Below are 143,096 nucleotides of genomic sequence, written 5' to 3'. Positions count from 1 at the left end.
TCATGACTGTGCTGTCTGACGCCGATGTCTGGTCACTCAGCAACCAACAGAGAACAGTGGATACTGAGCCTTTCAAGAACAGAAATGTGGCAGACAGTGATATAATGGAGTGTCCAGAAGCCAGTGAACTGGCCTGGGTTTAAACTCTCACCTCACTCCCCCTCACTGTGTGATCAGAACTTACTTCTCCCTGAGCCTCAGTCTCCTTGTCTATAATACAGAGCTAAAACCTGGACCTGGTTCCAGACTTGTTACCAGGGTTCAGTGAGAGAATCACAGCAAATCTCTTGGGTCAATTCATGGGCAGAGCATAGCACAGTGGCTGGCACAAGTGGATGCTGAATATAGGAACTTTGGGGGATCTCCAGGCTGCTTCATGAGATTCCTGGTTCATCAAACCTGACACCTGTGCTCTTAGCCCTTCTCTGGAGTTTTCCAGCTTGTTAATGATTTAAAAAAAAAAAATACTGATGGCCTTTATCTCATCTCTCTGCCTTGGTTCTCACCCCAGCCCCATGAGGTCTGCACTGTCATTAGCTCCATTTTGCAGATGAGGATCACTGAGGCTCAGAAAGGGTTAAGTGACTCACCCAGGATCACATGGCCAGGAAAGGATGAGTGCCCAGTTTGAACCCTAATCTGTCTGAATCGTTGTCTTTGGTATTTAAAAATGTGTCCTGCCAGCTGGGAGAGGCAGGAAATGGGCAAATGTTTCTTAAGGAATCACGTACCAGAATCTTTCATGCCTTTATCTCATTGAATCACCATGGCAGCACTTCAAAGTAGGTATTTTAATAGTCTTGATTTATAGCTGCTTGCTCATAGAGTGTTAGTCCTTCAGTACAAGGAGTGACTTTGGGGAGGTAGCCCAGCTTTGGAGCAAACTACTTTCAGCTTCAACTATGGAGCTGTGTGACCCAGGATAAGTTGCTTAACTTCTCTGTGCTTCAGCTTCTGATGGATAGTCTTGGCATCTACCTCCTAGGTGGTTTGAGGCCCCATGACTTTATATCTCCATGAAGGGCTCATGGTCGGGGCTCAGTCCTTGTTTTCTTTTATTATTTGGCAGCCTTGGGCTAGACTCTGGCACGCCCCACCCACCCCGCCGCACCATCCATTGCTCAGTGGGTTATAATGATCTACAGGGTTTTCATCACTAGAAACTATTCATGCCAGTCTGACCCCACCAAAAACAACTTCCCCAAAACACACCTCCCTATTTCTCTTTTATTTGAAGATGAAATTCATATTTCTACTATCTACTGTAGGTGTGTCTGAGAGCAAAAAAAAAAAGTAATTTAAAAGCCTGGAATTCAAAACCCAGAAACCTTTGAAGCTGCAGCCAGCTGAAAAAAATTGCAGTCAACTGTAGTCACTCATGTTTATCACGGAGGGAAAAAAAATTCACTCCAAACAAAGCCGCTTACCGGGGAGAGGGAAAATATGAGAAGTATTTGGTCCAATGCTTCATTTGCTGCAGAGCCGGCCCCTGAGCCGCTTACCCAGCAAGGCATTTCACCCACCGGGGGCTTGGCCTCTCCCCGCAACCCCAGGAAGTTATTAAGTTGAAAATAATGAAGGTTGCTAAGTGATTTCCCCTCTTGTGAAACCGCTAGAAAGGAATCCTGTCATTGTTTAATTAGAAAAATGAAGAAGGGAAAGAGGGAAGGAAAAAGAAAGAGGGAGGAGAGATGGGGGAGGGAGGGGACGGGAAGAAAGGAAGTCCTGTGATGTGCTTAGACGCTACTGGGGCTCTCCTGGGGGCTGGAGTGGGTTTGGGGGAACATCTCTGCTTATCACAGAATGAGTTCATTTCCCACTCAGCTGGAAAGTGGTCCCTGCCAGGCCCTCCTCCAGCTGCCCCCACCCCTTGCCGGCACCTCTGTTGGGGCAGTTGCCTCTTTCCTGTACCCAGGAGGGAACAAAGGGATTCTGAAGTTCTCTTGGCACCTTATACCAGTTTCTCCTAAAGGCACAAAGGTCCAAGTTAGAACACAGAGCAGAAGTTCTGGATTCTGATTGACTCCAGTGTTTCCCAGTTGCATGGCCTGGAAAGGTCCCTGGCTTTTGCTTGACTGTGACTTTGTGTGTGTGTTAGTCACTCAGTCGTGTCCGACTCTTGTGTCTCCATGGACTGCAGCCCGCCAGGCTCCTCTGTCCATGGAATTCTCCAGGTGAGACTACTGGAGTGGGTTGCCATTCCCTTCTCCAGGGGATCTTCCCGACCCAGAAATCGAACCCAGGTCTCCTACATTGCAGGCAGATGCCTCACTGTCTGAGCCACCAGGAAAGCTTGCTAAGTTGCTGCTAAGTCACTTCAGTCGTGTCCGACTCTGTGTGACCCCATAGACAGAAGCCCAGGAAAGCTTACTTACGTGCAAAACAGGGTCAGTTATGTATTTATTCTGCCTACATATTTAGGCTGAACTCTGTTTGTGTAGGTCAAAAATGGCCAAATATCAGTAATTCCATAAGGTTCTACCCGAATCTGGGGCTTCCCTGGTGGCTCAGACGGTGAAGAATCCTCCTGCAATGCAGGAGACCCAGGTTCGATCGACCGAGGTTCCAGGGTCAGGAAGATCCCTGGCAACCCACTGCAGTATTCTTGCCTGGAGAATTCCATGGACAGAGGAGCCTGGCAGGCTGCAGTCCATGGAGTCGCAGAGTCGGACACAACTGAGCGACTAACACCTGAATCAGTTAAAAAGGGAAGAGCATAGGAGTGTTAGGGGAAGCACACTGACTGAAACCGCCCACCCTTGCCAGGCACCATAGTAACTATTTGCATGAGTTGTTTTACGGCAGGAGGTCCTGGTAAGGAACACGGGACTAATAAGCCACCACCAACCAGAAGAGTTTGGGAAAAGTTAAAAGGAGACACCACATGTCCAACCACCTCCCAGAATCCTTCTCTCTGGCATCCATCTTGGCTGAACAAGGCGTGCACCACCAGAAAGGACTTTGATTGGCTAAAGACAACCCGGAAACTAATCCCATCACCATAAAACCTGAGACTGCAAGCCACTTGGCAGAGCAGTTCTCCTGGGTTCCCTTACCCTACTGCTCTCTGCCCAGGCGCCCTTTCCCAATAAAATCTCTTGCTTTGTCAGCACATGTGTCTCCTCAGAAAATTCATTTCTGAGTGTTAGACAAGAGCCAAGTTTTGGGCCCTGGAAGGGGTCCCCCTTCTTGCAATAGGAGTATTTTGAAAGTGGTTAGGTGTTGTACTGATCTTGTTATTGTTTTTCAGTTGCTAAGTCATGTCCAACTCTTTGTGACTCCACGGACTGTAGCACACCAGGCTTCTCTGTCCTTCACTATTTCCCGGAGTTTGCTCAGACTTGCGTCCACTGAGTTGGTGATAACCATCTAACCATTTCACCCTCTGCCACCTTCTTCTCCTTTTGTCTTCCATCTTTCCAATCATCAGAGTCTTTTCTAATGAGTCAGCTCTTCACATCAGGTGGCCAAAGTATCGGAGATTCAACTTCAGCATCAGTCCTTCCAGTGAATATTCAGTTTGATTTCCTTTAGGACTGACTGGTTTGATCTCCTTGCTGTCTAAGGGACTCTCAAGAGTCTTCTCCAGCACCACAGACAATAACTTATTCCACAGGGATTCCCTGAATGTCTCCAACATGCTGGTACTTGGTTGTCAGCACGTACTGGGGACACTGCTTAATCCTTACTACAACCTCAGGGATGGATGCAGTTGTTCCTCATTTTATGGATGAGGAGACCAAGGTTCTTGTGGCTACAATCACATACCCTGGGACATTCAATGGAATGTAGAGTAGCCAGAATTTGAAATCAAGCACTCTGGCTTCCAAACCTAAATTAAGCTCTTCATCATCAAGTAATCAATCATCAGTTTTTTAAAAAAAATTTTTTATATTCATTCAATAAATATTTCTTGATTTTTAAAAATGGTCCAGACACTGTCTAGGCATTAGGAATACAGTGATAAGGAAGATAAAGTCCCTGCTCCCATGAGGGAGAAAGACAACATACAGCAGATGAGTACAAACCATTACAGATACTGGTAGGAGCAGGAAGGAAGATAAGGAGTGGAGTTGAGAGTCTTCCATATAACAGGAAACTCTTAAAGCCTTTGGAATTTTCTGAGTAATAGGGTTGATAGGAGCATCTTTTTTTCCCCTACTATTTGGCCTTTGACTTCAGTTCCTGACACAGAGCTCCTAAATCCTTTGGAATTTTATGATAGGAACATCTTTTGCTCTGATGGGGCATCCCTTGGTAGATTCCTAAGTAGCTTCATGATGGGGGCTGGTTACTGGAAAGACCTGATCTTGGATAGAAGCTTGAGACTATGAGCCCTATGCCCTCAATCTCAGGGGAAGGGTGACGGGCTGGGGAATGAGTTAATAACTGATCATGCTTACGTGATGAAACTTCCATGGCTGTTGTTGTTGTTCAATTGCTGTGTCATTTCCGACTCTTTGTGATTCCATGGACTGTAGCCCACCAGGCTCCTCTGTCTATGGGATTTTTCAGGCAAAAATACTGGAGTGGATTGCCATTTCCTTCTTCAGGGGAATCTTCCCTGGCCAGTGATCGAATTGTGTCTGTTGCATTGGCAGGTGGATTCTTTACCACTGAGCCACCAGGGAAGACTGGAATTTCCATAAAAACCCTTAATGATGATGTCCAGGAAATGTCCAGGTCCTCAAATGCGTTGACATGCTGGAATGGGGGAGCACTCCAGTTCCACGGGAACAGAAGCTCCTGGGTTGACCATTCCCAGCCTTGCCCTGTGCACCTCATCATCTGGGTGTTCATTTTCATTCTTTGTAATAAACCAGTAAATGTAAGTAATGTGTTTCTGAGTTCTGTGAGCAGGTACAGCAAATTATTGAGCCCGGGGGTCATGGGAACCCCCAGTTTATAGCTGATTGGTCAGAAGTGCAGGAGGTCCAGGACTTGTGATTGACACCTAATGTCAGGTTAGTCTTTTGGGACTGAGCCCTTAATATATAGGGTCTAATTCCAGGTATTAGTATCAGGATTGAACTGAATTGTAGGATACCCAATTGGTATCCAGAGAGTTGGAGAATTAGTTGGTGTAGGGAAAAGTCCCACACACACATTTGGTGTTAGAAGTGCTGAGAGTACAAACATAGCGTATAGTTGGTGTCAGAAGTGGGATTAATTAGCCCAGCACTGGCTCATGGAAGCATGTGGCTTGAGAAGAGAAGATGAAAGGCTGTGGGATGAAGAAATTTTGGTTCCTGGATGGCCACGTGATCACCTATGGTGTGGAACAGCAAGAGTGAAGCAAGATAAAGGTTGCTAATGGAATTTAGAGTTAGATCTAACTCCTGGGAGGTTAGCTTACTGTATGCATCAGGAAATTGTCCTTTCTGGTGGCTCAGATGTTAAAGAATACACCTGCCAATGCAGGAGACCTGAGTTTGATCCCTGGGTTGGGAAGATCTCCTGGAGAAGGGAATGGCTACCCACTCCAGTGTTCTTGCCTGGAGAATCCCATGGACAGAGGAGCCTGGCGGACTACAGTCCATGGGGTCACAAAGAATCGGACATGATTGAGCAACTAACACTTTCACTTTAAAGAAAAAAAAAGCAAGATATATAATGCTTTGGTTTTTGTTGTCTGTAATAGCTGAAATGAAATTAAAACAGAACACCGTGCTGGACCTTGACACAAGACAAAGCTCAGATTTCAATCAGTCTGCCCTTGGTTGCCACCCTCAAAGCCACCCTTAAAAGGAAAAATTATGTAAGCAACACGGAGTGTACCCGCCAAGACCTCTAGCCACCAAGAAACTAGTCTGTTGTGAGGGGAGGGAAAAACCAAGAAACGTTTGAAAACAAGGGGGGATAGCGTGAAAGGAGTTATCTTGTGGATCAGTGTCATCCAATTCCTGAAGAACCTTAACTAGAAGGAATTTTGAGAGTGACTAACTCAGGGGCAGTACCATTATGTGTAAACTGCAGAGCAGAAGAGGCTGTTTTTGATGGGTGGTCTGGGTGCTGATACTGGGGGAGGCCAGGATGGCTGGGACATCTGGAATGGAGCAAGGGCAGCCAGAAGGGTGGAACAACTGCGAAGTGTGACCTGGGCTCCTGCAGGAGGCTCTCCAGGCAGAGGGGATGGTGATCGCAGTCCAGGTGCCAGTGGGAGAAGTGGGGGGAGTCAGAACCTACCTTGAAGGTAGAGGGGGCAGTGCCTCCTGATGTACTCAGTATTCGAGAGAGAGAGAGAGAGAAGGCTGTGGTCTTTGAAATTCCAAGTCCACAGCTAGTAACTTGGAGAGAAAAGACTTGAGGTCCAGGCTCTTGATATTGCTCAGATGTTCTCTTCACTGTTCATTCATTTCACAAGCATTTACTGAGTGCTTACTGTGTCCTTGTGCCTAGCACCACGGCAGACCTGGTCTGCTCTCGAGGAGAAGGGAAATTCCAAGTCACACATGTCCTCAGGGCCAATATAATTAAGTGGATGTAGAGAAGTGGGTGGAGAAGGCGATGGCACCCCACTCCAGTACTGTTGCCTGGATAAATCCCATGGATGGAGGAGCCTGGTGGGTTGCAGTTCATGGACATGACTGAGTGATTTCACTTTCACTTTTCACTTTCAATGCATTGGAGAAGGAAATGGCAAGCCACTCCAGTGTTCTTGCCTGGAGAATCCCAGGGATGGGGGAGCCTGGTGGGCTGCCACCTATGGGGTCGCACAGAGTCAGACATAATTGAAGCGACTTAGCAGCAGCAGCAGAGAAGTGGGGTGCTCCAGGAATACACAGGGGACCTCATTACTCCAGACTTTGTTGGATCTGCAGAAGGACAAAGCCGGACCAGAAAGATAGCCAGCATCTCCTGAACTCTTCCCAGGGTTGGGGAGTATGCTAAGCCGCTTAAATCCCTGATCTCATTTTAATCTTGGTAAGAACCCTAGGAGAAAGGAATTATTTTTATTCCCTTTTTATAGATGAGAAAACCCAAAGTTTCGGGGCCAGTGGGGGGTGGGCAGGTAGCTCAAGATTACGCAGCTGGTCGGGCCGAGACTCAAACCTCAGGATTTGATCCTAAGCTTCTCCCTCTTCTCTGTTCAAAGTTCTCTGCTATCAGCCCCTTCCCATTACTTCTTGGAGAAAAAGGGACGTGATTAATAAATCAATATGTCACATAAGAAGCGTGGTTTATCTCCCGACAGTCCCCTGTGATAGAAGCAGGTGTGTTTTCAGGGGCGGGGGTGAGCATGAGCGAAGGTTGATGAAAGTCCAGAGTTTCTCCCACAAAGTCCACTGTGACCTTTAATTACTTACAGATTTAATAGAATATCGTCCCACGTGATTTATTCCACTGAAAGATTGATTAGTAATATAACTTGAATTGTATTCCATTTCCCCATGCAATTTAAGATGATTTAGTGCCAAATAAAGGCTAACCCCAAAGCCTTTGCTTCAAAGAGCAGCAGTCCCCCTTCCTTGCTGTTCTGACACATTTGGGAGAGAAGAATTGTGCCCTTGCCCGTCAGAAAGCAATTCCGTCTTTCCTAACTTTTAACTAAGTGAGGCTCTGGGCCCTTCCAGTCCTGGCCGTGAGTCTGGGTCACTTCATTCTAGCCCAGGGTTCCTCAGCCTTGGTACTGTGGACATGTGGATCAGACGCTTCTCTGCTGCGGGGCCGTTCCATGCCCTACGGGAGAATGAGCAGCACCCATGATCTTCACCCACCAGATGCCAGTAGCACCCCCTGCAGTTGTGAATAACTAACAACATCCCCAGACACTGACGGGCAGAATCTTCACCCCGGCTGAGAGCAACTCATCTGGACTTCACTGTCGTGGGGGAAACCAACATGTGTTCTTTAGAAAAGAACAAATAAGTACATTTAAAATCTCACTTGCACATGTACAATTTAAAAAAGGGGAAACTTCCTCCAAGGGAGAAATCATAACTTTTGTTTCTTGTCACTCTGGTCCTTGTTGTTACAGAGACAGCATCCTTTAGGTCCACCTGGGAGACCCTCCATGGACCCTGGGTTTTAACAGGGGTGTTGAGCAGGCAGCATGCGGTGCCCTGTGAGCAGCTACTATGTTTCAGCCTGTTTCTTCCCTTCTGTGTTCTGGATCCTGCAAGAACCAAAGGGACTTCTGAGACCTCCAGCTGAAAACACAGTAGTTAGAATGTGGCTCCCCGACGCAGTCCGAGGTCTTTGGCCAGGGGAACACATGTTCCGGTTACTGCATTGGCTCTACCAGATCTTGGGTTTTCAGCTTTTGGGAACCCCTTGCCTCTGGGAGGGGTTTCCCCAGTGGCTCAGGGGTAAAGCAGTCACCTGCAGTGCAGGAGGCACAGGAGATGAGAGTTTGATCCCTGAGTTGGAAAGGTCCCCTGGAGAAGGAAATGACCACCCACTCCAGTATTCTAGACTGGAAAATCCCAGGGACAGAGGAGCACGGTGGGCTACAGTCCGTGGGGTCGCAGAGAGTTGAACACAATGGAGCATGCACGCAGTTGTAGCAGTTGTCCGTCTGGGATGATATTTGATGTTACTGTGTGTGTGTGTGTGTGTGTGTGCGTGCATGTGTGTGCATGTGTGTGTGTGTTTGAGTATGGCACTAATTATGGAAATTTGTGGGACAGTCCCCCTCACACCAGCCCCCTTCCCTTTTCCATTTTAGACAAATAAAACAGCCCAGTCCTCCTCTGCGGCAGGACCACCAGGGCTGAGTAAAGGGCCGCCAGCCCCTCCCACCGGGTCCCGCGTGCTCTGCCCCACTTGGCTCTTTCAAGGACGGCTCAATGAGTGGCCTTGTTGAGACTTCCACTGAGGCCTGGCTGAGAAGGGACCATTAAAAACAGTTTAATCAGAACAAAAGCAGTTCTGTTCGTATTGTCCCCTGGTTGCAGTTTGGACGCAACAGCTGAAAATCTATCTGCACGAAGCCACAAATCTGGACGCAGCCATGCCTCGGAGTCCGCCCTCCACAGGGACTTCAGGATGGATCCTTGGAGCAGATAATTTACAACGAAAGCAAAACATGAGGAGAAGCCTTTTTATTTGGCACAAATGTTTCCTATTAAAAGCCTTCCCAAGCCCCTGGTAACTGGAGCGCTCCTTTTCCTGCCCAAGCTCAAGGTGATCATATTCATGCATACAGAGTGCCTTGAAAGAATTCGTGGCTTGGATGCCAGTCCTGTCTGCAAGGAACCGTGTGGAGCTCAACTGTGAAAAAAAGTACATGGAGGCAGAAGCATGTGAAACAGAGTGTCTTTGGGTTGATTTTAAACGCCTGCTCTGGAAGCTTTGTGGTCAGTGATTTTCTGCCGCCAAGAAGATTCAAACAGGTAGGGGCAATTGTGGTAAGCCTCCAGAACCTTCCAGAAATGGAGAGAATTGCCCCCAGATGGAACTGCTTGTGTGTCATGGGGGATGGGCATTTTTGTGGCCAGCTTTCTGGGACATGAGAAGAGCTCAGTGCCACCTATCCTTTGTAGCAGACCACCTGAAAGAGGCTGTTTTTAAAATTTTTGGTTTTCTAAAAAGACCCTGATGCTGGGAAAGATTGAGGGCTAGAGGAGAAAGGGCAACAGAGGATGAGATGGTTGGATGGCATTACCAACTCAATGGACATGAGTTTGAGCAAACTCAGGGAGATAGTGAAGGAAAGAGAAGTCTGGCATGCGGTAGTCCATGGGGTCGCTGTGAGTTGGACACAATTCATTGGAAAGACTGATGCTGAAGCTGAAGCTCCAATACTTTGGCTACCTGATGCGAAGAGCCAACTCATCAGGAAAGACCCTAATACTGGGAAATATTGAAGGCAGGAGGAGAAGAGGGTGATGGAGGATGAGATGATTGGATGGCATCATCAAGTAAATGGACATGTAGCTGAGCAAACTCTGGGAGATAGAGTAGGATAAGGAAGTCTGGTGTGCTGCAGTCCATTGAGTCACAGATAGTCGGACATGACATGGAAGCTGAATAACAACAAAATTAGTTTTTAATTCTATTTTTTTCTGTATTGGAAAAAATGAAATTTCTAGGGATGCAAGGTTCAGAAGCTCATCTTGTGCGACCTCAAGACTCCTTTGTCTGGGTGTTTCTTGGATGGACAGCTCATGGAGCTGTGGGCTCTTCTTGCTGTGGGGAACTTGATGCACCTCAGAAACCATGTTCCTTCCAGCTCATGAGTAGATCTGAACAAAAAGAGCCAAAGGAACAAGTCTTACTGTTTGGGACTCAACTTAGGGGAAAACGTTGGCTCTCTTGGACATTCGCACTCCTGGTTCTCAGACCTTCAGACTCAGACTGAATTGCACCCCCAGTGTTTCTGTTTCTCTAGCTTACAGAAGGTAGGCTGTGGGGCTTTTTAACCTGCATCATGTGTGTGTGTGTGTGTGTGCTTTGTCACTCAGTCATCTCTGACTCTGCGACCCCATGGACTGCAACCTGCCAGGCTTCTGTGTCCATGTACTTTCCCAGGCAAGAATACTGGAGTGGGTTGCCATTTCCTTCTCCAGGGTATCTTCCTGACCCAGATATCAAGCCCTCATCTCCTGTGACTCCTGCATGGGCAGATGAATTCTTTACCACTGTACCACCTCATCTCATGAGCCAATTCCTATAATAAATCTCAATAAATATCGGTGCTCTTTCTTCGGAGAACCCTGACTAATACACTCCCATGGCATCACTGTTGTTTGTCCATCTGGCAGGGCTTCTCTACCTGCTTCTTACAACACCAGAGGAGATAAACATGGTACTTAGTTTCCCAGCCTCCCTTGCAACAAGGCATGGCAATGTGATCTGCTCTGACCAATGGGATAAAAGAGAAGTTCACTAGGGACTTCTGGGAAAATGTTCATCCCCAATAAAAAGAGCAGCAGAAGAGTGGTTTCCATGCCCACTCCCTTCTATCTTTGGAGCAGGTTGTGTGAGGGCATAGTACTTGGAGCTGTGGCAGCCCTTTGTGACTTTAAGTTAACAAAGCAGAGAAAGAAAAGCCAACCCAGTGAGGAAGGCAGAGAAGGGAAATGGAGACAGCCTGAGTCTTTAGTGACTCTGTTGAATTTCCGAGCCAATTCTAAAACCATTTACCTTTTTACCTGTTGATATTTGAGATCCTGTAATAGTATGATCTTCACAGGTGGCTCAGTGGTAAAGAATCCTCCTGCCAATGCAGGAGATGGGGGTTTGATCCCTGGTCCGGGAAGATTCCCTGGAGAAAAGAATGGCAACCCACTCCAGTATTCTCGCCTGTGAAATCCCATGGACAGAGGAGCCTGGTGGGCTACAGTTCAAGGGATTGCGAAGAGTCAGACATGACTGAGCATGCAGATGTACACATACAATAGTATGATATTTCAATTCAGTTCAGTCGCTCAGTCATATCTGAATCTTTGTGACCCCCTGGACTGCAGCACACCAGGCCTGCCTGTCCATCACCAACTCCTGGAGTTTACTTAAACTCATGTCCATTGAGTCGGTGATGCCATCCAACCATTTCATCCTCTGTCACCCCCTTCTCCTCCTGCCTTCAACCTTTCCCAGCATCAGGGTCTTTTCCAGTGAGTCAGTTCTTCCCATCAGGTGGCCAAAGTATTGGAGTTTCGGCTTCAGCATCAGTCTTTCCAATGAATATTCAGGACTGATTTCCTTTAGGATGCACTGCTTGGATCTCCTTGCAGTCCAAGGGACTCTCAAGAGTCTTCTGCAACACCACAATTCAAAAGTATCAATTCTCTGGGGCTCAACTTTCTTTAGTCTAACTCTCACATCTATACATGACTACTGGAAAAACCATAGCTTTGACTAGACGGACCTTTGTTGGCAAAGTAATGTCTCTGTTTTTTAATATGCTATCTAGGTTGGTCATGGGAGAAGGCAATGGCAAGCCACTCCAGTACTCTTGCCTAGAAAATCCCATGGATGGAGGAGCCTGGTAGGCTGCAGTCCGTGGGGTTGCTAAGGGTCGGACACGACTGAGCGACTTCACTTTCACTTTTCGCTTTCACACATTGGAGAAGGAAATGGCAACCCACTCCAGTGTTCTTGCCTGGAGAATCCCAGGGAAGGGGGAGCCTGGTGGGCTTCTGTCTATGGGGTCACACAGAGTCGGACACGACTGAAGTGACTTAGCAGCAGCAGCAGCAGCAGGTTGGTCATAACTTTTCTTCCAAGGAGTAAGTGTCTTTTAATTTCATGGCTGCAGTCACCATCTGCAGTGATTTTGGAACCCCAAAAAATAAAGTCAGCCACTGTTTCTACTGTTTCCCCATCTATTTGCCATGAAGTGATGGGACTGGATGCCCTGATATTAGTTTTCTGAATGTCGAGTTTTAAGCCAACTTTTTCACTCTCCTCTTTCACTTTCATCAAGAGGCTCTTTAGTTCCTCTTCGCTTTCTGCCATAAAGGTGGTGTCATCTGCATATCTGAGGTTATTGATATTTCTCCCGGCAATCTTGATTCCAGCTTGTGCTTCATCCAGCCCAGCATTTCTCATGATGTACTTGGCATATAAGTTAAATAAGCAGGGTGACAGTATATAGCCTTGATGTACTCCTTTCCCTATTTGGAACCAGTCTGTTGTTCCATGTCCAGTTCTAACTGTTGCTTTCTGATCTGCATACAGATTTCTCAAGAGGCAGGTCAGGTGGTCTGGTATTCCCATCTCTTCAAGAATTTTCCATAGTTTGTGGTGATCCACACAAAGGCTTTGACATAGTCAATAAAACAGAAATAGATGTTTTTCTGGAACGCTTGCTTTTTCTATGATCCAGCAGATGTTAGCAATTTGATGTCTGGTTCCTCTGCCTTTTCTAAATCCAGCTTGAACATCTGGAAGCTCACTGTCCATGTATTGTTGAAGCCTGGCTTGGAGAATTTTGAGCATTACTTTGCTAGCACGTGAGATGAGTGCAGTTGTGCAGTAGTTTGAGCATTCTTTGGCATTGCCTTTCTTTGGGATTGGAATGAAAACTGATCTTTTCCAGTCCTGTGGCCACTGTTCAGTTTTCCTGCATATTGGAATTTGCTGGCATATTTGAGTGCAGCACTTTCATAGCATCATCTTTTAGGATTTGAAATAGCTGATAGTATTTGAGTATTTGAATAGTATGATGTTTAAGATCATATTATTTAAGACACTAGCCAGAGTTTCCCTGCAGCCAAACACATCCCAACTTACATCACCTTCTAATCCGAACCATAACACTTCTTCTTCTTTTTTGGCCACATGTGGGCATGCGGGATCTTAGTTCCCTGACCAGGGATAGAACCTGAGCCCCCTGTAGTGGAAGCATGGAGTCTTAACCACTGGACTGCCAGGGAAGTCCCTATGCAGTACCTTTTGAAGTCTAGTAAGCATATGGTCCCCTATCCTGACCCCTACCCTGACCCAGGGGCAGTCAGGTGACCATTTCCTGGTCCACAAGGAGAGCAAGACCTGGACATCCTCTCCTGGGAGTGGGATGCCACCTCCACTCCAACCCTACCCAGGATCACCAGCCAGCACTGGAGGCATCCGTGGCTGAGACCTCCTGCCATGCAAATGAAGCCCGTCTGTGATAGGAAATAATGGACGTTTAGACAGATGCTGAAGCAGAAGAGAGAGAGAGAAACAAAGGAACAGAGAAGAAAGCACCGTGAGCCCCTGGCCTAGCACGGCCTGGATGGAGCTCCCTTTTAGCGGCACCGCTTGGATTTGCACTCATAGCACTGGCTCCCGGCAGCCTCCTGACTTGCTGTCACAGCTCAGGGAAACCGTGCTCTCTAATTAAGGACTGAGGAGCCAGCAGTGAAGAAGCCTGCTGATGCTTCCTGAAGTCATCATTTCTTAAACCTTCCTTACCAGACATTCCTTTTTCTGCAGGACCCATTGGGTCGTTTTGATGATCCGAGAGAGAGGGGGCATTTCAAGTGATGAGACAGCAGAGGTGTGGAGGAAATATTTGCAACATAAAAATGCATCGAGGCAACACAGGGCTTTAAGGTAGCCTTTTGAAGCCAAAAGTCAAGAATTATCTAAATCCCCCCAAACCTTATAGGGTTCACTTCCTGAGTGAGGAGCTGTGTCGACGTGGGACCATTTTTACAAGATGACTTCTCTGAGTCACATTCCATTGTTTTATCTGTAAAAATTCTGCCTCGGAGACAGACCAGCTTTTTAAACACAGGGTGGTTTTATCTGCTTGGCCTGTTTATTGCTTAATGCCAAGAAGGCTTTCTGAAGATGCAGATGCCTTGAACTAACCTCTAAGCAAGAGGGACTCAGTGTGGCTCAATTGATTTTCTTTTTTCTCTTTCAAAAATGGAAATGAAAGAACCAAAAGTCTGTAAATTAAATTTTCTGGTTAGAATGATGCTTTTGAACGACTGTAAATCATCCTTTTGTTTCTCAGGTTCCCACCTCCCAGCCCCAGCAAATTCCCACAAGCATTTGGGAATCAAAGAATATTACCCCATAAAACCAAAAGCAGGGCCACAGTGCCAGAGATGTGGAGGGACATGGGAGCCCCAGATTATGGCAGGGGTGGGAGTGGCGGCTGGGGACATTGGTACCTTCTACCCTTCATTAGAGCCCTGGAGGAAAAAATGTCAGATTCAGTCTCTAAACAGCAGCTGCAGGAAAAGGTCTGGCTCTGGGGTGACTGCAATCTTTGTAACCTCTTTGATGTCTGGGAACATCATGCTTCCTGGTTTTCCAGCTGCAGATAGTATACCGGGAACATGGGCTTTACAGGCGGCTGGGGATGAGTCTGGCTGATGAGGATGGTAAGCTTCAGACCAGGAGAGATGGATGAGTACCCAGCAACACAATGTCTGAACCCTGCTTGGGGACAGGAACCCAGGCTGATTTAGGCTGAGTTCTTTCAGCTCTAAGAACTAGGCACTTAATCCAACCCTAGTAATACATGGGGATCTTAAAGACACTAGTGTCTGGGGATCTAGGCACAGGGAACCATCACACTCCGGGAAAATGTGGAGTTAGAAATGATTTCTGGAGTCAAGCGGCCAGGATGCTCTTGAGACTCACTTTGGGGTTTTTGCACTTGCTGTTTCCTTCACCAGGAACACCTATTCCCTGTTGTCACATGCCTGGCTTGTTCTCAGACATGTCCTTTCCAGAGAGGCCTCCCCCTCCTGTTGCTTTGAGCTCTCTCTTGATTTTATTTTCCTCTTTGGAACTTGTCACTCACTCCTATTTCTTGTCTGTCTCCTCCAACTAGAATATAAGAAATTTTGAATGTTTTTCCACTGCTGCTACCGCAGGGCTTGTATAGAGACTGCCCAGTACATAAATGTGAATGAATCATGAATAAATAAAATCCCAGGACTCCCAGTCACTCAGGGTGTGCACTGCATAAGACTGGAGGTCTGCACTCTCAGTCAAGGATGGGGTTGGGGATCCAGGGGAATGCAGTGTACAACCTGTGCCTCTGGACACTGTGGCCTTGAACTTTGTGATGCTGGCTTTCCAACAGCCCATCATACCTATGCGCTCTTCACTTTCTATCTCCTGGCCTGGACTCACTACCGTTTTCTCATGATAAGCCTCATTTTTCAGGAATTTTCTACTTTGAATATGAAAGAGTGAATTTGATAAACCTTGCTCTGGTCTGATAAGTCTTGCTCTAAGCCATGCCATTGATCACTCTGGCCAGCCTGGAATGGTGGCCCTTAGGTGGCCACCTCTAGCATAATCATCTCTGACTGGCAAAGGGGCAGAGTTGCTTGTGGTGGGCACTGAGGCCCATGCAGTTACTTCACACAACATCCCAGTCAGGAGGAACTGTTATTACATTTGTTTTACAGATAAGAACATGGGCTCAGAGCCTGATATCAGGCTCTCTGAGTTCATATTTGATTCCATTGCTTTCTGGGAAAATTGCTTACTCTCTCTGAACCTCAGTTTCCTCATGTGTAAAAAGGGCTGGTTTCGAAATACTGATTTCAAAAGAGCGTTGATGATTAGATGTGGTCATGCAGGTAATCTGCCTGGAAACCCAGACTGTTTAGCTTATTGTTGATAGAAATGTATGTAAGTGTTTTCCTTCCATCTGACACGGAAGTGCTTTACATTATTGTCTACAGTGTTCCTGGGAGCAGGCAGCTTGCACACACTCTGAATACTGGGTAAAAAAAAAAAAAAAAGTTAAAAAATTTTTTTAAAATGGGAAAAGTTGACTTTTAGGGTTTGTATTCCTGGGACTCAGGAATACAAGGCATAAGCCCTTGGATGAGAAGGGAAACCACACTTGAATACTTGGCTTTTCTAATCTGCAGCCATTGTGGAGGTTGTTTGGTCACCCATGATGCTGGACTAAAAGGTGACATTAGGGATGTTGCCTTGGGGACAGGGTGCCAGCTCCTGATTCTGAGTCAGGCAGTGTCCAGACAGAAACCAAGACTTGCACTCAGGGAATGGATTCATTTACTCAACAAGTGTCTGTGAGCATCAACTGTACATGAGACACTCTGTGGGCTCTAGTGAACAAATCAGCCCCAAATTTGTGCAGGGCGGGAAGCATTAAACATGTAACTGTATAATATTTCAGGAGATAGTGAGTATTGTAGAGGGCTTCCCAGGTGGCACAATTGTAAAGATTCCACTTGCCATTCCAGGAGATGCAAAAGGTGCGGGTTCAATCCCTGTGTCAGGAAGATCCCCCGGAGAAGGAAATGGCAACCCACTCCAGCATTCTTGCATGGGAAATCCCATGGACAGAGGAGCCTGGTGGGCTACAATCCATGGGGTCACAAAGAGTTGGACATGACTGAGTACAAACGCACGCAAGTATTGTAGAGAAAAAACATGGAGAGGAAGGTAGGAAGGTAGGAGTGTGGAGACACTGTGATTTCTGGTAGGGTGGGTGAGGAAGGCTTCAATGGTTAAATGACATTTGAGCAGAGGATTAAAGGAGGTGAAGGAGGGAGCCATGAGCATATTGGCAGATGAGCCTTCCAGGCAGATGGTGCAACAAGTGCAAAAGTCCTGAGGTGCACTTTTTACCGCAAGGCAGAACCTAGGACGCAGCTGCTGTTTCTTGTTTTTCTCAGAAGAGCCCCTTAGTGTAGAATTGCCAAATATAAACTACGGGATGCTCAGTTAAACTGAATTTGAATTTCAGATACACGATGACTAAGTTTTAGGATATGTCCCACACCATTTGGGCCATAATATTTTAAAATTAATCATGTATATCTGAAATTCAAATCTAACTGGGTGCCTATATTTTTATTTGCTAAATCTGGCAGCCTTACTCAGCGGTCAGTCATTGTCTAAGCTATGGAAATAAAAGCTGTGAGCTGGGTTTAACGCAGAGGTGTGGCTAGAGGGAATAAGGGAGTCAGAGTCCGCTTGCCCAGGATTTGAATACTGGCTTTGGCCTTCATTAGCCAAATGGTCTTGACCAAGTTTTTTGATGTCTGTGTCTCCATGTCTTCATCTGTGACATGGGAGACACAGCATCTGATTTCAGGGTTACTAGAAGATTCAAGATAATCTGTAATAGGCCTTCTCTGGTGGTCCAGTGGTTAAGACCTGGAACTCATTGCAGGGGATACAGGTTCAATCCCACCATTTGGGGAACTAAGATCCCACATGCTACATGACACAGCCAAAAAAAGAGATAATCTGTAATGTGCTCAATACCAGACAGCAGTGTTATTAATGTTAACTCTCATTAGTCTTCACATCATGCAAAAGACGAGCTCAGATCAGTTCATCTTTCCAGCTTATCTACCTACTTAGAGTGAGAATATGCCTGCAGGAGAGAGGGGGAGGCAATAAAGATAAAACCCAAAGTAGAAGAAAGAATAGTTTTCCTTAAAAAAAAAAAAATGGTCAGAAACACAGGGAGGAAGGGAAGAGAAGGAAGAAGAAGCAGATTTGGAGAGAAGCATGGTGCAGAGCAGTGAAGGTCTCCTGGGACTCTGGGAGCCAGGAGCCCGATTTGGAATCCAAGCTCTACCCTGACTCACCGTACAACATCAGGCTCCACAGTTTGCCTCTGGGTTGTAACTGACTAGAAACTCAGTACACAATGGTTTAAATCATCAAACATCTTTTTTAATAAACAAAGAAACTTTCAGCATAAATATATCCCAAGTAACACATAGGACATACTTATACTAAAAGCTGATGCTTTCAAGTTGTGGTGCTGGAGAAGACTCTTGAGAGTCCTTTGGCTGCAAGGAGATCAAATCAGTCAATCCTAAAAGAAATCAACTCTGAATGTTCATTGGATATATATTTTTTAATTTATTTTAATTGGAGGCTAATTACTTTACAATATTGTATTGGTTTTGCCATACATTGACATGAATCCACCCCAGGTGTACATGTGTTCCCCATCTTGAACCCCCTTCCCACTTCCTTCCCCATATCATCCCTCTGGGTCATCCCAGTGCACCAGCCCCGAGCATCCTGTATCATGCATCGAACCTGGACTGGCGATTCATTTCACATATGATAATATACATGTTTCAATGCCATTCTCCCAAATCATCCCACCCTCGCCCTCTCCCACAGAGTCCAAAAGACTGTTCTATACATCTGTGTCTCTTTTGCTGTCTCATATACAGGGTTATCGTTATCATCTTTCTAAATTCGATATATATGTGTTAGTATACTGTACTGATGTTTTTCTTTCTGGCTTACTTCACTCTGTATAATAGGCTCCAGTTTCATCCACCTCATTAGAACTGATTCAAATGTATTCTTTTTAATGGCTGTGTAATACTCCATTGTGTATATGTACCACAGCTTTCTTATCCATTCGTCTGCAGATGGACATCTAGGTTGCTTCCATGTCCTGGCTATTATAAACAGTGCTGCGATGTACACTGGAGTACATGTGTCTCTGTTCATTGGATATTGAAGGATTGATGCTGAAGCTCTAATACTTTGGCTGCCTGATTCTAAGAGTTGACTCACTGGAAAAGACTCTGATGCTGGGAAAGATTCAGGGCAGGAGGAGAAGGGGGAAACAGAGGATGAGATGGTTGAATGGCATCACTGACTCAATGGACATGAGTTTGAGCAAACTCCAGGGGACAGTGAAGTACAGGGAAGCCTAGAGTGCTGCAGTCCATGGTGTCGCAAAGAGTCAGACACGACTGAACAACAACAACATACTAACAATTATTCTTTGTTTATCTGGAATTCAAATTTAACTAGGCATACTATATTTTTATTTCTTAAGTGTAGCAACCCTACCCGCTTTCTTGCTCTATTGAATCAGAGAAGCTATGCTTCTATTTTCTGTGTTGGCCATCTGTGGAAAGCTTCTTGACCAAAATTTTCAGCTGCTGAAAAAAAAAGGTCTGTAAACTTTAGATCACGTGATAGCCACGGCCCCTTTTAGCTCCCTGATGCTGTATCCTGCAGGGTTCACAGCTGTGGGCAACAGAAACCATCTGGGGCTAACTGGTGCAGAAAAAGTGTTCATCAGAGAATCTCAGGAAGCTTGCAGAACTCCCAGGAAGGCCGGAGAACCTTGAGGGCTTGGTGGCTCTGCAGCTGGGTACATGGCCCCAAATTGCTCTGCAGAATAATAGCTTCTGGGGTGGATGCCTCTGATTGGCTGAGACTTGGTCACATGCCAATGCTCTGGCTGCAAAGCAGGCTGGGACAGTGCATCTCGGGATGTTCAGCTCCTATTTTGGGGTCGGGGGAATGGAGGGCAGGGTCTGCTTCCCAAGATGGGAAATTCCCAAACCTGAGAAAGAATTCAGATAGAGCTGGAAGGAAGGCGATGCTTAGAAGAAAAGACCAACATTCTTGCTTCTAAAGAAAGAATTCTGGGTTTTGAAGTTTCTGGTTGATTTCTGATCCAGGGTGAGGGGGAGGGTGAATTTATCAGAAAAGCAGTTGGAGAGTGAGCTGAACTCTCCCTGGGTGTGAGGAAGTGGCAGGTCCTATCTTTTCTGCCTCTGTTCCTGGAACAGTGAATTAAAGGAATCTGCTTAGAAATGCCCTAGCAATGGTGCTCCTTTGGCTTGGGGTTAGGGGAAAGCTGAGTTAGTCCTCCCAAACCATCAGAGCCTTTTATAAGGCCAGAGGCAAGCAGTGTTTCTGAATCTGACTGGTAGAGGAGGTTTTCTTTGGTCTCACAGTTCAAAACAAATGGAGGTCTTTGCCAACAGATACTCATCGAGAGTGGTCACATGCAAACCCGAATTCCCAGCTTCTCTTGAAAATTAGAACTACCTGGTAACATTGGAATCAAATTCCCAGAAGGTATCACCCATGGTTCACTCTGGTCCCCACCCCTCCCCTGTTGTATCTTGGCTGGGGTTCCTTACTAGCTGTCATCATGTCTATGCTCATGGTCCCCTTTAGTGGAATTAAGGGGAAAGCTAGTTGTAACTTCAGATATTCGGGGTCCTTGAACCAGCAGCATCGCACCCCCACGGGTACTGGGTGAAAGTGCGGAATCTCAGGCCCCAGTGGGACCAGCTGTGTGGGAATCTGCATTTTGACAGCTCCCCAGTGATGTGTGCACAGTGGCAATGGGGAAGTGTCACTTTAGAATCAAGCAGAGGAGAAAAGATATATCCTCCCAGACCATTAAACCACTAGAAGGTGAGAAGCCTTGGGCTGTGTAGATGGATGTGGTTTTGAGTGAGGTGAGTGACTTTGGGCAAGGTGCTCTCAGAGTTCCGGGCTCCTTCCTGTGGTCTGAGAAGTAGAATAGAACCCCGCTGTGTCAGAGGGTGACATGGGCTAAGGCAGTGCAGGGCTTAGCAGGTGCCCAGTGGACTAGAAAGCTCTGGACTAGTCAGAGCTCTTAGTCATGTCTGGGAGGGAGAAAGGGCTCCCTCTAAAGCTGAACTGAGACCAGTTAGTTCTCAAAACCCATTCAGATTGCCTCCCAATCAAGGAAGAAATCACAGCCAAGCTAGTGATGAAACCACATCTTGCCATTAGTTGTTTGGGAGACCCTGGAAATCTCAACTTGGGCATCAGCTTTTTCTGGAGGGGTGTGTGTGTGTGTGTGTATGTCTTTCTGATGTTCATGTTTTCCATTTGGAGCGGTGGCTATTGCCCCATGTATTTCAGACTGATAGAAACTGTTTAGTATCTTACTTCTCTGTTTAAAAAATTGTGCAGAGAAAGTCCCAGAGTGAGCAGGCATGTGTCTCCATCTCCAGCACAATGAGCTGTGCATGGAAAGCAACATCGAGTTACAGGTGTGCTAAAATCATTTCCTCTCTAACGTAGATCTCTTTGCAAACAAGGATTTTAAAGCCTATGCATGAGGAGGCTTTGGCCCCCTATTCCCTACTGGGCTCTGAGGCCCAGGTCACCAGGCCTTGGCCAGGTGGGTGGACAGAGGGGATGGCCCCAGGTTCCCTTGGCTGTTCTGGGGCCCCAGGGAGCCCCCCAGGCCTGCTGTGCTTCCTCCAAGGCAGATGGTAGCAGAGTCCTGCCCTTAAGGATGAGGTTCCGACCTCCCACTGAATGTGTGTGTCAGCGGGATTCTTTTCTTCTTTTTATTGCTTTCGAGACATATGCTGACTTGGTCAAAATTGCTTCTGCAAGATGTGACTGATGATGTATGAAATGAAAACTCCTTACCCAGAGCCGGGGGGCCGGCAAGCGAGTGTGTGGACACTCAGCCAGGGCTGGCCAGACACAATAACACCCCTCAGATTTCCAGGCCATCTTTCATCCCATGTGGAGCAGACCGGGGAGATCCGGTTACGGGCCCAGGAGCCCCGCGCTGGGTGCCCCGGCTTGGGGGAACCTCGACTGGGGGTGGGTGGCTGGGGGCTGTCTGCTGGGGAAATGAGATAGGCCCCAGGGAAGTTCCTGGGCCCTGGATGGCATGGGGGAAGCGGCTGGGGGACAATGAGAGGATCGGAATGCACGAATTACCCTTTCATCTCTGCTCGACTCTCCCCTTCTGCCCTGTTCTCTCGTCCTCACCCCTGCTCTGGATCCGCTCCTAGTCAGGATACATTTGCTTTCAGTGCTTGGCCAAAAAGCAGACCCTCCTGAAAAGTCGTGTTGTTATTTTTAAGCTTAGGAGGCTTTCCTGTTAACATAGTTTCCTTTTCATCCAGATGGTAACTAACATCTATCAGATGCTTTCTCTGTGCCCCATCCACCTTGTGAAGTCAGCTGCATGAATTGAATTAACTTCCGAATCCTCCCAGCAACCCTAGAAGACAGGCAGACTTAGTCCTCCCCGCTTATACAGATGGGGGGACTAAGGCGCAGAGATGGCAAACCCCTGGTATGGGGCTGCAAGTGGCAGGGTGGAGGTGTGAAACCAGACTGCCAGCTCCCCTACCCAAGACTTTCTCCAAACAATCCTGAAACCTTGGCTGGTGGCCTCGGCTTTCAAACTGGCATCGCATGTACTCAGTCAGCTATTCTCGTTTGCGTGGTGTGCATTCATTCATTCATTGAGCAATCCAGCAGGCATTCACTGGGGGCCTGGTGCAGTCTTAAGGGCTCCTTTAAGGGAGGAAGCAGGAAAGATAAAGAGCCACCTCCCGCTACTCCCAGCATGGATCACTGGAAATAGACGGCTAAATAGGAGGTGGGGGGAATTCAGAGGCAATCTGGTCTTTTCTGGGTCTCAGGTATGAAAAGCATATTGTCTGTGTCTTGGATGAGAAAAGATGGCATCCAGAGCAAGGGCAGGGTGAGGGCTCTATGAGATGTTTTAGCCTGGTGCCTGCACACTTAGCCCTAGGTCCACCATTACTGTTTAGATAATGGTGATGACTACTCCTATTCATTCAACAGATACTGAGTGTTTGCTGTATGCCAGGCTCAGTGGGATTGTCGCTGTTGTTGTTCAGAAGCTAAGTCATATCTGACTCTGTGACCCCATGGACTGCTACACACCAGGATTCTCTGTCCTTCACTTTCTCCTGGAGTTTGCTCAGACTGATGTCCATCAAATGGGTGATGCTATCTCTAACCATCTCTGCCTCCCTCTTCTTCTCCTGCCTTCAGTCTTTCCCAGCACCAGGGTCTTTTCCAATAAGTCGGCCCTTCGCATCAGGTGGCCAAAGAATCAGAGCTTTGGCTTCAGCACCAGTCCTTCCAATGAATATTCAGGACTGATTTCCTTTAGGATTGACTTGTTTGATCTCCTTGTAGTCTAAAAGACTCTCAAGAGTCTTCTCCAGCACCACAGTTCAAAAGCACTAATTCTTCAGTGCTTAGCCTTCTTTATGGTCAAACTCTCATATCTGTACATGACTCCTGGAAAAACCATAGGTTTGACTAGATGGACTTTTGTCGACCCAGTGATGTGTCTGCTTTTTAACATGCTGTCTGGGTTTGTCATAACTTTCAAGGGGCAAGCGTCTTTTAATTTAATGGCTGCAGTCACCGTCCGCAGAGATTTTGGAGTCCAAGAAAGTAAAATCTGTCACTGCTTCCATTTTTCCCCCATCTATTTGCCTTGCTTCAGGGCCTCAGGGCCTTTACCTGGGGGACCGGGTAGATGCTGACCAATCCGTTGTTTTCAGATTTAGACTCTTGGCACCAATACTGGGGGTCCCCACCCCTAGCCTCACTTGCTTGTTAAAATCCCCCACCCCAAAAAAATTTGTCAGCAGATTTAAAAGCAGAGAGAGCTGCTGCAAAGGAGTAGTATTTCAGCTTTTGTAAGAGAACAACCTCCTTTATCTCAGCTGGCATTGGAGGTGGCACAGCCACTGCAGTGGCTTTGTCCCTGGAAGGCCAGCTCCAGGTTAAGCAGGGGGGACAGGCAGCCCTGGGGAGACAGAGCCTGCTGGCCGCTCCTGTCTCTGCAGGGCCTGTGCTGCGCTTCCTGCTCCTTCTCCCTCGGAAAGCTGTCTTTTTCTCATCTTTCCAGGACTCAGGTCAAAGGCATCTCCCCCGGGAGATCCCCTTCCCATCTCCCTCCACCTCTCCCTACTTGTTCACTCCTGCCACTTATCACAGGCCGCTATGAGCTGGGCCGCACTTGCTCCAAGTGTACACTGGATCACTTGGTGTTTTTCAACCTCCACAGTGCCCATCTAGGGCACTCCCCCGGACCCTCCCACATGCCCTGTGGGAGCATGCTGTGTCCTGCCTGAGAGAATCCATGCCTGAGCACTGCTTCCCCTCCCACCCCCAAACCACATGTAAGGTTTCTGCTTTGTCTCCCCTGACCTGGAAGCCGGCTTTGTGGTGGAGGCCACCGTTTGAGCTCGCTCTCTCCTGTCCCCTCCAGCCCAGCACTGGGATGGCCTGGGATGGGCCTCATAACTCGCAGGGCCCAGCGCGAAATGAAATCAGGGCCCCTTTGTTCATGTATCATGAAGAGCTGTAGTATGGCAACAGGAGAGCTTTAAGCCAAGTGTGAGACCCTTCCTACCAGGTCACATGCCCATGAAGCCCTCCCTGCCTGACCCCCAGGAAGTCCTCAACAAACCTTTGTTGAAAAAACAAGTCTATGGACAAATGCAGGTGGAGGGGGTTTTCACAGCACCTTATTGACAGGTGGGCAGAGGCACAGCCCTGGGCCGGGGCGCCCGGGACCTATTCCATCTCATAGCCTGGAGCCTGCGTAACAAGGCCAGGATGCCACTTGAATGGCTAGGACCTGCAGCCTTGTGTTTCTCTTCTCCTTACTTGGATTCTGCCTTGCCTACCTCCACCCATGTGGCCCCTCACACTGCCATCTTGTCCAAAAGCCCCCAAAGGGGGCTGCATGGCAGAACCACCTCTCCTTCAGAAAACTCAGAAGATCAGGTTCCTTTTGATCAGCCCTGGCACTTTCTGCCTCCCCAAAGTGAGGCTTAGCCAGACCCCTCCCCTCAAAGGAAAACCATTGTCTCCAAACTCAGCCCTTTACCTTTCATCCCAGACTCCCTGTGGTCACCCTTCAGCTAGCCCATCATCTGGAAACCACTGATTTGTGGGTTTGCCCTGATCACTCAGATGGTAAAGAATCTGACTGCAATGTGGGAGATCCCGGTTCGATCCCTGGGTTGGGAAGATCCCCTGGAGAAGGGAATGGCTACCCACTCCAGTATTCTTGCCTGGAGAATCCCATGGACAGAGAAGCCTGGTGGGCTACAGTCCATGGGGTCACAAAGATTCTGACACAACTCAGCGACTGACATACTCCTTGGGGCAGGAAAGGAAGGAGGCGACATTGAACTTGACCCATGGAGCTGCCATTCTGGGTCAAGTGTGATTTTGCTCCTGGTTTTACAGGTGAAGAAACTATGGCTCTGAAGAGCAGTAGTTCACTCAAGATCCCACCACAGTTCTGAGTTGTGTGGGGTGCCAGTGTGCCATGCTCAGTGTGAGCTGGGCCCCAAGTGGGCAATCAGTGTCATCTGTGGAATGAACGAATGAGGGGAGGGAAGAAAGAAGGGAGGAGCATGAGACAAGGTCTATGGCTCAGAGGTGAACTGCATGCAAGGCCAGCAAGCCAGGCTATCTAGTCTCAGAGGTGGGGAGGTATTCTCTAGTCCACAAAATTTCAATCACTCAACAATCATGACTGTGTAGCAACAGTGGCTTCCAGGCCCTGGGTTCAAGGGCATCTGAGAGAGCACGGGCCTGGGCCCCCAGGGAGCTCCCTGGCTAGTGGAGAGACAGGACAATAAAAACAGGACAAATAACTCAGTCATTCCAGACAGGGGAGGGAGGAGGAGTTAAAGAAAACAGGTGTGTGGGGATGCGGAGGGGAAGGAACCTTATCTGTGCTTGTCTGGGAGGAAGTGGCACCTAAGTGGCACCTGGAGGTGGAGGGCTGGCCAGATGTCTGGGCTAGGGACAGAGGCAACTAAGGAAGAGGGTTCAGGCAGAAAGACTGGCAAGTACAAAGGCAAACTGGCAACAAGTTCAGGGAGGGATCAGCGTGTCTGGAGTAAATGGAAGGGGCAAGAGGGGTGAAGGGCTCGGGTGCCACCTCCTCCAGGAAGCCTTCCTTATCCCCGAGCTTCCTCCGCTCTCCTCCAGCTTGTTCCACCGCAGCGCGAATTCCACAGGTCCCGCTCAGGCCTCCTACCCTGTCCGGACCGCGAGTCCGGAGAAGGCCGGGCCGGCTCGGATTCCCCTCTCCGCATCCCCGCGGCGCCCAGTTGGGCGCTGGGCACCCAGCGCGCACTCAGTAAATATTTGTAGAGCGCACTAGAAGGAATGAATGAACCCATTGGGCGCCGCTGGGGGGAGGGCGGGGCCGAGGGCAGGTGGGAGGCCGCGGGCGCGGGAGGGGCCCTTGGAAGCCCGTCCTCCTCCCCCTCCTCCTCCTCCTCCCAGGCCCCAGCGCGTACCACTCTAAGGCTCCTGAGGCGGCCTCTCGTACGATCAAGGGCGCGCGGGGCTGGGTGAGCGACCTGAGGCCCCTGCTCTGAGCGCCGGAGTTCGGAAGAGGGTGGGTCCCTGCCGCTCGAGAGCAAAAGCGCGAGAGGAGCCAGAGGAAGGAGCGCCCGCTCGCCAGCCGCCTCGCCGCCTCCCCGGCACTCGCTCTCCCGGCTCCTGGGTTTGCTGGCTGCTCCTCCCACCCGCGCCCGCCTCCTCGCTCGCTCTCTCGCCCGCTCGAGCCGGCTTTCCAGCCCCGTGGTGCGCCCGGGCGAGTGCGGGGCGAGGGGCCCCGGGGCCAGCACCGAGCCGGGGGCGGGGGTCCAGGCAGAGCGCAGCGGGTCGGGGAGGGGCCATGTCCGGCGCGGGCGCAGCGGGACCCATCTGCAGCAAGTGACCGAGCGGCGTGGACGGCCGCCTGCCCCCCTCTGCCACCTGGGGCGGCGCGGGGCCCCGGTGCCGGGTGCCCGGAGCCCGGGTCGCGCGTAGAGCCGGCGAGATGCACATGCGCTCGCTGCGCGCCGCGGCGCCGCACAGCTTCGTGGCGCTCTGGGCGCCGCTGTTTCTGCTGCGCTCCGCCCTGGCCGACTTCAGCCTGGACAACGAGGTGCACTCGAGCTTCATCCACCGGCGCCTCCGCAGTCAGGAGCGCCGAGAGATGCAGCGCGAGATCCTCTCCATCTTGGGCTTGCCCCATCGCCCGCGCCCCCACCTCCAGGGCAAGCACAACTCGGCGCCCATGTTCATGCTGGACCTGTACAATGCCATGGCGGTGGAGGAGGGCGGCGGGCCCGACGGCCAGGGCTTCTCCTACCCCTACAAGGCCGTCTTCAGTACCCAAGGCCCCCCTCTGGCCAGCCTGCAAGATAGCCACTTCCTCACCGACGCCGACATGGTCATGAGCTTCGTCAACCTCGGTGAGTGGAGGCGGGAGGGAGGGGGTGCGCATCTGGGTCAGGAGTCGCTTTGGGACAGGGAGGGGGCCGCTGCTTATATCCAGCCCGCCCATCTCTCCACTCTTGGTCGTTAGCAAAACTGCAGCGCTTGGCCAAGGGTCTCCCTCTCCCCTGCCTTAGTGGACCCCTAGCCGCGCGCGCCGCAGGTAGGGCGAGCCGGGCTCATCTGGCCTGTGGGAGTTTGGGGGGAGTAAGGACCGGTCTGAAGCCCTCTCTGGGTTAAATCGGTGGCCGCACCTCTGGGAAAGGAGGCGGCGGGCGGGCCGCGGCTCAGTTCAAAGCGCGGGGCTCGGTCATGTGAGCTGTGCCCGGCCGGCTCGGCCCGCGCTACCTGGATTTAAAGGGCCCTGCTCCGCGAAGCTGCCTTCCCGCCCTTTCTGAGCCCCTCTCTGCTCTGCCCGGCCCTGGCATCGCGGACGTTGCTTCCCATCCCGGCCCTGGCTAGCCCTACCTGTCTCCTCCCGGTGCGCCCGCCATAGCGTGCAGCGAGCCCCGGGCGCCTCGGGGGCCCCTTTCCTGACCGCTGGGCGCCCCCCTCGCTCTCAGCTCTCCTGGCTGGAGCTGGGGAAGAAACATGGCCATTGCGACCTTTCTATTTTAAATATTTAATGATAGGTCCCGGACCGGCAGAATCCATTTTCAGCGTTTATCACGTGTGGCGCGCAAACCATGGCTTTCGGCTAATGGGTGGCGAGGGATTTCCCAGCAGACGCCGCCAGGGTAGGCTAGGGGACCCGGCTTCTAACCAGAGCCCCGACGACCCCGAGGCTGGCGCTGCGGCGGGGGCGCGATGCTCCTCTTCCATCTGTGCACGCACACTTACCAGACTTGCTCAAACTAACCCCCGTCTGCGCGCTGTAGGGCTGATGATCAAATATTTGGTTTCTGAGATAACACGCCCCGATAGCGCTGTTTCCTGAGCCGCTTTCATTCTACATGTGTAACTTGCTGCGAAAATACGTACGAAGTCAAGACAGCAAACTCACGCCCACCGGCGCTGTGTCAACAGGGAAATAATGGTCCTAAACCCCCTCGCGGGGCACCCGAGGCGTGGATGGAGGGCGGCGGGAAGCGCGGATCAACCTTAGCGCTTCTCGCACCAGATAAGGTCCCTGGAGTTCCCGGGACGCCATTGTCTGTCCTTAATAATAGCCCCAAATCAAATAGTGAAACGAGTTTCAACGAGAGCACGGGGTGGGAGGTTTAGATGCCAAAATGACTTCAAGAAAGTTTAAATTATACTAGGCAGCTTGTTAGAATGAGGCAACCCCATATGTCCTGATTTAGAACAATCTCCAAGATGTATGAGGTGGAAAAAAGCAAGGTGCAGATCAGTGAGGTTACATACGGTGCGGTATATCATCCTTTCCCACTGGGAAAGACACCATGGACTGGAAATAGATTTCACTGGGGGGCGGGGTGGGGGGGTGCGGCAGGGCAGAACTGGGTTGGGGCCTTAGGGATTGGTAGTTAAGGCCAGATTTTTTTCATTGTCTGCACTTATGTCTGTGTGATCCCCCCCCCCATGTGTATTTGTGACCTATACCAGAGACTAAAGAAAAATCCCAAATATGTACATATAAATATATCAGTTAAAGCAGAGCTCGTTAGCCATCCTGAAGCCAGGGGTTAACCAGGGCCCTTTCTCTGGCTGGGGATTTATGGTATCTTTTCTGTTCTGTTGGGTACCAGCGACTCTCGGTGAAGGCAGCAGGTCCCGGTGGTGGCCTTCAGAGCCTGGCTGAGGTCATTCGAAAGGTATTTGTAAGCGCTGGCTTCTGTGGAGGGCTCTGCAAACCCACTACTTTGGAAAGGACCCTACAATTTACGGACCAACAGCCTGGCCAGACCCAGGCTCCCCCCATGCCAGAAAAGGACCAGAATGCCAACTGGGCACCTCTGGGAAACTTGGGGCAGGGCTGTTTGCTCCCCCATGGCAGTGGAGAGCAAGCTGGAACTTGTCTGGGAAGGCCACAGCTGGGTGGTTTTCCTTCTCTGGCTGTACACACACCTTTCAACCCGTTAGCCACATTTCTTTCATCTTGAAAGGACAAAGACCAGCTTGTCTGAGCCTCTTAATCAGTCGGGCTGGCTTTGGGCTTTGTGGGACAGTCCTGACTTTCTCAGGTCTTGCTTTCTGGAACATCACTCCAAATTAGATGGCAGAGTGGCTTTTAACAGAGTGCCCTGACCTTGTTTTCTTTCTTTCTCGGCCCCTAAAACTCGCGGTAATTAGTTGGGTGAAGACCTGGACTGCAGTTGGGCCGGACACTTCCTGTAGATGTTTCTATGGTTGCCCTTTAATTTCTGCTCCGCAGCAGCATGGGAACAAACCTCCGATCTCTTCTGTTCTGTGGGGGTTCCGAGATTTTGCTCAGGAGGGGCTGGGGTAGCAGTGGGGTTGGAGGGAGGCGTGTAGGAGACTTGCTTGGAGGCTGAGAGAAAACACGCAGTTTTTCCTTGGATTGCAGTTCATATTGACCTGTAACATACAAAGTTTTCTAAAGGCGTGTGTTTAGTCTCACACTTTAACTAAAAGTGAGAAGATGTCATTTATTCATAGGCAGCTACCTCTTGTTATCATGCAGGGGACCCAAGGGGTCTGTTGGGGATTGTCGACAGAGACCTTGAAGGCAGACTGACCTTCTCCACCACCCAATCCTTGCCCCAAAGCCCCCTCCTCCTTCCACCACCCTTTTCTCCCTTACTGCATACCCCTGCTGTCCTGCAGTGCTTGGGGGACTTCAGCCTGAATTCTGAAGGCTTTTGCAGACCTGGTACGTTTCTTCTTCCCTCTGTCTGCAGCCAGACTGGTTTTTGTTCCTGCAAGTCATTCTCCTCAGAATTCATGCTTTTTGCCAGGCTGGAGCGGATCTAAACTAGAGAGGGAACTAGAGGAGGATTTATGACAAAACCAGGTGCTGAGAATGAGGACCTCAGACCGCACCTTGTGACAGTACAATAAAGCCCGTGTAACGCTAGCTGAGCTGCCAGACGGAGACTCGCATCTTCCCAGCCTGGGCCTCTTAAATTCAATGGCGAGATTTGTAAACTGGTTTGGATTAACAAGCCCCCAACTCCTCTGTGTAGATTTAATTTTGGAATTCAAAACAGGCTACCCTCTTTTAAATTGTACCCAGGCAATGTGAGTTCTGCAAACCGAATCCAGCTATAGCTGCCCCCCACCCTCTTTCTTTGGAGAAATTCAGCAGCTCTTTCTGGAATCTTCTAAAGAAACCCCTGGCACTGGGGGTGTGCGGTACACGTCCCTCTCTGGTCCAGGTTATGAAGGAACCAAATTTGTTTCATCTTCGAAGTTAAGGTTAAAAAAAAAAGGAAGTTGGAAACCTGTCCTCATTGGGCTCAGGGTCTAGAAGAGGCTTTTGTTAATGTAGCCGAGGCACAGGGAGGAGGCTGTTCCGTTTTACTTTTATTTTATACCATCTGGCGATCCTTTTTGTTGACAAGTGTTTGGCATTAAGATCTCTCCTTTTGCCCCTTCAGAACAGGCCCTACCACTGTAGAGTATTAGAAAAAGATTCAGTTACAGTTTAAAAATTTCCTTCAGGGAGTGCTTGCCGAGGGAGCACGGGCTGCAGGCACTCGCAGCTGTAACCTGGCTTGTGTTAAAATTTGGAAAGGGCTGTCCCGCATTCCAGCGCTCAAGCGCCGGCCCTCACTGGTGAGCAGCCAGAGGTTAATATAGATGTCACCCAGCCTTCCCTCCTTCTCTCTTTCTGTCTTTTCTGCAGAGCGCCGTCGCTATAGGAGCGCACCAACAGCTGTGTTTTCAGTAACCCTTTCAACATCACTTCTTTTAAACCTCATTTTCCTGCTTATATAAATCAAAGATCTTCTCCCCCACCCTCCTCCCAAGGATATATGTGACCCAGATTTGAACTTTTTGGATCGTCTTTGTAGTTCCCTTCTGGAATCAGAGCAGGTTAAGGCCAAGCCCTGGATGCCAGCTTGCATGGCTGTTTGTGGTTTTGATTCCAGAGTGGTTGATTCCAGAGTTGTCACTCGGTTGCGGGGTGGCCCTTGAAGGGGGTGAGAGAGAAGACGTATAGAAGCAGAGGGGGGTTCTCTGCTTGCACAGAGAGAGGAAACAGCTTCTGAGATGCAGCTCCTGTGAGCTCTAGGTCGGGGCCTTCCATCGTGCCGCTGCCTGTCAAGCCTCTGCCGAGATAAACACAGCTGGCCCGCGATCCCTTGACCACCGGCGTGCCTGCGATGTGAGCGAATATCACATGTCCGCTGAACTCGGAGAGAGTGATGACTTCATTCCAGGGAGAGCCTCATCTAAATTGATTGATCACCCCTATCACTTTAATATCATCCCCCCCCACATGGGGTAAGGTCATATTTGGCCCATTGCGAGAATCAGAGTGTCCTAACACTCTCCCTGTCTCCACCCTTCCCCAGCCTGCCCGTCCATTTAACCAGCTGGAGATTTTGAATGGAGAGCCCTTTGGAACAGGCGACTGACCCCATTCATTTTTTGGTGACCACCTCTTCAGACCTTGCTGGGGGCTATCGGCGTGGCTGGTTTGTGGCAGGGGATGCTGGAGTGCTTTGCTTTAATTTGCTCTGGCAGTGTCACCGGGGTTAGGGCACAGGCAGGGATGTGTGGGACCTGTCATGTTATTGTCAGAAGGAATGCGAGGATTAGCCTTTAAAACGTGGCAGTGGGAGAACACTGCAGCTGTGTACACTTATTATAGAAGATTTAAGTCCCACTGGTAAAATCAATATATTGAATTGCTTGACCCTCTGCTTTTAATTAGTTTCAATCAAATACGCCGGTGTCATTTTGCCTCCTCTCGCCTTTCTAGGGTGAGGAAATACCAATATTTACATAGAAACTGTTAATTTGTGGTGCAAAGGAGAATGCATTTAGCTTTGCACACCCAAATTGCTCCGATGATGTGAAGGATACCAGATCGGCGTGGAGGCAAGCGGCGATATCACCTGGGTGAGGGACTGGCCACATCAGGGGTATTTGCTGCCTGGCTCCAGGATGTGCTCTCAGGTGCCTGGACCTGCAAGCGCAGTGTGAAGGTGCGAGTCTTTCAAGAAACTAGCCGAGGCTGACTCTACAAGCCAGACGTGCCGCGGTTCACCCCCGCCCCCATCATCTAAAATCTTTTCTCTTAAACATTCTTACGGAACTGTGAAGCGGAGCGGCCACTGCCTTCCTGGTTGTTTTGAGTCTGTTCTCCCAGCCTGCTGGGTCCTTTGTACCGGGCGGCTCAAGGCACAGTACTTTATTTATTCCAGAGCTTCAGAGGCTTTTCTTTCCAATTCCTAAAACAGTTTATGGAGGAAGGGGGTGCTTTCACTGCAAATGATCCCATGTACAACCACAGCTATTATGCGAACCGTTCGGTATTAGCTGTGTGTTCAGCTGCAGTTGAATTCTGGGTTTTGCAGCAAATGGCATTTGACAAATATTATTTGACAAAAAATGTGACTCGATATTTCTTAATGTGGAACAGATACTTCCCAGTTAACCTTCTGTGGGGAAAAGTTGCCCAAATCCGACGTGAAAGGCAATGTGGATGAATACCAGGGCTGCCTCTGTGTGTTCCCCACCCCTCCAAAGTGGAGTGTTTATGATTTGGGGGGATATTAGTAGTGCATGAAGCTTGACACTTACTTATGTGAAACTCAGAGTAGCATGTGCAATGCTGTCCTTTCAACATTTGTGTCGGGAGGCATTGCTGGGAGCCGAGAAAAGCCTTAGCTGATCCGAGTGGAGTGGATTGAATTAATGACAACTCTGAGAGCACCAGTTTTAGGGTAATTGCTTTATTGTTTTGGAGCCAGGGTGCTTATAATCTGGTTCCTGTACAAACATGTTTAACGTGTGTTAATGCATTTGCAAACCAGAGCCTCTCAGCACAACCCTGCTTTTCATTAATTGATGTCGGTAGCATGGTACAGTATTTCAAAGAGCTGGCCAAGTATAAACTGTGTTTCCAATTTCCTTCCTTTCCTGTGTTTGGAATGCCAATGTTAATTTGTTCCCATGAAGGAGCAGGGGCTGCCAACTGCGGCTTTCTATAAAGGGCTTCACGGTGAAGGCTTCCAGCCCTCACTGATGCTTGGGGCTGCCTGGCCAAGTTTCCTGACACTTTGCAGCTAATTCTGGGTGATATATGGAGTGGGGGGTTGGGGGGCTTCACTGCCGTGTAGCGGAAGTTCCTGGTGACAGCGGAGGGTGTGACTTGGCGAGAGAGAACGGCACGGCATCCACACTGATTCTCTTTAGACACAGCTTAAACCCCTGTGTCTCTTTCCACTATGGTTGCATTTTAGCTGTGTGACCTTGAGCAAGTTACTTACTGTCTCTGAGTTTGTTTCTTCATTTTAGAAAGCTGGATAGGCATCTTCTCCTCCACAGTGCCTCATAAAGACAAAATCAAATCTCATGTGGGTAGAGTCTGGTACACAGTAGGTGCACAATAAATGGTGAATCTTGTTTCTGTTTTGGTGGCCAGATCACCATTCACGTTGGTATAATAGTCCAAATTTCAGTTTTAAAGTACTTGATCTTAAAATACCAAGATTAAGCCACCCACGTTGTTTTAGAGATATGAAGAAAATGGCCCTAAAGATGTACATTTTTGTGTACACCCATATACTCCTCACACATTCATTTTTTTCTTTAGAGATCAGTGAAATTTGAGCACATAAAACTTATCTGAGGATGCTGCTGCTGCTGCTAAGTTGCTTCAGTCATGTCCGACTTTGTGCAGCCCCACAGACGGAAGCCCACCAGGCTCCCCCGTCCCTGGGATTCTCCAGGCAAGAACAGTGGAGTGGGTTGCCATTTCCTGTAGAATCTAATGCTGGGGCTTCCCAGGTGGCTCAGTGGTAAAGAATCCAACTGCCAATGCAGGAGACCCTGGTTTGATCCCTGGGTTGGAAAGATCCCCAGGAGAAGGAAATGGCAACTCACTCCAGTATTCTTGCCTGTGAAACCCCATGGACAGAGGAACCTGGCGGGCTACAGTCCATGAGGTCACAAAGAGCCGGACATTACTGAGTGGCTGAGCACACACTCAGAGCCTAATGCTGACTTGCTCTCGATTTTAGCATCAATGGCTATTTAAAAATTTTCCTCCTAGGGCACCTGAAACTTGAATGAGGGCTGCACAGGAACTGTCTGTACTGTCCTCGCAACTTCCCTGTAAATCGAAAATTATTCCAAAATAAAAACTTTTTTATTTAAAAAACTCACATTACTGACATATTTCTTCCCATCTCTTCCTGGAAGGCGGTCAAAGTACAAATAGTCTTTTCCTTCGAGGGAGTGACAAGCTCAAAGCATTCATTAACAGACCGGCACAACTTCCCCACTTTTTATGGGAGCAGGTGCAAGGCTGCCCGCCCCCCATTCCCCCAGCTAGGGTTGGGATAACAAATCCCCGAGTGGATTCAGTGTGTTTGGAAGCCTCTGGAGATCAGTGGACGGCGGAGGTCTCCAGGGCCTGAGATGCAGGGTGGGCTTTCTCACCCAAGATTTCCCATAAATTCTCTTCAGTTCTTTCTACACCATTTGAAAACTCTTGACTTAGCGAGTATTAAGGTTCCCCACATCTTTGAGGTCATGTGTTATTCTTTCACTTCTTTATCTCCCCAGAGTAGCTTTCAAGTTTCAATCTTCTGTTGTCTGGCTTAATTAAATTTGGCTGTGAATAAAAACTTGCAGTGTTTCCAAAATTGCGGACTTGCACGTTTTTAAACATTGAAGTTAGGCCTGTACCATCTTGTAATGCCAGCCTCTCTCCTGCTTTCACATAGTTTGGAAAAAAAAAAGAACCCAAGCACTTAGCATGGCCATCCACTTAGAATGGTCCCTGAGCTTGTCTGCCCAGTAGTTTCACCACGCACTCAAAGGCAGGCGGGTTATTCTGTAGTTTCGATGACTTGTGTTCTGGCCTTCAGTAAAGGACTCTCCTCTTGACTGTTTTCTCAGGCATTCTTCCTAGCCTGCTCTTGCCCTGCCCTGCAGAATTCTCATGGCATAGAAAGTGTTCAGACATCGGCAGTTTGTGTGCATGAAAGATGCAGAGCTGTTCTAAGGCAGTGTCTTCTGAGTGTGTGTGTGTGTTTTAATGTTTATTTATTTGGCTGTGCTGGGTCTTAGTGCAGCATGTGAAATCTAATTTCCTGACCAGGGATCAAACCCGGGCCCCCAGCATTGCGAGTACAGAGTCTTAGCCACTGGACCACCAGGGAAGTCCCCCTGAGTACTTTTTAGTACCGAATCCCTACTCATAAATCTTTGAGTACACACCCAAAGTAGAAATAGATCATATTATTACTCCTGTTTTAGGATGATTTGTACTTTATAAAACAAAGACTAAAAGAGAAATCTAAGTAGGAGGCACTAAAGATAAATACAAAATTCTGATGCTCACTAATACACATTTTAACTAATGCATCATTAGTAATTAGTGCAAAGATTGCAAGTTTAATTCATTAGTAAGACAAATGTAATTTTTGCTACCACTAAAATTTTCAACGTGATGGAGTTTGGTCTTTCAAAACTCGCTGTTCAGCAGTTTGGAGGCAGCAAGCTAAAGGTCTGGTCCTAAATTTTGATTATTTTGATCCTTCGTCTAGTCAACATCAAGAGTTCACAAAGAACTCCATGAATCTTGGTAGTTTGAAATCACAGAGCCTTGTTGTTCTCTTGTTATAGGTGCGCTGTGGGTTGGCAGGGTGCTTTGCACGTCGGGCGGGAGGGCGGATGCTCAGGACTCCAGGCTGATAGAGCTGCCACCCTCTTGAATGCCACCAGTTACAGTACCAAAGGGAAAGACAGCATGGCTTGTCCCTGGGCTTTTCATCATTCCAGCTGGAGGCAACATGGGTGCTTCTGCCCACATTTCATTGGTCAGAGCCTGTCACATGGCCAGACCTGACCCAAAGTGGCAGGAGATGACAGTCCCATCCCAAGCTTGGAAAGCGAGAACTGGGAAATGGCACTCATGATGAGCACACTGTTGTAAGCAAAGGTGCTCTCACCAGATGAAGTTATGGGAACAGAGCAGGTGAACTGTTGGCCGCCTTACTGAAATAACATCGGTATTTTTCAATCTCATCCACTAGTTATACAGAGATTTTTTGAATCCCCATCTTCCCTGACGTTTATCAGTTCTTGAAACTTAGTTGAGAGTATGCTATTTCCCGCCCCATGTCCCACTGGATCCCTCTTGCCTACCCTAAATCCTTGCACCCCATTTTGGAGAACAGTGTTTCTGGAAGCGTCCCGATCACTGAAGTATTCACATGGTTGGACAAGAATAACCACTTCTCTCCCTTCCCTTGTAAAATGACTCGCCTCTTTAGGACCTGTCTTTCAGCAAAAGTACGCTTCAGCTGCCCTCAGGTTCACTAGCCAGAGAATCAAGGAGCCTGACGCTCGTCTTGGCTCAAGAGGTTCTTGCCCTCCTGGCTGGTGTTTGTCTGAGCTGTACAGGTGACTGCCTTGTCATGAGGTCCGACTTTTCCTTCAGAGGCACCTCCTTGTCCAGGCAGGGTCTCCAGGCAGGGTCTTCCAAAGCTGAATCTAGACACTAAATGTCAGAGACTCCTTCATTATCTAAATGTATCGCTGAAATAAATCATAGTGATAACGTGGGAGGGTTGAGATCTTTCTGTAGTGCTAATGGATTTATAACAGCCTTCCTTATCAGGTTCCACTCTCTCTAGTTCTGCATAGCAAATCGTATCGTTCCCATTTTAAGGAGGAAGAGGCTACAGGGCCCCGGATTTACAGAGCTAGAGAGTGGTGAGGTTGGCCTTTGAATCCAGCTCTTGCTGAATGTAAACCCATCCACGCTTTCTTCCAGGGGCCCAGTGGAGGTGTGTGAAGGGTGGAGATGGAGCACAAGGGTAGTGGTGATGAGACCACCAGAACAGCCTCTCAGCCCTTGACCTTGACTTTGTGGTTCCGTGCTCTGAAGAGGAAGATAAAGATAAGCAGCTCACACCTTCCCCGTCATTCTCCACCCTGCTGTGGAAACTCCCCTCTGTTCTGTCTCTGTGCATTAAGAATTATTGACAGGGTCAAGGGCCCTGAGTGCCTGTTTACTGGGGTTCCTATGTGTATCCCATGCCCCACTGATGGGAAAATTCCAGAGGCAGCTAGGGACTGATATTTTAATAGCAATACCTCAAGACACTGTGTGGAAAGGAGGAGGTAGTTTTTACCACATGTATGGAAATAAATATTGCATACTGATTGTAATAGCATCAAATAACCATCAGTCTAAATGTCCATGAGTGGGGGATTGGAGAAATAAATTTGTGATAAATTTATTTATACATGAGACAGAAGGGGAATGCAAGAACTTCTTTTTTTATGTATCAACTTCGACTCAAAACAGAGTGTCAAGGAGAGAAGGCCAGTTGTATAGAAGGATGTTTAGGGTGTAAGCATTCCTCATAGTGTCACAGTAGACACACACAAGATCACCAGGTAATACTGTCTTATCGTTGGGCGAATACATATATGGTAACATTATGGAAACATATGGTCACAGAACTTATACCAGCCGCCTTTAGGGAGGCAGGAAAGGGATGGGATTTTGGAGCAATTTTAAATAAACTTCGACTATTCTGGTTGTCTCCTTTATTTTAATAATAAGACTGGACTCCCCCACCAAAAAAAAAAGAAAAGTAATATTGGACTTCCCTGGTGTCCAGTGGTTAAGAATCCACCTGACAATGCAGGGAACACGGGTTCGATCCCTGGTCTGGGAAGATTCTACATGCCGTGGAGCAACGAAGCCCATGGCCCACAACTACTGAGCCAGCACTCTAGGGCCCGTGTGCCACAACTACTGAGCCCACAAGCCACAACTATGCCTTCACACTGTAGAGCCTGTGCTCTGCAACAGGAGAAGCCGCCACTATGAGAAACCCATACATCTCAGCTAGAGAGTAGCCCCTGCTCTCCACAACTAGAGAAAGACTGTGCCCGGAAACAAAGACCCAAGGTGGCCAAAAATAAGTAAATAAATAATTTTAGAAGCAATATTTTTTAATGTGTTTTAATAATAAGAAACCATTGGGAAGTGCAGTGTGGTATTCTGGATTGAATCTTGGAACAGAGCGAGGACAATAATGGAAAAACTGATGCAATCTGAAAAAAAAATTGGGAGTCTAGTTAATAGTAATCCATTCATGTTAAATTCTTAGGTTTGACAAGTGTCCCGCCGTTAGGGAAGATGTGAATCTCGAGGGAAGCTGATTGAGTATACACGAGAACTTTATACTGTCTTTGCAACTTTTCTGTAAATCTAAAGTTTTTCTAAAACAAGAAGTTTACAAGGGGAAAAAGGAAGCAACCGTGATATTGACTCCTGCTAATTCTTAGTTGTTTGAAGGCAGGAGGAGAAGGGGGCAACAGAGGAAGAGATGGTTGGATGGCATCACAGACTCGGGACATAAGTTTGAGCAAACTCTGGGAGAAAGTGGAGTTTCGGGGAAGGACAGGGAAGCCTGGTGTGCTGCAGTCCATGGGGTTGCAAAGAGTTGGAGACCGCTTAGCGATGGAACAGCAAGATTTTAGATGTGGGTCCCTAGATATTAGTCGCGTTTTCCTCTGCATTCAGGGCTTCCTTGGTGGTTCAGATGGTAAAGAATCTGCCTGCAAGACAGGAGACATGGGTTCGATCCATGGATCAGGAAAATCCCCTGGAGAAGGGGATACTGGCAATCCACTCCAGTATTCTTGCCTGGAGAATTCCATGGACAGAGGAGCTTGGCGGGCTACAGTCCATGGTTTTGCAGAGTCAGGCACAACTTAGTGACTAAACCACCACCACCCTCTGCCTTCTTCTCTGTGATTACATTTCTCCAAGCCCCAGTGAACCAGAAAGCTCTCCCACTGGATACAGAAGAGTCCTCACTGAAAGCTCAGCCCTGGGTTGGTTCTTGGCAGTGTGGACCTGGGGAGCTGTCTTAGAATGTGCTCAGGATATCACGCCCCGAAGACCAACAGCTCATCGATCCACAGAACCATTAACCCGAAGGGCCTCAGCCAGCAAATGAAAGCCCCATGTGGCAGTGTCCTGAGACCTCTAAAACTCTCTCTGCCTCCCTTCGAGAGATGCCCTGTGTAAAGCAGTCCTCTGTTTATAAGCAAGAAAGGGAGTGGGTGGGTGGGTCGTATCAGGTCTTTCAATTCTCCTCTTGGTCCTGAACTCTGTGAAATGTGCCCCCCGCCCCCCCGCCCCCCGCTCTCATCTTCCCCTTCTCAGATTCCTTTTTCTGATTGACTTGACCTAACATTTGACGAGGGAGAAGCCCTTAAAAATGTCAGTGGGGGCCTCAGAACCTTCCAGGGCTAGTAAATGTTTATAGGGTGGAGGCACTGGTTGGTCATTTCCTTTAGGAGGAAACAATAAATGAAGCTACTTGCCTTATACCTACTCACCCCTGAGCTCTTAATTGTCTTAATATACTGGTGGGGGATGGGGAAAGGGGATCCAGAAGTCTCTGGGTCTCATGTGCCTCAAACACCCTAGGAACTTGGAAGCGGCCTTTTCAGGTAACTTTAAAGCCGAGTTTCCAGCCTCAGCACTGCTGACGTTTTCAGCTCACTCTTCTCTGCTGGGGGGAGCGTCCTGTGCGCTGTAGTAGAATGTTGAGAAGCATCGCTGAGCCCTACACACGAGCTGCCAGAAGTTGTGACAAACAGCATGTTTCCAAACATCTATCGGAGGTGCCCTGCAGGGAATGGCCCCCGATTGAGAACCACTGGTTTAGGTTTGATGTCATCGTTTTAGTCGCTAAGTCGTGTCCGACTCTTGCAATCCTCTGGACTGTAGCCCACCAGGCTCCTCTGTCCTTGGGATTTTCCAGGTGAGAATACTGGAGTGGGTTGCCATTTCCCCCTCCAGGAGATCTTCCTGACCCAGGGATCAAACCTGTGTCTCCTGCATTGGCAGAAGGATTCTTTACCACTGAACCAACCATGGAAGCCCTGGTTTAGGGTACCTTTCCTCAAACTTGGAAATTAACTTGGAAACTTTTGCTTCAAACCCATCTGCCCATGGTGATGAGCTGGGGCAAGACTGATGGATCATTTTCCAGTTGAAAGGAAGACAGATTGCAATCAAAATGTGAGCCCTGTCCTGGAATCCCAGCTCCGCCTGGATTTGAAACACCCTGGAGATGAAAAGGAGGTCAGATCTCTAAAGTCTCCTGGGAGCCAAAATATTTTTACAGTACCTTCTGCCCAGTGATTCTAAAAAATGATTGAACACACACTTAGAACTGGTCTCTCTTTGTTTCCTTCCCCGAACTTTGCTCCGGAGGAAACAGGGCAAAACTCTCTCTCTTGCAGCTTCCCTGGTGGCTCAGATGGGTAAGGAATCTGCCTTACCAGTACCAGAGACCTGGGTTTGATCCCTGGTTTGGGAAGATCCCCTGCAGGAGGGCACGGCAACCCATACCAGTATTCTTACTTGGAGAATCCCATGGACAGAGGAGCCTGGCAGACTACAGTCCATGGTGTCGCAAAGAGTCAGACACGACTGAGCAACTTTCACTATTCCCTGCTGTCTCTCTTACCTTCTTTCCCTCCAGCAGGTAACTTGCCAGGGGCAAGGGGGTGCCAGGAGCACAGAAGCTGCAGTTTCTATTTCTCAAGGCAGCTCAGAGCTGCAGTAAATAAAGCGGGGAAACCCACTAATTTTTGTGCAGGCTCTGAGCAAAAATGACTTGCTCAGTTTTTAGAAAAGAGTGGTAAAAGAAGAATATTCCGTGATGTGGAAATGAGATGAAATTCAGGTTCCAGTATCTTAACTGGGTCTCCTTTTGTTTGCATCTTTTCTGTGGCTGTTTTCATACTCCATCCACGGAGTTGAGTGGTTGCTACAGAGACGGCACAGTCTCCGAAGCCTAGAATATTTTTTATCTGTCCCGTCAAAGACGTTTACTAACTCTTGCTTTAGAACATCAATAACCCTCTTCCTGGGGAAAGGTAAATAGTAAAAAAGGAAAAACCCCGAGTTGTATCTGCCTCCTTTGTTTTCTGCGGACATCCAGTGACGCACAGATACCCTTTCTCTTCCAGGATGTTAGAGGGGCTCCTCTGAGTTTGAACAAACTCTTAGTTAAACAGATTTGAACACTTTCTGGCATCTCTCATGTGGGGTGTGCATGCATACATGCTAAGTCTCTTCAGTCGTGTCCAACTCTTTGCAACCCTATAGACAGTAGCTTGCCAGGCTCCTCTGTCCATGGGATTCTCCAGGCGATAATACTGGAGTGGGTTGCCATGCCCTCCTCCAGGGGAATCTTCCTGACTGAGGAATTGAACTCTTATCTCTTACATCTCCTGCGTTGGCAGGCAGGTTCTTTACCACTAGCGCCACCTGGGAAGCCCCTTGTGTGGGGTGGGCATCATAAATTCCCATCAAGGAGATCAAGGAGACTGCACAGCTTTTCCTAAATTTGCTTCTTCCCAGCAGCCCCCTCCCAGTCCTCTTTTATTTTATTTTTTTAATCTCCAAAAACATCTCAGTTGGTAGCTAAGACTGACTCTGAGGTCAGGCATGAGTTAAATCCCACCTCTGCTACTTGTTAGCTCTGTGACCTTGGGCAGGTTATTAGACTCTAGGTCCCCATTTCCTCCTCCGGGTTCGTGTTGGCGCCTGCCTCCCGGGCTGCTGGGAGGATCTGCCCCTCCAATGTGGGGGAGTGGCGGTGGAGAGCTGAGCACAGTGCCCACAGGGCAGTAGGTGCCCTATATGTAACATTAGCGGCTGGTAGTGATGCTGTTACTTGCCCGGCCAAAACTTGGACCACCCTGGAGCTGGCCAGCCCGTGCAAGTCCTCCTGCTCCTCTGCCTGGCGTGTGGGGTGGTGGGATGCACCGCCGCCTCCTTCTGGGGGTGGGAGCTGCGTAGACACATATCCCACCTGCTGAGTGCTATGGGACCTGGGATCAGGTGGTCCTCCCTTGGCTGGATGCCCTGTGGTGAAGTGCAAAGCTGGTCTCTGTTGACTGAGCACGAGGCAAACCAGGAATCTGGCCTTCTTATTACTTATTACGGATCCTGTTATACTAGAAAGTTGCTTCTTGCTGATGGTAATCTGTGTTTATCGATGCGGAGTTTGAAGGAAACACCCGATGGTCAGGACTAGCTTTCGGTAAGCCCTCCAGCTTACGACGCAAACATCACTATGACTGGCCTATTTTAAAAAATGAGTAATAAGGATTTTATAGTAAAATTATACCTTTTTTCCTGAACGATGTCTGTGTCGGACTTAGTGGCATTTCCTGTGTGTGTATGCTAAGTTGCTTTAGTTGTGTTTGACTCTTTGCTATCCCATGGACTGTAGCCCGCCAGGCTCCTTTGTCCATGGAATGCTCCAGGCAGGAGTACTGGAGTGGGTTGCCATGCCCTCCTCCAGGGGATCTTCCCAACCCAGGGATTGAACCCGCATCTCTTATTCCTCCTACATTGGCAGGTGAGTTTTTTACATCTAGCTCCACCTAGGAAGCCCAGGATTTCCTTGTCTCACCTCATTTTTTGAGGTGATTGACATTTCTTCACCTGAAGTGAGGACCTACCCATATACTGGTCACTCATCAAATCGCACGATTTCCACATTTATTTTTATATGTGAGGAAACTGGGGCTTGGGGGTGAAAAGTCACTTGCCCAGCTTTGGGGGCAGCAGGTCTGCCTGGCTTGGAGTCCCAGGTAAAGGTGTGTGACCTTGTGTGAGTGACTGAAGCACTCAGGTGCTCCTGGCCCCAGCTTCTGTCTTAGTTGCCTTGGACTCCCAGAACAGAACAGCACTGCCTGGGGAGCTGAAGCATCACATGCTTATTTCTCACAGTTTTGGAGGTCCAAGATCAGGGTGCCTGCTTGGCTGGGTTCTGTTCTGTCTCTGGCTTGTAGACGGCTGCCCTCTGGCTGTGTCCTCCCAAGATAGAGAGAGAGCTCAGGCCTCTTCCTTTTTCTATAAGGGCTGTTGTAAGGATCTGGGAAGAGAGCTGAGCACGGTGCCCACATGGCAGCAGGTGCCCCACATGTAACATTAGCGGCTGGTAGTGATGCTGTCACTTGCCTGTCTGCCCAGCCCTTCATGACCTTGGCTAAACCTCATCATGGCCCAAAGACCCCATCTCCTAATATTCGTCTATTGAAGGTTGGGGTTCCACATATGAATTTAGGGAGGCCCAGAGCTTCCCGTATAGTGCTGGTGGTAAAGAATCTTCCTGACAATGCAGGAGACACAGGAGACCTGGGTTCAATCCCTGGGTTGGGAAGATCCTCTGGAGGAGGAAACAGCAACCCACTCCAGTATTCTTGCCTGGAAGATTCCATGGACAAGGAGCCCTGGTGGGCTACAGTCCATGGGGTCGCAAAGAGTTGGACACAACTGAACATGCATGCAGGCAAGACAATTTAGTTCATAGCAGTTTCTCTTGTACATGGATGACTTAGGGCCCAGGGCAGCAAGGATTTAATGGGATGAAGGCAACGATCTCTCAGTAAATGGGGGCTGCTCCTGGGACTGCCTTTGGAGCCCAGACTGGCTGCAGAGTCTCTTCATGGTCCTTCTGTGATGGCCTGTTGTCTTGATTTGTCCTCATTGTGGATGCCTGTCACTTCCTCTCCAAGTCCAACCTAGTCCTCACATTGAAGACTCTGCATTTTCCTAAGGGGGCTTCCCTGGTGGCTCTGCAATAAAGAATCCGCCTGCCAGTACAGGAGATGTGGGTTCAATCCCTGGGTCGGGAAGACCCCCTGGAGGAGGAAATGGCAACCCACTCTGGTATTCTTGCTTGAAAAATCCCATGGACTTAGGAGCCTGGTGGGCTACAGTCCATGGATCCCAAAGAGCAACTGAGTACATTCATCTAAGTTGTTTTACATTTGAAAAACTATATTTATATTATTTATTCATCTCCCGTTATAGATTTTGATGAGGCCTAGACGTTTTGAAAGTGTGATGCTGCATTTGCCCTTTTGTAGGGGCTAGGCTAAAGGTAGTGGGTCAGACAGAAATTGGACAGAGTAAAAATTACCCTTGGAATTCATTAGGAAGATGCCACTTTGGAGATAGACACACTCTGTATGTTAAGTCCCTACTGCTGGATTTTCTTCCAGCTTTGGGATAGATTGTGCTTCTTCCATGACACATGAGATGACACAAGTAGCTTTAGTGTAGTGTCATATTGTACCAACATACTTATTTCTAAACACTAGCACCACTAGTGCCACTTTCACGAATAGGAAGTACTGCAAGATATATGCCTCCCAAAGGCTTCTCCTTGCTTCTGTGGACAGGAATGATGTCTCTTTTAGGACTTTTCTAAGTCAACACTTGTCTAACAGTGGCTTCGGCTTTAAAATCATATCAATATCTCCCATAACAGCAAGTCTTCAGTGACATGATTCCAAGTTTGGGGTAGCAGCTCAGTGATATCATCCAGGAATCCATGAACTTTCCTCCTTGCCTTCACCATCCTCAGATGCCTTATGGCTATTACCTCACGGTCACAAGATGGCTGCTGCAGCCCCAGACAACACATCTTCATATACTCCCACATTCAAGGCAAGAGAAAGGGGAAGGGCCCAAAGAGCTCTCCTTGCTTGCCTGTCTCCTGGCTTTCCCTAGAAGACGTCTCTGTAAGTCCCTTGGCCCATACTGGTTCGCAAGGCCTGATCTTACTGCAAGGAAGGATGGAAAGGTATGAAACTGGCTTCTGGCCCACACAGTAAGAGGGAAAGTATGGGGATGGAAAGTGTGTTGGAAGTGTTCATTGAGTAACCACATTCAAATATTAATAATCTAAGTTGTTTGTCTCTCCCTCTTTGTTTTTTCTGTGGTATATAGTTGGATTTGCACAGATTATTTGCACATGATTTCACTTAACTCTGCACTATGCACAAAAAAATAGGAACCCTAAACTGGTTGCTTCCCAAGTGGTGCAGTGGTCAGAAATCTGCCTGCCAATGCAGGAGACTCAAGAGATAGGGATTCAATCCCTGGGTCAGGAAGATCCCCTGGAGAAAGAAATGGCAGCCACTTCAGTATTCTTGCCTCAAAAATTCCATAGACAGAGGAACCTGGCAGGCTACAGTCCATAGGGTCGGAAAGAGTCAGACATGACTGAGCATATGCTCAATATATTGCTTCCATATTTAACAAATTAGTTGCAAAGTCTCCATATAATAGTGTGCTACAGTGAATATATACAGAAAGTAGGTTGCATGTTGGCATTAACTCAACCAGACCCTCTGTAGCCTGTGGACTTCAGTTTCTCTTTAAACTCAAACCTGTGAGTAGGTGCACCTCTCACCCTGACTTTGAAGACTCCATGGGATTCTGGTCAACAGCCAGTTGTTTGCTGAAAACTCCTTTATCACCATCTCCTTAGACTAGTAGCGAAAGTCTTGAAAGTGATCTGAGATGGTCAGCATCCTTGTCCCCTGTAAGGAAGCAGAGGCCAGGTAGGGTTTGGACTGAGTTCTGCTTGTGGGATAGGAGGCTCCTATCTCCCTCTGGGAAGAGGATGAGCAGATCAAGATACTTAAGACATTTTAAGAATTTGTGTCATTGTTTATGACCGGAGGGTGGAGAGCAGCTCGGACCCAAGGCTTGCCCATCCTGGTCGAAACCCTGTTTGTATCCTGAAAGCCTGTAAGAACTTTTTCCAATAAGTCGGTTCCGGGCACATGGGTTACTTCTGCTTGTTTCCAAGAGAAATGGAAACGAGAGACTTCTGGTTGGAAGAGATGATCGGGGGAAAGGATGTAGAGGTATTTTCAGAAATTGTTTCTGGGCAGTGTGTGTTTGCTGTGAATAACATTATATGTAACAGAATTCTTTGGTTGCAGACAACAAATATATCTTCAAACTAGTTTAAGGAGAGTAAAAAGAAAATCAATGCATGCCTAAGACTTGGGATGACTGATGCTGAAAGTACCTGATGCAAAGAGCTGACTCACTAGAAAAGACCTTGATGCTGGAAAAGATTGAGGGCAGGAGGAGAAGGGGGAGACAGAGGATGAGATGGTTGGATGGCATCACCGAGGCAATGAACATGAGTTTGAGCAAGCTCCAGGAGACAGTGAAGGACAGGGAAGCCTGGTGTGCTGCAGTCCATGAGGCCGCAAAGAGTCAAACTTAGTGGCTGAACAACAACACTTTGGAAAGGACATAGCAGCAACAGGTCCTTAGAGAGCCATCATCTCTATGTCCATCATCTCTGCACTGAATAACTTTCCTGTGACCTCTCTGCCTCACTGTATTCCTCTGGTACCCTGCCTATTGGGAGAAAGATGCCACCCACACCAACTTGTATTTATGGCTCTCTGGCTAGCCACATATTTGCCTTACCAGCGTCCCTAGTGGGTTGGAATGGCCATGAGATGCTGGTCTAACCAGTGAGATAGAAGAGGAAATCTGCTGGGAATAGAAAGGGGTGGGAGGTGGTTTTGAAAACTATTTTGCTTCCTGGTGAGTAACAGATAAACAAAGGAACACTCTATCCTTTTCTTCCTTTTCTTACCTTGAATGTGGTCCTATGAAGATGGGATGTTTGGAGCCATGGCAGCCATCTTGTGACCCTTAGTCAACAAGTCTAAGGACTAAACGTCAACATGCAGACAATGGCAGGGCAAAGAGAGAGAAGAAACTTGAGTTCCTGAGGACTCAATTGAGCTACAGCACCCAACTAAAATTCCTGGTTAAGGACTCTTAGACAGCTTGAATTAAATATTCACTCATGAATCAGTCAGGTCTAGGAGGTAGACCCGGAGAAGGCAATGGCAAGCCACTCCAGTACTCTTGCCTAAAAAGTCCCATGGATGGGGGAGCCTGGTAGGCTGCAGTCCATGGGGTCGCTATGGGTCGGACATGACTGAGCGACTTCACTTTCCCTTTTCACTTTCACACATTGGAGAAGGAAATGGCAACCCACTCCAGTGTTCTTGCCTGGAGAATCCCAGGGATGGGGAAGCCTGGTGGGCTTCCGTCTATGGGGTCACACAGAGTCGGACACGACTGAAGTGACTTAGCAGCAGCAGTAGCAGGAGGTAGACCATGCTACATAAAAAAGGTTTCTGAGAGTTAGCTTTTGGCCCTTTGTGGCTAGATTGGGGAGTTGGAGGCGTGTATAGTATCCAATTATTGCTAAGTTAGTCATAAAAATAGTAATAATCTTAGTAGCTAACATTTGTCAAGGGTGCTAAGCACCCTTTATCCTCTTGGCCTTTATTGCTTATTTAATTCCCATAACAGCCATTTCAGGTGGGGGCTATGACTATCCCCCCTATTTTGGAGACTAGAAAGCTGAGCACAGAGAAGCATCAGCTGGCCCAGAAAGTGTATTTGAATTTGGGAGTCCAGTTACTTAATCTTGATCCTGAGCTTCACCTCAGGCTTCAAGGATGGGTTTAGAACAAGTGAATAAACAGCTTTGCTGTCATAGGGTCACAGGTCAGGGCACTAGGCCGCCACGCAAGCGTTTCCCAATTATTTGCTTTAGGTAAAATCTTCCATTTATTTGATTATTGATGCTTCTGAAACCAAGAAGTCTTAAAATTGATAAAGGTGGGGGCTTCCCTGGTGGTCCAATGGCTGAGACTCCATGCTTCCGATGCAGGGAGCCTAGATTCAATCCCTGGTCAGGGAACTAGATTCCACGTGCTGCAACTGAGAGTTCAAATGCCACAACTAAAGATCCTGCGGAGAAGGCAATGGCAAGCCACTCCAGTACTCTCGCCTAGAAACTCCCATGGATGGAGCAGCTTGGTAGGCTGCAGTCCGTGGGGTCGCTAAGGGTCGGACACGACTGAGCGACTTCACTTTCACTTTTCACTTTCACACATTGGAGAAGGAAATGGCAACCCACTCCAGTGTTCTTGCCTGGAGAATCCCAGGGAAGGGGGAGCCTGGTGGGCTTCCGTCTATGGGGTCACACAGAGTCGGACACGACTGAAGTGACTTAGCAGCAGCAGCAGCAAAGATCCTGAGCTGCAACTAAGACGTGGCATAGCCAAATTTTAAAAAATCAATAAAAATGTTAGTATCTTTTCCCCAAAGAGTTGGTATTAAATTAATCACACCTCTTAAAATAGGGGAACTATGGTGACAAATACTTCTTGAGTAGAACTGGAGATGTTATTAACAAAATTTTATTGAAGTGTAACGTGTACAGAAGTGCACACATCTAGAGGAGTTAGGAATTTTCACAAAGTGAGACACTTTCAGACACTCAGCTGTCTGAGTATCAGTGCCTGGATGCAAGAAACAGAACGTGACTAGCTGCCAGGAGCCCTGTGGCACCCTCACTCACCAGCAGCTGCTGTCTTATCCTCTAATGCCATAGACTAGTTCTGCCTGTTTTAAATCTTAATCCATTTGATTGCACAGTAGTCAATCAGTCTTGTCCCACTTTTTGTGATCCCATAGACTGTAGCCCGCCAGGCTCCTGTATCCATGGGACTTGAATGGGTTGCCATTCCCTTCTCCAGGGGATCTTCCTGACCCAGGGATTGAACCCAGATCTCCTACATTGCAGGCAGATTCTTTACCCTCTGAGCCACCAGGGAAGCCCTTTCGTACTTCTTAAATCCTACTAATCATTTCCAATGAGTTGGAAAGATGACCCCTATTCAGACCTGATTCATGTAAACTGGACACTCACATTGGAAATCTGTTTGCAGTTACATTCACCAGAGGACTCACACTGTAATTTCAGAACCATTGTTTGGTTTGATCTCTGATTCTCCCTCTCTTACCAGAAATAGTTTCAAGGGACAACAATGCAGTTTTCAGGATGTTTTGATAGTTCAGCTTGGGAAGGCAAGTTCAGTTTGTTAAAATGTGAGCATGAAATGAATGAGGGTCATTTTTTTTTTTTAAGATTTAAAAAAATGTGAACCATTTTTAAAGTTGTTACTCAATTTGTTACAATATTGTTTCTGTTTTTTACGTTTTAGTTTTCTGGCCATGAGGCAGGTGGGAGCTTAGCTCCCTGACCAGGGATCAAACCGATAACCCCTCCACAGGAAGGCGAAGTCTTAACCACTGGATCACCAGGGAAGTCCTCTGAATGAGGGTTTTGGTTTGCTGGTTTCTGCCAGACTCCGCCTGCCGGTCCCCTGGACTGGCTTCTGCACATCTCTTGATTGTCCTATTTGCAGATGTGGAAGCTGAGGCCTCTGTAATGAGAGTTTTGCTCCAAGTATGTGGGTTTTTAGAGAAGACTCTTATTTTGAAAGGGAGACAGGCGCCCAGCATGAAGGAAACGCAGAACAATCTCTTCCTTAGCTGCACCTGCACTGCTCGGGCCTAATGAGTTTAGGTTGATGGAACCCAGACCTCAGGAAGGATTATAAATTCTCATTTGATTTGATTTGCCTCTAAAATACCTTAAACCAGCTGTGCCTGCCCAGCTGACCCAGGAGTCTCTGCCTGCTTTGGGGGAAGGTCTGGGCAGGCACCCTCCTGTCCTGGGGGAGGGGGCGCAGGCTCCCGTGGTGCCTCTCCCGCCCCAGCCACTCCTAGGGCCTGCTCTAGCCTGGCATGTGTCCCTGCCATGTCCCATGATTGCTGGCCTCTGTCTCCTGAATTCTCACCACAGCCCCATAACTGGGCGCCTCTTTGTGTCCCCACCTTATCTTATTGAAGGGGAAGCTAAACCTCCCAGAGACGGGTTCGCAGGTCCCAAGTCACTGCTGGCAGAACCCAAGTCAACCCAAGCTGTCAGGCCCCATCTCAGCCCAAATTCTCTGCTGCTTCTCCAGCTGAGCAAGGCCACGAGGGGCTTTTCTGCCCTCCTAAGGGAGCCCAGCTTCCCTGGTGGCTTAGTGGTAAAGAGTCTGCCTGCCAATGCAGGAGACGCAGGAGACATGGGTTCCATTCCTGGGTCGGAAAGATCCCCTGGAGAAGGAAACAGCAACCCACTCCACTGGTCTTGTCTGGGAAATTGTATAGACAGAGGATTGGCAGCATGAGCATCTCCTGAGAGCTTGTTAGAAATGCAGGTTCTTAGGCCCCACCCAGATCTCCCGTCTTAGAAAGACTGGGAGTCGGTCCAGCAGTCTGTGTTTTAACAAGCTCCCCAGCGATTCTGGAACACACTGAAGCTTGAGGATCCGTGGTCTGTTTTAATCTTATGCCAACCTAGTGAAGTCAGGGTTACTCTCCTCATCCTCACATTTGACAGACAAGGAGTAACTTGCCCAAGTGCCCCATGGGTGACAGAACCTGGATTCAAACCCCATCCTAGCTCTATGTTCAAGACTCATATGCCCTGTGCCCTCTCCCAGGTCTACAGTTCAGTTCAGTTGCTCAGTTGTGTCCGACTCTTTGCGACCCCATGAATCACAGCATGCCAGGCCTCCCTGTCCATCACCAACTCCCGGAGTTCACTCAAACTCATGTCCATTGAGTCGGTGATGCCATCCAGCCATCTCATTCTCTGTCGTCCCCTTCTCCTCCCGCCCCCAATCCTTCCCAGCATCAGACTCTTTTCCAGTGAGTCAATTCGTCGCATGAGGTGGCCAAAGTATTGCAGTTTCAGCTTTAGCATCAGTCCTTCCAATGAGGAATTAAAGCTAGAAGACAGTTAATAAACAGGTCAACAGGCCAATCAGTCACGAATACAGAGCATGAATTCCTAGGAAGGAAATGAACAGGATGGGAGGGGAGGAGGTGTTCAGGGAGGGTGAATGGCCCGCTCAGTGGAGGGGAGGGGATCTTGGTGCCGTGCCCCTGCCCCTGTGCCCCTGAACTTGGTGGGTCTGATGATTATCCAGCCTGAAGTCACTCACCAAGTGACAAGCTCCCAGGTGGCCCTGTGACCGGGCCAGGGGTCATCATGCCTGTTTTTACAGACAGAACTGAGAGCCTGGGACCCATCTGTGTCCACTCCAGGCCTCTCCCACAGCTCTGGAATTAAGTTCCCCCATGCTGCTGCTAAGTTACTTCAGTCGTATTCGACTCTGTGCGACCCCATAGACGGCAGCCCACCAGGCTCCCCCGTCTGTGGGATTCTCTAGGCCAGAACACTGGAGTGGGTTGCCATTTCCTTCTTCAATGCATGAAAGTGAAGAGTGTGTCCATGGGATTCTCCAGGCAAGAATACTGGAGTGGGTTGCCATTTCCTTCTCCAATGCATGAAAGTGAAGAGTGTGTCCATGGGATTCTCCAGGCAAGAATACTGGAGTGGGTTGCCATTTCCTTCTCCAATGCATGAAAGTGAAGAGTGTGTCCATGGCAAGAATACTGGAGTGGGTCGCCGTGCCCTTCTCCAGGGGATCTTCCTGACCCAGTAATGGAACCCTCGTCTCTTGCATCTTCTGCATTGCAGGCGGATTCTTTACTGCTGAGCCATGGGGGACGCCCAAGTTCTCCCAACTTCCATGCAACTTCTCACCCTGGGAACCTTCTGAGGAGCAGCCTCTAGTGTATCTCTGAGAACATGTATTTGACCCTTATTAGCGATAAGCCCTATATTTTCATGTCGCTATCAGAAGCCAGCTCATTGATGCCTCAGAGCCATGCTGTCCAATTGAAAGTTCCACCATGATTGAACTTTTCTGTAAGTTCCACCATGATTGAGCTTTTCTGTATCTGCTGTCCAGTATGGGTGCCCCTGGGCACATGGGGCTGTTTCAATTTAAACCAATTACTCTGAAAGAAATATAAACACTGCCACACCAGCCACACTGCAAGTGCCCAGTATATACATATGGTTAGTGGCTACCATACTGGACAGTGAAGGTGTAGAGTTAAAGTTTAGGTTGAACCACATATAGGTCAAAATCGATAGAAAGTTCCCAACTGTTTATGGTACAACCTAATAGAAGTGAAGATTTCCCTGGTGCCTCAGAGGGTAAAGACTGCCTGCAATGTGGGAGACCTGGGTTCAGTCCCCTGGTTGGGAAGATCCCCTGGAGAAGGGAATGGCAACCCACTCCAGTATTCTTGCCTGGAGAATTCCATGGACAGAGGAGCCTGGTGGGCTACAGTCCGTGGGGCTGCAAAGAGTTGGACATGACTGAGTGATTGACACATGCATACACACAACAGAAGTGAAATGGGACTTCAGAACAATTGAATCCATTCCTTCGTCACAGAGGGAAGAACTGAGGCCCATTGAGCCTGAGGTTCCACCTAGACAGATGAGAGTCCAGTTGGGACTGAAACCAAGATTTCATGAGGCTTGTGTGTCCATTAGCTCCGGGATTCTCAACTCTGTCTGGTTGGCAGTTGGGGCTGGACCATCCCCTATAGTTCGGAGGATGTTTAGCAATGTCCCTGGCCACTACCTACCAGATGCCAGTGGCACACACTCCCTAAATTGTTACAGGGGATGAGTGGGGAGAAGAGTACAGGCATTCATTTGCCCAGTAGCCCTTGGGGAGGGTAAGGGCAGGACAAAATTGCCCCAGGCTGAGAATCACTAGTTTAGTCGAAATAGTAACTAGTTTCCATTCTTTCCCTTCATTTTCAGTTAGCCAAAGATGGAGAGGGAGTGGGGACCTAGAGATCCCTTGGGGTGGGTTCCCCCCTGGGGAGATGGGGTACTCATGGGGGAAGGGTGTCTGCCTTAGTTTATGATGGAAACGTCGATGGAAGCTTATAGCCCTTTTTTCTCTGCAGCTCTAGCTGCGTCTGGGGCTTTTTAGGCAAACAACTGGCTTCAGCCCGAGAGATAATTAAACCCATCTTTTCCCTTTCTCCCCACCCCATCCCCTAAACCCTTTGGTCCATTCAATTCACAATGATAACATTGTTCGAGCAACACTGCACACATGTTGACACCGGAGTGTTTAATCTTGCGGTACAGTAATTCCCTGCCCCACCCCCACCCCACATCTGTGCGGCTGCCACGCTTATGACAAACAGCCTGGCCGCCAGTGGGCTCGCCTCCACGCCCCCCATCCTGGGATGCAGCCCCCGGCATCTAACAAGGAGGCAGTGTCTCTGAAGACCCTTTTGGAGCGCCCAGCACTGGGGCTCCAGGTGGTCCTATTGGCAGCCAAAGCATTTGCTGGAAAGTTCGAGAGTTGAAGAGGCGGTTCAGAGGAGACAATGCTGCTTGTGTGCCCTCTGCCAGGTGGGCCCCCCCACTTGATTTGCAGGGCTGGGGAGGGATGATGGGGAGATGGGTTAATGCTACCCTACCTTCAAGCTGTCAGCCTCCCTTGGGGTGACTCTGGCATGAGCGAAATTTACAAAGAGGGACCTGAGCAGGATGCAGTCTTCACTCTGAATTTAGCTTTTAAGGAGATTAATGTGTGATCGTGTCATGTGTGTTGAGAGCTTGAAGTATACTTTAGGGAGGTCTTTTTTCTTAATTTTTTGGCCATACTGTGCAGCATGAAGGATCTCAGTTCCCTAACCAAAGATCGAACCTACGCCCCCTGCAATGGAAGCATGGATTCTTAACCACTGGACTGCCAGGGGGGCCCCAGGGGTGTCTTTTATTTTTTTATCATCTCCCCGGCTAAGAGGTTGGCAGTGGTTCCTGGCATGAGGGAGAGAGTGTGGCTGAGTGGGGAAGTATTCAGACCAGCTGTGTGGCCATAGGCAAGCAACTTTACCACTCTGAGCCTCAGTGACCTCATCTGTAAAATGGACACGATGCATGTGCTTACTTCTGAGCAGGGGTTTTATAAAAATTTGAGGAAATGTGTATGTGTGACATGTGATGTTGCGTTCAGGCCAGTGGGAGGGCTTTTAGACTGGTGACCATCTACCTCCCATCATTAAGACAGCTACTGTCAAAACAGATCATTAGAAAATAAGTGTTGGTGAGAGAATGTGGAAAAATTAGAACACTTGTGTGCTGTTGGTGCCTGCGAGAGTGCTCAATCACTGAGTCGTGTCCTACTCTGCAACCCGTAGACTAGGCTGCTCTGTCCATGGGATTCCTCAGGCAAGAATACTGGAGTGGGTTGCCATTTCCTCCTCTGGGGGGATCTTCCTGACCCAGGGATCTAACCGATGTCTCCTACATCTCCTGTGTTGTAGATGGATTCTTTACTGCTGAGCCACAGGGGAAGCCCTGCATTTTTACCACCATTAAAAATAAAAATTTAAAAATGATGGCTCTTACCTAGCTTGGGGTTTGGGTGGGTGTCAGAGTTACAATCCAAGTGAGCTTTTATCAGTTTTTCTCCCCTAGCAGGTCAACAGGGCTCTCTCCCTCATATTGGGCGGCCAAGAAATTCTTGTAGAATGAATACAGTGGGGGGCGAGGGGACATCAAAATATTTTTCGTGGCAGTGTTTATCATTTTAGACTTTTACGCGATGTTGCTTTTCACTATGCTTAGGACCGTCTCCTCTCTTCTTCTGTAAGAGCAGCAGAGTGTATCAACGCTCATGTTATTAAGAGAGCATTGTCCTGTAATGTTCGTTGCTATGCCTGTTCACTTCTCTAGAACTCCCGATTTTTGGGATGCCTCTGATGGCTTTTTCAAGCTCCTTAATCTTGCCGTGTAAATCTTGGAATGAATGAAGAGCCATCATCGAATTTCACATCCTTGAAGCTGCAGAGCCATAAATCACTAGGTGACAGCAGCCTTGGTAACATCAGCTCCAGTGAATTCTGGCGTGTGCCAGAATCTTCTGAATGGATCTTATCCCTCTAGACAGGAAGGAGATGGGGTTGAAAGCTTTAGAGTGAAATTGGGTTGGGGGGTGGGGATACTGGATCAGGGGATCCTAAGCAGTCAGGGGTCTTTGAAAACTCAGCTCTAGTTTCTGGTTATATTGTGGACTTTGGCTAGTCCTGCTGGTTCTCAGAGCCTCTTGAAAGGGGTTCAAGGGTCTGCCCCTGGCCCATAACTGGACCCGTGTGGTCCAGACTGAGCTCCTGAGTGAGGAACAGACTTCTGATGCTGGACTTACAGTTTTTACTTGGAAAGTGTTCCTTTGCTAATACAGTTCTGGGTCCCCTCTCATAAATTAGCAGCATCTTAGGGAACATTGAGAGGATCGCATAGTCTGGAAAGTTAACTAAGCTTTTTCTAAAATCCATAACATTTTTGGAAGGAGCAGCTGGGCCATTAACTTGATTACTACTGTTTATCAAGTCTTCCTAGCCCTGGCTGGGAGAGCTGCTCGAGGAGGGAGTGGAGGCAGCCTCGTATGGGCGGACAGTCCCCCCCTCCCCGCTCCACGATGCAAATGTCTCTCATTTGCAGCTGGCCACAGTCTTGCTCTTTTTACCTTTTCTGCATGGCTGTCTTGACCATGACCATTGCCTGGGGTCTCTGAGCAGCCGATGACCAAATCCCGTGAATGGTCACCGTGCCCCTGTTACCTGAGTCTGGCCACAGGCTGGTTGTCTTATCTTGCCTGTGTCTAGTCCTGCCTCTTTCCCTGGACTGAGCTCTTCCCATGGCTGTGTTCTCCATCTCTCATGCAGTAGTGGTCCGAGGCCACTACATTTTTCTCTTGTGTGTGCCTTTCTCCCACAAAATATGACCCATAAATACAATTCAATAGTCCCCAGTTGAACTCTCAAAACTCCAGTCAACTTTCCCGCTTGGATTTCCTGCAGGTTAGCTCGAGTTTAACCTGTCTGCCTCCACATATAGTTTTCTGCCTTCCTGCTTCACCTGTGGGGTTCTTCCTCCCGGTTACATCCACTGCTGGCATTACTGCACTCCAGGCACTCCAGGCTGTCACGTTGGGACCCTTCTCCATGCCCCCTTCTTCAAAATGCTTACCTTTGACCAATCTTTGATTTCTGTGCATTCCCAGTCCTGCTTCAAGGTGTTTACCCCATAGAACTGTGTTCGCCAAAGAGCAAGAATGTTCATCATGGCCCCAGTTGTGATGGTCCCAAAGTGGAAACTACCCAGATGCCTACAGAAAAGTCATCTGTGGCCTGTCCATAGAGTGACATCCAGGAAAGCAGCTGAATGGGTGACTTGCTGCTCCACACAGCCACAAAGTGGGTGGGGGGCACGCACGGTTGATCGAAGGACGCGGATGCAGGTGGAGAAACCCCAAGTGGGCAAAGTGAGTCTTTGCTGTCGGGTGTTTGCATGGCTGTCTCCTCTGGGGACAAGTGAGGGTCTGGTATTAGGGAGGGGCCCTGCGGGGGTGTCTTTGGCGCTAGTCGTGAATGTGCTGTGTTGTGCTCTTGGGGCATTTGCATTGAGAAAATTCACAGAATTTCATGAACACTTAGGGTCTGTGTGCTTTACTGCATGTATGCAATTTTTAAAAATTGTTGACTAAGACTAGCAGGGAATTACACGAAGATTAATATATTGAATCCAGTAGACTAATGGAGCCCTACTAGGCATCAGGCTGTGCTGGTCAGTGGAGGTTCAGGATCGAGACAGTTATCGCCCCTGGCCCCAGAGCTGGTCAGGGGGTCAGCTTGTACTTATCCACATCTGAAGAAAGCAGCTTTCACAGTGGATGGCCACCTGTACACCCCCACTGTTACCTGGACATGTTTCTTGCCTGTCCATTTCCAGCTGTGTATATAATTGGGTAGGTTTTGCGGGTGGCTCAGATGGTAAAGAATCTGCCTGCAATGCAGGGCACCCTGGTTGGATTCTTGGGTCGGGAAGATCCCTTGGAGGAGAAAATGGCAACCCACTCCAATATTCTTGCCTGGAGAATCCCATGGACAGAGGAGTCTGGGGGGCTATAGTCCATGGGGTCGCAAAGAGTCGGACATGACTTAGTGACTAACGCTGTACTGTATATAATTGGGCTTGGTTGTTTTGCTCAGAACTTCCTTGGTTGCAAAGGATAGCCACCTGACTCTAATTTACAAGGGTCTTGTTGGAAGGATCTCCATGGGACTCACAAATTAGAAGGACTGAAACCCGGAACCTCAGGAAGCGTGGCCTGGGGATCGAACCTGGAAGGTGTCCCCCTCAATTCTGAGCTCTGTCCTCCCCATCCAGAATCTTCTTTCTCAGGGACCAGCTTTCTCTGTGAGGCAGTGTTGATGAGTGTCTGCCTAGGACATTGCACTCTTAGGCACAGAAAACAAACAGGACTCTTTCCCACCGGGTACCAGTAAACAAAAGAAATTCCGTGTTTGGCCCAGTGAAGGGCTCATTCTCTCCCATGCCCCAGCTCTGGAGAAGGGGGTCATGGGACAAGATGGCGGCTCCCTCGGGACCATGTGGCTTGATTGGAAGAGACATGATGAGGCTCTCCAAGAGAAAGAGATGGTGTGGATGTGGCACCTTCCAGTGACATCACAGTGAGCTGTGTCCCAGCACGAAATGATCCCCTAGGGAGCAGGAGTACTACTGTACCCTCTGTATTTTTTCTCATGTGCATAAGGACGTCTACACATCCTGTCCCCTCTTCAGCAGATCTTCCTGACCCAGGGATCAAACCGGGGTTTCCTGCATTGCAGGTGGATTCTTTACCAACTGAGCTATGAGGGAAGCCCATCAGGATGTATGGTATCTGTTTATCTTTGTGTTTTATCATGTATTGACAGTGCGTGATGTGCTTGGTCGCTCAGTTGTGTCTGACTCTTTGTGACCCCGTGGACTGTAGCCCGCTGGGCTCCCCTGTCCATGGGATTCTCCAGGCAAGAGTAGTGGAGTGGGCTGCTATTTTATCCTCCAGGGGATCTTCCCGATCCAGGGATCAAACCCAGGTCTATTCTATTCTGAATATTTCCACTTAGGTACCCTGTAAATGTTTGCTGGCCTCTGCAAGTCAGCAACGTGAGCTGCATTTGGTTATCATAATCCACTTGTGCAGAGGACACTAATTTAGCAAGGGGCACACTTGTATGTTTTGTGTGACTGTAAATGGGAGGAAGAACCCCAGGTGCTAAGAGGAGGGACCCCAGACGTGGAGAGGAGGCAAGAAACTCCTGAGTGATGCTTGGGGATCAGGCTTGACCTGAATGTTGGGCAGAGGCCTTGGCTGACATGGCAGAGGGTCAAGAGAGGAGACACCCAGGTGAGGGGCCGCCTGTTGTTCTACCCCTTATTCACACCCTCCAGCCCAGAATTTCCCCTCCCAGGGCCAATTTTGGGGTAATTATTTCAGGCTTTTATCAAATTATTTTTATCAAAGAAGGACAGTAGAATTAATTGCCTTTGGGGACCGTCATGAGGCTGGTTACTGTCAGGATGGTTTTTCCATAATCCACTTTCTTTAGATTTATCTTTTGGTGTCAGGGATTTAGATCTTTTTAATCTTTTGAAGGTGAAAGTTCTATGTTCACGGGTGTGAGCTCTCTCAGTCAATGGTATTTTGGAATACAAGGGGCTGTGGGAGAAAAAAAACTGGATTCCTAGGTTCTGGGTTTCCTTAGGTAGCTTTTCTTAATGGACTCAGGGACATATCAACTCTGGACATTTATTTTAACTCAAGTCTTGGGTCATCAACTACAGTGGTTTAACAACAGAGTGTAAAGACACAATTTTCTCCCTAAAAGTTTCTCCCTCCCTAATAGTTTAGTGGTGACTGTTAAACTGTCTTGATCCCTGAGGTTGAAATTGTATAGATTTCACACGGTGGAGTGGTTTCTATATAAAATGGAAAGCTTGAGAAGGTAAGATTTGGGATTTGGTTTGAACTTTGAATTAGTCACTGCTCTTCTTTTAAGAAATGACTATTCTGAGTTTGATAAATCTGAGTTTGATTCTGTGGGTTTCAGGAGGAATAGAATAATGTCATGGTTCACGCCTCTCATTGTCTTAAAATAATTAATGAAAGAAATTCACTTAGAAAGTCATCCCAAGGATCCTAAAGAAGTTTAGTTGGACAATTTATTCATTTATCTTTTTTAAAAAGAAGTCTTATAATCCTGATATCTTAACTGTCTTAGCAGTTAAAATGTTTTATTTTGCACATTAAAAAAGTTGTATATACACCTGCTGCAGCAAACTGTATTTGTGATGATATGTCTGTTTTCTTTCTTCATTGCCTGTGATTTAAGTGATTGTACCTGTGTTAATATCATGCTTATTTAAACATTTCTTTTCCATTTGATCTATTGTAATTTTTTTTTAAATAACGCTATCGTAACTGAACTATGTAAATACTTGCATGCACATTTTATTTCTTTTATGGTGATTGTTTCTCTCAAAGCTCATTTGAGAGGCTCTGTAACTACGACAAACGCAGTTATTTTCCATTTGCTTGGCTCTGTCCTAAACGGCGCCTCCTGTGATCTTCCCTATGAGAAAAGGCCAGTGTTAACCCTGGAGGAAGGGGCACACACCGTGGTCAGGTAACTTGGCTAAGACCTCCACTGGCACAACGGATACTTAGTCTCAGGCCACCTGGCTCCTAGAAGTATAGAGGTTAAGAGTGTGGGTTTCAGAGTTCAGCCACTCACCTAACTTGTGACCTTGGGCAAGTCACCTGGCCTCCTTGAGCCTCAGTTTCTTCATCTGTAAAATGGGGCTAAATCCTGCCTCCATGTTCTATCATGTGATGGCCAAGAGTGCTCAGTGGGAGACCCACCACAGAGCACATGATGAGCAAACATACATTTTTGTACTTCTGGGTTCTTCAGCTGTCTTCATTTGTAAACTGGGGGTCCACACCCCCATTCTCGGCTTGGCCTGGCCTGGAACAGGCAGTCATCACCAGGGGTTGCCAGTTATGGGCAGGTCTCTATCAAGCATAGGCATGATGCGTGGGCTCTGAGCTGGAGAGTGAAACCCAGTCACTAATGAGCTCTTGGTACCCATGTGTGTTTCCTTCCCTTCCCAGTGGAGCATGACAAAGAGTTCTTCCACCCGCGCTACCACCACAGGGAGTTCCGGTTTGATCTCTCCAAGATCCCAGAAGGGGAGGCCGTGACTGCAGCCGAGTTCCGCATTTACAAGGACTACATCCGGGAACACTTCCACAATGAGACATTCCGGATCAGTGTCTACCAGGTGTTGCAAGAGCACTTGGGCAGGTGGGTACCACCCCGGGGCCTGGGCGGGGTCCTGAGCTCCTCCTGAGAGGAGGCGGCTGCAGGGGCAGCGGCACGGTCTGTTGTGGCCACTTCCCATGTTGTCATTGTTGTTCAGTTACTCAGTCGTGTCCGACTCTTTGCGACTCCGTGGCCTGCAGCCCATCGGGCTTCTCTGTCCTTTACTATCTCTTGGAGATTGCTCAAACTCATATCCCTTCAGTCGGTGATGCCATCCAACCATCTTCTCCTCTCTTGCCCCCTTCTCCTCCTGCCCTTGATCTTTCCCAGCATCACGGTCTTCTAATGAGTCAACTCTTCACATCAGGTGGCCAAAGTATTAGAGCTTCAGCATCAGTTCTTCCAATGAATATTCAGGATTGATTTCCCTTAGGATTGACTGGGGGAGCACCAACCACATGCCAGGCTGTTTATCTTTTTTAGAGAAAGTGTATGGTATAGGTTGGGCATCCTTGGTGGCTCAGTGGTAAAGAATCCACCTGCAATTCAGGAGATGTGGGTTCAGTCCCTGGGTCAGGAAGATCCCCTGGAGAAGGAAATGGCAACCCACTCCAGTGCTCTTGCCTGGGAAATCCCATGGACAGAGGAGCCTGGCGGGCTACAGTCTATGGGATTACAAAGAATCAGACATGACTTAGTGACTAAACAACAACGATGGTGTATGTCACCATTTCTTAAAACTATCACCATCAGCAAGTTGGGTTAGGAACAGGGATAGCCAGGGGAGACTGGGGTTGTGTGGCCCCCTATGGATATTTATGGGTCGTCTGGGTCAGTGTGTCTTTAGGGGGATGAAGAAGAGGAAGAAGAATTTTTGACAGTCTGCCTATCTCCCACGCATTACTGAAACCAAACACGTGATGTAAGGCCACCAATGAAAGTGGCTGTTTGTAATGAAATGTTTAGGGGATAAAAATCCACAAATGAAAAATAAACAGGCAGAGAACTCTTAGCCTTCCAAGAATCTTGAGGTCAGGAATCGGAAGCTTCTGTTGAAAGACTTTAATTTCTTGAGACCTTTTAGTTTTGTTTCAAAGTCCTCCAAGGGGTGAGAAGGCTAAGAGAATGAGCTGGAACATTCTCCTAACAGGGACATTCTGAAGTCTGGAGGTGGACGTGACCTAGGTCGTGCTACCCGGTGGCTGAGTGTTTGGACATCTTGGGCTGTCAGACTTCCCCCTCCCTACCACTCGTCATAATTAATGGAAGGAAGACAGTGTGGGTTCCCCCTTTCTGCTGGACTGTCCTGGCCTCTTCAGTGGGAAGGGAACCTGTTAGCACATTTGGCTTGGCAAGCACTGTCACTTGGGGAGGGGGTCATCTTAAATACTAGAAAACCAAGTTTTTCTTGAGTGTTTCCGGTGTCTTGCATTAGTTAACTGTCTCTGCCCCCAGTTTCTTGAGTTCTTTCAAATCAGCAAGTATATTTGTGCATTTAAATATTTTTACAAATGGTATCTCATCATGCAGTGTCTCCTGCACCTACATCTATCACTAAACCTTGGTGATCTTGACAGTGAACCTTGTCGATCCTTCCACATCACTCCCCGGGGGTATCCTTGTTCTTCTCATCACCATGCATCTCCCCTCGTGCGGGTTGTGCTAGAAGGTATTTAGCCAACTGCCTGTGCGCACACGCTGAGCTCTCAATTTTTATGAATTAGAAACAGCACAGGCTGTGTGACCAACACTTGCCTATCAGTCAGATACAATTCTAGAAACAGAATTGTGGGGTTGAGGGCCCACACGTCAGTAACTCTGATAGATTTGGCTGAATTGTTCCCTTTGGAGGTTATGTCAGTTTATACTCCCACCCGTCACATAGAGGAAGCCTGTGGCCCTATGGACTCCCGAACATGGTCTTATCAAACCGTTCTGATCTTTGTCAGTCTGTTTGATGGGTGACAAATGGCATCTCAGTGTGGACTATATCTGCATTTTAGGGTCCCCACTTGTCTGCACTTTCCTGTACCGCCCCCCCTGCTGGAGAGGATAACAGACCCTTCTGGCAGGGAGGGAATGTGGGTGTGGTTCCGGGCAAGCAGCGACAGCCTTGGCAGTCACCTCCAAATCTTGCTGAAGGCCCTCAGAGGCCCCAGTTAACCCTGGTAGGCTGGACCCTGGCTCCCAGACCCAATTACAACAAGAAGCATTGAGTTCATTCCCCAAGGGCGACATATGTCTGTTCCATACTCTCACAAAGCCCCTGGGGCTCTTGAACAAGAGAATATGTTTGACTTTTTTTTTAGTGAAGGCTGATGTACTGGGGGCAAGGCAGGTACCCAGAGACTGTTGGTTAATGGCACTTGATCGGTCCACTTGTGCAAGCCTAGAGCCCAGTTCACGCTCTGGGCTTTCTGGCAGGCTCCCCAAACTTGCCTCAGAAACTTCCATCAAGAGGTTTAAAACCTCAGGAATGTGGCTGCCCCAACTGGGTTTGGCTGAGCAGGACTGAAAGGGTTGATTGGTGTTGCCTGGGTGGCTCTTCCTCTAAGATCTCCAGGCAGGAATGTGCTCCCCCTCCCTGGCCAGGTCGTTGGGGTCAGCTGGGATTCTGCTGATGTGGGTGGAGCTTGTTTCAGGACTGGAGAGTCCTCAGGCACTGCCCCTGATGTGAGGAGCACCCCAATTAGCACCCCAAGCACCTGCGGTGCTTGCTCCCTCTGGTCCACGTGCTGGGAAGAGCGGCAGAGACTCAGTGATGGCAAGATGGGGCTGGTGGGCATGAGCTTCCCCCATAGGACACAGGCCCATAGAAGCCACTGCATTTGGAGAGATCCATGGGAGCCCAGCCATTCACTTATTCAACCACCTCTGTTAAACCACTGGGATAAACCAGCCCAGCTCATGGGAGCAGGGACCTTGTCTCAAAGCTGGGAAATTTTTTTTTTATTTTTATTTTTTGATGTGGATGATTTCTTTTTTAAGTCTTTATTGCACTTGTTACAATATTGCTTCTGTTTTATGTTTTGTTTTGTTTTGGCCATGAGTCATGTGGGATCTTAACTCACAGAGCAGGGACTGAACTGTCACCCTCTGCGTTGGAAGGCGAAGTCTTACCCACTGGACCACCAGGGAAGTCCCCTCGGGCATTTTTAAATGCCCTCACAAAGCGCCACACATGGGGTGGCTGGGAACAATAGAAATGTGCTCTCTCACAGAGCTGGGAGCCGGAAGTCTGAAATCCGGGTGGCAGCAGGGCCGTGCTCCCTCTAACATCTGCAGAAATGAAGAGAAATCCTTTCTCTTCCAGCTTGGAAGAGGCTGGCCGTTGACTGCATCCCTGACTCTCAGCTGCGCTGCTCTGGTCTCTGCCTCTGTTGTCACGTGGCTCTGCATGCTCTCTGTGTGCCTCTCCTCCTCTGATAAAGAGACCAGTCATCTTGGCTTAGGGGCTGCCCTGCTCCAGCATGACTTCATTACTTACCTAATTACATTCGTAAAGACCCTAATTCTAAAGAAGGTCCCAATCAGAAGTCCCCGCTGTAGGATTGGTGTATATGTTTGTAGGAGATACAGTTCCATCCGTAATGGGGTGAAGAAGATGGGCAGTCAACAAGTTAGCAAATAAGTAGACCCACTGGCCTGATAAGACAGTTGATGTTCCTAGACGGCTTGTTGAGCTGGGGATGTTTGAATGACTAGAAGGATCTGAAATGGGGTGAGGAGAGTGTGTCTCAGGGAACTGTAAGGGCCACTGTCTTGAGGTGGAGACAAGCAAGCATGGGTTATTGGAAGGACAGAAGGGAGGCAATGATACCAGGGTGGGGCGGGCCACCAGGTCCTTGCTTAGATGAAACACAAGCCTTTGGCTTCCTTCAGTGGTTGCCGGCAGCTCCTCGTCTTTCTGCCTGTGTCAACCAGCTGTCTTCGTGGGCACCTGGTTCCATCGTAGTTTGAAGTGTCCACCTCCTCACCCCTGCCTGAGATCCGTGGGGTGAATCTGAAGGCCCAGGAAAGAGAGAAGGCCTGTGGTTGGAAGAGGAATGGGCAGGACAGCTGTCAGTGGCTCTGTGGCCAGCGTGGCAGGTCGTCTTGATGAGCAGCTTAGCCAGAGGCCATCTCTGGGGACTCTCAGCCCAGCGCTGGGTTCCTGCCTCAGGGGCCTTTGGGCTTTGCTGGGAGACCGAGTTCCCCGTCAACAAGTGTTTGAGCACATTCTGTGTGTTGGGTAGTGGTGGATGTAACCGGACCCCAGTCCCTGCCCCTTGAGGAGGTGACATTCAAACAGAGGAGGTGATATAGGATGCTGTGGCAGGTGCAAAGTATAATGAAGAGCAGGGAGTGGACAGAGGCAGCCAGTGGGCAAGAGGGGCTGCTTGCTTTAGACTTCCAGACTTCTTATCCACAGTACTTGAAAGAAAGAAGCGAGGCCCTCATTCTCCAAAAGTTAAAAGATTAAAATTTTTTTTCCAAAAGTTATTGATTTTTTTTTCCTGGGTGAGTTTTGTTTTTGAATCCAGAATCAAAATGATCCTATGACATAATTCCCCAGCTAGGACAGTCCAGCTCTTTAAAGTGTAGATTTGGGGACTTCCCTGGCAGTCCAGTGGTTAAGACTGTGCTTCCACTGTGGGCAGCGTGGGTTCCAGCCCTGATTGGGGAACTAAGATCCTGCCTGCTGCAAGGCATGGCCAAACAAACAAACAAAAAACAACCAGAGTATAGATTCAAATCCTGACACTCTGTACCAGCGTGGCCTTGGGAAGTAGTAACCCCTCAGAGGCTCAGCCTCCTCCTCTGTACAATGGGGATAATAACTAAACCTACCTCCCAGGGTTGTGGTGAGGATAAAGGGAGCTGACAAATTTACTTTGAACACAGTAAGTGCTCAGTGAAGGTCTAGCAGATATTAGAAGCATCGCCATCACTGTCACCATCCTCACCACCATCATCCCTATTATCATCACTATCATCATCACCTTCATCGCCGTGAGTGCAGAGAACTGCTTAGGAAAACGAAGGACTCTGGGTTTTGGGGGTGGAACTGCCTTTACCCTCTATGCTAAATCCCTTAATTCTGCAGTATCTGATGGTGATGAAGGCCTGAGCTTGCTTGGAGGTGGAGCCCTAGTTTGCATTTCCCCAACCTGGTTCCAACAACACAAGAGAAGACTCTACACATGGACATCACCAAACGGTCAACACCAAAATCAGATTGATTATATTCTTTGCAGCCAAAGATGGAGAAGCTCTATACAGTCAGCAAAAACAAGACCTGGAGCTGACTGTGGCTCAGATCATGAACCCTTTATTGCCAAATTCAGACTTAAATTGAAGAAAGTAGGGAAAACCACTAGACCATTCAGGCATGACCTAAATCAAATCCCTTATGATTATACAGTGGAAGTGAGAAATAGATTTAAGGGACTAGATCTGATAGAGTGCCTGATGAACTATGGACAGAGGTTCGTGACATTGTACAGGAGTCAGGGATCAAGACCATCCCCATGGAAAAGAAATGCAAAAAAGCAAAATGGCTGTCTGAGGAGGCCTTACAAATAGCTGTGAAAAGAAGAGAAGCGAAAAGCAAAGGAGAAAAGGAAAGATATAAGCATCTGAATGCAGAGTTGCAAAGAATAGCAAAGAGAGATAAGAAAGCCTTCCTCAGCAATCAATGCAAAGAAATAGAGTAAAACAACAGATTGGGAAAGACTAGAGATCTCGTCAGGAAAATTAGAGATTCCAAGGGAACATCTCTTGCAAAGATGGGTTCGATAAAGGACAGAAATTTTATGGACCTAAGGAGATCAATCCTGGGTTTTCATTGGAAGGACTGATGCTAAAGCTGAAACTCCAATACTTTGGCCACCTCATGCGACGAGTTGACTCACTGGAAAAGAGTCTGATGCTGGGAGGGATTGGGGGTGGGAGGAGACTGGGATGACAGAGAATGAGATGGCTGGATGGCATCACCGACTCGATGGACATGAGTTTGAGTGAACTCCGGGAATTGGTGATGGACAGGGAGGCCTGGCGTGCTGTGATTCATAGGGTCGCAAAGAGTCGGACACGACTGAGTGACTGTCCTGAACTGAACTGAACAGAAACAGAAGATATTAAGAAGAGGTGGCAAGAATACACAGAAGAACTGTATAAAAAAGATCTTCACGACCCAGATAATCACGATGGTGTGATCACTCACCTAGAGCCAGACATCCTGGATTGTGAAGTCATGTGGGCCTTAGAAAGCATCACTATGAACAAAGCTAGTGAATGTGATGGAATTCCAGTTGAGCTATTTCAAATCCTGAAAGATGATGCTGTGAAAGTGCTGCACTCAATATGCCAGCAAATTTGGAAAACTCAGCAGTGGCCACAGGACTGGAAAAAGTTTTTCCAGTTTTCATTCCAATCCCAAAGAAAGGCAATGCCAAAGAATGCTCAAAGTGAAAGTGAAAGGCTTGTGAAAGTGAAGTTGCTCAGTCGTGTCCGACTCTTTGCGACCCCATGGACTGTAGCCTACCAGGCTCCTCCACCCATGGGATTTTCAAGGCAAGGGTACTGGAGTGGGTTGCCATTTTCTCCTCCAGGGTACCTTCCCGACCCAGGGATACAACCCTGGTCTTCTGCATTGTAGGCAGACGCTTTTACCATCTGAGCCAAACTACTGCACAGTTGCAGTCATCTCACACGCTAATAAAGTAATGCTCAAAATTCTCCAAGCCAGGCTTCAGCAATACGTGAACCGTGAAATTCCAGATGTTCAAGCTGGTTTTAGAAAAGGCAGAGGCACCAGAGATCAAATTGCCAACATCCGATGGATCATTGAAAAAACAAGAGAGTTCCAGAAAAACATCTATTTCTGCTTTATTGAATATGCCAAAGCCTTTGACTGTGTGGATCACAATAAACTGTGGAAAATTCTGAAAGAGATGGGAATACCAGACCACCTGACCTGCCTCTTAAGAAACCTATATGCAGGTCATGAAGCAACAGTTAGAGCTGGACATGGAACAACAGACTGGTTCCAAATCAGGAAAGGAGTACGTCAAGGCTGTATATTGTCACCCTGCTTATTTAACTTATATGCAGAGTACATCATGAGGAACGCTGGGCTGGAAGAAGCACAAGCTGGAATCAAGATTGCCGGGAGAAATATCAATAACCTCAGATATGCAGATGACACCACCCTTATGGCAGAAAGTGAAGAGGAACTAAAAAGCCTCTTGATGAAAATGAAAGAGGAGAGTGAAAAAGTTGACTTAAAGCTCAACATTCAGAAAGCTAAGATCATGGCATCTGGTCCCATCACTTCATGGGAAATAGATGGGGAAACAGTAAAAACAGTGTCAGACTTTATTTTTGGGGGCTTCAAAATCACTGCAGATGGTGATTGCAGCCATGAAATTAAAAGAAACTCCTTGGAAGGAAAGTTATGACCAACCTAGATAGCATATTAAAAAGCAGAGACATTACTTTGCCAACAAAGGTCCGTCTAGTCAAAGCTATGGTTTTTCCAGTGGTCATGCATGGATGTGAGTGTTGGACTGTGAAGAAAACTGATCGCCAAAGAATTGATGCTTTTGAACTGTGGTGTTGGAGAAGACTCTTGAGAGTCCCTTGGACTGCAAGGAGATCCAACCAGTACATCCTAAAGGAGATCAGTCCTGGGTTTTCACTGGAAGGACTGATGCTGAAGCTGAAGCTCCAATACTTTGGCCACCTCGTGCGAAGAGTTGACTCATTGGAAAAGAGTCTGATGCTGGGAGGGATTGGGGGAAGGAGGAGAAGGGGATGACAGGGGATGAGATGGCTGGATAGCATAACTGACTGGATGGACATGAGTTTGGGTAAAGTCTGGGAGTTGGTGATGGACAGGGAGGCCTGGCGTGCTGTGATTCATAGGGTCCCAAAGAGTCGGACGACTGACTGAACTGAACTGAATCTGGGTCATGCATCCTCTTCAAGCTGAAGGCCTTTGGCTGATCTGACCCTGAGAGAAGCCCTGTTCTCACCCCCGCCGCCTCACTGTGTAGCTGCCTGCTCCCTCTGCTAAGGGAGTTGTAGCCTCCCCGACACCGACCGCCCAGCTGCGCAGAGCTTGGAGCTGGGACATCTGGCAAGGCTCTGCCTGAGCTCCAGGAAAGCCCTCGGGGTGCTGGGGATTAGCCGGCTTTGGGTCGGCCTCAGCATCTCTCCCCCTATGGCAGCCACTTTCCACGGAGTCCTCTTGATCTCTTGGAATCCAGATTAAATTCCGATAATGAGCTGAGCTGGAGGCCTTCCATGGCCCTTGGGCTCAGCTTGCAGCTGGAGAAGCGTGTTGGGGCCGCCCTTGGCCTGCTGTGGGGGGAGTGGGGGCTGAGAAGCAAGTCTGGGGAAGGTGGCCTTGGCTTCAGTGGCCTTGCTGGGGAAGAGGTGTGGCGGGAGGTGCTAAGGGATTAGAGTCTTGCCCTCCTTTTCTGAACTCGGGACCAGGGACTGGGCAATGGGGCTCGGCTTTCAGGAGCTGGTCCCACTTCTGTCCCTTTTGGCTCTAGCTTTGGTTCCTACTCAGGGTGAAGGTATTGGTCCCGAAAGCTCACGGGTTTCATTTGTGGAACTTGGACATTTTCCAGCCTCCCCTTTCCCCTCCCCCTCCTCGTAGGTCCATGCTTTGTCCCTGCAGCGCTGCCCCACCTGTAGGAGATGCACCTGGTCAGTGAGACACCATGGGGGCAGCCGGCCAGCAGAACCCCCTTGTGGGGACTCCGTCACTGCCAAAGTCAAGATGGAGCTGGCAGCTGGATAAAAAATGTCACTTGGTGTGTCTCAGGGACTTTGGCTGCCAGGAGCGTGACCTCAGAGGGACACGGTGAAAATGCAGGTTCCAAGTCAGATGGCTGGGGTGTGGCCTGAGCTTCTGTGTGTCTGACAAGCTCCCAGGGGAAGCGATGCACAGAACTGGGAGGGGAACTGCTGGGGGAGAGGATGTCCCACTGTGTGTGGGGGGGCGGGTGGGCAGAGCACTGCAGTCTCCATGCCCTGGGGCAGCCCTAGGGCAGTGGGTCATCAGACCCTTCCCAAGTCTGTCGTGTCAGGACTTGGTAACGAGACTGCTTCTTATCTGACTTCAGTCACTGTGAGCAGTGGACAGAGGGACATGGTCACATTGCACGGCGCTTCACCTTCATTGAGGACCTTGGAGATGACCCTGCGGAGACTTGATATCCCCATTTCCCAGGTGTAGCGACTGGCTTAGAGAGGGGAGGTTATTTACCTGAGACCCCACAGCTCCAACAGGGCAGAGCTGGGACTCAGCCTCAGGTCTCTTGGACTCCAAGGCTTGCGTTCTTGGTTATGGCAGCACTCTGGAGGAAAGAGGCTCAAACAGGGTGACTCCAAGTTCCCGGCTGTGGTCCTGACCCTTGGCTGTTCATTAGAATCACCTGCATAACCAGGCCTCCCAGGCGGCTCAGTGGTAAAGAATCCACCTGCCAATGCAGGAGACACAGGTTCCATCCCTGGGTCAGGAAGATCCCCTGGAGGAGAAAATGGCAACTCAATCCAGTATTTTTGCCTGGAAAATTCCATGGACAGAGGAGCCCTGTCCAAGGGATTGCAAAGCGTGTGCATACTCAGCACACGACTGAGGTTTGGGGTCCGGCTGGGCATAAGGATTTTTTAAACTCCCAGGTGGTTCACTGTGTAGCCCGAACTGAGAACAGTTGTCTGAGCTCTCTCTTCTCCTGACTCTGTGGGCCATCAAAAACGCCCAGGAAAGCAAGGGGGAGAGATTTCTTCTAGCCCAGGCCCCCAGACTCCTCTTGACTTGGTCTCTCAGAGAAGACTGTCTGCCTCCCAGAGGACTGAGCGCAAGTGTGGCCCAGGCCCTGACTGACAGACAGCTCAGTGGCACAGGGGCAGGGGCAGGCTGAATGGAGAGGTCCTGTCAGGCGCAGGTTGTGGAGGCTTCCGGGAGCTCCTGAAGTTTTCTTGCTCCCACAGAGGGCCTACGTGCCTGGTTCTGCGTCTCCTGGCTTTCACCTCGCACCACAGCACCTCCGCCCCAGGGCGTGAGCTCTGGTTTTGAGCTGTTTTCTTGGGAGTTGCTGGTTCAGCTTCCCAGAGGGCAAAGAGGGAGCGCTCGCTGTCCAGGCACGGCTGGAATGTCCTAGAAAGTCAGAGGACTGCAGCCTGGTCAAGGGCACCCAGGCACTCCTGGCCACCTTCCTCCAGGCCCCCATCCGAATCCCAGCACAGAGCAGCTTCAGCAGGACTCAGGGGCCCTCGGGGTCTACTCATGTGCCCAAAGGGATCGCGCTGGAAAAAATCCTGCATCCAGCTGTCCCCCCACTGAGTGGACACCAAGCTATGTCTGGCTCAAGTTGTGCTGGTCAAATTGCAGTTGGCCTGCCTTGCTCTGCAGCCCGGGACCACTTGTCGGCCCCCTGTCCTGTGGGCTAGGGCCAGTGTAGGCCTGGATGCCTTTTAAAACCTTTGTGCCTTCCATTTCCTTTTGTAACTCATCCCCAAACTGGCTTCACAGGGGAAGACACAAGTCAGTGGTGGCAAATTCTTTGTGTCGAGTGCTTCCAAGTTGCCCGCAGCCTCTCTTAGTCCTCAAGACATCCTCAAGAGGTCTTATTCTCCCATTTTGTGGATGGGGTCACTGGGGCACAGAGAGGTCAGATGACCTTCCTGAGGCCACACACTAAAGGTAGAATTCAAAACCAGGCCTCAGGTAAAATTTCACGTGCTGGGCCCACCCCCTCCAGCCCTGCCCCCAACCCTGAATTCTGATGTAACAAGTCCGAGTATCCCCAGAGTGGACTTGTTCCCTGTTCCTTCCTGCTTCTTTGGGGATCTGAGGGACCTTGTGGGAGTCCTGTCATCCGTTCAGTGCGGGTGGAGACTCCTGCCCTGCCTCCTCTCCCAGGACGATGCTTTGCTGGTGTCAGATTCCCCAGAGTGAGCAGGTGGCAGCTGAGACACCTTTCTGGGAGAGGAGATTACAGATAGAGATGCTGAGGAGCCTTTATAAGGAGTTGCTTCTCTACCCTGTTCCTGTCACTGCATGGATTGAATGCTTAATGAATGCGAAGGTCAAGGTGATCAAGTGTCCTTTGAGGCAGCCCCTTGCAGACCCACCTCATAGAAAGGGCTGCTTCTTTACATCTTGTTTGTGTGGCTGATGTCTTCCGAATTCGTGATATAATCTGCATGCTTCTGTTTGGGTAACACCTCTCCGAACTGAGGGAAGAGTTGTCTGTCTTTGCCCAACAGTGATGATGACAAAGCTGATTGCTCAGAGCACTCAGTGAGCTGTCACTGTCCTTTCCATCTCAAGACCCCAAGGGAGGTACCACCATTCACCCCATTTTGCAGGCAAGGGAACTGAGGCACAGTAGCGGGTTAGGGATTAAGGAAAGGATGTTTGTATCTGTCCCCGATCATATCTGCTTTTTTCCTCCTTAGCTGGTGGATACACACATCCCTTTCTCTTCATGGCAATCCTAGGAATTAGGTAATGGGAGGGAAACATTTTCTGCACAAGGAAACAGAGCCTGAGAAGACAGAAGAGCTTCCCTACTTGTCTCAGAGATGCTGTGTGGACAGTCAGTAAAGACCAGGGGCTGGGATCCACATGGACTCAGGTGGCTCGTGAGCCCCCATGAGCCTCATTGGGCCTCAGCAAAGATCTGAGTGGGAGTGTGGAGACCATCTGCCCAAGAGCAGAGCCAGGGACGAACTCTCCATGAGGACAGGTGTCTGGTGTGCTTTGCTCACTGTTCCATCCTGGAACCTGGCATACAGTAGATGCTCAGCAAGACACATAAGCATGAGTGGAGCTAGGGGGATCTAGCTTCCTAGCCATGGGCTTCCTGAATGGACTGATGGTCTTTCAGCAGCGTCTTTCACGAGGAGTCTTAGCACTAGGCGCAGCGGCTGGCACAAGGCTATGTGAAACAGGTACCTGCTGGCGCCCCTCTCTCACTTCCCGAGCCTCTAGCCTTGGGCCCGTCCATCCTCGCAAACCTTCCAATGTGTTCTGTCTTCCAGAACTGAAACCTGAGAACACCTCTCTTGCAATCTTTCTTCAGCATCTGAGCCCAATTTCCAAAACGTGAAAATTGCCCATAATTATAATACTTTTCGATCCCAGGGACGTTTCCCTGTGATGATTATAATTATATTATTTTGAGTTTGTGTGCCAGTGGGTACCCAAGGGTGGGTTGGTTCTTGTTTGCAAGTAGGGGACATGTCAGCCTATGTGCCCTGGCCCTGGGTTCCCTATGCTGGAATGAATTTTGGAAGAATGGGCTTCACTATTGGGGGCTGGCTGTATAACTTGATCCCAGTGCTTTAATTCCAAAAGCACTTCATACTTGGACCTCTGCTCATCCATAAGAGTCTGTTTTTCCAAATGTATTAACATCTGTGTTTCATATCAGGGCCTGTAATTGCTTTAGCCTTTTTGGCAGGAGACAGAGAGAATTAATATTTTTCAATTTGGTCATGAGCGGTCATCTGTAGCTGGGAAGAAAAGTGCCTGTTCAGATGTGAACTCAGTAAGGATGGGGAATGCAGGCTCACCAGGAAGGGGATGTTTTAAAGGAGTCAACCGTGACTAAGGAAGCCCTTGGTTATTTCAAGTTCAGGGTGGAAGTTGGCACTTGGGTAGATGCTCAGCGTGCTTCCAAACATTGGCTCCTCCTTTGTCTTCCAATTGCCAGCCTGCGACAGCACCATTTTCTTCTTTTCCCTCTATATAGTGCCCAGGGCTTTGGGCATTTGGAGGCAATTGGAGGAGCGGATCTTCCCTGGTGGTCCAGTGGTTAAGACTTCACCCTCCACTGCAGGGGGTATGGTTCAATCCCTGGTCGGGGAGCTAAGATCCCCCATGCGTATGTATGTGTGCCAAGTTGCTTCAGTCATGTCTGACTCTTTGTGACCCTGGGGACTGTAGCCTGACAGGCTCCTTTGTCCTGAATTTCCCAGTCAAGAATACTGGAGTGGGTTGCCATGTCCTCCTTCAGGGGATCTTCCTCATCCAGGGACTGAACCTGTGTCTCTTGCATCTCCTGCACTGGCAGATGGATTCTTTACCATTGTGCCACCTGGGAAGCCCAACGACATACATGAGTTTGGTGCATTTGCTATATTTAAGCAACCAATGTTGATGCATTATTATTATGAACTGAAGTCAACAATTGACCCAGGTTTTCCTGGTTTTTACTCAGCGTCCTTCTTCTGCTCTAAGACATCACATGACGTTTGGTCGTCACGTCTCCTTGGGCACCTCTTGCCTGTGGGTTTCTTATACCTTGCTTTTTCCTGGTGACCGTGACAATCAACCAGCTTTAGACAGAGCATTTAGTCATAATCCTCTGCTACTGTTTCTCGTCTGTCTCAACCTTACCTCTTTCAAAATCCAACTCGACACCTGCATCCTCCAAATCTGCACACAGGTGGTCAAGATCGCTGCGTCCTCAGCCTGTGGCCTCTGTGGCCATTGCACCCCTGGTGCCTGACACACATCCTGTGGTTCCTCTTCTTGAGTGAAAACTAGATGATGAAAGCCTTTAACGGGGTAGGATTTTAAATTTGGGGGGCTCTTCCTCAGAGCCTAGTTAGGGACTTTTTAAAGATGACACTTGTGTCCAAAAGCAGATGTCTCATTTCCCCTTGATGCTGTGGATGAGGGATTTGGGCTCAACCTTTGGCTCCAGGGTTGGGTCCACAGGCCAGGGAATGGGGGTGTGGGGTGGTTTGTGAGTCAGGTTTTCAGGTGGGACAAAGGTTCAAAGGAGCAGCTCCCAGAGAAGCCAGTCCTTGTCGAAGGAAGAAGAATGGGGTATCTCCTTGGAGAGCATTTTCCAGCAGAGCCTCTGGAGAACGTCTCCCAGCATTACACATGCAGGGCGGGCTTCGCTCACGGCTCAGTTGGTAAAGAATCCGCCTGCAATGCAGGATACCCCGGTTCAATTCCTGGGTTGGGAAGAGCCCCTGGAGAAGGGAAAGGCTACCCACTCCAGTATTCTTGGGCTTCCTCTTGTAGCTCAGCTAGTAAAGTATCTGTCTGCAATGCAGAAGACCTAGGTTCGATCCCTGGGTTGGGAAGATCTCCTGCAGAAGGGAAAGGCTACCCACTGCAGTACTTTGGCCTGGAGAATTTCATGGACTGTACAGTCCATGGGGTCACAAAGAGTCGGACACAACTGAGTGACTTTCACAGGTGCAGGGCTTGGGGCACATCCCTCCTTCTTCCTAGGAGAAGAATCCATGAGGTCCGTAGTCTTGATTCCTGTAAGAGGGACAACCCACCGGCTTCCCCTTCATCCCTGGGTCTTCTCTCCAAGACCCCACACCCACAGCCGCCCCCTATAGATCATCACGGGGACAGAGTCCCTGGCTGCCCAGGATGGGCACTCATGCTGTGTTGACCTCGCCAGCTGTGACCTGGGTCAAGACCTCCTCTATCCTTCCCTGCTGTGATGCTTCTGCTCAGCACCGCCCTCTCCTGCCCCAGGGCTTTCTCTGACCCCAGGATGCAGGCAACCCACTGCGGAGTCAAGCCTCCGGAACATCCTTCCTTCTCAGGTGGGCAAGGGCAAGTGGATATAGACTCCAGCCTCCTCATGCCCCAGGAAGTACTATGCAGAGCTGTGTTCAGACAGCGTCCAGGGGGCCTGGTGGGTGTGAGCCCCAGATACCCACAGCTCCATGTTTTGACCTCTTTCTAGCCCTGCCTCACTTCCCGCCCCCTTCCTGGTGGTTCCTGGGGTCACTTCTCAGACAAATCACTTGCATTCAAGCCTTTGACTCAGGATCTTCTCCTGAAAGAAAGAAAGTGAAGTCTCTCAGTTGTGTCTGACTCTTTGTGACCCCATGGATTATAGCCTACCAGGCTCCTCTGTCCATGGGATTTTCCAGAGAAGCATACTGGAGTGGGTTGCCATTTCCTTCTCCAGGGGATCTTCCCAACCCAGGGATCGAACCCGGGTCTCCCGCATTGCAGGCGGACGCTTTACCATTTATCTTCTCCTAGGGGAGGGACTGAATATGACAGAGGACAGGTGTGCCCACCTGGTAGGGCTGGCACGGGTACAGTGGCATAAGGCACGGGTGATACCTGGCACAGCGGGTGTGTCCTCAGCCTGCCCGCTCCCTGTCGCCTCTCTGTTTTGAGGAGCCGCTGTCTCAGCACCCCTCCCTCCTCTGCATCGCGCTACTCGGATCTGGTCTTTGTTTTTGAAAACCTGGACTGTGGTCCTCACAACACTTGCTCTGTCTGCAAACTCCATTGCTGAGTTCATTTCCTTTTTCCCAGCTTCACTTAACTTTTTTGTGTCTGGGTTTGGAATCTTAAAACAGCCTGTGGTTCTTTTTTTTTTTTTTTTTGGAAAAAAAAGGTAGGAAAGATGACCCAACATGAGTGTGTTTGTTTGTTCCTTGAGTGTGTGCGTGAAGGAGGCTGAATTTACCTTGTGCTATTTTGGGCTGGAGCTGGAGGCTGGAGGAAATGGAGCAACCGGGGAAAGTCTCGAAAGATGAGTCTCCCATGCTCGGCGTCTCGCCCGCCCACCCCCGGGATGCCAGATGCAGGCAGCTGCCTGGCGCGTGGGATTTCCCGTCTCAGAGCTCCACAACGTGCCCCACAAGGCCTGGTTGTTCTGTGAGCACCCAGGGGCCTTTATATCTCACCTCTGAGCTCTGAAATCTCCAGCATGGTTCACTTCTCAGTGTTTGGTTTCTGTAGGGATCATACCCAGGGTGAACAGAATTCCAGACCACCAGTTTTCTGGGAATTCTGTGACCCAAACCCTGGAATCTTAAGTAAGCAGGAGCAAGAGTTGGGTCCCAAAGGAAACTGGAGGTTGACTTTCTTCCTAGTCGAGGTCCCCTGCCCATCTGTGTCCTCTGGGTTTCTCCTGAAAACATGCAGATCAGGGAGCTGACCTTGACCGAGGGCTGAGGGCACAGAAGTGGAGGAGGTGAAGCCTAGGCAGCCAGGCAGCCTTCATCTGGGGTGGGCTGGGGTGGTTTGGCCACCCTATGAGTACCCAGGCAGGCCCTGTGCAAGGTGGGGGACGTGGAGGTGCCTGGGCACTGACCAGCCTGTGTTACCAGGCAGCCTGGTGCCCATGAGCTGGAAGAAGACTCCTGGTGAGTATGAAGTGGATGGTGGCCTGAGGCCCAGGGAAGTGGAGGTAAATCCATCTCTGGAGGCACCTGTGTGGGTGCATGCTCAGTTGCTCAGTCGTGTCCGACTCTTTGGGACCCCATGGACTGTAGCCCACCAGGCTCCTCTATCCATGGAATTTCCGACACGAGAATGCTGGAGTGAGTTGCCATTTCCTCCTTCAGGGGATCTTCCCGACCCAGGAATCAAACCCATGTCTCCTTCACTGCAGGGGGATTCTTCACCGCTTTGCTGCCAGAGAAGCCCAGAGGCACTTGAATCATTAGAAACAACACTCACTCTTCCTTTTTTTTAGTAACATAAAACTACAGAAAGCGACACCAGAAAACCTCCTTGCCTGAAAAGAAACTCCAGTTAGCAGCACATTCATTCAAAGGTCTTTGAGACCTACTGTGTGCTGTGTTGGTTGCTAGATCCTGGGACTCCAACAGAGGTGAGCAAAGCAGGACTGGTTCCTACCGCTGAGGAGCTTACAGTGTGTTGGGGTGAGAGGAAAACCTGAGAACCATAGGAGCACATTTCAGCTGCAACCCGAGTGCTAGAAAGGAGAGGCCATGAGGCTGGAAGAGGATGCGCCCATCAGGCAGGAGCTTCCCTGGGGGGTGGCAGGGTGTCCAGGTGTGACAGGGGAAAAAGGACAGGGAACAGTGTTCCAGGTAGTGGGAACAGCATGGACCGTGGCCTGGAGTGGGTGGAATCTGGCCCAGATGAAAGCTTGAAAGGAGGCTGGGGTGGCTGGAGGCCTGGGGGGCAGACAGAAGAACACTGGGGAGGGAGGAGGTGTTGGAGAGGGAGGGGGACCAGACCCCCCCCAGAGCCTATAGGAAGGGTGACAGAATGCCCCCCGTGCCCACCTGGAGTTAACAGTGCCTCCTTTTTTCTCCCCAGTGTTTCCCAGTTTGCACCAGCAGTTATACCCTCTCCTTTTTCATGAAACACAGTGGGGAATTTGGCTTTTTTATTCTAAGAGCTAATAAAGGGCTTAGAGCAGGGTGGCGATCTGTTCAGAATGGAGGTTCTGAAGGCCCAGCAAGGCTGTTGGGGACAGAAGCAGGGCGGGGCCAGAAGGGTAGAAAGAGGATGCTGAGGCTCCTCTATGTGGCTGCTCTCCCTCCACCCCAGGAGCTCTGTAAGCTCCCCTGAGCCTCACTCTCCTTCCTGTGAAAGCGGACAACAGGACTTGCCTCTTAGGTATCGTGGGGTTCAATGGGCCGTTTCCATGCCAGGCCTGTTCTAAGACCGCTGCCTCTCGGAGGGGCAGAACGATGTGGTTGTGAGTGAGCTCTGCTGTACCCCGGACCCTTGAACCTTCAGCTCCATGCAGGCATCTCAAATGTACTCAGCTAATGCATCCTTAGAATAGTCCTCATCCCTATCCCCACTTTACAAACAAAAGAGCCTTCCCAGGATCACTCTGCGGTGATTTGATTTCAACTTTCCTAGGACCCAAAGCCTTACTCCACAATCCTACATCCCTGACCTCCTCAGAGTATGATCTAGCCTGGGGAGAATCTTGAGCTCCACTTAGACCTCCTGGCTGTTTTCTCCAGCTGCTAGCTGCATCCCATTTCTAGTTCCAGTCCTCACCGCTCTCCACTGCCGGCCCCCATGATCTGCATGTGTATGTAAGTTCGAGCCTCTGTAAGCACTCTCCATGGCCAGAGGAGACAGTGCTTTGTGGCAGGATCTCTCAGTTCAGTCGCTCAGTCATGTCCAACTCTTTGCCACTCCATGGACTGTAGCGTGCCAGGCTTCCCTGTTTATCACCAGTTCCCAGAGCTTGTTCAAACTTATGTTCATTGAGTCGATGATGCCATCCAACCATCTCATCCTCTGTCGTCCCATTCTCCTCCTGCTTTCAATCTTTCCCAGCATCTGGGTCTTTTCCAATGACTCAATTCTTCCCATCAGGTGGCCAAAGTATTGGAGTTTCAGCTTCAGCATCAGTCCTTCCAATGAATGTTCAGGACTGGTTTCCTTTAGGATTGACTGGTTTGATCTCCTTGCAGTCCAAGGGACTCTCAAGAGTTTCCTCCAACACCACAGTTCAAAACCATCAATTCTTCGGTGCTCAGCTTTCTTTATAGGCCAAAGAACTATATATAGTTTCTTTATAGTCCAGGATCTCTCAGAACCTCTCAAGAGCTGATGTGCATCGTGAAATCTCTTAGTGCCTTCTGGTGCTTGCTCTTGGTGCTTTCTGGTCTTATTTGAATACAGAACTTTGTGATCTTCAACTTGTTCATTTTCCTCTCTCAATACTTTATTTGAGGGAGACAGTTTCTGAGAGCTTGGCAAGCTGCAACCCTTCCTCTTGCAAATGGGGCAACGGAGACCCAGACCTTAATAGCTGCTGATCTGTGTCCTGACTTTGATAACATAGGCCTCTTGGACTCTGGGAAGGAGTGTTCTTGACCCTCCTATGAATGCCCTGGTAGGTGGATGAGGAAGGAAAGAGAGGAGGGAGACAGACAGACAGATAGACAGACAGTCCTGGGGGTGGGGAAGCTGTGGGCTGGTGACTCGTGCTCTGGCTGCGGGAGGATATTGTGCTTTAGTGTGTGTATTTTTCCACCTTTCTCCCCAGATGACTTAATTTTAGGCTTCCTGGATAGGCGCAGCCTTAAGAAAAAAAATGTTTAAAAAAAACCTTGGACCTCCCTGACTTCATCTTCCCATCCTGGGGTCACCAGGGACTGTCTGGGTGACTTGGAAGAAAGATGGGGCATTCCTGAAGCCCAGTGGGGTGCTGGGATCTGGGCTGGGTCCTCCCCTGCCCAGAGGGGCACTCCCAGGACCGAGAGCCTCAGGGCAGCTACGCCCCACTTCCTCCGTGGGCTGCTTTGATCTCCTTGCCCGCTTCCCTGCAGGGCTGATGTTTGCCGGCTGGGCCGACTCCAGGTGCATGGTGGCGAGGCTGCTGCCTTCCCAGCCTGACTCATCCTTAGCAGCGCCATCGCCTGCTCCCCCTCCGTGACATCGAATTAGTCTGGGGAAGCTCTGGCCTCTCCATCGCTTACTGCCTTCTGAGGAGTGTTCTAGAGGCCCAGAAACCGTTTACAACATGCAGGGTTTTAAAAGTAAAATGTCCAGCCCTGTAGTTTCCCAAAGAGCCATAGGGCGAGGGTGAAGGTGAGGGTCAGAGCAGGGCTGAGGGAGAGTCTGTGTGCCATGCTTAGTTGCTCAGCCATGTCTGACTCTTTCTCCAGACAATACTGGAGTGGAGATCTTCCCAACCCAGGGATCAAAACTGAGTTTCCTGCATTGGCAGGTGGATTCTTTACCACTGAGCCACCTGGGAAGCCCTAGGGAGAGTCTACCCAAAGCCATTTATTTCTATTCCCTGCTTAAAACCCTTGCCAGCCGTCCAGCTCTGCCAGCATCGGAACCTTCCCGTGGCCAGAGGCCGCCCTGCAGGTTCGTGCCAACACCCACCCCTGTGCTCACCGAGCTCCCGCAGCCCCTCCATGGTTGCCTCTCTCATGAGATTTTGCACATTCTGTTCCCTCTGTTGGAACACGCTTCCTGCCCTGGGCTACATCAGCCCTGCTCAGCCTTCTGGCCTCCCTCAGGAGACACTTGTCAAAGAATGACCTCCCTGGACAGCCTCACCCCTCGAATCTGATGCTTTCCTTTGTCTTGCTCACCCTGAGGGTCCTTCTTCAGGGTTTACTTGTCCTCAGGTAAGATGCACTCACAGCCCCTGGACCATAGCTCTCGCTCCTGCCTGCAGAGCCCGGGGCCCAGAGGAATCCTCAGGCTTCCCATCCTGCCAGTTTCAGGCTTGTGTTCCCAGGAGCCAAGTGTGTGCAAAGTGTTAATGATTTCTCCGAGGCCCTGGTCAGAGCAGTTGGCATCTTGCATCCTGTGTAGGGCTCTACTGCTCCAGGAATGGGTCGTGGGCAAAGGCCCTCCTTGAGATCACAGTCTCTAAATAGTCTCTAAGGAACCACAGGGCAGGGGAAAAAAAAAAAAAAAGCGGGGAAGGGGCGGAAAGAAAAGGACTTTCCACCTTCCCACGCTGGAGATTTTAAAATACTCACTTTTCCGTCATGGTAGGACTTTCCAGAGGGAGGTGGGTTGAGATGCTGGAAACTGGGTCAGGTGATGGCATGGGCTTCCTCCTGCTTACCCCCGTGGGTTAGATTTCAGCTACTCTCCTGGGTGTCCCTGGGAGGGGGAGCCTGCAAGCCCCAGCAGTACTCTGACCCCAGTGAAAAGTGAAAGTGTTAGCTGCACAGTCTTTCAGACTCTTTATGACTCCAGGGACCATAGCCCGCCAGTCTCCTCTGTCCATGGAATTCTCCAGGCAAGAATACTGGAGTGGATTGCCATTCTCTTCTCCAGGGGATCTTCCTGACCCAGGAATCGAACTCAGATCTCCTGTATGACAAGCAGACTCTTTGCCATCTGAGCCACCAGGGAAGCCCACTCTGTCCCCAGGCTGGTGGTTAAATGTGCCTCACACAGAGCACGGATTTGGGGGAGGCTGGGTTTCGGGAGGGGAGAAGTCTGCTTTTGGGGTCTCCGGGTGTTTCTTTCATTGGAAGGTTAAGTTTGTTCCCCAGCCCGGCTGCCTCTGTGAGCCTGGAGGAGTGGGCAGAACTGTCCCCACCCCGAAGAGGAGGTGAAGCCAGTCCAGCCACCGTGCCGGGGTTTGCTCCACTGACCCAGTAAAATATGGAAATACGCAAACTCGTACTGTCTCACTTCTTTCAGAAACAGATGGTGCTCGCTGACTTGAGCCAATGTTGATGTGTGTGTAGAGGAGAGAAACACCCTTCAGAAGGAACTGTTGCTGCAGCTCCAGAGTATTTGTGTTTAGGTTCCCCACGTATAGGTGTCTCACCTTAGAAAAAGTTGTTAGCATCATGACATTGTGCTCTATATTTTGAACTTGTGTTGACTTTATTCACTTTTTAAAATATGGCTTCACTGAGATATAATTCACATACCATCATCCAGTCAACCCTGTAAAATGTATTATTCGTTAGTTTTTAGTATATTCAGAGTTGTGCTGTTTAAGGGGCTTTCCTGGTGGTTCAGTAGTAAAGAATTCGCCTGCCAGTACAGGAGACACAGGTGACGCTAGTTCGATCCCTGGGTCAGGAAGATTCCCTGGAGTAGGAAATGGCAACCCACTCCAGTGTTCTTGCCTGGAAAATTCTTGGACAGAGGAACCTGGTGGGCTACAGCCCATGGGGTTGCAAAGAGCTGGACAGGACTTAGCAACTAAACAGCAACAGCAATGGCTAATGATGTTGACCCTCTGTTTGTGTGTTCACTGGCCATTTGTGTATCTTTAAAGAAATGTCTGTTCAAATTGGCTTTCTCTATCTTTGGAATCATGCTAACTTTACAATATAACTTCTCAATTTACCTCTTGTGTTTTCTTGACCAGTTTGTGTAAGAAGCAATTTTCTCTCAATAATTTGGTGAACTTGGTAAAAATACAGTATCAAACCATCTGGGTGTGGATTGGGGAAGGTGTTTTACTCCTATTTCAATTTACTAGTACATAGTGAATAACTTGACTCAAACTTTCTATTTCTTTTTTTCTTAACCAATGTTAGCATATTATATTTTCCCAGAAATTTGCAAATTACACATCCTGTTTATGACACCTTCTTACTTAATACCGTGTATCCCCATTGTCAACAAGTACATCCTTCAATGGAGCTGTGAAGCACTGGGGTGGGCTCTCCGCTTTCACTCGTCTGTCCCTCTCAGTAGATTAAGGTTAGTTGTCCGTTTTTCTGTTCTGAACAGTGTGACTGTTGTTTGGGTTCTATCTCTGTGGTGAACAAGCCACCCACAACGCAGTGGCTGGAACAACAGTCGTTTAATTGCTCAGGAATCTGGGCAGGGCTCAGCCGGGCAGTTTTTCTACTCTGGGTACTGTCTGCTGCAGTCCCCAATGAAGCTGGGAGCTTGGCTGGGGCCGGAACGCCCTAGATGCACCTCCCGTGAGGGCTGGTTTGCTTTCTCTCTCTTTCTCCCCTCGCAGACCCTCCTCCTCCACAGCCTCCGCCCTGTTCCCCTTCTGTGCCTTCTTTCTCTCCAGTGGAGGAGTCAGGGTTGCCAGTCCAGATCTGAGAAGCCTGTTGCATTCTTGCCCTGGACATGGCAGGGCCTACTTCCCACTGGTCCGCAGAGACTCAGATGGTCACTGCAGATGCGAGAGGTGCGAGCAGACTTCCCGATTTATGAGAGCGCTGCGCATGGGGAGGGAGAGGAGGAATTGTTGATGGCATGTTTGCAGACAGTGCACGACTGTGAACATCCTGATACACTTTGATGAATGCTGGCGTCAAAGGTGAACGTTGTTTGAGTCGATATGTGGTCTATTGTTCTGGGGATCTTAGGAAATCACATAAGGACTGGGACCAGGATAAAGTCCCCATCCTAGAATTTCTTGCTGTCTAGCAGGGGCTGTGCACCAACACAGGCATGATTTGGAGTGACTATAGCAATGCTCCAAGAGCCCTAGGAGTTTGTCCTTAGAGTAGTCTTCCCTCAGCTCCCTCACCTGCTGCAGGAGAGGGCATTCTGGCCATTTTACAGAGGAGGAAACTGAGGCTCTGCAATCAGCTGGCTCGCCCTACTTGCTTCCTTCATTCCCTGCTGCCTGGACTTCATCCCACGCCCCCTCTCTAATATTTTCTCTGCTGCCCACAGTGTTGTGACAGTAACGTGCATCATGCAGGACTCAACAAGCTCCTGATCTCTTGCCCCTTGCTGAGAGGGTGAGTTAAGGAGGTGACGAGGCTTAATTGCCCAAGTCCTCAGGTCATGCTTCCAGCACAATGCTTCTGTTAATTGTCCTGGTTCTCTCACTTTTAAGGTTTATCAGTGTGGACTTTTGGCCTCCCCTCTCTAAACCTCACTCTGCTTGTGTATAAAATTGGAACAGTAACCTGATTGTTGGAGGTCAGGGAGCTGGTGCACAGAAAGCACTTAGATTCTCAGCAGTGGCAAAGGGGAGAGAGGGCATTTGGGTTCCCTGAAGCCCAGGTGGCATTAGTGGCAAAGAACCCACCTGCCAGTTGAGGAACTGTAAAAGACATGGGTTCAGCCCTTGTGTTGGGAAGATCTCTTGGAGAAGGGCATCTCCACTCCAGTATTCTTGTGTGGAGAATTCCATGTACAGAGGAGCCTGATGGGCTACAGTCCACGGGGTCGCAAAGTGTCGGACATGACTGAAGTGACTTCGCACTCACGGGGTCCCCACCCTGACGTGTCCAGCTTCTGCTCTCACCTGGGCTGAGTCAGGGAGGCTGGTGTGTTCGTGGTGAATACACATGTCACAAAGAGCTTGTTCGTTCCTCCTGGTGTAAGAGCCATTGTGTTCTAATAAGATGCTCCAGGTGTTGTCGAGAAATTCGCACGTTCCCAGCCGTCTGTCTGGACGTGGCTGCTGAGTAATTTCTTGCTTGTCCCATTCACGGGGCCAACCTGGGGCTGAGCCCTCCGTCTCAAAGCGGAGCCTGTGTGAGCATCCCACTCCCCCGCCTCGACAGGGCTGTCCTGTCCCAATGCCTTCCACGAAGGCTTGGCTCTTCCCAGCAAGGCTGGAACACACTGCAAACCAGGACTCAGGGGAGGGAGACAGCGCTCGCATGCACGTTGATTCACAATGAGTCAACGCTCGCCTGTAACATCTGGCCCTCGGTGTCCCGGCTGTAATAAGAGAACGTTTAGTATCATTTGGCAAAGCGTTCTCTCTCCAAAGGCCTGATTCTGTTCCCTGAGTTACTATTCATTGTTTTACTGTCCGTCAGGGCCTATCCGGATATCTGGTCACATTTTCCTGCAAATAACAATTTCTGGCAGAGTCGCCACCCAGGTTGATGACTTCTGTGCTGCAGTGTGGAGGTTTCCTGCTGGGGCCCTGAGAGCCTGAGCGAGTGAGGGGATTGTTTCGGAGTGTGTTTCTTCTCTCATCTGTTAATTGTTGAGAGCAGCGAGCTGGTTCGTTGACAGTCTTGGTAACTCTCCATAGCTAGGAAAGCCATCAAGGCAAATTGGAGATGAAGACAGTTGAAATTCTCACTTGGGATCTGTGTGAAAATCCTTCTCCAAGTCAGTTTTGAAGCTGTATCTGAAAGCACCCTGGGAAAAAATAGAAGTAAATGGGTCACGGAAGATTGTCTCCTTATCTTAATTTGGTTTTGCTGTGAAAGTTGAACAGCATCCTCAAAATGTTCTGTGGCTCTAAAACGTCTTCCTTGTTCCTCTGATCTCTCTGTATTACAGAGGCGGTGAGTGTCCTACAGTCACAGGAGACTGGTTTCGTTGGCTAAGAGACAAGGCACCGTCTTGTATTGCGGCTCCGCTTGTTCATAAGCTCGGAAGTCGTATCTCAATCACAGGCATGGTGGTGCTGATTTACTTGCTCAGTCGTGTCTGACTCTTTGCGACCCCGTGGATGGTAGCCTGCCAGGCTCCTCTGTCCATGGCATTTCCCAGGCAAGAATACTGGAGTGGGTTGCCATTTCCTTCTCCGGGGGATCTTCCTGACCCAGGGATTGAACCTGGGTTTCCTCCATTGCAGGCAGATTCTTTACCGACTGAGCCATGTGATTTCTCAGGAAAATTAGATTCCCCCCAGTATGAAAAATATTGTCAATACCTGGAGCAGGAACTGGTTGGATGCTCTTCATCACTGTACCCACTGCCTGGTACAGTATAGGAGCTCAAATATATTAACTGGCTATCAAAGGACTCAAAATATTTGTTTCGAATTCTTATAATTAGAAGTTGCAAAAGGGACATTATGATATCTTGTATACTAGAATTCTACTATCTAGGAATGTAAAAATCCATCCATCCATCCATCCATCTTCCATCCATCCATCTTCATCCATTCACCCTCCATCCGTACAAGGTCAACTGTGGTTTTAACCATTTTCTACTACAAATCTGAGGAAGAGAATTAAAGTACTCCCTCTACTAATGATGTTAGTCTGGGGGTCCACTTCCTAATGGCCTCGTGAAGAAATTATATGGTGTGGAAATGAGGAGCATGTCTGCCCTGGTGTTCAGTTGCCAGGGCTGAAGCCCCAGTCTAGCATCTTCCTGGCTCGGTGACCTTGGGCAAGTCATGGTTTTATCATGGATCCCTCAGGGATGGTAAAACCCCCACAGTTTAGTGTTGTCAGAACTGAATGAGACGTGAATAGAGCTTTTGGGACAGTGCCTGGCAAGCGGTGAATAAGTGAACAAGGGTGAGCTTCTGCTCCCCGAGACTTCTAGCATCATGGAGATGGTGAGATCCCTGCCTTCCTGTGCCCTGTCCCACTGGTATCAACATTGTTGTTCAGTCGCTCAGTCGTGTCTGACTCTCTGCAGCCTCATGGACTGCAGCACACCAGGCTTCTCCAGGTCTTTCACCATCTCCCAGAGCTTGCTCAGACCCATGTCCATTGAGTGATACCATCCAACCGTCTCATCCTCTGTCACCCCCAACAAGTCTGTCTCGTAGCAGCTCCCTGTCTCCTGTGTAGATCTCTTTACCCCCATCCTGCACTCTGTCTCCCATCAGGGGTCTCCATGGCTGGATCTTGGTCTGATGAATGCACTTTGTCGGGGGAGGGGCTGGCGGACCTCCTGCCAGCTCCCCCACTCACAATGTCCTCCCATGCACCAGTGGCTGACTCGCTGACGGGAGTGACCGAGCCACGACCTGCTGACCTGGAGCCTGTGTCTCTCTCCTCTCTTGCAGGGAGTCTGACCTGTTTCTGCTTGACAGCCGCACCCTCTGGGCCTCAGAGGAGGGCTGGCTCGTTTTTGACATCACAGCCACCAGCAACCACTGGGTGGTCAACCCGCGGCACAACCTGGGCCTGCAGTTGTCGGTGGAGACTCTGGACGGTAAGTCCCTGGCCAGCACCCCAGCTCGTGCTGATGCAGCCCACAACTGTAGACCCCAGGGGGATATCAACTCATGTCTACTAGGACTAGGTTTCCTCTGCTCCCTACCCCATCAGCACTTCCTATCCAGCATACTAATCCAAATGAAAGCAGTCTCTACCCCTTTTTCATATGGCATTTATACTGTTGGTCAAAGCTGGGTTGGGTAAGGCCTCATTGCTCCAAGTGTGGTTCCAAAGCAGCACAGGTGGCCCCTGCTGTTAGAAACACAGACTCTCTGGCCCATCCGAGGCCTGCCCTGTCTGAACCTGAACTTCAGCTGAGCCCCTAGTGATGCTCACACATGCAACATATGAGCTGTGCCGATGGAGGCCCCTCAAACTCAGGACACAGGACATCCTGGGATGTCTTGGACTTTGTAGGATGTTCCATGATATCCTTGGCCTCTCCCCACTAGAAGCCAATAGCCTCTCCCACTTGTGACACCAAAAATGTCTCCAGACGTTGTCAGATGTCCCCTACAGGGCAAAATCACCCTAGTGAAGGACACTGCACTGGTGTGAGGCATGAACCCCCTTCCAAGAGACTGAATGTACTGCCAAATCCCGAATACTTGGAGAACCTACTGTTTGCCCTCCCCCAGGACCTCTCCCACATGCCATGGCCGTGTTTTCTGAGAATGGCAGACAGGAAGGCAAGTGGAGCAGTAGGGTGGATCCAGATGTGCCAATTTCTCCTTCCGCAAAGTCTATTTCCTACGAAGTGGGGGTGGTTTTAGGATGTGTAACATCTTTCTTACACCAGTTTTAAAATATTTATATTTTAGAGTGTTATATTGTGTTAGTTACTCAGTTGTGTCCAACTCTTTTGTGACCCCCATGGACTGTAGCCCACCAGGCTCCTCTGTCCATGGGATTCTCCAGGCAAGAATACTGGAGTGGGTTGCCATGCCCTTCTCTAGGGGATCTTCCTGACCCAGGGATCGAACCCAGGGTCTTCAGCATTGCAGGCGAATTCTTTACTGTCTGAGACACTAGGGAAGCCCATATTTTAGTATAGGTCAATACATGTTCCAGGCTCAAAATTTAAGTTCCAGATGTGTGCAACACTGAATAGTTTCCCTCTGACTTCCTTCCTCCAGCTGCTGCGTTCCGCCTCCCAGAGGCAGCTGTGTCCGAGTTATTGGGTACTTCCCTTGTGACTCAGCTGCAATGCGGGAAACCTGGGTTCATTCCCTGGGTTGGGAAGAGCCCCTGGAGAAGGGAAAGGCTACCCACTCCAGTATTCTGGCCTGAAGAATTCCATGGAATGTATATGGAGTCACAAGGAGTTGCACACGACTGAGCTACTTTCACTTGTTTTCAAAGATGCCTTCTGGGTATCTAAGCTATTAAATGTATAGAGTCTGCTTTTTCCTCCCCACCACAAATACTGGCATAGTCTATACAGTGTCCTTCACCTTGCTTTTTTCACCTGACAGTGTATCTCGGAGGCTGATCTTTTTCTGCCGTTAAAGAGCTTCCTGTTCTTTAAGGGCTGTTGTGTGTTTGTGTGTATGTGGAGTGCACACTGCTCTCTCACTGTGTGACTGGACAATTACCTCATGTCCCAGAACCTCCGTTCCTCATCTCCAGCACTCAGTAATGAGAGGGCCTGGGCCATTGGGTTGTTCTGAGGTTGAGTGAGTTAATACAGAAGAGTTTTAGAAATCATATCCTAAGGTACACAGGAGTCCCCTGGGCTTCTTGTGAAAATGCTGATTCTGATTCAGCAGGTCTGGGGCAAAGAGGAGGCTGTGGTTCAAACGCCCCCCAAGCGATGCAGAGGCTGCTGGTCCCCAGACTGTGCTTTGAGTAGCGAGGGCTGAGAAGAGGACTCGGCTTGTAACATACATGCCCTAGAAGTTGTTACTACCACCAAAAGTGACTCATCCAGTCCCCCCATGATGAATGTCTAGAGTTTCCCGTCTTTCACTCTTACAAACAGGGCTGCAGTGCATATGTCCATGGACCCTTGAGTGAGTGTAACTCTAGAAACAGTTCCTAAAAGTGACATTGTCTGTTTGTAGTTTTGATCAGTACTGTCAATTTACCCTCCTGAGAGGTCAGTCAATTTGTACGAGGGCACCGGTGCCCCTTCTTTGTTGGAAGGAAGATGCTCAGTTGTTCAGTCTTATCCAACTCTGTGTGGCCCCATGGACTGTAGCCTGCCAGGCTCCTCTGCCCTTGGAATTTTCCAGGCAAGAATACTGGTGTGGTGTTTCCTCCTCCAGGGGATCTTCTGGACCCAGGGATCAAACATGCATCTCCCACACTGGCAGGCGTATTCTTCACCAGCTTGCAAACTTACCTGTCTTGGCTAATCCTATAGATGACACATGGGATCTCATAGTTTTGCTTTGCTTTTCTCTCCTCTGAACGAGGCTGAGCCCTTCCTCTAAATTTGCCATTTCCTCCTTGTCCGTCTCCTCTGTCCATTGCTTGCAGAGGGTTTTGGGCTTTTTCTGCTTTACATTTTAGGGACATTTGGTCCTTTGTGATTGAGTAGTAAATATTGTTCCAGTTTTTTAGTTTTTATTTTACTGTGGTTAATGCTGGGTTTTGCCAAGTAGATTTAGACAGCATAGATACATTTTATCATTTTTTCTCCAGAAGTATCTATGGTCACATGTTATATGGGAACGGTCACAGAGTTTAGGGCCACACTTATCTTCTTTCCAGTCTAGTCTGCTTCCTACTGACGGTTTCCCCAAGCTTCCCTCCTACCCCAAACCTTCCTTCCCCTTTCCGTGCCCCTAACACTTTATAGTGGGGTCCTAGAAGGTACTGTAGTTTCCTATTATTCTATACCTGATTGGCAAGCTATGCATAGTGAACCAAATTCAGCCTCCAGCCCGTTTTGGGGTGCCTGTGAGCTAAGAATAGTTTTCAAATTTTTAAATGGCTGAGAAAAATTTTTAAAAGAAGACTATTTGGTGACCTAAAATGATATGAGGTTTACATTTTGGTGTCCATGAATAAAGTTTTAGTATTCTGCAGTCATTCTAACTGGTTTATGCAGGCTCCAAAATCACTGCAGATGCTGATTGCAGCCATGAAATTAAAAGACGCTTACTCCTTGGAAGGAAAGTTATGACCAACCTAGATAGCATATTAAAAAGCAGAGACATTACTTTGCCAACAAAGGTCCGTCTAGTCAAGGCTATGGTTTTTTCCCGTGGTCATGTATGGATGTGAGAGTTGGACTGTGAAGAAAGCTGATCGCCGAAGAATTGATGCTTTTGAACTGTGGTGTTGGAGAAGACTCTGGAGAGTCCCTTGGACTGCAAGGAGATCCAACCAGTCCATTCTAAAGGAGACCAGTCCTGGGTGTTCATTGGAAGGACTGATGCTAAAGCTGAAACTCCAATACTTTGGCCTCCTCATGCGACAAGTTTACTCACTGAAAGAGAGTCTGATGCTGGGAGGGATTGGGGGCAGGAGGAGATGGGGATGACAGAGAATGAGATGGCTGGATGGCATCACCGACTCGATGGAGGTGAGTTTGAGTGAACTCCGGGAGTTGGTAATGGACAGGGAGGCCTGGCGTGCTGTGATTCATGGGGTCGCAAAGAGTTGGACATGACTGAGCGACTGAACTGAACTGAACTGAATTGAGCCTGCTTTTGTGCTGTAACAACAGAGTTGAGTAGTTGTGACAGCGACGCTATGGCCCAGGAAGCTGAAAATATTATTTTCAGAAATGCTCTTTACAGGAGTTTGCCACCACCAGAATTTCTCAAACTGCGTTCTGTGAGGCATCCTGATCAGTTACGTGCAAGAAAGGCTAGGCTGGATGAACTAAGCAGGTTTCACTGCAGGACTTATCAGAGCCTTTATTTCACCAATGTCCATTATGAATCTCCTGATAGGGTCAACAGCATAGACGAATTCCAAACTTATTTGGCAATAGGTTCATTCAGCTCTTCTTTGTTCTTAAAAGTCCCTGTGGAACATATAGGGGATGGGGCACAAATGAGGCTGAGGGAGACTTGATTTCTTTCTTCAGAGTGACCTTGTCCCTGAACTTGTGGATATGGGTTTGACCTGCTAACTTGACCTCAGTGGGTCCGGTGCTTCTCTATCCTGCCTACCCTTCTGGCTAGGGATGACTTAGGTTTGGTTTTTCTCTTAAGTGACACTCAACCCTGCCAACCCCTTTCTCCCCCACACCCAGGGTCTTTGCCCCCTACCTTTTGCTGAGGCTTGTTATTTATTGAGGTGTCACAGCCCGATGGTTAGAGCCTGGGCTCAGGAGCTGGCTAAACTCCCCAGGTTTGAGTCCCGGCTCTGCTGTTTCTAGCCACATGACCCAGGGTGAGTCACTTAATGTCCCTCATCTGGAAAATGGGGTTAATAATAGCTTCCACCTCTCAGGGTGGTTGTGAAGGATTAGATGAGCTCATGCGAGTGAAAAGCTTAATTGCTTAACATGTGGTAGCTGCTAAGCACAAAGTAAGTGCTTTCTGCCATTGTCTCCTATAATCCTCACCATTACCAGTTGGGTGGATGCTATTATTAACATCTCTGTGGGACAGGCGAGGGAACTGAGGCCCCTGAGGGGTGCTGAGTCTCCATATTCCATCAGCTGCCTCCATGCAGGAGTATAGCCTAGTGGCCGCAAGATGCTGCCTATAGTTAGGGTAAGGGTCTGATGCCGGCCCCTGACTTGGTCCCTCACTTCCTCCCCTCCTAATGGGGCCCTGGGGCCGGGCATGGATGCTGCCGCCCTGGGACCTGACTTGTCCAGGTGCTGTGCACGCTGAGGCAGCAAGTTTGGTCCGGTTGCCCGAGTCAGGGAAGGCCCACCCACCCACACCATCTGGGAGGGGCAGAATATTCAGTGGCCAACTGGGCATGTGAGTTTTTGGATCTTTGAAGGGGGGTTGAGATAAGAAATGAGAGAGCCCAGCATTTCTGAGACCATAGGCTCCTGGCTGGGAAACTTTTCCTCCATGGGGTTCCTTCTGCATCAGAATCCTCAGGGTGGCAGGCACATTGAACATACAGATTCCCAGGCTCCACCCCCAGACCCTCTGATGGCGAGTCCCCGAAGATGGGCCCAGGAATCTGCCTTTTCTCACAAGCTCCTCAGTAACCTGGGATCTGGCCCAGTGATAAGATTCTGGTGAAGTCATGCCCCGTGTTTTGGGGTATGCTGTTTATAAGATGGTGCTCAGGTTGGCCACATCTAAACATGAATTCAAAGCTTTTCATGTTGGATGCCTACACAGGTGAAAGACAAGGGGGCCTGATGGGGAGTCCGTGGATGCTGGGGTGCACGTGATGGGCAGATTAGTGGGCAAATACTGTGTGCCAGCCCTGCATGGCCTGTGGAGACAGCCTGGTCCCTGCCCTGGGGCCACCTGCTAACTGTAACATGAACTCAGTGAGGGTCGCTGCCTTGGACAGCACCTGGAGAGGACGAGTTCCAGGGCATGGCACCCGTGCCCAACTCCCAGTGCCCCATCTGGGAGGAGAGGGGACGGGGCCCTGATCTAGGCTTGCAGCATCTTACAGCGAGCTCACTTTCATCCTTGTGAAGTACAGGGGTTACAGACCTCCTTTCCTGATGTTTGGCGTGAGGTGAGGTGAGCCCGGGTCTCCAAATGCCGCCTGAGACCACCCAGGAAGCGTGTATCTGTTTCCTCTTCCTCCAGCTGCAGCCCTCCTGTCGGAGAGTGTGCACAGCTGGGGCCTCCGCCAGCCACCAAGCCCCTGCAGGAGAAGCCCATAAACCCCTCGGGCACCTGGGGCTCATCAGGAGCCAAGTGGGGAGCCTCATCTCATCTCTGAGGATGGGATGCCGTGGGAAGGAGGGCTGGTGTCTGCTGTCCCTCCTTGCACAGACGAGGACAGGAAGCCCCTCCCCTGCCCCAGCCACACAGGCTGGGCACCCCCGCACCCCCCAGGGATGGTGGGAGAGGGGAGAAGAGGCCCCCTGAGCGGAGGGGACCCTGACACTAGAGTGGATGGCCTGCCAGCTGGCAAGGGGGCTGTCCAGGCGGTGCTGCTGAGAGCTGAACCCTCACAGCCTGCCTGGACCAGGGGGTCTCATGCAGGAGCAGAGTGGGGTTAGGCCTGCGGCTCCTGCATTGACTCCAGGGCCCAGGAGCCTGGTGCTCCATGGGGCCGCCTCATGTGATCTTGGGAGTTCAGTCCAACCTCCTGATGCCATGTCCCTTGTTCCTTGGGCATGATTATGGCTGGGAGGAAGAAAAGAGTGAATTCATGTAAAATGCTGAGCCCTGGGCCAGCACCCTGTCCGCGGAATGACATCACCAGCGGTCACACCTGGGGGCAGTGTGTCATTAACAGGCTCCTGCTGGGTGCACAGCTGGCCATCCAGACAGAGCCCGGGACCCTAAAGAGTCTCTGTTTCTGCCTGGCTGTTCTCTCAATCCCCTTTCCTGAGAAGAGAGTTTGAAAAAGGACCCAGAAGACAATGGGTTTCCCACAGGACTAACTAGAGGAGCCAGTGTCACTGAAGTGGCCAGGGGGCCTCCCTCCATTCAAAAATATTAAAAATTACGTTTATAACCATCTGGATATAACGATGAATATAACCCTAGCTGCATTAAAAATGAAAACATTGTGTCCAGCCCTAAAAACCCCATGTTTTGTGTTCTGATTTTAAGAGATGTTAGAATGTTTTCCTGGGCCCCTAAAAGTACTGTGGGCCTGGCCACAGGGCCTGATGGACAAGTCAGCCCAGGGCCTGTATGCCAGCCTGGGAATTGATGATGAACCCTCAGCCCCAGAACCTGGTGGTCAGAACCAGCTTCCTACAGGCCCTTGACTGTTGAAAGCACATTTATTCACTCAACAAATATCTGTGTGGAGCTCTGATGGGCCAGGGGACTATTGCAGACTCCGCTCCAGCTTAAACAAGACAACACTTCTGCTCCCATCCTGAGGACGGTTCAGGGGGGTTCCTGCACATGGCATTCCTGATACTGCCTCCCATTGCCAAGCAGCGGTGAAGTGAATACTGATTTGGGCTGGAGACTTTACATCTTTGCAGACACAGAAGCACCTACTCCTTTGTTCCCAAGACAAGGGTTCCAGCCTCTTGCCCTTACTTACAGGATCCTCCTTCTCTCCCTTGTCTGCTTAAGAAATCACTGACGGCTCGGGAGGGCAGAACTGATCAGCTCTGGCTCCTTGACCCAAGAATATAATCTGAGGGTCTCAGTTCCCCTCTCATACTCTCTCATAGGGTACCTCAGCTTCCTGACCTCCCCAGAGCTCCAAGACAGAAGGGCCATTCTTCTCCCACCCACCCATCTCTGCCTTCGGGAGGCAGACTTGGGCTCGTGCTGGACTTCTATGTGCAGAGAGGGCCTCGGGCTTCTCTCCAGGGCCGCAAGAGTACATATCCCTATTCTTGATCATCCCAGATGGGATCAAATGGGATTGCGAGGCACTTAAAGGATTGAGGGCATATGCCGTGCGAGTGTGGCGCCGGCCGCAGCAGCTGGGAACAGCCCCGGGAGTGAGCTGATCGCCCACGGAGGCCGAGGAGACTAAGCCCCATCAAGCTGAGGTTGGCGAGCAGTCCATCCGAGGCACAGCTGGCTCCCAGGTGCCTTTGCCCTTGCGATTGCTTCACATCCTGTTTGTTCAGAAGCCAGAGCGAGAGAACCAAGGAAGAGGCCTTGATGACCAGGAGGCTGGGATGGGTCCTTCCAGAGCTGGTGGGCACTGGCGGCTGGGGTGGCCTTGGGAAATCAGGGCAAGGAGATGTCACAAACATTAACTGTGTTCTCACTGGTCACTTAGGCCTTGGTCCATCAAGAGAAGTGGCTGGAATTAATGTGTTTTGCACAATGAAGGAGGAACATTCTTATGCTCTGGGACTCAGGGGCACCGGATAGCTGTTGGCCTGGAAAACAAAGAAGCCACAAGAAAACCAAACTGCCCCCACTCTCTGCAGTTGAGCTGTGCTCCCTCCTCTCGTGGGCGGCCCATCTTACGCTTCTCATCTTTTCCTGGGCTCTTCTGGGCTGGGCGTGCCATTTCTGCTCAGGCCACTGGGACCTGCCAGCTGTGGCCTGATTTGCTGGCTTATCCCTGGTCCTCAACTCACTTCCCAGAGTCCAACATCCACACCCTTGCCCACCTGGCCCGCCTCTTGTAAGGGCCTCCCCTTCAAGCCTCCATGGATCCCTCCAACTCCTGGAGGCCCCAGAAATGGTCTGTGTCCATGCCTGGGCAATCTCTCCTTTCTGCTTTTCTAGCCACTTGCGCTCGGCGAAGGCTCAGTGGTCAAGTTTGTTGCCTCCAGTCAGCTTTCTCCATCTGTAAATGGAGTAGCTAGTAGTCAGTGGGCTTCCCTGTTGGCTCAGACAGTAAAGAATCAGCCTGCAATGTGGGAGACCTAGGTTCAGTCCCGGGGTTGGGAAGATCCCCTGGTATGGCAACCCACTCCAGTATTCTTGCCTGGAGAATCCCCATGGACAGAGGAGTCTGGTGGGCTACAGTCCCTGGGATTGAAAAGAGTCCGACACAACTGAGCGACTAAGCACAGCACATAGCACAGTAGCCAGCAGTCCTGCCTGAGGAGCCGTACACAGAATGGGCTCCACACAGTGCCTGGCACGAAGCACATACTCAATAATCTGCTGTGAACCAGCAATGGGTAGAACCCACTCTTCCAGGAACCCTTTCCTTGGCAGATAATAGACAGTAAAGGCATCTTATCTCACAGGGACATTTTACGGTTTTCTTTACAAGTCTAGAATTATATGGATCTGGGTCAGTTAGTCCAGAGATCAGCAAACTCTTTCTGTAAAGTGCCAGATGATAAATGTTTTGGTTTTGTGGGTCAGACGCTCTCTGTGAGGTTCCTCAACTTGGTCATTAGAGTGGCAGTAAATATATGCACTAAAGCAGATAGTAAATGTGTGCATGGATGTGCAAGGCTTTGTTCCAACAAAACTGTATCTGCAAAAAGATGCAGAAGGCTGGATTTGGCCCATGGACTTTAGTTGGCCACCCCTGGTTAGTGTTAGCAGCAGACCCAGCCCTGCCAGGGAAGCAGAGCCGCTCTGTAGCCTCCCCGGCCTCTCCAGATGGCAGGCGGGATGATGCCAGCCCTGATGGACTCTGAGAGTGTGCAAAGAGTGTGGGGAATGGGCAACACGAAGGATTGCACCTCTGCTTCACATCACAGAAATGAAAATGTAGGTCTACACACAACCTGTCTGTAAATGACTCATGACGCTTGTGCTCACCCACGCTGGAAACAGCCTACATGTCCTTCAGCTGCTGACTGCATCACCAGATTTCGTGCATCCACACTATGGACCGTGAAACTCATGGCACCTTGAGAGCATCTCAGAGACACATGGGTTGAAATAAGCTGGCACAGAAAACTAGGCGTGCCTGTACATGAAATGTCTAGAAAGTGCAAACCTGTAGGGATGCAAAAAGATCAGTCTTCTCTAGAGTCTGGGAATCAGGGAAGGGAGTGACCAGAAAGCAGGGTTTCTCCTCCTTGGCACTGTTGGCATTTTCTGTGTGCTTTTTTGGGTGGGGATGTCCTATGTGCTGTCGGATGTTTAGCAGCATCTCTGGCCTCAAGGAGAGGGTGGCTGCATGCCAGTAGCATCCTTTGCCCCAAGTTGTAAAACCTGCCACTGTCCCCTGGATGGGGTAGGCTCACCCCTGGTTGGACGCACTGAGATTAAGCAGTACAAGGGGATTCTTTGAGGTGCGGGCGCTGCCCTGCATGCTGATAGAAGTGATGCTGAGATGAACCCCCACACATTAAAACAGATCTGTTTATCAAAAGAAGGTCACTTTTTGTTGTTCAGTCACTCAGTCATGTCTATTTGCAACCCCGTCAGGCTTCCCTGTCCTGTACCATCTCCCGGCATTTGCTCAAATTCATGTCCATTGAGTTGGTGATGCCATCCAACTATCTCACCCTCTGTTGCCCCCCTTCCCCTCCTGCCCTCAACCTTTCCCAGCATCAGGGTCTTTTCCAGTGAGTTGGCTCTTCACATCAGGTGGCCAAAATATTGGAGTCTATACATTAATTTGAAAAAAAAAAATTTAAGAAAAGTCAAAAGGTAGAATCAGAATACCCCACAGACAGGCAAGCCATGAATTCTTGTAAGGATGAAGAAATCAGCAGTTGGCAGAGTGGTTACCTACCTGTTGGGTGGGTGGGAGGCCTCCCCACTGTGGTTGTTATAGTCTGCGGCAGGGTCGGTCACCATCACATGCCAGAAAAGGCTTTCTATCTTGACTAAAGGAGCACGTCTTGGCAGATAAAACACAGACGGTTGTTCAATGTGAATCGCCTGGTTCAATGTGAATTTCAGATAAACAGCAAATCACTGCATAATATAAGTATGTCCCATGTGTTGCAAACATTATTCATTTATCTGAAATTCAAATTTAACTGAGCATCTTGTACTTTTATTTGCAAAAATCTGATAACCCCATCCTTGGGCAAATCTTCAGAGTTTTGGTTTTTTTTTTAAACCTATTAACTCTTGTCTAGGGCTTCCCAGGTGGCTCAGTAGTAAAGAATTCACCTGTTGATGCAGCAAACACAGATTTTATCCCTGGGTCGGGAAGATCCTCTGGAGGAGGAAATGGCAACCCACTCCAGTATTCTTGCTTGAAAAATCCCATGGGCAGAAGAGCCTGGCAGGCTACAGTCTCTGGGGTCCAAAGAGTTGAACCCCACTGTGTGACTGAGCATGAGCACTAACACTTGTCTAGAATATAAATCCTTTTCAGCTTTCCCAAAGATACAGACCTATGTTAAAATGAGATGTATCTCTGTTGCCTAGATGAATGTCACCCAGCTCAATCCCTCTGCCTAATACGTTTGGCTTGGCTCTCTATTCAGTGTGGTTTGCCCTGGACATTTAGAGACAAATAAAACAAATACTTGCAAGTGCTAAGTGAAGCCCATATATTGTAACATCATAAAATGAAAAGGAATTCCTCTCTCAGCCAACCCACGCGTCCTCTCCCCCAATATAACCTTTCTCTGCCCTTTGTGGGGATATTAAAACAAAAATAAACTTTATGTATGTACATATCCACATATGTTGGTATATGCTTTAACTTTCTTTGCTCCCTTGTGGAATCACACCGTATCATGTTCTGCCTGTCACTTGGCAGCCCTTCCTTCTGTCGGCCTCATGAGAGCCTAGACCTGTCTTGTTCCTGTCGGAACACCCCTCTCCCGGACACAGAGCCGTGCTGGGCTCGGGACATGTGGGTACCAGGGCTATTTGTAAATAGATGAGTAGATTGCTTAGGTTCCTTCTTGGTACTCCATGCCATGCCCCCTCATCCAATTGTCCTGCTTTAACAAAGCATCACATCGTCTCTGGGTTTCACATCAAAAAACTTGACCACGGTGACTTCCCTTTTGCGTGTCTGTGTTGCCTGACTTACTTTCCGGAGGGTATACATAACTGCTGGCTCTCAACCTGGGACATTTTGCCTCCCAGGGGACACGTGGCCAGGTCTGCAAACATGTTGGGGATGCATTTTGGGAACAGCCAAGTATGCTGCTAACACATCCTACAATGCCCATGACAGTGCCCCAGAGAAGCATCAGCCCAAATGCTCAGTGCTAGGTGGAGAGGTGGCTGTGTTTGCGATCACCTTCTTGGTGAACATGATTTTTTTCCCCCAAAGTATGATCTGACTTTATCAAATACGTGCATGAGTAAGAAGAGAAAAAATTAGAAGGAAAGGCTCAAACTATTTATAGAATTACAGACTTAGCAAACTTTGGGGTATGAATTTTGGAAAATCCCTTTAACTGGACTAGGGTTTTTTCGTGCACTGTAAAATGCAATAGAAAGGTAGAAATTTCAACATATAAATGCTGGGTGGGCTCAGTACGACATGCTTAAGTATGACACTACCACAGGTGGCATACTGGTCAGGATCTAGCTGCCTGCACAGACAGGCAGTCTAAGGGCTGGTGACCAGTCCTGCCTCTGATCTCTCCTGTCTGTGGACCAGAGTTTTGGTGAAATGTGCTTTGGGTCCCGTCTGAGAGCTCTAGCCTATGTGGGAACAGTGGGTGCAGGGGACCATCCCTGCCCCGAGTTGCTGATTATTTGTAGGAGGACACTGTGTGTTCAGGGCCCAGAGAGGCTGCCCTGAGCACTATGAGGGTCCAGGGAAGGGCATGGTGGGCGGGGGCTTGTTTCTGGACCCCCACTTGGCTTCCTCTCTCCCCACTCTATCTGCTCCCCACACACCAGCCCCAGTAGGCCTCTTACCACAGAACTCTGACCCTGCCACATCCTCTGGGGCTGCTGTCACACCTAGAACATGATCCCAAGCCCCCACTGAGACCTCATGTGACTCACCGCTGATCAGTCCCCCTTCATCCCTGAGTGCATCTCCCTCTCTGGTCAGCTCACGGGGGCTGCCACCTTGTTTGGTGCTATACCCAGCATCAGCACAGCACAGTGCCTGGCACACAGTGGGGGCTCCATGAATCGTTGTTGACTGAACTGCTAAATGAATAAGCAAGTTGTTTGTTCAAACCTGGGACGGAAGATGACAAGGCAAAGGGATTTGCAGATGCAAGACCCCTCAGCAGCCACAAGAGATGAGATCAACATGCATTTCATTGACAAGGAAAGATGTCCACAGTATGTTGCCCCCAAACCAGTTTTTCTGTGAAACAGCAAGAACAGCACATCGCTAGGTAGTGTTTTCATAACCTCCCGCCCTAACAGAAAGAAAAGCTATGACAAACCTAGATAGCGTATTAAAAAGCAGAGACATCACTTTGACGACAAAGATCCATATAGTCAAATGTTTGGTTTTTCTAGTAATCATGTCTCAGTGTGAGAATTGGACCATAAAGAAGGCTGAGTGCTGAAGAATTGATGCTTTTCAACCATGGTGCTGGAGAAGACTCTTGAGAGTCGCTTAGATAAGAGAGAGATCAAAACAGTCACTCCTAAAGGAAATCAACCCTGAATATTCATTGGAAGGTCAGATACTGAAGCTCCAATACTTTGGCTACCTGAGGTGAAGAGCCAACTCATTGGAAAAGACCCTAATGCTGGGAAAGATTGAAGGCAAAAAGAGAAGGGAGTGACAGAAGGTGAGATGGTTAGACAGCATCACCAACTCAATAGACATGAATCTGAGCAAACTAAAAGATAGTGAAGGACAGGGGAGCCTAGCATGCTGCAGACTCTGGGGTCACAAAGAGTCTGACATTGACTTGGCAACTGAATGGCAACAACCCCAAGAGGAAGCCAGGGGATGGACCCAGTTCAGAGTCCTTCATTCTGCATTCTTCCCAGTGACCAGGGTCACATGGTTGATATTTTAAGGAACACCAGGGAGAAGACAAGTCAGGGAGAGAGTTGTCTCCTCCCCTACCCCTGGGTGGCTCTTTGAGATGTGGCCCTGAGTGAAGCGGGCCTCTAAGCTCATGTCAGCCTCCACCCTGTGTTAGGGAACCTTGACCACTTTTTTAGCACATGGGGCAGCCCAGGAGGGAGACTGGGGTATTTGCAGCTCTGGGACATGCTGATGTCACAGCTGAAAACTTGACCTTTGGCTCCAGCAGAACAGGGTTCAAATCCTGGCTCCACCACCGACCTGTTGCAGGGTCTTCAGAGTGTAACCTTTCTCCTCTTTATTAAGTGACATCACGATATCTGTTCTGTGGGACCATGTAGAGGGTTGGATGGACTGTGAGTGCTCCATCCACTGTTGGCATGGAAGGCATTTGTTCATTTAGTAAATGGTCATTAAATCCATGAGTGCCAGGCACTGTGATAGGCATCCTTATGCTGCTGCTGCTGCTGCTAAGTCACTTCAGTCGTGTCCAACTCTGTGTGACCCCATAGACGGAAGCCCACCAGGCCCCCCCATCCCTGGGATTCTCCAGGCAAGAACACAGGAGTGGGTTGCCATTTCCTTCTCCAATGTGTGAAAGTGAAAAGTGAAAGTGAAGTCGCTCAGTCGTGTCTGACCTTTAGCAACCCCACAGACTGCAGCCTACCAGGCTCCTCCATCCATGGGATTTTCTAGGCAATAGTACTGGAGTGGCTTGCCATTGCCTTCTCCGATCCTTATACTATTTATTAAAAAAAACTGTCTCCCAGCATTCAGTGGATGGATCATGCCTACCCTTGTTTTTTTTAATTAATGAATTAATTTATGTATTATTTATTTTTGACCTGCTGCATGCAGGCTTTCTCTAGTTGTGGCAAGTGGGGGCTCCTGTTCGTTTTGGTGCTGGGGCTTCTCATTGCAATGGCTTTTCTTGTTGCGGAGCACAGGCTGTAGAGCAAGGTGGCTTCAGGAGTTGTGGCATGGGCTTAGTTGCTCTGAGGGATGTGAAATATTCCTGGACCAAGGATCAAACCAGTTTCCCCTGCATTGGCAGGCGGGTTCTTTACCACTGGACCACCAGGGAAGTCCTCATCCTTTTTTTTCTTTTTTGTACTTTAAAAAATTAACTTATAACTCACATAACATGGAATTCACCATCTAGTGGTTTTTAGTACATTCCCCTTCTTGTATAGTCATCTCACTGTCTAGTGGTCTTCCCCAGAAGTGACTTCCTGTCCATTAGCACTCACCCCATGCCATTCCTTCCCCAGGCTCCTGGAAACCATAAATTTACTTTCTGTTTCTATGGATTTACCTATTCTGGACATTTCGTATGAGTGAAATCATATAATATGTGATGTTTTGTGACTGGTTTCTTTTATGGAGCATAACGTTTTCAAAGTTCATCCCTGCTGTGACATGGATCCATACTTCATTTTTTTAATGGAGAATAATATTCCTTTGTGTGGATACACCACATTTTATTTATCCATTCATTAGCTAATGGACATTTAGGTTGTTTCCACATTCTGGCTGTTATGAATAATGCTGCTGTGAACGCTTGTGAACCTATGTTTTCAGTTCTCTTGGGTGTATACTTAGGGGTGGAATTGCTGGGTCGTATGAGAACTCTGTGCATAACTCTTTGAGGAACTGCCAAACTGTTTTTCAAAGTACCTGCAACATTTTTATAACCCCAACAGCAGTGTATGAAGGTTGTACTCTCTCCACATCCTCACCAATATTTGTTTTTTGTCTGCCTTTATTTTAGCCATCTTAGTGGGAGCGAAGTGACATTTCATTGTAGTTTTCCATACTCCTGTTTTTTGTTGAAGCTGAATGTCTGTTGTGGTGACACAGCCTTTACCTTGAAAGCCTTAATCTTTTCTCATATTTGGTGACAGAAGGGGAATAATCCAAACCCACCCTCTGCCAGGCCCAAGATAACTTGCTACCCTGTTCCCTAGTTCCCAAGCCTCTAAGAAAAGGGGGTAACCTCTGGCAACCCGGACTAAACAATCAAAGAGGTTTATTCATTTGGGTGATTGGGACAAGAATCTGGCCAGCTTTAGAACTGGTTTGATCCAGTGGCTCAGTGATATCACCAGAAATCACATGTCTGTTTTTCTCTCTGCTCTTCCACCAGCTCAGCCCCATTTGGTGATGTAGTCCACCTATGGTTGCCAGATGGTGGCTGTTTCTGGGCTCTCCTTCCTGCCTCAATGCTGTCCAGGGAAAGAGAAGGTTACTCTGAACCCTACACTTGGAAACTTCCATTCATTGGCTCAATTGGATCACTTGAACCAATCACTATGGCTGGAGGGTTGGTTGCTTAGTATTAGAATACAGGCCCCACCCGCTATGGCCAGGCTGGAGTCAGTTTAAAGCACAGCTGCCTAAATGAAAATTGAGTTGAGTAGCAAGAAATGGGGCGGGGGAGAGAGGGCATGGATGGGACAATTGGCATTGCCCCTGTTTCACAGATGAGGGAATAGAGGCCCCAGCATGGAGCTTCCTCATGGGGTGGTCACCAGCAGATGTGGGTTTCAGCCACCTGGAGACCCTCTTCCCTCGTCTTCCCATTTCTCAGCTGAGGCTGTGGGACCCTGGACCTGGCTGTACTGCCAGTGGTCAAAGCAAGCCAGACACCCTCCCTCAGAGGTGCAGTGACTGAATTTAGTGGATCTGAAACAGCATCAGGTTTTCAGGGAGGCATTTTTATTTTGCCCTAACAGCCTTCCGGGGGGAGGGGAGTGGTGCACAGTTCCTAGGGGCTCGACTTTAATGGTTTCTTTTATAGAATCATTCAAATTATAGATGAGTGAACTCGAGGAAACCCTGCTAAAGAATGCAGGAAAGCTGGTGTTAAGAGGGACTAAGGTGAAGTAGTGGTGGGTGGGGGAGCTGTTTTGAACATTTGCTGTAATACAGCTAAAGCAAATGCCCCTGATGCTGAGCTGGTCCCTGGGCGTCTGGGTTTGTGGACATCCAGACTGTCTGGAGAGGTCCAGGGGAAGTTGATTCCAGAGTGACTGGGCCCAGTGCCTTCGCTGGCCTCCAACCCCTTTCACCAAACTTGCAGGGACCATATCTGTCATGATTAAGCAGCCTGCCCTGGTTTCAAATTCAGCTCCCTCACTTCCAAGCTCGTTGTCCTTGGGCAAGTTTTTGGCCTCTCTGAGCTGTTTTGTCTTCTTGCTTTATCTTCCTTTGGAATACTTATCACCACTGGACATGGTAGTAGTTATTGACCGGGGGGAACTTCTGCAGAAATTAACACTTGTGGCTGGCAATTGGTTATGTAAGTGAATACTGAGATGTCTCCGATCAGTTAACATTGGAGTAACAACAATTTTTAATACGTCTCTGGTCAATAATGAGTTAAGTATGTATTGACCGATGGCCTCAAGTTTGCTGCAGCTATTCTTAGCCCCCATCACACTGGTCCCACCCTCAGAGCACAGAACACCGTGACTGCCTCACCCGCCTTCTCACCCAGTATCCAGGGTTGCCAGTTCTCTTGGCGTCCCTCTTCCTCTTGTTCTGGCTTCCTTCAGATCCTTTGTGCACAGCCTCTGCTGCATTCCCCAGACCTCTCAGATGGAGACAGAGGCCCTGGGCTCAGCCCTCATGTTGCTTGTCTGATCTCCTGGACCACTGTCCTGAGCTAGCATCTAATCTAATGGGCACTTCCGGTGTGCAGAAGTCTGCTGGGAGCCTCTGTGTGTCGAATGTCAGAGGCCGGATGTGAACCCAGGAAGGTGGGCCCAGGGCCAGAGCCTGTCCTGCCTCCGAGGCTGTCTCTCCTGCTGGTGACGTTGATTCCAGATGTGGCTGGGCCCAGGTGAAGAGGAATGGGGAGTCAGACCAGGACTCAGAGGTTCCACTGCCTGCCCACCTCCTCCTCCCTCTTCCCTTGGGCGTCAGGTGGGGGTTTCAGTCGGGAGCCGCTGAGTCACACTGTGTCACACCCGTCCCGGCTCCGTTTGTCTCCGCACACACATCAGCACGGGCTCCCTGCCCTGCGTGATTCCTGCCTGCCTTCCCCATCAGTGTGCACGCCCAGAGGCCAGGGAGTTCTCTCTGTGACTCCCACTGTGTTCCAAGGTCCTGGGACAGCCCAGTGTAGAGTCAGAGCTGAGGCCATGCTTGTGATGGAGGAGTGGCGAGTACACGGATGGACATTGTGAGGTTCGCTAACACGACATCTGTTCAGCCCTTCCCACTAACCACCTGTTCTGTGCATTTGACTGCTTCCCATATAGGGCAGAGCATCAACCCCAAGTTGGCGGGCCTGATTGGGCGGCAGGGGCCCCAGAACAAGCAGCCCTTCATGGTGGCCTTCTTCAAGGCCACTGAAGTCCACCTCCGCAGCACCCGCTCCACGGGGGGCAAGCAGCGCAGCCAGAATCGCTCCAAGACGCCCAAGAACCAGGAAGCCCTGCGGGTGGCCAACGTCGCAGGTACTCCGGGGTGGGGGGTTTACTCCACGGATCCTGAGGAGCCCACAGGGAGCCTCCTACAGGACCCCAGCTGGGGGTAGCTCAACATCCACGCATGTGCTCCACAGATGGTTCTGGAACCCATGCAGCAGGAAGCACCACCCACAGAATCCCTTCCTGCCCAGAGCTCACCATCTTCATTGTGTAAATTGTGTCATAAATTCATTTCGAAATGCAAGTAGCAGAACACAAGTATCACAGGATGCCAAATCATGTGAAATTTCTAAACAAACAAAACAAGAGCTACAAATAAATGAAGGAGAACTATGAAAACATACACAGAGGGAAGACTTCACTCCATCGTCCTGAGGAAGGGAGGGAGAAAAATTGAGGGGGAGTTGCTATATTTTTAATTTTATTTCTTCAAGTGAAATGCATTTGAAACTCATGGCAAACTTTAACACTTGCTGAACATGGGTGGTAAGATTTTCTTGTAGAGCCTTCCCAGCCCTAGGTTCATCATGAGCTGGAAAAGCCCTGGGGTTGGGGGGAGGAAGTATGGAAGGGAGCATGGGGGTGTTTAGAAGGGTGAGGGGGTGTGGCAGAGCAGCCCCCACCCTCAGATCCACATATATTGTCAATAGCTTCTTCTGCCTTACCTGGAAGGTCATTTCCATTATTTTTAAATTGCTGTTCATTTTCCTTTTCAGAAAAGCAAAAATACAGTTACTGTGATTGGTGATGTTTTTTAAGAGCAGGGCGCCCTGCCAGATGGACTCCAGTGAGTCTGTGTGGTTCCAGAGTTTGTGTGCAAAGATTTTGTAAGAATTCTTTTCTGGCAGGTGCATCCACTCTTTTTTAGGCTGCTCAAGTGGAATCTGATCCCCCCAAATTAAAAAGCAACAAAATCTCTTCATTTGTATTTTAAGCATGCTCTATGCCAGGTTCTTGGGGGTTAGGGTTCAACAGCGAAAGCCCAGCTATGACCCAGTTCATGCAAGGTGGGCAGAAGGGGGCTGTCATTCACAGGCACACTGATCACAGCCCTGGGAGCCAGGAGATGGTGACAAGGGACCCTTTAGGGGATGGTTCAGAGGAGACTTCTTCAAGGGCAAGCTGGTGCCCCCAAGGTGAGGCTGGGTGGGCTGGAGACCAGCACTCCAGACAGTGGGACCCACAAGTGAAGGGAGTTTTCATGGCAGCTTTGGCGGGCAGTGGAGGGCAGGCCACGTGGCTGGGACAGGGAGGGTGCGGCTGGGGAGTGAGCAGAGTCAAGTGTCCTCTTGGGAGCCACATTGTGAGTTTGAATTTCATCCAAAGCAAATTTGGAGGCCTTTGCAGGGTTTCAAGCTGTGATGTGGGGTGGGGTTGATAAGCAGCTCATTCTGGCTGCTCTGAGAATGGTGGGGAGCAGGGTGGGGCGCTTGGGGAGGGTCAGAGTAGGGAGACTTGTTAGAGGCTTTTCCATGTCAGGCAGGCAGGAAGTGCTGGCAAATGTCAGCCTTGCAAAATCTCCCATGTCTCAGAGGTCTGCCAGGTGTAATGGTCTAACCAAGGTAATGAAAGGGGAGGGACTGCCCTCAAAATCTTAGAATTGCACACCCAGCTTCTCCCACCACATCCTTACCAAACCGCCATCTTCTCCACTTACATAACCCCCAGGACGGGGCCCTCACTACCGCACATGACAGCTCTTCTACCTTGGCTAGGATCTGCTTTCTTGCTCTAGATTTCTACTTCCTGGTCCTGTTTGAAGTTCACTTAAATCCTGCCTGGAAGTTTAATTAAAAAAAAAAAACAACAACAACAAAGCCTGGGCCCCACCACAGACTTAAAAAACCAGAATCTTGGAGGGTGTGTTTGCTGCACATGCCCATTGAAAGTGCTTTACCGCCTCCCATAATGGCTTCCCAGATGGTACAGTGGTAAGGAATCTGCCTGCCAATGCAAGAGACACGGGTTCGATCCCTGGGTCGGGAAGATCCCCTGGAGGAGGAAATGACAACCCATTCCAGTATTCTTGCCTGGAAAATTCCCATGGACAGAGGAGCATAGTGGGCTTGCGTCCATGGGATCACAAAGAGTCAGACACAACTGAGCGCCTGAGAACACACACACCTCCCGTGATGGGCTGAGAATCCTGCCACAGGGGCACACAAGTAGAAGCCTCTCTCCCATGGGAGCCCTGTGTGTGCTGGAGGGACTGGACATGTTCTGCCAACCAGCCTTGCCCCACAAAGGCCTTCAACTGCTCTTCAGACTGTGTGGTTTGGGGTGAGAAGCTGGGACCCTCACTTCCCTTCCACTTCTGTCTCCCACCCCCATTTGGACCCAACTACCTGGTCATTAGCCATCTTCACCAGATGACCCGTGGGGGTGGGAGCTGAGTCCAGGCAGCTGCTCAGGCGGGGCTTGCGGAGGTGGATGAAGCAGCTCCTGCATGCCTGCCCGCTGCGGCTGGGGGTGGGTGGGGCAGGGCAGGAGGGCAGGCCAGCTGGGAGTCTACTTCTTGAGCATCTCTTCTTCCTTTTTCTTGTCTTTTGTTAAGAAGAGGTCAGAGTGAATAGGAGTTCTGACCACTTCCTCCCAGAGCAGCCGGGTTCCAGGGGAGCCTGGAGGAGCCAGGTCCCTGGCGGCAGAGCCAGAGCCCAGCTCATACTGATATGTCCACAACTAGCTTCAGGACTTGGCCTGTGGGGCCTTGGGCTTCAACATTAAGCCAAATATCATTGCCTTGTTTTCAGGGTTGGGGAAACTGGCACTGAGGCCCCTACTCATAATTGATTAGACATTGCTAATCAAGTAAGGCACTTTCTTCTCAGTGAACCTGCACGTACCTTCAGATTCTTCTTTACTCAGGGCACCAAACAGCCAGCAATGTTGGTTCTCAACACACAGCTTCTTTGCCACACCCCTGGCTCAGGCTAAAATGCTCAGACCTTTGTCTTGTTCAGGCTCCTTCACATAGCATCACAGCCGAGGTCGCTCCTGTCTCTCCCTTCCACCTGTCCACAGGGAAGGAGGGGAAGAAGGCTTGTGGAGTTGCTGCCCGGGGTTACAGGTGTGGTCACAGCGATGGAGGGCTTCCTGGATTGCCGCTCAGTGTCTGTGCCTTCCAGATGGCACAGTGAATGGTCCAGGAGGCTGCTCGGTTCCCCTCTGATGGGTCCCTTGGCCTTGACCTTGCATATGAATGACCACCAGGCCCTCCAGAAGCCCTGCTACCCTCGCAGCTGCTGTTCTCTCTCTTTCAGCCCTCAGGTTAGGTCCTGAGGTGAGGAAGAGGGGCCCAGGACTCCCATTCCTGCTCCATCCTCGCTAACCTCCCTCGCCCCCAGCGGTGGAGCTCAGTGCAGACCTTTCCCCTCCTCGCTGCCAACCGCCGACCCCAGCACCACCGCCTCATTCCCGTCCTTCTGCCCACCACCACGCCTGTCCCGGTTCTTGCTGACTTCTAACCCTCCTCTCCATCCCACCCTGTCCTTATCCTGGAATCTCCCACCTGGCCCACCATCTCACTTCCTTTGGTTCTTACACAAGCACCACTTCCTCTGAAGGCTCTTGGTTAGCGCCCACAGCACAGAGCCCCCAGCACATTCTTCCTGTCCTCTCCTCCTCCCTTCATCCCTCCTCGATGCTCTTCTAGATGGAACGTAATTGGTGTTCACTCAACTGGTTATCATCTGCCTCCCTCGCTGGAAGATAAGCCCCTTGATGCTTCCTGCACACTTGTAGCTCCAGTGTCCAAACCAGCATCTGCAAACCCACAGATGCTCTGTAACAATTTCTGTGAATGAACAAACAAACGGATGAATGAATGAATGACTTACTGGGCACCAAGGTAATGAGGGCCCGAGACGAAGGCTGGTGCTCCCTGCCCCCCGCATTGGGATCATCTCACTGGTTCTGAGTGTTTCCTAGGGGCCAGCATCCCTCCCTCCTAGAAACTTATAGGCCATTCTGTCATAATCAATTCATTTCCTCACTGGTTTGTACACTTTTTAAAATGTCTTCTCTCAACTCTAGACAGAAAGATGTGTGTAAAATTAGGAATATTCAGAAGAGCCAATAGAAAGCCCGTGGGAAATTTTAGATGGAAGAGAGAGAGATTGTGGTTACGAAGAAAAAAAATGAATCCCTCTTGCTTCTGGGTACAGGGAAGATTGTGCAGCGGCAGCAGAGTGTGTGTGTGTGTGTCAGAGAGCAAGGGAGACAGAGAAAGAGATAGACACAAGGAGACAGACAGAGAAACAGATATCCCTACATGTTTACAAGTGCTCAGTTCCAAACCCCAAATTCCTACCAACTCTACATACTTCTGGAAAACCCCAGTGCATAATTTTCGTTCTTCAGAGAAACCTCAGTGCTGTGCTTTTCTGAAAGGTCAATGGGACTTGACTTTTTGCCCTCTAGTGTCTTCTCGGTGGTGGGGCCTTTGTCCCAGGCCCTGCCTGTGCCTCCTCCTGCCTCCCTCCATGGGGCTGAGCATCTCGAGGCATGAGGCTGAGCGGAAGCAGCACACCCTCCACCCTGCCTCCATTCAGGCTCTCGCAGCCGGTAAGATGGGATGCAGATGGAGCTGGATTCCCACACGGGATCCGGGCAGACGTCAGCAACCAAACCAGAGAAAACAGTGTCCATAGGAGGATCCAGAGATAGCTGCGGACTAGGACTGTATGAGAGGTGGGGGCCTTGGTACCTCCCCTATGGAGGCCATTTGCAAGGGGTAGTAATGAGTTTTGAGGCTACAGATGCTTGAAGGAATTTTGTGTCCAGCTCCCAAAGTTTGCTTGGGATCACGCCACTGCCTGAGACTGAGGAAGCTTTAATACATGTGTTTCTTTTTCCTCCCCATGGTACTGCACCTCTGCACCCCATCACTGCAGAAAACAGCAGCAGCGACCAGAGGCAGGCATGTAAGAAGCACGAGCTATACGTCAGCTTCCGGGACCTGGGCTGGCAGGTAAGGGGGAGGGTGGCTGGGTCTGCCCCAGTGTCAGGAGCCTCTGGTATGGGCTCCCCTGTGCTCCCCACCATGGCGGTAGGACTGGGTCCCCTATGTGCAGGGAGCCGTGGTTCTCATCTCTTGAGATTCCAGCTGTTTAGTCGTTAAGTCATGTCCAACTCTTTTGAAACCCCATGGAATGTAGCCCGTCAGGCTCCTCTGTCCATGGGATTTCCCAGGCAAGAATACGAGAGTGCCATTTCCTCCTCCAGGGTATCTTCCTGACCAGGGATCGAACCTGTGTCTCCTGAATTGACAGGTACATTCTTTACCACTGAGCCACCTGGGAAGCCTCATGTCCTAACTAGAGGCTGCAGGGATGCCTCATGAAACCAAGGAGCAGAAACCTGGTTTCTGCTAGAGACTCAGGCTAGAACCAGAAACCCAAACACTGTGGGTTTGGATTTGGGTTTGGACTGTGAACCTCATTCTCCATATGAACCCCATTGGCATCCTGCATTGGCCGCTTCCCTCAGATATGGCCAAGTCCATGTGCTGGAATCCAGCCACCTGGAGGGCGGGCCCCCACCCTCTGTGGTGTCTGTCTGCCTCTCCTTCCCCCATCTGTGCTTCAGATTCCCAGGGAAGGGGCTGACTGGCCCAGCTTAGGCTAGATGCTTGTTCCTGAACCAATCAGGTATTGTAGGGCTGGGATCATGTCCTAGGACCATGGCTGACCCCCTCTGGACCCTTTTAGCTGAAGTAGGGCAAAGGGCAAGGGATGAATCCTAGAAAAAGAGTATCTCAACTGTTGATGAGTTTCCATGACCTCCTGGGCCCTTTTCTAGGCATTGAAGATGCAGCCTTGGGCATAGCAAGGTGCCTGCCTTCATGAAGCCCAAATATCCCCGGAGAGGGTGTTGTCATGAGATTCACAGGGCCACTGGTTTTGTTGTTCTCCCCTCACAAAGCATGTACTTCCATGGGAGGGTCCAGATTCTCCCCAGAGGATCGTGTTCCCAGATACGCCCTCAGGGCTCTTGTGCACACAGCTTGGAGCCCTCCTGGGATTCTGCCCTCACTCTTAGGATAACATCCACCATCTAAGGGGTTGCTCACATTCTAGTGTGGACTGGGGCCCCCAGGTGCACTTGAGCCCCTCAGAGGTGTAGTTATTGCTAGAGCGCCATCTCTGTGCTGACCTGACCACCAGCATCCTTTGTTGAGTTGCACAGTATATCAGGCACTGTGCTGGGTGAAGCAAGGTCTGAAGGCTTTGTTAACAGACCGCCCATGTGCTACCACATTGCAGGGGTAAGACTGATACCCCCGGTCACCTCTGTCTGTGCCACCTTCCAGTGGAGAGCCAGTGTCCATTCTGGGTTCAGCCCACCCCCTGGTTTTTCCCTCATGTTTACTGTCTGTTGGGACAAGGGCTTCACAGCTGGCTCAGTGGATAGGTAAAGAATCTGCCTGCAGTGCAGGAGATGCAGGAGACGTGGGTTCGATCCCCAGGTTGGGAAGGTCCCCTGGAGGAGGGCATGGAAACCCACTCCAGTATTCTTGTCTGGAGAGTCCCATAGACAGAGGAGCCTGGCGGGCTACAGTACATAGTGTCTCAGAGTCTGAAGCGACTGAGTACTCACGCACTGGACCAAGAAAGGCTGCCTTCTGTTTCTTCTGCCTCTGCAGGAGCCCCAGCTGCCCAGAAGGAGGTGGGCTATGCCTTTGACCTCTGGGAGCTTCGGAATCTGGCCCACAGGAGGACAGTTTCGGCCTGGAGGGTGGGATCCCGCAGTTCCCACTCTTCAGGTGTTCTGACCACGCCCCTTACCTGACCACGCCCTCTCACGCTCTCTGATCTCTCCCCCCAGGACTGGATCATCGCACCCGAAGGCTATGCCGCCTACTACTGTGAGGGGGAGTGCGCCTTCCCTCTGAATTCCTACATGAACGCCACCAACCACGCCATCGTGCAGACGCTGGTGAGTGTGGCCTGCGCGCCGTCCGGGGTGTGGCCCACGCGCAGTCCGGGGTGTGGCCCGCTGCTGCAGCATAGCCACCAGATCCGGCCTCATGCCCCTCCAAGCTGGGGCCACAGCAGGTCTCTAACACCTCATGAGTTTCTGGAGCCCTGGGCCCTGTTGCTTTCCTGGGCCCTTCCTCCGTAAAAAGTGTGTTTAAGAGCATATAAGTATAATGATTGTGTATGATCTTTAATCCTGAAGTGCATTTATTTCTCCTAGTTTTAAAAGCAGCTAGAACAGTTTCATGGGCTCCTAAAAGTATCATAAATAAACATCACTGTGCCTAAGGGCAGTTGTCCTGGCCTTGCCTCAATCTGGGTTGTTCCTGATAGTCAGCGTCCACCTCTATAGACTTCCCCCATCCCCTGCTCCACAACGTCTGGGAGGCAGGTGAGGCAGGCTTGAGAGTTTGTCCCTTCCCAGAGTTCACATCTTTGCCTCCTAGCCTTGAACTTCGTGGCTCAGCTATTCAAGGGTGTTTACTGAGGCAGAATCATCTAATATAGCCTAGACTCAGACCATCCAATATGGTACCCACTTTTATATGTGGCTCTTGAATACTTGAATGTGACCAATCTCAATTGAGATGTTTTGCAACTATAAAATACACACTGAGTTTTGAAGCCTTAGTATAAAAAATGTAAAATATCTCATTCATGACTTCTTATGTTAAGTATATATTGAAGTGATAATAGCTTTGAAATGCAGGGTTAAATTATATTATTTAAATTTATCTCACCTGTTTCTTTTTCATTTTGTAGAGTGTAGCTACTAGACCATTTTAAATTACACTTGTGATTTGCATTTGTTTTTCTTGGACAGGACAGGCCTGGTCCAGAGGCCAGCAATCTTTTTCTGAAAACAGCCAGATAGTAAATATTTTTAACTTTAAGGGTCATAAGTTTCTGTTGCAGCTATTCACCTCTGCTGTTATAATGCAGAAGCAGCCACAAACGCTGTGTGATGTATGGGTGTGGCTGTGTGCCAACAAAACTTTATTCATAAAAACATGTGGCAGAGCAGGGTTTGACCTGCAGGCCGACCCTTGTCTGGCCTAGGGGTTCTCAACTTGGGGCAGTTTTGCCTCCCAGGGGATATTTGACAGTGTCTGGCTTCCATGGTGGCTCAGCGGTAAAGAATCCACCTGCAGTGCAAGAGCTGCAGGAGACAGGGGTTTGATCCTCGGGTCAGGAAGATCCCCTGGAGGAGGGCACGGCAACCCACTTCATTATTCATGCCTGGAGAATCCCATGGACAGAGGAGCCTGGTGGGCTACAGTCCAAGGGTCACAAAGAGTCAGAGGTGACTGAAGTGACTTGGCATGCACCTACGGAGACATTTTTAGTTGTCACAGTTGAGGGGTGGGGGTGGAGTGCCTTTGACTTCTAGAAGTGGAGCCCAGGGATTCTGTCGAACATCCTGGAATGTCAAAGAGGACAGCCTCATGAGGGAGAATGACCTGGCCCCCAGTATCTTCCTAGCTGTATGTCGTGTGACCCTGTATGCTCTGGTTCTCTCATCATCTGTAAGTCCAGGATAACCCTGGAACTGAGTTAGTTAGCCATCAGGTGCTTAGAGCTGGGAGTGCCCAGTGAGTGTCACCAGTGGGGATTCTGTCCAAGCAGTACCCGTTCCTTACAGAAATATGGAGGCCAGGGATGAGTGACTCTCAAGGTCTCACCACCACCACTGTTTTGGGGTGTGTTCCAGGTGCACTTCATCAACCCGGAAACGGTGCCCAAGCCTTGCTGTGCTCCGACTCAGCTCAATGCCATCTCTGTGCTCTACTTTGATGACAGCTCCAACGTCATCCTGAAGAAATACAGAAACATGGTTGTCCGGGCTTGTGGCTGCCACTAGCTCTTCCCAGAAGTCACACGCTTCCGGGTCACGTTTTTCTGGATCCTGGGTCTCTCACCGTCCAGCACCTCCCTCCTCCTCGGCGAGGAGCCCGCAGACCACCTGCATTTTGTGAGGCCTTCCCATTCCCTCTCCCCAACTATAATGCTGTAGGAGTGTTAAGGAATTTGAGAGGCAGATGGCTTTTGATCCGTTTTTCATCAGCATCCTACGGACAAGATCCTACAAGCTGCTGCAGGCAAAACCTAACAGGAAAAATATATATATATCAAGAAAAATTGCTGGGCCCCAATCGCTGGCTGTGAAGTCTCAGCCGTGCACCGACTCGTTCCCAGGGGTAATTATGACACCCTTCAGCCCGGCCACCAGCAGCGGAGGAAAGGGGTGTGGCAAGGGGTGGGCACGCTGTTGTTTGTGCGAGAGGAAGACGAACGCAGAAGTCCCTGTAACAAATGTCACAATAAAACGAATGAATGAAAATGGTTAGGATGGTACAGATATATTTTCCTAAACAATTTATCCCCATTTCTTGGTTTACTCTGATTTCATAAACAGAAGCTGTAGCTGGCAGAGGCAGTGGAGGCCTCCTTTCTGTGCTGTTCCAGTTTCATTCTGAGGCTTGCCCAGGCCCACCGTTTATGTAGACTCACCCCAAAGCCAAGATTTGTCCAGTGAAGGAGAGGGAAATTTTCTTTTTGGAGTTGGGAGTGTGTTGACCTTGAAGGCTAAATAGGTTCCATCGTTCAGCCAGGTGCCTGGTGGCAGAAATTAAGATAAGTGTGTGAAGCACTGGGAGACACTTGGAATTGGTTTTCCAACTCTCTCCCCAGTAGGAAGTCAGTGAGAGGTGGCAGTTGGAGGAGAAAAACAGTCAGGACAAAACTTGCAGCTCAATCCTGAGTTAGGGCCACCATAGCCCTGTTTTAAGAAGCACACTAGCTCTTAACAGGGGTGGGTGGGCAGGAGGGTCATCCATCCCCCAAGCAGACTCCTCTATTGGCCATTGACAGCAGCATCCTAGAGTCTGGGCTCTGTAGTCACCGGTTTTCATTTGCAGACCCCTACGGGGGGACCCTGCAAAAGAATCAGCCCCTGGAAGCAAGGGAAAGATGACACAGTGGGAGGTCTGCTGGGAGCAGGATGTGCAGATATGCATCTCAGATGGAAGGCTGAGGAAGCTGCCTAGAGAGTGTCCTGACTGGAAGGTACCATTTCTGACGTGGCCCTTGGCACACGCCTCCCTCACCTTAGCCAGAAGGTCCCCAGCCTCCAGCTGCACCATGGGCCCTGGAGACCACCAGGCTGTCTGTGAACAAAGAACAGGGTTATCCAGGTGACGCCTGCAGCCCCTTGAATCTGGTCTAGTGAAGAACTGTCTCTCCATGTTGATTAAGTTGGTTCCTGGAAACATGGGGCCCTGTTTTAATTTTCTTTTATTTTTTCTTCTTCAGTAGCTTGGGCTGCAGCCTTCACTCTGCCTGGTCAATGGGGAAGAGTCACTGTTTTTGTTCCATTTTGTTTTGTCTGTTGACAGATCTGGGGATTTGGCGTGATTCCCTCTTGCTGCAAGCTTTCACACCACGCACACCCCTAGCATCATTTGTACACTGAAACCTGTAAATAACTGTTACAAAACAAAGAAATTATTTATGTCCATCTGAAGCTCATTTTAGACCCTCTCCAATCCCTTGTTCAGGACAACAAGCTTGCTTTCCTCCAACCTGTTTATTTTCTTATTTAAGACTATTTATTAAATGGTCAGACCGATGTACCTTCAGCTGTTGCATAGAGCAGTCCTCAGAGAAAATGCTGTATATAGACAAAATAAAAAGGGTTTTGACTTTGCAATAAAAGGAGACATTTGGTTCTGGTTTTGGGCCTGTGTATGTCTGTGTTGTTTTTTCTCTCAGCGCCTGGATATTGGAGTTCTCTTGGTCTGCTGAGAACTCTTTGCCTTGGCCTCCACCATTAACACACTGTTTATCATCCAGGCCTGGGGGAGAAAGGGACACTCATCAGTATTCGGTACAGCTGTGCGGGGCTCCGGGCAGGAGAGATGGAACCAAACAACAAATGCGAATTTGGTAGGCTTGACTACAAAGATCCTTGATTGAATTACAGTGCAGCTGTCAGCAGCTGTTTCAAAGAGGCAGGGGGTAAATTAGCTGTGTTTACTGCTAACATAGTTGAAAGATTTAGTCATCCCAATAAAACAGAGGCACAAGAAAGAAAAAGAAATAGTAATGGGGGTAGGGGGAGTGTACACCCAAAACTTTAAAGCGGCGCAGGCCCCAGAGCCCAGCATTGTCCAGTGCAAATTATTTCAGCGGTTTGGGGGCTGCTGTTGGCTCCCGACTTGAGCCATGGTTGGCCCCCAATGGGCCTGGCGAAGGCAGCCAGGGGCCTGCTGTGCACGCAGCAGCCCGCAGCCATGCAGTGTGGAGCAGCCGCTTGGGTCCCTTTCCGCTTTGAAGTGCACGCTGAGGTCACCTGATGGATGTTAGAATCTGGGCCCATTCCCTGGCCAGGCTGCCTGTTCTTTCCCTGTTGCCTCAAATGAAGCAGCCGCTCCTAACAAGTTCCAGCCCCTGGTTTCCAAACCCTCTTGTCATTGTCCCGATGCGTGATCCAGCTTTTGTTCTGTTTCCAGGCTGGAGACCAGAGCCGCACACCAGAGGGCCAGATGCGGCCTGCAGACGTGTCTTATTCCTCCTGCGTGCATGGTGTTTATACATTTTTTAAAAGTGAATTCGTTGCCAACACGTTTTTGAAAATCAGAAGGCTGGGGTGAAAAAAAATCTCAAATTCTGGCTTCTCCTGAGAAGTTGGCAGATCTGGCCTCTCCCAGGGCCTGTTCTTGCATGGCGGCTCCTGGCTGGAGCCCAAGTGCAGTTGTGGCCACAGTCTTCACTGCTCCCTGTTGTCTAGCTCAGGAAGGTGCGAACGTCAGCTGCTGTTTTTAAAAGTGTACATTATCTATTGATGTGTGCCCTTGTCTCATTAAGAGTAGGAAAGTAAAAGCTGGACTGAGGGCTTCTCTGATGATCCAGTGGTTAAGAATCCTCCTGCCAATGCTGAGGACATCGATTTGATCCCCGGTCCAGGAAGATTCCATATGCCGTGGGGCAACTAAGCCCGTGCCCACAACTACTGAGCCTGTGTTCTAGAGCCCAGGTACTGCAATTACTGAGACTTCAGGCCACAACTACTGAAGCCTGTGCACCCTGGAGCCCCTGCTTTGCAAATGAAGCCACCTCAATGAGAAGCCCTCGCACTGCAACTGGAGAGTAGCCCTCACTTGCTGCAATTAGAGAAAGCCCGCGCAGCAAGAAAGACTCAGTGCAGCCAAAATTAAATAAGTAATTTTTTAAAAAGCTGGACTGAGCGAGCCACACTCAGGGGCAAGAGGACAAGCCTTTGCTGCTCTCTGGCTCACTTTCCCCATAGACTGCCCGTTGGGTCCCCACAGGCAGGTGTGTCTGGCTGAAGCACTGCAGGTGACATCATCTCTGGCCTACACCTTCGTCCCTCCTGGGTCCCACCTCTCTTGCTCATTGTCACCTTGAAGCCTCATCTCCTCGTCCCACTCACTGAGCACCCGTGTCAGGGACCATGGCTACCACCTTTTGGCGTGATATCATCAGTGGCCATTCTAAGAGGGCACAAAGAGGTGAAGGTGTTTACTCAACATCACCAGTTAATAATTGCTGGTCCCGGGACCCAACACCTAGGCTCGACCCTATGTTTATCTTGAAGCCTCCTAAGTCTGTTTGTGAAATGTGGGGATACCTGGCCCCCAGCCCTGACTCTCCAAATGACCTTCCCCAGTTCCCTACATCTGTCCCTGAATGCATGCTGAGTTCCTGGACCATAAGCTCAGATTTTGGGTCTCCTTTCCACTTCCAAGTGGCTTGAGGGACTTCATCTGTCAATGTGATGTTGAACCTTTAGCTTCCCCCCTGGCTGGGCCCAATAGCCCCACCTGCTATACGGTATAGCTTGCCTGACCTGATTTCTACTTGGTTACCTGGTGATGACAACGTGTGGACCTCGCTGGGAGGCTGGGAGGGTTAGCAGTGGTCATGGGGCCACTTGCTCAGAAAATCCTCACATGTACATGTTGAGTCCTTCCCTCTGTTCATGTCTTTTGGAGAAGCTGAGTGTATCAGTTTCCCAAGGCTGCTGTCACAAAGGGTGATAGAAGTGTGTCCTCACCATTCTGAAATGTGTCCTCACTGTTCTGAAAAGTTGTAAGTGACAGCCAGGTGTCAGCAGGGCCGCATTCCCTACAGATGCTTCAGGGAAGGCACCTGCTGTGTTTCTTCCAGCCTCGGTGGCTACTGACATCCTTGGCTTGTGGCTGCACCTCTCCAGTCTCTGCCACTGTCTTCACATGGCTTCTCCATATTTCCGTGTCCTTCCTTTCTCTCTGTGGCTCTTAGAAGGACACCTGTCACTGGGTTTAGGATTCACCCACATAATCCAGGATGATCTCGCCTTGAGACCCTTAGTTACGTCTGCAAAGACCTTTCTTCCAAGTCAGGTCACATTCCAACACCCTAGGGATTAGGATGCGGATGTGTCTTTTGAGGGGACCCCCATTCAGCCCTCATCATGCAGCTGCCTGTCCCTCTCCTGAGACCTTGACCTGCTTTCCTGCTGCAGAATTTGGGCATCCTGGCCAGCCTCCGTGGTCCTCACTGTGCCTCCAGCTTCCGTGAGTGCTGCTGTGCGAGCCCTGCAGCTCCTTCCTTGCCCCACGACTTGAAGGGGGTTGTTGGAGCCCAGCCCATCTTCCCCCCGCCCCATTTCAAGCCTTCACCCAGGCATGCTGGGCCCAGATGCAGCACAGGGGAAAGGCTGGTCAGCTGTGGAGGGGAGGGAAGAGTATAAACAAAAATGGCCAAACCACAGTTCCCTTTGCAGGCGCAAAGGTGTCTCTGAGGGCAGCACAGGCATCCTTTTTGGCCAGAAGCCTTCATTCGCTCATTCACTCACTCACTAGTTCCTTGTGTGTCCTCTGTGTACTGGCTGCGGACACTGGAGTTACAGGAGCAAAGCACAGCCTCTGCTTAGGGAAGCACGTGTCCTCCTGGGGCACAGGAAACCAATAGTGTCTGGCACCGCAGCATGGTCACCTGGGCTTCTTCCTCCAAACAAAATAACACAGGTTTTCTATTATGACTGTGTTGGTGTCAAGATGAATATAAATCAGGCTGCATCATATTTTTATCTTCTTAAAAAAACAGGAAAGTATTTTTGTAGGCTCCTAAGAGTACCGTGAGTACTGAGCATAGAGTCTGCTGTGCCTCCCATTTAGTGGTGAGTAATAATGAGCAGGGGCTTCCTGGTGGCTCAGTGGTAAAGAGTCTGCCTGCAATGCAGGAGATGCATGTTCGATCCCTGGGTCGGGAAGATCCCCTGGAGAAGGAAATGGCAACCCACTCCAGTATTCTTGCCTGGGAAATCCTATGGACAGAGGAGCCTGGTGGGCTACAGCCCATGGGGTCACAAGAGTCAGACAGGACTCAGCAGCTAAAAACAACAGTGATGAGCAAGGGAAGGGAGGGTGGTGTTGGCGGCCAGGCTCTCAGAAAGGGTGGTCAGGGAAAGTGATGGGGTCACCATGGGGAAGAGCATTTTTTTCTGAAGAATTAGCACGTGCAAATGTCCTGAGGAAGGACTTGCTTGCCAGGCTGGAGGAACAGCAAGAAAGCCAGAGCAGAGTGAGTCAGGCAGCAATGAAGGCAGCAAGGTAAAGGCTTTGAAAGCCGCAAAAGGGCCTTGCAACAGGGTCATAGAACGTCCCGAGAGCAAGAGAGGACATGATAGGAAGACCCGGGCAGGGGCTTGGATAAAGCAATACGGGAGGGCTTCCAGGAGAAAGTGGCATTTTAATCTTTCCTGCCCCAGGCGAGCCTCTTCCTGCTCCTCGTATGCAGAGGCTGGAGGTGGGGTGAACACTCAGACCTCTCTGTCTTACTTTTGAGATGGAAGTAGCACCTGGTCAAAGTGACACACAGAGGCGGCTGAGAACAGGCTCTCTCACCACCCCTGGGAGAAGACCTTGGCTGCCTTCGTACAAATGTTTATGTGAGAAGGGGTGAATTCTCATTACACAGAGGGAGTGCGTGCTGGGCCGAGGGGCCTGGTGTCAGCACCAGCTCAAAGTCCAGCTCCCTTATTTAATCAGCTGTGGGGTCTTCCCCCTCGTGCAACCTCCTCTGCCCTCTCCCAGGACCCAGGCCTTCTCGGAGCCCGAGGTTGGAGGCCATCCATCTTTTCCAGGGATGTTCACAGTGACCTCTTCCAGACACGGTGTCCTCTGCCGGTGGATCGGGTCCTCCTGGCTCACATCCCTCCAGGATTCTGGCACCGGCCTCTCTTGGTCTTAGATTTGAGGAAATAAAAATAGAAGGGGAAAAACACAGAGCTCTCCAAAGTCTCTGGAGTCACGACAGCTGTTTGGACAGAGGCGAACTGCACCTGGGCCAGGCGGGCAGTGCCTTCTTCCCTGGCACTGGGTCCTTCTGACCCGCCCCATCTTGGCCAAGGCTCTCTGGTGGCAGAGGAGGTGGCCGAGTGGAGCCAGGTCTCAAGCCCCCCACTCCATGGAATGCAGACCCGTGGCTGGCCCTAGCTCAGGGCTGCGAGAATGGCAGTGTGGCCAAAGTCATGTCCTAGCACCGGTGGCCAGTGCTGTAAGACTGTATCAGCCACCCCCAGGGAGGGCACGTGGCCTGGGTGGCCACCCGAGGCTCTGAGTGCTTCCATTTTGCTCTGGGTCCCCAAACTTCCATAGCTGGCCCCGTGTCCAGTGGATAGAACGAGAACTTAGGAGTACTGCCCAGTGTCTGATTCACCCTCTGTCACTGTCATTGTTCAATGAAGACGTTTGGGACATCTATGCATTTCTTTACAACTCTCTCCAGCCCTCCTCCTTCCCTCTTCCAGGGACCCTGTGGTTATGTCAGGGCTCACCCACACAACCTAGGAAATCTCCCCATCTCAACATCCTCAATCCTTTGCAAGGCGGGACATAATAAGAGATAAATATTTGGATTTGGCCTCTGGTTCCTGGCACACAGCTTGTAAGAGGCTTGGAATTTCCTGAGTGATGGAAAAAATAGGAAGTTTAGGTTTTTCAGAACTGGCTCCTTTCAGTCCTACCTGAGTTTATGCAAATGAGTTAGCTAGACTCAGCAGAGGAAAGGACCCTGTGATTGGGGGGTTGGAACTCTTCAGCCCCACCCCTGACCTGGAGGAGGGGCTGGAGAGCTTCCAGGTGAGTGAGTGCATGGAGGCGCTGGAAAGGTGGCAACTCAGGAGACCTGGGGGCCACGTGCTCCTTCCCCGCCATCTCCTTGTCCCGAGCATCTCTTTCACGTGGTTGACCCTGAGCTGTATCCTTTATAATAAACGGGTAATATTAAGTAAAGCACCTTGCTGAGTTCTGTAGCCCAGCGGTCCTGAAACTTTTTGGCACTAGGGACCAGCTTTGTGGAAGACAGTTTTTCCACGGACTGAGGTGTGTGATGGTTTCAGGATGATTCAAGCACATTACATCTATTGTGCACTTTATTTCTAATCTTACACTGCCGCTGATCTGACAGAAGGTACCAGTCTGTGGGCTGGAGATTGGGGACCCCTGCAAAAGCTATTCCAGTCAATTACTGAACCCAAAGAGGGGGCTGTGGAAACCCCTGATTTATAGCCAGTTGGTCAGAAATGCAGGTGACAACCTGGGGTTTCCGATTGGTGCCTGAATCTTTAAACTCTGGGGTCTGTGCTCTCTCTGGGGAGATAGTGTTGGACTTGAATTGAATTGTTGATATCCAGAGATTTGGACAATAAAGAAGCCTGAGCGCTGAAGAATTGATGCTTTTGAACTGTGGTGCTGGAGAAGACTCGAGAGACAATTGGACAGCAAGAAGATCAAATCAGTTAATCCTAAAGGAAATCAACCCTGAATATTCATTGGAAGGACTGATGCTGAAACTGAAGCTCCAATACTTTGACCAGCTGATATGAAGATCCAGTTCATTGGAAAAGACCCTGAAGCTGGGAAAGATTGAGGGCAGGAGGAGAGGGAGACAACAGAGGATGAGATGGTTGGACGGCATCACTGGCTCAATGGGCATGAGTCTGAGCAAACTCCAGGAGACAGTGAAGGACAGGGAAGCCTGGCACGCTGCAGTCCACGCAGTCACAAAGAGCTGGACATGAGAGTGACTGGACCACAAGAGATCTGGAGAGAAACCACCCCAGCCATCCATACATTTGGTGTCAGAAGTGTTGTGAGCGAAAGTCGCTAATGCAAACCAACATGTGTCACACCATCTGTAAGGTGATATATTTGCGGCTTCCAGGGCTTAGGGCCTGGCCATCTCTGGGGGGTATCATCAGCCTCCTGCAGCCCCGCTAACCGCCCCTCACCTCACACACTCCACTGCACTTGCACCACCCCACTTGCCAGTCGCCACGTGCCAAGTGTGCATTCCTGCCTCAGGGCCTTTGCACTGGCTGTGCCTGCTCCCGCCACCCAGCCATGAAAGCTGTTCCTCCAGACAGCCGCAGGCGTTTGCCTAAGCTCCTTCAGGTCTTTGTCCCAAATCAGCTTGCCTGCTAGTTTCCTCTGATGCCTGCGGGTGACTTGCAGTCTCTGCCCTGGCCCTCCCTGTCTTTTTCCCTGCTTGCTTTCTCTCTGTAAAGCTCATTGCCACCTGACGAACTGAACACTTTCCTTATTTATGTGGCTGTTGTCCATCTTGGTCTCTAGGTTGCTGCGGTGTCCCCTATGCCCAACCCAAGGCTTGACACACAGCAGAGCTTCCTTGACGTGGTTTAGTGAATAAATGTCTTTAATGTTGTTAACAAGCCTGGAATCAGGAGACTTGGGTTCTGTTCCCGGTAGGCGAGGGCTTTAACCCTAGCCCCTGGGGCCTGGCAGTTCAGATCAAGAGTAGATTAGGGGCTGTCTGTCAGCTCCACCTGATCATCCTCTTTGGCATTTGGGTCACAATTTGGGATCATCCGTGAGATGTTTTCTCAGAAGTACTCAGGAGCATGTGTTAATGGAGCGTTGAAAGTGACCCTCTGATTTCAATCCCCAACCCTGCAGTTTCTTCCTCTCTTCCTGCTCTGGGAAAGGAAGGGACTGGGGGAGATTTAGAAGGATGACTCTGACCTCAGATCTGTCTTCTTCCAAACTCACGTCATTATTTAATGCCATGAGCTGACTAACAGACTAAATAATTTCCAAGAAAAGCTTGTGCTTGTGTGTGGGGTGGGAATGAGGGACAGTGAGGGGTGAAGGTGGGGTGAGATGCTGTCACAACTTGCTCAGAGGCCCACGTCCTTGTCCTTGATGCTTGCATGTACATTTCCAGCTTATTGAAGTTATAGAAATGCTGAATAAAAATAGTTTGGATAGCTAAAGCCAACAGAGAAACTACCTATCTGAGCTCTGACCCTTCTAACAGAATCCAGAGCTGATCAACTTCAGGATGTGTTAGCAGAAATAATCTTCGGCCTTTTGTCCAGCCCTGAGTTTGGGGGCAATGACTTTGCCTCTCCACTTGGCAACCCACTTGGCCTGTGGGTAGGGGGTGGGGCCATCCAGGGGGAGATGGAGAGTCGCTCTAAGCAAATGCCTTTCCTGAGTGTCTTTGGGTAGAATGCCTTTCCAGCTCAGCGGAGCCTCTCCAGCCCTTCAGACAAGCACTGCTCTTTGTTCCATTCTTGCTCTGCGTGTTGATGAAGGCAAGGATGACAGATGACCTGGGCCTCCATCCCTGCCTGTCCTTCTGAGTGGTCCCTAAAATAATACCATTAGTGGGGCCAAGCGGAGGCTCCTTATCTTCAGAGGGGCCTGGTGATAACCCTGAGTGGGGCTTCTCGGATGCCCAGGGCCGAGACGGGGCAGCGGCCGTGACCTTGATGGGGTCTTTGCTTCCCGGGGGCCCAGTGACATTCCAGGGGTATAAATAGTCCGGCGGGCTGGAGGCCTGCGTGTGCAGGCATGACATCAGCAGAGTCTGTCATGCCTGGTCTGTGACACCCACAGAGAGTCACGTGTGTATAGAGACCCGCCACAGCTCCTGCCCACATATCCTCAGCCAGACAGGGCCTGTGAGTGCCAGGGATGCAGGGTGGACTCATCTAGGTGGCATTTCTTCCCAGCCTTTGCCCAGCTGTGACCTCCTGTCCCTACCATTGGCTATGGGGCACTCACCATCAATGTCACTCCTTAAGCCTTTCTCTGGCTACCTACGACTCATCCTCAGAATGCTCCTTTGGTTAACAGTGATTATTCCTGATCCGAGATTTGAAAATAAAGAACTGCATATGGGAAAAGGTAAAACATCACCCACCAATTCCATGCTCTCCTCTCCCTGGATATAAACATGGCACACACTTCCATACCGCTGTTCTGTGGACAGATGTCTACCAGTTCTTTCAACATCCAGCCCTTACAAGCACTGCTTCAACTTCAGCTCTGCCTCTGCGTCAGACACTGTTCTGGAAACAGAGCACAGAGCGGGAGGAAGCCGGACAGCCTCCTCTTCTTCCGTGCTCGCAGGCGAGGAGGCAAAGCAGAGACAACACAGTCAACCAATGGAAGCAGACAAGCAAGTGACAGCCCACCAGCCAGAGAAGGCACCCCCTAGAGAGACAGTGATGGGATCTGTGGAGAATGCACGGAGCTGTGACGGTGACATTTCAGTTGAGACGGGATAATGGAGGGGTCACTATCAGCCTGGTCCCCACGACCCTTGGACAAGGGAAACATGATCAAGATTATGCGCAGGTAGTTATTTTCAGGTTTCTGCTGAAGTATGATAGCTATGCAGGATATTCACAGTATGAACAAGAAGTGAGTCTCTGCACCTGAACTCAATCAAGCAATACTATCATGATCCTTAGAGGTGCCCTTCAGATCAACCCCCCACCTTCCAGAGTAATCATTGCCTGCAATGCTCACTCCATAGGTTGGTTTTGCCAGTTTGGGAAAGTTATACAACCAAAATAGTATAAGACTTGGTCCACAACACTGGCCTCTTTTTCTCAACATTATGACTTACCCATCTTGCTGTGCTTAGTTGTAGTTTGTTTCATTTTCGTTGCTGTATAATATTGAATTGTGTGACCATAGAAAATTTGTTTATCCATCCTACTGTTGATGGGCATTTGGTAGTTTCCAGTTTCTGTTTAATTAGAAAATGCTGCTGTGAATGCTCTTAACTCTGGTGGGTCTCCCACTAGGAACGGACTAGCAGAGCTGGGTCACGGGATCTGTGAATCATCTGCTCTGGCTGATTCTGCCAGGTCACTGAAGCTACATTCTCCCCACCAATGGGTAAGAATCCCATTTTTTGGATATCCTCACCAATATTTATCTTTTTTTTTTTCTTTTATGTATGCTGGTGAGCTATTCCATTGAATTTTGAAATTGGTATTTTGAATTAATTTTGAATTGATTTAAAATGAATTTGAACTAATATTTAATTCAAAATTAATTTTAATTAATTTTTTGAGAGGGATTCACAATCACACGAAAGTATCTAATGTTCTGCTCACTGACCGCTCCAAAGGAGCAAATGCAATCATTCAGGCTAGATAGAGTTCACTTTGCTCAGTGGGTCCCATCCCATTGGGAAGCCTGGCGGGTCTGTCGTGAGCACTGGTTCCACCAGGACAGCTGTGGGAAGGAGAGTGATGTATTTATTGACTTAGGATTTATAGATGGACTGCTTCCCCAAAAAAATGTTTGCTGGGAAGCTTAACAAAAAACTTAAATGCACGAAAAATAGGAAGATTTAAAATAAAATTGGAGTAAGTGGGTTTTTTATATATATATAAAAAAGGTAGTAACATTAACAGCGGCAGACACCTGGCATGGGCTGACACACAAATGTTTGAGGGGCCGCCTTGTTGGATCTGAGTGAGATGCTGACCCCAAGGAAGGCAGAGCAGAGAGAGAGAAAACCTAGGCTCTTGCAGGGGTGACCAACCGGCCCAGTGTGCCTGGGACGGACAGCTTTCCCTGGAGTGTGGATACTTCTCGAATAAAACTGAAAAAGTCCCAAACTGGGTTGCATAACCATCCTATCCCTTGGTGACGTCACTTGAGCTGCGGAATCCAGCTGTGCTTGAAAGCAGACCACCCCGCCACCACCCCCTGTTTTGCAGATGTATACAAAATCAATTCTTTTTCTTCCTTTTCTTACCCATAGAAAACTCCTCTTTTATTACTTATTAAATTTAGCTTCTGTTCGTGAAGAGGTAAATAAAGAGCTAACCTATCAGTTCAGTTCAGTTCAGTCGCTCAGTCGTGTCCGACTCTTTGCGACCCCATGAACCACAGCACGCCAGGCCTCCCTGTCCATCACCAACTCCCGGAGTTCACTCAAACTCATGTCCATCGAGTCGGTGATGCCATCCAGCCATCTCATTCTCTGTCATCCCCGTCTCCTCCCACCCCCAATCCCTCCCAGCATCAGACTCTTTTCCAGTGAGTCAACTCATCGCATGAGGTTTATAATAAAGATCAGCTGTGATCTATCCACCTCTTCAGCACTGGGTCTTACCTGCAGTGGGGATACAGATGAATTGAATACTCATCACGTTGAATTTTATTGTTATGAGGGCGTGGGCACCTTAATCTGGACATCAGTGCCTTCTAGAAGAAACTACTCTTTCTTTTTACTCTTTTAGCTCTTTCTTCTCATATATGAAAGTGAAAATGAAAGTGTCAGTCACTCAGTCGTGTCTGACTCTTTGCGACCCCATGGACTGTAGCCTGCCAGCCTCCTCTGTCCATGGAATTATCCAGGCAAGAATACTGGAGTGGGTTGCCATTTCCTCCTCCAGGGGATCTTCCTGACTCAGGGATCGAACTCACATCTACATCGGCAGGTGAATTCTTTACCACTGAGCCTGTGAAGCCCTTCTTTGGATTTATGAAAAAGTAGTGTGAAAGTGTCAGTCACTCAGTCGTGTCTGACTCTTTGCGACCCCGTGGACTGTAGCCCGCCAAGGCTCCTCTGTCCATGGAATTCTCAGGCAAGAAAACTGGAGTGGGTTGCCATTCCCTTCTCCAGGGGATCTTCCCAACCCAGAGATTAAACCTGGGTCTCCTGCATTACAAGCAGATTCTTTACCATCTGAGTCATACCTTTATTTAAAACTTATTTTTACCTTTTTAACACAGTTTATAGATAGAGCAAAGAAAAACATATGTTCAGTTCCCTGGGTTCACCAGGAATAGGGTGACCAAATCATTCTGCTTTGGCCAGGGCTTTCTTGGTTTTAAAACTGGAAGTCCTGCATCCCAGGAAATCCCTGAGTCTTGGAAAAACTGTCTTTCTCCAGCTGCAGCTTTGAAGTCTTCTTCACCCTGTCAATTGTCTGAATTCATCTGAGTTTGATGTTCCCTGAATGGCCACTGAAAGTGCTCTGGCTTGTCCAGACGGTGGTCCTCATGGCCTCAGAGGATGACATGGACTGAATCACTCATATCACAGACAGTCACAAGTGTCTGGAGAAGTCCCTGTATTTCTGGAAACCCCAAAGATAAACGGCAGGCATGACTATCATTACTGAAATTGCTGGCTGTGGCGGAGACGTGCAGGTCCAGTGGCCTCCCGGAGGCTCAGCCCCCGCCTGCACAACCTCTGTAATTACGAGAGAGCATTTTAAATTGTTCCAGTCCAAACAAGACCTGGAAATGCAGAGAGCAGGCTGGTCATTAAGGTTGCAGATGAACAGTCTCCATGGAAGAGCCTGGAAGGGCTTACTCACAACCTAGCAGAGCTGGAAGTGATGTTCTCACTGTCTCTAGAGCAACAGCCTGTGTAGATGGAAGGGGAGTCAGCAGGTCTTCCTCTGCACCCCAGTCTCATCCCTGGGCACAGACACAGGGAAAGTGCCTTTTTGCTTGGTCACTGCTACTCTGTAAGTGGCTTCCCTGGTGGTTCAGTGATAAAGAATCCACCTGCCATGCAGGAGACGCAGGAAATATGGGTTCAATCCCTGGGTGGGGAAGATCCCCTGGAGAGGGGCATGGCAACCCACTCCAGTATTCTTGCCTGGAGAGGTCCTTGGACAGAGGAGCCTGGCAGGCTACAGGATCATAAGGAGTCCGACATGACTGAAGTGACTGACCACACACGTATGGACCCTCTACTCCACCAACTACACATGCATTTGGATAAACTAGCATTTAAAATTAAAAAGTAAATATTTGTATGATGAGTTGAGCTTAGCAGTCACTCACACTTTAAGTTAACTCCCATGATGAGCAAGGAAAGTGCAACACTAGGCAGTTGGTAGAGGGCAGGCAGAAGGGTGACTGGTGGGGAGCATGGGCCAAAACGTGTGCCTTGATGGTGGATACCCCTCCGATTAAGTCCCGCCACCACCCACTTATTGGCTGTGTTATCTGGCTTCCCCAAGCCTCAGTTTCCTTATCTGCAAAATGGATATAATTACCATATTATCTACCTCATAGCACTGGTGTGAAAATTAAAAAGAATAATAAATATCATGCGCTTAGCACATTGGAGTATGGAACATCATAAGTACACGATGACTGGGGTTATTATTGCTGTTATTACAGTTATCAGGCTTATCATTCTTTGAGGACCCACCTGACTCAAGTGGAAATTATCCCCACCCTGGTGTAGATTACCACCACCTGAAATGGGAGGTACAGGAACGAGCAGGTCTCTAGCCAACCTTCAGCCAAGTGAGACCACAGTTAATTGGAATTCAGCTGACCAGCCTGTCCATTAACCAGATCCTGGTTCCCCCAGCACTGACAGGTCGACACCCAGGAACAAATGAAGACCAAGCAAGGACTTGCCCAGCAGGTCCTGTGGGAGGGAAGAGGCTGGCCAGTGTGGAAGCATGTCTACCTGCCTCCATCCCCCCAAGGTGATGCTCCAGGCTTTGTAACAGCACAGGAGCTATAAGATGGTCCAGTCAGGCTTCCTGGGTCCTGATCACAGAGAAGAACCAGACCAGAGTATCACAGCAAGATTCCAACATTAAGGGGTCATGGAGAAAATTTCTCATTATTTGAGCTTTTTTATTTCACCCAGGGTCCTTCTCTGAGAAGCCTTGTGGCACATCCCTGCATTCCTTCATTTGTCTAACAGACAGCATGCTGGACTCCCGGTCTCAAAGGAACCAAAAGAGCCGACAGTCTTCTGGGCGAGGCTCACACGTCCAAGGTCATCACATCACCATCTGAGGGACGAACCCCTTAGTTCTTGTTGAAGTGAGGGAGAGATCGGTGGGGGATTGAGAGAAAGAAAGAGTCAGTGAATGAGCTAAAATGCCGGTTGTGGGTGGGGTAAGTGCAGATTTGGTGGAAGCCCACAGGGCTTAAGTGCCAGAACTGTTACAACTGCCAAGACTTCCCAAGCTGGGTCAGTCCCTTCCTCTTCAACTCCTGTGCCTCCTGCTTTGCCAGTTCCTCTACTTCTATCTATTCTCCAATTTCTATTTCACAGAAGCCCAGGAATAGGCTGAGCACTTTATAGAGCAGGAAAGAAGGAAAATATTGAGCAAGGGAAATTTAAAAATCTTCTTTAGTGGTGGTGGTTCTGGGGTGCTTAGGTAAAAGAAGGAGCATTTGAACATTTACTGATCTGTGCCTCTGTCATAAACACCTGGAAAATATTTTGAGGCATTACTTAATGTTCCTTTTGCCTTTTCTTCCTGCCTGGAACATGGGTGTGATGTCTGGAGGTACAGCAGCCATCTTGTAGCTATGAAAGTAGCTACAAACATGCTGATGAGAGGAGAAATGGTAAAAGATAGGAAGAGAATCAGAGGGTCAGAGAGGGACACACACAAAAACTGGGGGACAAGAGAGGGGTAAGAGGGAGAAAGAGAGAGGAGGAGAAGAGATGCCCCCAACTAAGTCACCACAACATAATTGAATGTTGACTCCTCTGGGGAGCCCCATATCTGGGCACCAGTCTCCTCAGCCTGCTGTCATCTGCAGCCTGAACCAAGGTAAGAAAGCTGTGCACCTCCTGATAAGGTCAGAAATCTGTCGCTGCCCTGGGGAGAATTTGGAGGGTCCATATCACATGTCCCACCAGACTCCTGATGACCAGTTTCTGCTGCAAATCACAGGATGAAGTCTGTAGCAGGAAGGATTCCTCCTAGTTGGTGTATTTATTCAGGGCTTCTCCCTGGAGGACTTGGCAGCAGATGTGTTTTCCTAAAGATGAAGAATGAACAGGGAGAATCCAGCAGGGGAGTGGCGCGGGTCTGGCGCTCAGGCAGCCGGGACTGTGTGTGCGCAGGTGAACGTGAGTATGTGAGCGCATGCGTGTGAGCGCTGTGCTGTGATCATCGTCATAACAGCCACTGTCCAGCACTTGGGAATTTAAAAAGTACCTTTTAAGTATAATTAAATATTTCCTGGAGTAGGAAATGGCAAACCACTCCATCATTCTTGCCTGGAGAATCCCATGGACAGAGGAGCATGACGGGCTACAGTCCATGGGGTTGCAAAGAGGCAGACACGACTGAGTGACTAATGCTTTTAAATATGACATCCATACAACTCTCCCACTTAAAGCACACAAGTCAATATTTTGAGTATATTCACAGAGCTTTGCAATCATCACCACGATCCTAGCAATTGGTTGAGCTATGGTTTGCACCCAGGCCCGCTGGATCCACAGCCTGCGATCCTAACCTCTGCAGGGCATGCTCCCTCGGGCTCCTTTACTGGCAATGGTGACCCTCTGACCAACAAGCCTGAGTTCTCAGTGCCATCCAGGACCTGCCAACATCACTGCTGCCCACGCCTCTGGTCCAGACTCCATGCCTGCAGATGGAGGTGGCTCCATGGGGCTTGGGTTTTTATCAGTGTGCTGTACACTTCCTCAGTCCCCACCCACTGTGGCCTGGGCTCTCACCACTTTGATGTGGTTCCTGTTTCCCGTCCTGCATCTGCCCTGCACATGGAGGGCCAGGCATCAGAGCCTACCCCCTACTCCCATGCCAACCCATATCCCCTTGGCCACTTCTCCAAAGCTGTTCACAATTCCAGCATCTTCAAGATTCTGTCCTCCCACCCGGGGCTCTGCATTTGAAGAGGCTTGGGAGTCAGGGCTTGCAGGCAGCACCTGGGGAGACATAGGAAATCCTGGCACCTGCCTGCTCTTGAAGGAGAAGAACAGAGCTGGTCTTCACTTTGGCTGCAGCCAAAAGTTGCAAGTCAGCAAAGAGCCATTCGAATGTGCCTCTTGTTGCCTTGGACCCTCCTTCACTGCCCCCAGCCCAGCGTCTAAAGGGACAGCATTCACCCAGTGGGACAGCCAGCACCACATTCAGGCTGAGAGTTGCTAAATATTTTGAAAAACATTTAAAAGTGGAGGTGGTGTGCTGGTGCAGGGCATGAGTCTCTAGGGACAATACAGGGCCACGCCGTGCACCCACAGACCCCAGCCACCAGCCACAGGCCGTGGTGGAAGAGTTAGAGCTCTGTGGCCATAGATCAGGGAGCGCACCTCCATGTGGGTGCCTTCTGGATCTGGGTGCCTGGGTTTGAATCCAGTTCCTACTCTTAGGGCTGTGTGGCCATAGCTGATGACAGAACCTTAAGTCTTCAATTTTGCGTCTAAATCTGCTCATGGGTAGTACTCTCCTCTCAGGGGTGCTTGAAAGATTAAGCTAAACAGTATATTCTGTTAGCACTCAGCATAGAGATGGCACTCAAAAACCATAGTATTACATACATACTTAAAATAAACAGGGGTATCTGTGCTGATGTGTGACCTCCTTTTTTGTTGTGGTTTTAGATTTGTTTTGTTTTGGTTTGATGTGGACCATTTTTAGTCCTTATTCAATTTGTTATAAGACTACTTCTGCTTTATATACATATATATTTGCCATGAGGCACATATATCTTAGCTCCCTGACCAGGAATTGAAATGATCAAAGTACCTACTCACAGGTTTGCTGTGAATCAAGTGCAATGATGAATATAAAGGCAGAGAGTAAATAATAAATAAACCTCTCTGGCTTTACAGTCAGAAAGAGCTGGATTGGCTCCCAGACCAGCCAATTCCCTACACCAAGTCAGCCCACCTGTCCGAGCCTCAGTTTCCTTATCTAAAAACATGTCAAGGATGGAGAAGGAAATGGCAACCCACTCCAGCATTCTTGCCTGGAAAATCCCACAGACAGAGCAGCTTGGTAGGCTATAGTCCGTGGGATTGTAAAGAGTCAGACACGACTTACCAACTAAACAACAGAGTGCTGTCTAGTCAAAGGTAAACCATGTAGTATATTATGATTACTTTGTCTTTTCCAGTGTATCTTGTTTTTCCTGGAGTGACATGATTTTTTGGTGTTTTATGTTGGTTGAATTTTCTGTATACTTAAAAGTAATTCGAATCCAAACACTTATTTATTTAAGTCTCTTTTCAAAATCTTCAGGGACATTGGGTATTTTGTTAAGCTTGTATTCTTGAGCAAATCACTCCTAAAGACTTCTCTAACAAGGTGGGTTCAGTGTTCTCTTGGCCTGGGTCCCCTGTGTCCTCAGGATTCTTTCTGATTCTGTCTTGTGTTGAATCTTCTGAATCTCGGACCCCATGTATGTATTTATTTGATTCAAATGTTCTCTACCTCATTTTGGGGGACAGGACATTCTCCAGTAGTTTTCAAATAGGCATTTGGGAGAAGAAAAGAAAAAAATGTGAGAGAAGATAGTGTCTTATCTGAGAGTAAACATAAGTCAGACGGTGCTGCACTAACCCAGTCACTGATCCTATTGGTTCAAGGTCACCGTCACTGTCCATCAGTCCTCAGCTTCCTGGGATGGCACAGCCCAGGGCCACCGAGGCTCAACCTTCCCTCCCAGGGTTAAACTGACTAAAGCTGAGCGCCACTCTGTTAGGGTATCATGCCATCACTGCTTTTACTTATGTTAAAAATAACCTTGAAGGGTTAAAGCATGTGGACCATTAATCGTGTGGACTTTTTAAAAAATATACTTGCTTTTAAAAAGCATCTGGCATGCCACAAAGAGCAAAGATTACTTTTACAATGAAATAAAATTAAACCAAAAGGATATAAAAGTTAACAGAAATAAATGAGCATTTGTGTCATTTGATCTGTGTGCAATTTCTCCCAAGCCTCCTTTATGACAGGCAGGGGAGCCCAGTGGTTATGGCCTCATGGCCTGCATTCAAATCCCAACCCTAATGCTTACTACTGAGTGATTCTGGGCAAGTTTACACCATGAGATTTTCCATTTGTCAAGTGAGCTTAAGACTTTATCTTGCATAGTATTAGCACATGACCCAGAAATTTCACTCCTAAATTTCATACCCAAGAGAATTGAAAGTAGGTGTTCAAACAAAAACTTGTACGTGAGTATTCATAGCAGCATTATTCACAGTAGCCAAAAAGGGGAAACTACCCAAACATTCATCAACTGGTGAATGGATGAACAAAATGTGCTATATCCATACAGTAGAATGTTACTCAGTGATAAAAATGAGAGAAGCATTGACACCTGCTACAACATGGATGAATCTTGGAGCCATGATGAAAATTGAAAGAACCTAGACACAAAAAGTCACATAGTGTACGACTCCATTTATAGAAATTGTCCTAAACTGGCAATTCCACACAGGCAGAAAGTAAACTAGTGGTTGTCAAGCCTGGGGGATGGGGAATAAGGAATGACTTCTTTATGAGTATGAGGTCTCTTTTTGGAGAGATGATGATGTGTGGCTTTAGACAGTGGTGATGGCTGCACAAAATTGTGAATGCATGAAAAGCCACTGAACTGCATGCTTTAAAATGGTTAAAGTTCTGAATTTTGTTAAGTGAACTCTACCCAATAAAAAACAAAAATGAACAATATTTACCCCCAAAGAGCTGGGAGTGGGATGAAATAGCAGCCAGGAAGCATTTGCATAGTGTCTGGCATAGAACCAGAACTAGCTGAACTTAGCTCCCTGGAAGGAAATGATAAGACTTGCACAGTTCCAGACTCTTCTATTCTCACCATCCAGCCTGAATATCCCACTCAAGCAAGCTGATGATCTGTCCTGGGTCTGGGAAGCTGAACAAAAGCCCTCTCCATGAACCATTCCCATTCAGTTTACACGGCACCTGAGGACCCAAAGGACTGAAGGCCAAACAGGGCAATTGCTGACTCATTGGAAAACACCCTGATGTTGGGAAAGATTGAAGGCAGGAGGAGAAGAGGGCGACAGAGGACAAGATGATTGGATGGTATCACCAAATCAACGAATATGAGTTTGAGCAAGCTCCTGGAGACGGTGAAGAACAGGGAAGTCTGGTGAGCTGCAGTCGAGGGGTCACAATAAATTGGACACAACTTAAGGGCTGAACGACAGCAACTACAATAAAAGGGAATAACTTGGAACAGCGGTGCATCCTCCTTCATGAAGACCAACTCAGGAAAAACAGAAGCCTTCCGTGTGGCAATTCCCCCATCTAATAATGAACACTTTAAAAGTGTGTCCCATAGAAAATACTTACTCTGACACGCTAGGCTATATGTTCAATACTGTTTTGAACAACAGCATAGTCAAGCCAGTTTGGGAACTAGAATGACTGAGGTCAAATCCTACCTCTGAGGCAGAGGCTATGGAGCCAGGCAAGTAGCTTGACCTCTCTGTACCTCAGAGTCCTCTTCTATCCCTACCTGATTGGATGGTGGTGAGGATTACATGCAAAGTCCTCAGGCCCATGTCTGGTATGACATGAAGACTCTATAAACATTTGCTCTTATTAGTCACATTATTATATGAGAACTATTCATGAGAAAACAGTCCCCACATTTTGGCCAACAAGATGTTCATTTCTGGGTAATCTTTAGTAATGCAATAGAGAGATGAATTTCCAGTCCTTCAGTCTGAGATTTGATTTCATGAAATAAGTAAGATGGGTCCTCATTAGGACCTAGAGTGTTTCTCAGCCTGAACATAACTGACATTTGGGGTGACTCCTTCCTTGTCATGGGGGCTGAGTTGGGCCTGGGATGATGGTAAACATCACTTCTGGCCTCCATCCACCACATCCTTACCCCCATTTGTGACTCCAAAACATCTCCAGACATTGTCACATCCCCTGGGACCTAAGTCACTCTTGGTTGAGAGTCACTGCTATTGAAGGCAAAATAAAAACAAAGTGATATTTATCACAATTTATCATGTTTTTCTCTGCTTCTAGAGAAGCCTTGAGAAATGCTATATTGGGGTGAGTTTGGAAAAATCACATGTTAAAATAGGTGACTTCTTAGCCCGGTAGAGGCTTAACCCTTGAACCAAGGGTTAAAAAAAATCTATCATCTGGTCCCTGGCATGTAACCGGATATATGACTTGAGATATGTATTTATCACCTGTTTTGTCACCTGTCACCTGGAGAAAATAAAAGTGAAAGTGAAGTTGCTCAGTCATGTCCGACTGTTAGCGACCCCATGGACTACAGACTACCAGGCTGCTCTGTCCATGGGATTTTCCAGGCAAGAGCACTGGAGTGGGTCGCCAGTGCCTTCTCCAAGAGACAATAGCACGTCAAGTGTGTTCTCTAGATTTGCAGCCATCTGCTGAGCTGATCCAAGAGTTCCCCAGGATCAGTCACTCCATGATTTTTACCTATACCCATAAAATAACCAAATTATTATTCGGCATTTTATTTAAATCAACTGTAACCCTGCTTTCTTTTTCCTTACTTAAATACCCACTTTAGCCTTGACTTAAGCAATTCCAGGGCTTCCCAGGTGGCACTAGTGGCAAAGAACCCGCCTGCCAATGCAGGAGACTCAGGTTTGATCCCTAGGTTAGGAAGATCCCCTGGAGGAGGGCATGGCAATCCACTCTAGTATTCTTGCCTGAAGAATCCCATGGTCAGAGGAGCCTGGTGGGCTACAGTCCATATGGTCGCAAAGAGTCGGACACAACTGACGTGACTTAACACACACACATAAGCAATTCTAAGTCATGTGTCTGATGTGCTTGCTATATTTTCTCCAATACAGTTAAAAGTAAACACAAAGAATCTTAAAGGTCGGAGCCCTACCTAAAACCTTCTCACCAGCAGGGATGTTCAGAACAATGTTCGTGAAATGTGGTTGTAAACTTGAACAGGTGAAAATTCTTTGCAATATAAAGATCTCATTTTGAATGGAAAATAGAACTTAATTCAAACCAATATTTGATGAAAAAGCTAACTTGGAACATTTGAAATGAGACCAGTTGCTTTCTTTTCTGCTTGGTGGCCGTTCCTTGCTCCCAATAGGGGGTGGATCTCTGATGGGGTGTCTGTCTGGGACCTCAGTGGCTCCCCTTCCCCAGCCTTCACACCCCAGGAGCTGTCCGGTGGACAAGAAACTCACTCCACGCAGGGGAGCTGAGGCAGCTTTGAAGCCCTCTCTGATGGTCCCTGATCCTCTCCAGAAAACATCTCATTTGTCTGGGCAGTCACAGCAAATTGATGAATCTGAGAAATTAAAGGGCCTCCATGCAAGGTCTGTCGTGGTCAGAGGGAGAAAGGAGCTCAAGAAGCAGTCTTGCTTGGGCAGGAATTCAACTCTCTGCATCCTGAGCCTCTCCTGTGTGCCCCTTTGACCCCATGCTATGGGATTTTTCTAAAAATTTCCTAAATCCTAACCTCTAACTCCCCAGAAGCACGGAATGCTGTTGCCAAAAAAAACCCAAAAACAGTTGTTTGGAGCGTCCCTGCCAATGACCTGAACCTGCTCCCCTGATTCCACTGCCCCCACCGTCTCCAACCAGAGTCAGAGAGCTTTTTAAAATGAAAATCAAATCTCATTATGCTCCCATTGAAATTCTTCTAGGGGAGCCTCCACTACACTTGACACAGCAGCCAGGCTCTTGGTGTCCAGAACCTTCCACATTACTGTCCCTGTTTCTCCAGCATCTTCTCCCTCCACTCTGTTCCCTTCCTTGCTTCCAGCACCTTCCAGCATCTGCTGTAGCTTGAACATCCCCAAGCCCTGTCCTGCTCAGGGCCTTTGCATGGGCTTCAGTCGCAGATGGATCATTCTGCCCCTGAGTGTTTGCCTGGCTACTCCACCTACATGCATTAAGGGCTCAACTCCAGCATAGCCTCCTCAGAATGATCTTCCCTGACCACCAATCTTGGTCCTTTTAGGGCATGTCTCATTCCGTTTGTTCTCTTATTAGCATCATCATGACCTAGAGGGTTTTTTAAAATTAATTTTTATTGGAGTATAGTTAATTTATATTGTGTTAGTTTCTGCAGTACAGCAAAATGAGTTACACATAAACATATATATATATATATATAAATATATATCTCCACTCTCTTTTAGATTCTATTCTCATATAAGTCATTACAGAGTATTGAGTAGAGTTCCTATTGTACAATAGGTTCTTACTAGTTATCTGTTTTATATATGGGCTTCCCTGGTGACTCAGTGGTAAAGAGTCTGCCTATCAATACAGGAGACATGGGTTCAATCCCTGGGTCAGGAAGATCCTCTGGAGAAGGAAATGGCAATCCATTACAGTATTCTTGCCTGTGAAATTCTATGGACAGAGGATCCTAGAGGGATACAGTCCATGGGGTTGCAAAGAGTCAGACATGACTGAGCATCTAAAACAAGCAAGTGTATATATGTCAATCTCAATCTCCCAATTTATCCCTCCTGCCCCTAGAAGTTTTTAAATTATTATTATTTCTAAATTTTCGTGCTTCTCTGTTAAAATAGATTTGCTCGGAATGTAAGGTCCATAAAGGTAGGAACCTGGTTCTGTTCCCCACTGGAACCTCATGCCCAGCCCAGGCTCTCTGAGTATTTTCAGAATGAACGAATGAAGTCCATTCTGCAGATGAAGAAACTGATCCCCGACTCTTCCCAAAGCTCTGAAGGAGTTTGCTCTGCACTGACTGGGCCCCCCTTTTCCAGGCGGTCCCTGGGATCTTCCACTGGAAGGTTCCTGTCCCCTCATCAGACCAGCTCCCGCACCCTGAGTCTGTCTCTGATTACTGGTTGCTGCCACCCACCCGCAGACTAACAAACGTGGAACAGCTGTGCAGCAGGAAATCGCCTCCAACTCAACCCTGATGCAGCAAGAATGTCTTTACTTAACGTAAATAGGCTTTTAACATTCATTTTATTCTCTTTGTGCAAAATACCTATCATTAATTCTGACTTGCAAGATCAAACGGTTAACAATGTGTTGATCCTAGCTTACTTTCAAGTGATGTATTGTATCATTTCAGAGAGTTATGGGAGGCTGATACTTTCTTTGACAAACACATCCCAGTCCATGAGAGGGGGCGAACCAGCATCCCGTCCCTGGGAAGGAAGCAATTAACAGCTCCACTCCACAGGTTCCAAGCACTGTTGCGTCATGCCTCCACGTTTTATCGAACACTGGCTTTTTCGTTTGCATTCTGTTTTGCTTTTTTTCCCCCCAACCAAAGGAAACAAGCTTCTCTAATCCATCACCCCAAGCAGCATCAGAGGGAGAGTGGAAAATAAAACAGCTTCTTTGAGCATCACGGAGGCTATTTTCCTCCCTCCATGTTGCATGGCATGGCCCTACAGGGCTCTTTTGTGATGGCTTTTCTTTCTTCCTTCCAAGGAGGACCTAGTGGCTTTTTAACTCTTTGAACCCCATATGCCATTAGTTCCGTATCCAATGTCTCCAGAGTCCAGACGAGTATGTAAGTCAATGACGTTGTCTGGGTATAAGACACTAGGGAATGGTGGGGACTGGGGTAAACTGCAGAACCCATGCCCAGCCCGAAGGGGCTGCCACTACTCAGAGACACATAAGGGGTATTTTTCAAGAGCCCCCGGAAATCTGGATGTGCATGTATATGTGTGTGAAAACTTAAAACTACCACACAAGCCAAACAAAACCAGAGGGCCAGTGGCCATTGGTTTACAAGTCCTGCTCTCTAACCAAGCTTCTTAGGTAGGAGCGTGTTTGCTCTCCAGATAAAGTCAGCAGTGAAGGATTTGGAAAAGCCACTAAAGAAATGAAGTACGTCCTCTGGGAAAGTTAATTTCATTAAAATTTTGCTTTGGGGGAAATTTCTGGAATTACTGATAGACCATTAAAACATTGTTTATATGCAAAAACAGACTGAGAAATGTTATAGAGAAGAATATAAAACCCCAACTCCCTAAAACTCAGATTTCAGAGCTTCCCTGGTGGCTCAGTAGTAAAGAATATGCCTGCCAATGCAGGAGACGATGGGTTCGATTCCTGGTCCTGGAAGATCCCACATGCCAAGGAGCACCTAAGCCTGTGTGCTACAACTAACTGAGTACAACTACTGTGCTCTAGAGCACAGGAGCTATAACTACTGAGCCCAAGTACTACAACTACTGAAGCCCACATGCCCTAGAGCCTGTGCTCTGCAAGAGAAGTCCCTGCAATGAGAAGCCCTCACATCACAGCTAGAGAGCAGCCCTCACTCACTGCAATTAGAAAAAGTCTAAGCACAGCAACGAAGATCCAGCACAGCCAAAAATAAATACATAAAATTATTTTGTAAAAAATCTCAGATTTCAAAGCAATTTTGCTTTTGTAGCAGGTGGATATGGGAAGACCTTCCAAGTCCCCAGCTTCTGTGCTATTTTCTTCTACCAGTGAACTAGTGAAGTTGCTCAGTCATGTCCAACTCTTTGCTACCCCATGGACTGTAGCCTACCAGGCTCCTCCATCCACAGAATCTTCCAGGTAAGAGTACTGGCGTGGGTTGCCATTTTCTTCTCCAATTTTCTTCTACACCCAGGAACATTTTGATGGCAGCACTGAGAAACTCAGGAGACTTGGTTTGCTCATCTGAAAACTGGGTATAATAATTGATCTTGCCTTTTGGAGTCACTTTGAGGAGTCAACGATAAAGTATATGAAGTTTCTGGCCTCTCAACCTGTCATCCTACCTTCTAGCTGTCCCTCTAGTGTGGCCAAGTCCCTGCACTGTTCCCACATCAGCCACAGAGCATGAGGAAAGTGGGAGACGGTACTCAGAACTTGTCTTGGATTTGATCTTCTGTCTCCATGAGATTTTTGTGAATTTTAAGTGGCCCCAGAACAGACAGGGGCCCGATCTGCATCTCACGATTTTCGCAGCTGGTTTTCTGTATTCCTGGACATTCTCTCCTATTTCCCGCCCCTACAGTTTTCTCTTTTCTCTTGGCTGTAGATCCAGGTACTAGACACAACTCCCATGGCGTGGGCTGATGCACAGTAGGAACTCATCGAAATCTGGTAGAAAATAAAGCGTACCAAATGAGTTTCCGAATCAGGCCATCTGCTTTCTTGAAAATCATTTCTGGCAGAATTTTGATGAGATTCAAGTATGTTGAGTGATTTACAGAGCTGTTAAACACACACTCAGTCCATCTTGATTTTTTTTTTTTTTTTTTGCTTAAAGGTGGGGGTGGAGAAGTGACATCCTTCAGGGAAAATAAGTCTTGGAGCTGGAATTTGCAACCTGGGGTATGCCAGGGCCCAGAAAATGGCCACTGCTGTAACACGAACCCAGACTGTCAATGTGAGTATGATAGTTTTAACGTTCCCCAAATCTTGCAAAACGTGTGTCCAATTAACCACTACTGAAGGGCCTTATTTATAAAATAATACTTTTGTGGTCAGGTTGCACTTTTTCCATTCATTTCTGGTACGTGGGCTCGAGTTGCAGATTCTGCCTATGATTAATAGACACAAACATCGGATTTCTGCTGGCCTCCGCAGCGCTGGGTGGGGTCTGGCCAGAGCAGCTTTCCGTGTGGAACTCAAGAAAGAGACTTCTCCTCTTCTTTTGGCCTCTCCGGCAGAACCCGGGGCTGAGGGAGGATCAAAGAAGTGCTGGACGGGAGGGGATGTGAACTGTAAGAGGAAAAGTCATTTTTCTTGGATAGGAGTGGGGTCCCACTGCCATGCGATCCAGGCAGGCCCCTGACACATCCCGTCGGCTAATTGGAGGGGGAAGTCTGCAGAATTTTGTGGTATGTGGGAAATAGCTCCCTGGCCCACTCAAGGGTTTGGTTTCCTTTCATAAAGCCAGTTTTATTCCTGTTAATGCTGTGTGCACTGTTGAATTACTTTAATGGAAGCAAAGTTCAGTTGGTGAGGATTTAGAATTTGGAGCTGGCAAGATAGTCAGGGACAGTTTGGTTCGGGGGTGGACAAGCTTTTTCTGCAAAGTACCAGATAATAAGCATTTCCAGCTTTGCGGGCCAGACCAGCTTGCATTTACTCAACCTGCTTTTGCAGCACTGGAAAATACATAAACAAATGGGTAATGCTGTTCCAATAAAACTTTATTTACAAAAGCGGGTGACGGGGTGGAGTTGGCCCACAAGCCCTAGTTTGCCAAGCCTGGTTTAGCCCAACAGGAACTGAGATGCACAAATTGAAGCAAGCTGACCACTTCACCCAGGGCCTAAGTAAATTCTCTATCAGTCAGTTCATTTCAGTTGCTCAGTAGTGTCCAGCTCTTTGGGACCCCATGGACTGTAGCACACCAGGCTTCCCTGTCTATCACCAACTCCCAGAGCTTGCTCAAACTCATGTCCATTGAGTCAGTGATGCCATCCAACCATCTCATCCTCTGTCATTCCCTTCTCCTTCTGTCTTCAATTTTTCCCAGCATCAGGATCTTTTCTAATGAGTCAGTTCTCAGTATCAGGTGACCAACGTATTGGAGTTTCAGCTTTAGCATCAGTCCTTCCAATTAATATTCAGGGTTGATTTCCTTTAGGATTGACTGGTTGGATCTCCTTGCAGTCCAAGGGACTTTCAAGAGCCTTCTCCAACACCGCAATTCAAAAGCATCAGTTCTTCGGCACTCAGCTTTCTTTATAGTTCAGCTCTCACATCCATACATGACTACTGGAAAAAACCATAGCTTTGACTAGATGGACCTTTCTTGGCAGAATAATGTCTCTCCTTTTAAATATGCTGTCTAGGTTGTTATAGCTTTTCTCCCAAGGAGCAAGTGTCTTTTAATTTCATGGCTGCAATCACCATCTGCAGAGATTTTGGAGCCCCTCTCTGTGTATAATGAATGTGAATTTGAGTCTACTGTCTATGATGTGCAAGGACGATAACTCTGGTTGAAGTTAATTTCTCTTTCAAGCCCCCTGTTCCAGGGAGCAGAAACCTAACTTGAGGCGTTTGGGCTCCTCCTTTCCCTGGAGCAGAGCTGAGGGGGCCCATCTAGCCCCAAGTGAGTGAGTAGGGTCTGATGTGCTTGTCCTAGGCACTTGCTGAGCCTGCCCCCTTCCCCTCTGCCCTGGGCTCAGCTCTCAATGGCCACACCTGTGCAGTCTGCATCTTGAAAGCAAAGCCTCTCCAGGGTCTTGGGTCCCTGGGCCACATCGGCAGAGCAGCCCAAGGGCCCACAGGAAGCTTTCTTTGAATGCTGTGGGGTTTGGAGCTAAAGGAACTCTGTGAAGCTCCCATGCACACGAGACAGAGGTTGCTGAGGCAGCTTCTCCTTGTGTGTCTCAGGATGCCAGGAGCTGGCTGTTCCCTGAATCCTCTTCTACAAATGATTGGCATAGGTTTTTCTGTGTTCTCAGATCCTCAAAGTAAAAGGAGGTTCTATCACTCACCTCTACCTAATATTGGGAGTCCTAGGGAAGGGGAGGGCACAGCCCTCTGGCACTTTCCTCTTTGTGTTACTCAGCTATTGATGCAACAAGGCTGTGTAACACACAATCCCTAAACTCAGTGGCTTGCAGCACAAAGATGGGTTGAATATAGCTCAGCTGACCTTGGCTGGCTCTGTTGGAGTCTGCTTTAGTCTGGGGGTCTGCTGGGCTGGGTTGCAGATCTCAAACTGGGCTCACTCAGCTCCATGTGTGTTTGTTCTGAGGCTCAGACTGAAGAGGCAGCAGCCGATCCTGAGGTTAGTCTTCTCCAGGTGGGTCACTGGGGCACGAGTGCTAGCCAAAGCCTGAACACACTTTGAAGGCCACTGCTTGTGTCACATCCACAAATGTTCACTGGCCAAAGCAAATTACATGGCCAGGTCCATGGTCAACCAAGTCAGGAGGAATACTCTGCCCATAGAGTGCAGGACAGAGGAGTGGTTGATGCTGAACAATACTCCAAATGATCGCAACCATCACTCGTATCTGTTAGAAATGTTTTTATCAGCAAAGAATAGCACACACCTCAGTTCAGTTCAGTTCAGTTCCGTCGCTCAGTCGTGCCTGACTCTTCGAGGTGAACACATCTCAATGTAGCTTAAATAAAAGGTTTAGTAACCCCACCAATTGTGTGGAGATAGAAGCTTCCAAGATTGGTTTGATGCCTTTTCTTCAGCAGTGGCCTCAGCCTGGCCTCCATCTAGCCTGCAATCCCCATGCTTGGTGCTGTCTCATGGTGGCAAAATGGCTGCTGAGCTTCCAAGTCAAGCATCCTAGCATGATGGCATTCTGAGCAGGAGAACAAGGCAAGCTCTTTTCCTGCACACCTTGCTCTTATCAGGAAGTTTCACCTTTGCTCTCAGTTCCATGCAGCCCTGACTCCCCTTCCCCTGAGGCCCTTTGTCTCAGGTTTACAGTTACAAAGTCTGTGAGGAAAGAACCGTTTGAGATGAGAGAGGAGACCAGGAATTGTATCAGCATTCATTTGTGATACAGCATTGTGGATGCCAACGCCCCAGAGATGCCAATGCCCCAGAACATGTGAGGGTGGTATGCTCCATGACAAATGCACTTTGCAGACCTGATTAAGCTTACGAATGTTAAGACAGAAGGATTATGCTGGCTTCTCTGGGAGGCTCACTCTAATCCCATGAGCCCTTAAAAGCAGAGAACTTTCTCTGGCCATAGTCAGAGGTGTGGCAGATGGGAAGCCAAAGATTTGAAGCAGGAGAGGAACTTGACCCACTACTGCTGGAGGGGCCACCTAGAAAGCACGAGAAGGAACGTGGGCAGCCTTGAGGAGAAAACCCCTGCCCCCTACTGTCAGCCACGTGGGAGTGGGGACTGCAGCCTGACAGCCCCCAGGAGCTGAATCTGGGCAACAACCTGATGAGCTGGAAGCAGATTCTCCCCCGGAACCTCCAGGACAAGGCTCAGACCCACCCAGCCGACACCTGAATTTCGGCCTTTGAGACCTGAGTGGAGGACCTGTGCCTGCCTGACACCTGACCTGCTGAAGAAGAGCAGCTTATCAGCTAGGAACTGCTGTTGTCTCCATTCAGTTGG

General features: G+C 49.1%; 1 protein-coding gene across 1 annotated transcript; it reads left to right on the top strand.

Annotated features, from left to right (window-relative positions):
- The first annotated feature begins 26,257 nt into the window (after nt 1-26,257).
- Nucleotides 26,258-114,725, top strand: BMP7 (bone morphogenetic protein 7). The gene is made up of 7 exons (XM_055434388.2): nt 26,258-27,203; nt 59,977-60,169; nt 86,041-86,189; nt 103,843-104,040; nt 108,906-108,982; nt 110,839-110,949; nt 112,702-114,725. The coding sequence occupies exons 1-7, from the start codon at nt 26,786-26,788 to the stop codon at nt 112,849-112,851; spliced, it is 1,296 nt and encodes a 431-aa protein (XP_055290363.1). The 5' UTR covers nt 26,258-26,785; the 3' UTR covers nt 112,852-114,725.
- The last annotated feature ends 28,371 nt before the right edge of the window (nt 114,726-143,096 follow it).

Source organism: Moschus berezovskii, chromosome 15, assembly GCF_049115385.1.
Source record: "Moschus berezovskii isolate FMDL1 chromosome 15, NW_MosBer_1.0, whole genome shotgun sequence".
In the NCBI taxonomy this organism is placed as follows: Eukaryota; Metazoa; Chordata; class Mammalia; order Artiodactyla; family Moschidae; genus Moschus; species Moschus berezovskii.
The sequence above is the reverse complement of the archived record's forward strand: the minus strand, read 5'-3'. Positions and strand labels throughout refer to the sequence as shown.

What these genes read in the sequence shown, in the direction of transcription:
- BMP7 (XM_055434388.2), top strand. Translation starts at nt 26,786, where the DNA reads ATGCACATGCGCTCGCTGCGCGCCGCGGCGCCGCACAGCTTCGTGGCG. An exon ending in GTCGGTGGAGACTCTGGACG is followed by an intron (nt 86,190 to 103,842) that starts GTAAGTCCCTGG and finishes CTTCCCATATAG; the next exon opens with GGCAGAGCATCAACCCCAAG. An exon ending in TCCGGGACCTGGGCTGGCAG is followed by an intron (nt 108,983 to 110,838) that starts GTAAGGGGGAGG and finishes CTCTCCCCCCAG; the next exon opens with GACTGGATCATCGCACCCGA.